Source organism: Pipra filicauda, unplaced genomic scaffold (genome assembly GCF_003945595.2).
Source record: "Pipra filicauda isolate LSUMZ 115617 unplaced genomic scaffold, ASM394559v2 scaffold388_size762695_pilon, whole genome shotgun sequence".
Lineage (NCBI taxonomy): Eukaryota > Metazoa > Chordata > Aves > Passeriformes > Pipridae > Pipra > Pipra filicauda.
In genome coordinates this window covers 93,915-220,947 of record NW_024104518.1, presented here as the reverse complement: position 1 = coordinate 220,947, position 127,033 = coordinate 93,915, and the positions used below count along the sequence as shown (strand labels likewise).

General features: G+C 54.3%; 2 protein-coding genes across 3 annotated transcripts; both read right to left on the bottom strand.

The window, feature by feature from the left end:
* Nucleotides 1-44,272: 44,272 nt before the first annotated feature.
* On the bottom strand, nt 44,273-47,880 carry KLHDC7A (kelch domain containing 7A). The gene has a single exon (XM_027720514.2). The coding sequence runs from the start codon at nt 47,674-47,676 to the stop codon at nt 44,899-44,901; it is 2,778 nt and encodes a 925-aa protein (XP_027576315.1). The 5' UTR covers nt 47,677-47,880; the 3' UTR covers nt 44,273-44,898.
* A 4,503-nt stretch (nt 47,881-52,383) lies between these two features.
* On the bottom strand, nt 52,384-93,456 carry IGSF21 (immunoglobin superfamily member 21). 2 transcript variants are annotated; one of them, XM_027720590.2, is made up of 10 exons: nt 93,212-93,455; nt 70,862-70,974; nt 62,469-62,590; nt 58,285-58,403; nt 57,363-57,478; nt 56,672-57,119; nt 53,772-53,857; nt 53,208-53,400; nt 53,079-53,117; nt 52,384-52,646 (listed from the first exon to the last, which is right to left on the bottom strand). In XM_027720590.2, exons 1-10 carry the CDS (start codon nt 93,273-93,275, stop codon nt 52,573-52,575), a joined length of 1,374 nt encoding a protein of 457 aa, XP_027576391.1. In that variant the 5' UTR covers nt 93,276-93,455; the 3' UTR covers nt 52,384-52,572. The 2 variants fall into 2 exon arrangements, with proteins under 2 accessions (XP_027576391.1, XP_039240901.1); XM_039384967.1 differs by lacking the exon at nt 53,208-53,400 and having other exon boundaries at nt 93,212-93,456.
* Between the last annotated feature and the right edge of the window lie 33,577 nt (nt 93,457-127,033).

Sequence of the window (127,033 nt, the reverse complement as noted above, 5' to 3'; positions counted from 1 at the left end):
CATCTTTAATTACGAGCCGGGCTGGGAGCGGCTCAGCCGGTGCCGTTTTTGGGGGGCTGCAGTTTCGGGGGTGGGTGCGGAGCTCCCCGCGGTTCTCCCGCACCGCCCGCCCGCTGACCCGGGACGGGCTGAACAAATAACTAATGTTTTCCCCCCAAAATAGGAGCGGGGCAAGAATCCTCCTCGCAGCGGGACGTGACGCCAGGGCTCACGAACCCTTTTGTTCGCAGCTGTAAAAGGACTTGCCGTGCAAACCGCTGGAAACTTCTCTTCCCCCTCCCTTAAAAGCCTCCCCGGGAGGGGCGGGAGCAGCCGGCGACACTTCTGGCCCGGCTGGACCCCAAATGCGGTCCCTAAACCTCCTCCCTGTCCCCCCGAGGGCATCGCCGCCCTCAGCCCCCCCTTCTCCTGTCCTGCCTTTTGCTTTGAAATGAAAGCCCTGCCCGGACCCCTCCCCGGTCCGGCCACATCTTCATCGCTCACCCTCTTTCTCTCCCCCCGCTCGAGGCCGCCAAGCTCAGCCTAAACCCGCGCCCGCCTTGGTTTGCTCACGTTTTCACGCCTCAAATTTAACCAAATCCACCCTCCCTCCCCCCCCCCCAAAAAAAAACAAAAAACAAAAAAACAAACAAACAACAACCCACGGGACAGGGAGGAAAAATGCGATATTAAAATTCTTTCCAAGGTGTCAAGTTGCTCCCAAAATCTCAGCCCGACTCAGCCCCGACTTTGGGGCTCCAGCAAACGAAAATAAAGTCTCTCTCCTTCCCTCCGCCCCAAAAACACCAATTCCCGAAGTTTTAGGCAAAAAACCACGGGCAGAGCGGAGCGGGACCAGCTCGGAGCCCCTCGCAGCCCCGTCCCCGCCGCATTCCTGCAGCAGTAATTCAATTATTTGCCTTTCATTTGCTTGGATGGGGGGGAAGAGCCTGGGAATAAAGTTGAAAATTAAATGTTTCTGCTCTCCCGGCACCGGGGGAAGATTAAACTCGAGGAGCCGAGCCCGGAGTCCTGCCTTCCCCGCCGCTCTAGGGTTACCTCGCCGGCAGAAAAATCTCTCACATCAAACACGGCATTTGTTTTCCCTCGCTCCCCCCCTTTCTCCTGGAATTGGGGTAAGATTTGGCACTTTCAGGCAAAAAAAAATCACGTTCTCCTCCAACACTTGCTGCCGGCTCCGGGCAGCCACTGAGCAAAGAGCTCCATTAATGATTATTATTTAATGTATTTTCATTGAGGGGATGCGGTGCCGTGTGGCCTCAGCCCCTAAATTTGTGTGGGGAGGGAAAAGGGGAAAGGGGGTGACAGGGGCCTGCCAGGGCCGGGGGAGGAGGGACACTCCTGCTGGAAAGCAATTTCACAAATCATTTTTCTAACAATTAAGGAGTGTGCGGGGGTGAAATGGCGATTTCACGAGCGGGGCCGGGGCCGGGGTGTTACCTGCGCGCCCGGCCGACAACAGGGAACCCCTTCGGGAATTTTGGGAAATTTTTCAATATTTCCCCCTTTTTCTGCCCAGTTCTCTGCTTCATTGCCCACGTTCACAAAAGAGAGACCCCTTCTTTTCTCTCCTGGGAGCAGCGAGCAATAGATTAAAACAAGCATCAATCAGGAAAGGAGCAAGTAACTGCTTAAAGGAGCAGGGGCAGAATTCCTGCCGCTTCCCCCTTTTCCTGAGCATCTCCATGGTTTCCTAAGGTATGTTTCTGGTTGATAAATACCGTATATCGCTATTCCCTTCGGAGAAACGGCTTGTAAATCAGCGCCGAGAGCCAACTCACGAGCAGAAGGGAGCGGGGCTGGGTTTATTTGTATTTTTTAGGAGCATCTCTGGTCCCCACCGTCCATCCCCCGCATCCTTAGCGGGAGGAAGGGGCTTTTCAAGTTGGATGTGCCCTTGGAGGGGGCGAACGCCACCAGACTGGGGGGGAAAGGGGTTGTATATCCCATTTTCGACTTGAAAAAGATGCTCCCAGGTTAACTAAACCTGGCCTGAAAATCGCCGGGGCACGAGCGCAGCGAGTAGCCCTGACTGGCAATTTTATTAATTCGGATTCTCCGCAAAAAAAGTCCTTTTTTTTTTTGGTTTTGTTTTTTTTTGGGGGAGATGCCATCCCATTTCTGGAGCGATGCGGGTCTAGAAATGAGAAATCTCCTTAGGAGATAAATCAGATGTGTCTCATCTGGTCAACTAAAACCTCAAGTGTTTGATCACGATTTTCACCACAAGTAGGATGCGAAAAAAAGAAGAAAAAAAAAACCCAAACTGCCTGGGGATGAATTATTTAATGAAAAGTTGCTACCTTTGCAATTACAAGAAGATTACTAATGTGGGAAGGTTTTCCATTTGAGATCCCGGAGTAATAAGCATTATTTTTTTAAGCGATTATCCAATAAATCTCTCTCTAAAGGGCGATAAATCCACCTTGAAAACCGGGGATTTAAAAAAAATATTTCTGCGGGACTTCCGCATTTTTTAAAATGACCATTGAAAAAAAAAAATCGGGAAAGGAGGAGTAGCACATTCCGCCTGAAGTGTTTGTTTTTACAGAAAACCCAGAAAGGAGAGAAGGAATATTTGCAGCCACGGGAAAAGGTGGTTTAGTTAAAAAGGTGGCTGAGAGCTGGAAAAGCGGCTCCTGGTCAGGGATCAGGGAATTCAAGTCCACAGATCCTCAACATAACCCCAAAATTTAATTTTGCTTATTTACTTTGAAGTCCAGAAGCTGCCAAACGAAGCAGATGAAATGTGGGTGCAGATTTTTGCTGCCTGGTGCCTCTCCAGCCCCTTGGATCATCCCTGTCCTGCCGGTGCAGAAGTGTCCTCCCATGTCCCAGCAGATCCCGAGTGTCCTCCCATGTCCCAGCAGATCCCGAGTGTCCCCAGGTCCCCGAGGTCCTTGGCCAAGGCAGCTCCTCCAGGGGAGCTCCAGGCAAGGAATGACCTGCATTCATCCCTAAGATCCGCTCTCGGTTGCAGGTGGGATGGGAGAAGCCAGGATGGGGAAGGGAAAGGAATTTTAACCTCCAAGGCACGACTCTCAGGCTCATGTTGGTCCCTAATTCTCCTCCTTCCTCAATGGAATAAGGCTCTGCTCGTTCACCAGGGATGTTCTGAACTCTGGTGCTGAAGAAGGACAAAAGTTCTGTACGCTCAGACCACAGAGTTCTGGAAGCCCTAAATCACAGAGGAAACAGTTTCCACTTCCAGGACTATTTATGAAGGAAAAAAATCCCTTTTTCTTTTTTTAATGCTCCTGCAGTCTCAGTCCCAACCCTACGGCTTCCGAAGGAGCTGTGTTACCCACACTGGGAATTCCTGCATCTAACAGGGATTCAGTGCTTTTTTTTTCCCCCCCAGGAAAGGCAAAACCCAAACCAAAGGAAAAAACTCCAACCCCACTTCCCGTCAGGACATGGAACAAAAGGCAGAGTGTCACCGACCCCACCGGGCCTGCTCCCCACTAGGTCAGGCTTAATTTGCCCAGGGTGCAGCATTAATAGGATGTAAGCTGGGCCCTCCAACAATTACCTTATCAAAGCATAACATCTATGGAATGAGCAAAGTATTTTCATTAAACAAATCAAAATAATAAGGCTGGCAGTGGCCTTGTTCATTCTTTGAACCTCTAAGTGGCTTTGGAGATATTCAACAGTACTGCACCAACTTCTATTCCACTGGTAGTCCCTGCTAAGTTTTTCTAAAGAAGATTAACTGCTCCTTGCTAAAAGGCTCAGCTCGACTTTTGTCAGGGTGCACAGACTAATTGGGTTTTCCCTGCATACAACGGGATTCCTGTACTCCTGCTTCCCATTTCATGTGGCTTTTCAGGATAGGGAGAACAAGTTCCCCTTGGTTTGTTCAGTGTTCTGTGTCAGAAATAACACTCTGAAACAGGACCTGACCACGCAGGGAGAACCACCACGCTGAGAGGCACTTTTTTGGGGAGGAAAGGGGAATTTTCCAAACTTGCACCTTCCCAGAGCTCAGCAAATCATGTATTTCAGGGCAACAGGCTGTCGCAGAAGGTGCTGAAGGGACAGAACCGGTCCCAGAGGGAAAACATTGAGGATGTACACCCCCATGAAGAGGAAGGAGGACAGTCTGGGAGCAAGGGGATCCCGATTTTAGGGTGCCTTTCTCCTTGAGACACCCAGCCCCAGGCACGGTGAGATGGATTCACAAAAGCAGAGCACCTGCCCCGAAATAATTCAAGCTGCCTCCACACTGGACATGCCCCAAATCCCTCGTTATGTGGCTCATAATTCACCTGCTCCCGCATTAGTCCCACTCCAGCACTAAGGGCCGGGACGTTTCTCAGCCCCATAAAGACATCACTCACAGCGGGGAGGGGAGACACCACAGCTCTGTCCAACAGCTCCTCTCCCTGCTCCCACACTGCCAGGGTTTTCTGGGAGCCGAAGCCACTGCAGGAACAGCCCTTCATGGAGGACACCCAGCTCGATAAAGCCCCTGGAGAGGCAGGAAAACGGGAGCACGGGGCTGGGAAGGGCTCGGCTCTGGAAAGAGCCGACACAGAGACACCAGTGCAGGAGTGAGAAGTCCTGGAAGAAGTGGAGAGCATGGAAAAGGGAGAACACAAAGGGACTGGGTTGGTCTTTGCTCAAGTGTGAGGAATCAGATGGAACCAAGCTGCATATTTGTCTGGGTGAATTAGAAGCACAATTCTCTCCTTCCCAGAGGGAGCAGTTGCTTCATATTTATACATTTAGTCTTACAGGTGTAAAATAACTTCCCTTTATGCTTATATAATAATTTTTTTCATTTGAATTTCAAGGCTTTATTCCCTCCTTTGGATTCAAGTCTCCTACCTGAGCCTGACTCCTCATATTGCCATTAATTCCTTCATCACAGAAATGAATTCCATTTAATTCTCTATAGCAGTTGTTAAGGGAGATCAAAAAGGGCATTTGCAAAGGTTTCTTCCCCTTCTCCCTTCTGGTTTCCAGCTCACCTGTGTCCCGAGAAGCCTTGAATTCAAAGCCATGGCACTCCTCACCCTCGCTGCAGAGGGGAAAGGACGGGCAGGAGGAAACCTTTCCCACCCTGCACTCACAGCTGGGGAACTTCCCCCTAAATGTAATTAGAAAGGTTAATTACTGAGAGCAGCTGCACCACAGTTGACCTGCTTCACAGGGTGAGTTAAACTGGGTCAGACCTGGCCCCAGTTTAGTGGGAAAGCTGGGACAGCAGCAGGACCTGGGACTTCCACGAGGAAGGGGATGAAGGGAAAAATAAAAAAAGCTATTCCAGGGAAAACTTCCCCAACGCCTCCGGTTTTGGGAGCAGCAGCCCTGCTCCCCAGGGCTCTGGGCCAGCAGAGCATCTCAGCCCACACTGGGGGCAACAAACCACACCAGGCTCCCTGGCTGGGTCAGATCCCTCCCTTTCCCGTGGAAAACGGCTTTCCTCAAGAAAAGGGGAATTTCTACACAGATAACAGTTCAGTGAATAAAGAAGGAAGCTCAGTACTGTGTTTTTTCACATTATTTATGGCACATAAGGTGAATGGTGCCCCAAAACCAGCACATATTTACCCCACACTGCATGAAAACACAGAAAGAACAACCCAATTGGCCAAAATATTGATAGAAATGGAGAAATATCAATAACACAAACCTTACATCTCAGCCTTCAAGAGGAGAAACATGTAAATTATATCGGGCTTGCTGCTCTAACCTCAATTCAGACTTGTGATTCAGAACCTTTTTATTTAAAGCCATTCATTTCAAATTGTTCTTCATTTAACATTGTTTGGCACCTCAGTATAAAGCTGCTTTTTATTCCCATTTCAGTTTAACTCAGGCCTTTAGTTCTAGTCACGTTTAAGCAGAATTGCTTTATGGCCAACTACAACTGCACAAATGCATTGCTACAACAATAAAGAATAAGAGGGAAAAAAGGGAGAAATAAGGTACCTTATAAAGAAATAAAGACCTCTTTATAATGATAGTACTGAGACTTAAAAATCCCACAACACACCTTAAATCTGGTCAACAAACCTCAGGATTATTCAGAGAAGCCCAACATAATAATGGCATTTTGCTTAAATAGTGGATGTTACAGAGCAAAGCACATTCCAAGGGCTGTAGGCCAGGATGGTACCAGGCATGGGAGAGGGAATTTGGGGAACTGGCGACTTTTATGGAGCTGGAGCCCCCTGTGGATCCCATCCTGCAGGAGGGGGCACAGCAAACCTGGGCTGCATTAAATGTGATCAAACCTGGAGGTGATTTTTCATTTAAAAGCTGATAAATTTGTAATTTTCCTGTTGTTTTTTTTTCTTGGTGTCTGAACTCAAGAGGGAACTTCTCTAACAACTCTATTAAATAATTAAAAGAAGCATTTCCTTGAAAAGCAATGGATTTTCCTTGTTGTTTTCCGTGGCTGAGCTGATGTTTGGTGCTCTCCCCTCACAGGGGTTCCTGGGCTGGGTGCTGGGAGGGAACTCAGCTGCAGCAGTACCGGGTGGGAAGTGGTGGGTGAGGTGGGAGGGAGTGAAATGAGGTCTCTCCAAGTGGCTCTGGGGGCTGGAAGGTTCCTCTCTGCTCTGAGCCCTCTGCTCTGGGTGTGTGGGAGAGGCTCTTCCTGAGCATCAGCAATGCAGATAAACACAGGGATGCAGGAATGACTGAGTTCCCCGGGGACATTCCATGTATTTCAGCTCCATGTATTTTTATATTAATCTAAAAGAATCCCTGTGTGAGCTGAAACAAGCTGGTTTTAAACCAGTGCAAATGACCTTGTTAAACGTGATTTACCACTAAGGAGCCTGGTTTGCAGAACTCCATTGCAGTGGGAGGAGAGAAAGTCGTGGTTTCTTGAGGGACTCAACTTTATCCTTAAAATATCTGATTTAATTCTTAGTTTTGCTATAGATCTTTTTATTTAACTTGGATGGGACCAAGTTTCTCCTCCTGAAAGCCTGGTTAAATGTTGGATGCTTCCAGTGCTGCACGAGAAACAACCCTGGAGGAAGAAAAGGTTAAACCCCAAGGCACAAGCCTCCAGTTCCCCTCTTTCATTCCCACCAGGTAGCTGCTAATTACTCCAAGAGGAAAAAGGTCAGGAGGTGGGATGGGGCTGCCACAATAGGGAGGAAAATGTTTTATGAGCCGCTAAGTGAAGGGCTCCCACCCCCTGCCCAGGGGAACCCTGCACCCCACCACGCCCGGCAGTGCGGGGCTGTTCCTTGGAGGTGACACCTGAGCTGGCCAGGTATTTGATCTGGAGTGGGGAAAAAAGCTCCAGTTCTGGTTGGGTTTATACAGGGTTAGTGCTAGGCTGGGTTTGTGGCTTTAATGCTAATTCTGTGTCAGTTTAGGTCAATGCAATGCCATTATTTTGGGGGATATTGGATGGAAAGAGCAGCTCTCTCCACTTTGGAGCTGTGCTGGGTTGTATTCACAGTGCATGTGGAGCCTGAAAACTGTGTCTCTGTCTCCATCCTTGCCCAGAGTGCTTGGGATGAGGGATTATTTTCTTCCTGTGCTTCTCTAAGATGCTTTCTCTGAGTGCTATTGTAAGCCCTTCCTAAATTTGTGATGAAGCTGTTTGCTTTTCTAATGTGAGGCTCAGTGGTGTTTTGTCTTCCTTTAAAACTCGGGTTTTGAGCCATTTTTGCCTCATCCTAAAATAGTGATTACACCAATTCACTGGGAGACAAAACATTAAAGGAGGGGGGAAAAATCCTGGTCTAAGAAATGCATATTTTTTTTGTCTGGAGGACATAAGTCTCCAGAAACACAGAAAGAAATTTGCACGCGGCTCAGCCTTGTAGGGCTTAATCTCAGGCAATAATTGCTGCTGCTTGGGCTGGAGGAGAATAATTAACCAGATATTAAAATTGCAGTGGGCTGTCCCTGGGATCTAACGGGAACCTCAGGTGAGCAACAACTCAGGTGAGCAAAAACTCACCTGAGCTCTGGGGGAGAGGAGCTTTCTCTGGAGGAGTTTTCTCCATCTATGGCTGCCTCATCCCTGGAAGTGTCCAAGGCCAGCTTGGACAGGGCTTGGAGCAACCTGGGATAGTGGGAGGTGTCCCTGCTCATGGCGGGGGGTGGAACAAGATGAGCTTTGAGGTCCCAAACCATTCTGTGATGATTCCATGGTTGCTCCTGATGGACCATCCAGGATTGGAACTGGAGAGTGGTGGAGGGGTGTAAATTCTGCAGCTGCCAAGTCCATAGGAGAAATCCATAGGATAAACCCTCTCAATCCACCTGGAGTCCATGGAGCTCAGTAGTCTGTGTGCAGCTAAGCCTGGACACGAGTTCTGGGTGCTCGTGATGCTCCTCCACCACAGCGCAGTGAAGATGCTCTTGACTGAGTGGAGTCTGGTCCTGAGATGTCAACCATGGATGAAGTCCATGAGATCCTTCTCAGGCTCTCTCAAGCCTGAAGAAGTGTTTGGAAACAGCAAAAGAGGGAACATGCTATAATATTTGAGATTAAGGAAGCGAAGTATTGGTGTTGGCTCAGAAGACCCCCTTGGTGCACAGCTTGGGGGGCTTGTTTTAATTTGGTGCTGAATTTTAAACATAATTTCTTGTAGTTGAGACCAGCTCAGGGACCTGAGATGAAAGGAAATCCAGTCACTAATGCACCATAAATCAGGGGCAAAAATCCACTGCAAACCCAGCAAATAAATCAGGAGGTGGTTTTGTTCCCAAGCATCAATTCTAATTTCCTGAATTTTCATTCGAAAGGAGGGCAGAGGTTTTCTTCTTCCCTCTTAATTCCTCTTCATAATCAATTGTTTTGCTTTAATATTTGACTTAAGTGATAAACTGTTGAAAGTAGGTAATTTAATTGTTGTGCTTTCAATATTCTCCATTTGAAGAGTGGCCTGTTCTGGCCCCATTGAACCCACGGATGTGTCCATCCTTCAACTGGGAGAAGGGTCGTGCCCACATCCCAGAGGGGATGGTGACAGGAATATCTGACTCCTTGGGCAGCAGAGGTGCAGGATCAGGTCCCCACAACACAAACACAGGAGATTTTAGTCTGAGTTATTTTGGCCCCAATCCAGAGTAACCCGTTGCCTCCAGCGCCGTCCCTCGGGCTGGACGGACGCCCGGAGTAATGGAAAGCAGGGATGGGGGCCACCCCTCCCCTGAAAACACAGATTTAACTTTCACAACTGACTTCTCAGCATTAGGAAAAACAAGTTAACAAGCCTCCAAAAGGATTTATTCTCCTGGAATGGAAAAATTGAAGATTGTTTTCCCTCTTTGTCCGTTAAAACTAAAATCTCTCTGTTGTCGAGACACATTTTTTGGGGGGGTTGGATTCTTTTGAAGCCATTGCCTGTACAATTTTTGAAGTCCATGGTTATATTACCTTGGATGATGCAGTATCTGTAAAAGAAGGGTCTTTTGCTGTACTGTGGTGACTGTTTGCCATTGATAGGAGATGGAGCAGCATGGAAGATAACCTGTGCAGGGCCAGGGAGAGGAGGGGAGCTACAGAGTGTGCTCAGCATAGAAAACCAGCCTTTCCCTTATCCTAATCCATAGTCCCATTCCCTGCCATCACTGCAGCTCTTCTGGGGAGCAGCAGAACCATCAGCCCAGGCTGCAGAGCCCCAGACAGGAGATGAGCCCCTCGCCCATCGGCCAGAGCAGCGACGACAGCGACTGCAAAGTGCTGGGGGATCAAATTCCAAAGGGTGGAAATCCCGGGAGGAGGGTGGTTTGGGATCTGGACAGAATGAAAATCAGCCTTGTACTTGGTCCTGCTCTGCTCCTGGGGAGCTGAAAGCCTCAGGTTGGCCAAGGGTCTTTTATTTTCCCCTCCACAAAGACTTGACCCTTCGGTGGCTCTGAAGGGTCAGGTCTTGGTAACGACCCCTCGATGAAAGGGAGGAAGGAGCTGTGACCCAAAACCACATCACAGCCCAGTGGGATTTTGGGCTGATCTTGCTGGGCTGTGCCAACACAGAAAGCCCCCAGCACCCTCCTACATTATCCTGGCTGTGGGTTAAGCCTGGCAGAGCTGAAACCGCAGCACAGCCTTGAGCTGAGCCTTCTAAAACTTGTTCATCTGAAGCTCTTCACAAGGGTATGCAGTGATAGGACAAGGGGGAATGGCTTTAAGGTGAAAGAGTGTGAATTTAGGTTGGATATTGGGAAGGAATCCTTCCCTGGGAGGGTGGGGAGGCCCTGGCACAGGGTGTCCAGAGAAGCTGTGGCTGCCCCATCCCTGAAAGTGTCCAAGGCCAGCTTGGACAGGGCTTGGAGCAACCTGGGCTAGTGGAAGGTGTCCCTGCCCATGGCAGGGAGTGAGACTGGATAGTCTTTAAAGTCCCTTCCAACCCAAACCATTCGATCTCTACGACGGACTCCTGAGATCTGGTGACCTCTCCTGGACACACGTGCCCAGAGCCCTCCTGGGCCAGCCCAGCATGTTCTGCTGCCAGCCCTGCTCAGCTGTGGTGCCTCCAGGGTGTCCTCTGAAGCTCAAGAGGATTTAAGCTGAGCTCAAAGCAGTTTTAACCAACAGTGGAGGGAGCCTGCTGAGAGCAGTTGGGTATTTTGTGGCTGCAGGGCGTGAAAAAGGGATCTGCTGGGAGAGGGTCATGGAGGCAGACCAGGATAGTCAGCTGCTCCCTGCAAATCCATTTTTTTCCAAGTTTTCATACCTAGAAAGCAGGATTGCTTTGTTATCAGTTGTCTTGGCTCTTTTGCAGGCAGAAGCTGACTTAGTTCCAGCATTTCGTCTTCTTCTCTTCCCAAGATCAGGCTTGGAAATCAGTGCAGGAAAACTCCTGAAGCACAGGCTCAACTGACCCCACCTCCCTGGAAAGATGGTTTCCTGCATGGCACAAGACCTACTGGGTCAAAGAACAACATCTAGCAAAAAAAAAACAAAACAACAATCTGGACATACATTTATCACATTGTCATCCCAAAAATATCCCTGGATAGAGCTGATTCCAGCCTGGGAGTCACTGGGATGCCCCTTTCCCCCACGGCAGTTGTTGCCAGAAAAGCCAAAAGACATGGTTAGAATGGATTCATGGAGAATTCACGGATAGAAGATAAATTGCTAATAAAAAACTCAGGGGGACGCCTTGGGAATGGGGAGTTTTTCTTGCCTTCAGTGCCTTTGCCCCACATTGTCCCCACACTTGCTCCCAGTGATAAATCCCAGGTATTTCTGACAGGGGGGTGATTAAACTCAGTTACAAAAATTTCTCCTTCCCAAAACCTTCTGTTGGTGGTTCAAGGTCTCTCCTGTGCCACAAACAGGGCACTGTGGTGGGCAGCAGGCTCGGGGTGGGCGGGCAGGACCCGTGTTGGGGGGGGGGGGAGGACTGGCAGTTCCCCTCTTGGAGCTGGACTTTGGGCTCCTGAGGGTCCCACCCCCCTGATATCCCTGGGAAGAGGGGCAGTGGGATAAGCCATCTGGGGCCTGGGCTAGAATTTAGTGGTGCCTTCCACCCACTGCCTCTCGTGCCAACTCAACCACCTTCAAGGGCACCCATCAAACTCCTCAGTGCAGGTTTGCAGCCCCTGCATGTTTGATCATCATCGTCTCACCTCCCTCAGCCGTGTCCTGGGCTGTGTCCAAAGCAGGGTGGGCAGCGGGGGGGGGGGGGCATTCTGCCCCTCTACCTCACTCTCCTGAGACCCCACCTGGAATACTTTGCAGAGTTCTGGTGCCCCCAACAGAAGAAGGACATGGAACTGTTGGAGCAAGTCTGGAGGAGGCCACGGAGTTGCTGAGGGAACCGGAGCACATCCCCTGTGGAGACAGGATGGGAGAGCTGGGGCTGCTGAGCTGGAGAAGAAAAGGGTGTGTGGAGGCCTCACAGCATCTTCCAGGGTCTGAAGGGGCTGCAGGGAAGCTGGAGAGGGGCTGTTCATCAGGAACTGGAGTGACAGGACAAGTAGAAAGGGTTCAAACTGAAAGAGGGGAAACTTGGGAAGAAATTGTTCCTTGTGAGGGTGAGGAGGCCCTGGCATAGGGTGCCCAGAGAAGCTGTGGCTGCCTCATCCCTGGAAGTGTTCAAGGCCAGGTTGGACGGGGCTTGGAGCAACCTGGGCTGGTGGAAGGTGTCCCTGCCCATGGCAGGGGGTGGCAATGGATGGGCTTTAAGGTCCCTTCCAACCCAAGCCAGTCTGGGATTCTGTGACCCCCTTGCCCTGGGCCACGGAGCCACCTGAGGGATGAAGGTACCTGGAGCATCTGCCTCCAGCTGGGGCAGGGCCAACACGTGCTTGGAGAGACAGAGGAGTGTCTGGAAGCCTCCTTGGTCCCCCTGTCCCCAAGGCCACCCCTTTGCAGACCCTGGGACCACTGCAGGCTCCCACCCGCACTCCTCACAGAGTCATGTCAGCTCATGTCCCTCTGTAGAACTGGGAACACACCGGAGTCCTTCCAGTGGCTCGTGGGTGAAGCACTGGGACACAGCAGGACCTTGGAGCAGACCACGTCCTGCAGGCCCTCAGGGAGCAGGGCAGGCTGGGGGCTCGGCTGCTCTCCTACCGCGGTGCCCTTGGCTCTCCTCACCCTTCTGCGAGGAGACCACAGGGACAAAGGGGTTGTCCCGTTGGTGTCCCGTTGGTGTCCCCTCATCCTGCAGGAGCTCCCACCGTGCCCGGGGCAGCCAAGGCTGTGCAGGGACCTTTCCCTCCGGGGTGGAGACCTTCAGCTGGCTCCTTCTGAATGTTATAAACCTCCCCCTGGAGTCGATCTGCTCCTCGGTTCCTCGTGTCCGCGGGGAAGGAGCGGAGTGGGACCATCGCGGGGCTGCTCCTCCCGGCTCCGTGTCTCCATCGGCAGATTCCTGCTGCCACCCCGTGGCTTCGGCCGGGAAGGTTCGGGAAGCGACGTCCTGCCTTCCTCCTTCATCCCTCCATCCCTTTGCCTCCCAGCCATCCTCCTCCTCCCGGGCAGGACCTGGGGCCGTCCTGGCCCCACCACCGGAGCTCCGGGCTGTGGCTCTGCCTTCCCGGCTGCGAGGGGTCTGCGGCGGTGAACGAGGAGATATCTGGGAGAAATTGGGATGCACTGAGTTCTTGGCATCTTTGGAGTAGGTTTGAGGGGTGTGAATTGGGTTTAGAGCTGAGGGTCCCATATGAACCAGCTCCTTCAAGGCTTACTCTTGTTCTTTTTGCTCCTGGTGATCCCTAAAGTCTGGAAAACTTGGGGAGAAAAAAAGAGAGGGTTAAAAAAAGAGAGGATATAAAAAGAGATGGGTAAAAAAAGAGATGGGTAAAAAAAAATAAGCTGATATTTTATACTTTTTTTTCCTAAAAGTTTGGTGTGATTTGAAGACTTCCTTCTGTCCAGTCTGCTTGAGCTTTTCCTTCTGCCCCTGGCTTGTCAGCCTCCTCCATTTGCAGTTTGGGAACCTTTCCATGTATTTAACAGACTCTTTGGGGTGGCAAGGGGGTCAGCTGACCCTAGGTGGGTTTGGGGGAAAAGGAATTCAGGCTGACTATCCATGGAACTGGGATTCAGCTGCTTTTCAGTTGGGACATTGTAATAAAGATGTGTGAATAACCTGGTGACACATTTCCTCTCCTATGGATTTTAGGGATTTGGTTTAGGTCCATTCCTGTCCCATGGCATTTTTTTGGGTGCTGGAGCTCATGTTGACTCCTGGATGTCCTTTAAAAGCAGGTGCTCATGTATTTTGCTAAATTACATATTGAATTTGACAGAAGAAAACCCTCAGTGCTTTTTATTTTGCTTCACAGTTTAACGCAACAACTTAAATTTGGTGGTACAGGACAGGGAATGGGAACACCAGGACCTTCCCTGGTCTTGATGCCTCTCCCAGAACCTTCCCAAACCACTTGTAGGGCTCTGAGGTGCCATGGCAGGGGCTGCTCCCCCCTCCCTCAGCCTGGAGAGCGGGATGAGCTGCTGGGCTCACGTGCTGTGGGAAGTCCCTCATTTCCTGCCCTGGGCTCCTCCAGGGAGAGAAGCTGCTCTTTGACAAGCTCCTTAATGAGACACAAAGTTGGGTCATAACCGGTGCTGTGCCTCCCCTTGTCACTGAGAGACTCCAGGGGGTGTGAAAAATCCAACCAGCACAATGAGTGTTCAGAGGAGCCCATGTTAATTTTAGAGAATGAAAAGACAAATTTCTTCCCCCCCCCCTTCCCCCCCCCCCCCCCCCCCCCATTGATAATGATTTTTCAATACCCTCAGGAAAGGAAGAGAAAGGGGGCTCTCTGGAAAAGGCTTTTAAAATGTGTCCCTGCAAAGTGCTACTGGCTCAGGGGGAAGCACTTGGATCCTGGGCTGGAGGAACAGGCTCCTGTGTGGGATGGGCAGAGCTCGGCCTGTTCCTGCTCCGTGTCAGGGCAGTGCAGGGCAGACAAGGGCAGAGCATTCACCCCTTTCTCAGCCCTTGGCAGCCCTTGGCTGGGACAAGTGACACAGGATTTGGCTTGGGGTCAAGGTCACCAGTTCCCTGCAGACCCTGCAGTTGGTGAAGCGTCTGCTGGGATTCCTGGTTTGATCCCACTGACTTTAAACTTCTTTCTTTTCCCCCTCTAATGGAATTCTTTTGAAGTACAAGGTGTGCTTTCCTTGCACCCAGGACTTTGTTGGCAAATCAAAAGCTCCTGGAAGTTTGTTCTGGTTTAGGAGGGAATGGTTGTGACTGTCAGAGGGAGGCCCTGGCACAGGGTGCCCAGAGAAGCTGTGGCTGCCCCATCCCTGGAAGTGTCCAAGGCCAGCTTGGACAGGGCTTGGAGCAACCTGGGATAGTGGGAGGTGTCCCTGTCCATGGCAGGGGCTGGAACAAGATGATCTTTCAGGTCCCTTCCAACACAAACCATTCTGTGATGATTCCATGATCGTTCCTGATGGACCATCCAGGATGTGGAACTGGAGAGTAGTGGAGGGGTTTCTGTGGGTGTAAACTCTGCAGCTGCAAAATCCATAGGAGAAGTCCATAGGATAAACCCTCTCAATCCACCTGGAGTCCATGGAGCTCAGTAGTCTGTGTGCAGCTAAGCCTGGACACGAGTTCTGGGTGCTCGTGATGCTCCTCCACCACAGCGCAGTGAAGATGCTCTTGACTGAGTGGAGTCTGGTCCTGAGATGTCAACCATGGATGAAGTCCATGAGATCCTTCTCAGGCTCTCTCAAGCCTGAAGAAGTGTTTGGAAACAGCAACACCTGCAGGGGGTGGAGGGAGTTGGTCTTCAAGGTCCCTTCCAACCCAAACCATTCCATGATTCTCCCAGAGCATCTGATTGCAGGATGTGATGGTGAGGGAAGGTCCTTGAGTATGTCTGAAATGCTCTCAGTGACCCTGAGTTTGGTGAAAGTCCTGACAGGGGGGGTCTCAGGCAAAGGGTTTGATATTGGATGTGTGAGTGACATCTGCCAGACTCTCCTGCAGTGCCAGCTGTCTTGCAGACCTGGAGGGTGCTGGACTGGCAATGTCAGAGCTTCAGATCCTCCTTCCCGGAGCACAGAGCTCCTGGCTTTGATGGCCTAAATGGCACTGAAGTCCTCAGTCCTTTCAGCAGCCTTGTTTGGGGGACCCAGACAGGAGCTGAGGGACCTCAACACTTCCCAGACACTGTGTGGGTAATGAAACCTTGACACCAGGGCTGGATTGGGCTCTGCAGTTGCTGGGTGTGGCTGTGGCCTCTGGCAGGAGCTCCAAGCAGAGTCTGAGCATCCAGTGTCCAAGGGACCTCCAGCACAGCAGGGAACTGAGGCTGGGAAGGACTTGCTGGACGTGTCACCCTCTGCAAAGTGAAAAACTGGGCATCCTCACACCTATTTTTTCCCCTTGGCTTTGTTTCTTCTGGCACAGGCAGCTCTGGGAAGGGTTGACGTGCTGCAGGTTGGTTGTGACCCTGCTCTGTCAGGGGGTCACTTTGAAAATCAGCCCCAGCTCATGCTCAGGACCTTTGTGGATGCAGAATGACACAAAGTGTGGTGTGTGACCAAGCTTTTATTATCTTTAACCCCAATCCCCTGTCATGGTTTGAGATAGCCCCAACATCTAATTCCCTAGCTCCATTCCCCCTCCCACATCTCAACCTAATGTGAGATGGGTTTTTCCAGACAAAACACACCAGACTCCAAAGTGGGGAAAAGGGAATATATTACAATGACTGTACAAATAAATATAACATCACATTATACACATGATCACAAACTATCTCTACCATGACATATAGTATTTACAATGATCAGATCTCTTCTCCCCTCCAAATAAAAGTCCAGGAGGGAAAGAAGGACAGATCCCTTCCAGTCTCTGAACAGCAGCATCTCCTGAGGCAGCAGGTTTCTTCTCATCTCATGCAGCAGCTGATAGCTGGCTTTCTGCCAGCGTCCACAAGGGAGGTATTCAAGTTCCCTTGGCCCCATCGCCTCACAACCGAGGGGTCTTCCGTGGACTTCGTAACCCCAGACAAGGTCGTTTCACCATGTCATATCACGAAGACACAGGGGGGTCTTCGTGACGGTCTGGTATCTCTTGCAGGGCCTCTGTGCCCTGTCTCTCAGGCTGCCACCGTGGCAGCAGTGCGAGGGGGGAGCCAAGGTCAACTCCCCCCGCATTCCATCTGGCCGTCCCGGTCCACCTCCGGGACGCTCTGAGCTTCTCAGCTCCTCTCTCTCCGGTGCTGCATGTCTAAAACTGCTCTCCAAAATAGGAGTCCATGTCCCTCTTCTCCAAGAGGGATCTCAAGGGAGTTTTGGGGGAGTGTGGTACCGTCTTACCCCCAAGAACTCTGTAGCTCTCAGTTGCTGGCTCTCCTTTCCTCGGCTCTCCTTCCAGGAGTCTCCTCTGCAGTGCTGCATGTTGCTTCTGCTACTTCTTCAGTTCAGGTTCTTATCTCTGGCTCTCTGCCACTGTTTCTCTGGTCAGCGTCGGCTGCTGCTCTGTGCCCATGGAGACAACATCTCCCGGCATACTACAGGCACCTAGCCCAGCTTTATGCTGTTCCAGGTCCCTGCAGCCCCCCAGCCAGGGGCTGGGAGGGGGGCCAGAGGGCCCAAGGGGCTCAGAGCCCCTTCCTCGTGGCTCTACAACATGGCCACCTCTCCTACCACCAAACTACAACTCTTCTTTTCCGGTCTGGTTGTGGTATGTTTACATTTCTGCAGGAGCGCCCATTGGGCAGAACATCAAAACTTCCAGGGGTTTCCACCCCTTGGGGTCTACCACTTCTCTTAGCCTCTGGGGAAAACAAGGTTCAAACCACTACATCCCCTCCTTAAACCACCCCAGCCAAGTTGTTTCAGGAGCTCGTGCCTCCTTTGGCAGCTGAAACGTTCAAAGCTGTGTTTGCACAGCCAGAACAGCAGAAATAACAGAGAGAGCCACACACGGATTTTTCTCAAAGGCATTGGAGTCCAAAAAAATCCGTATTCACCCATCTGATGCCTCTGTGCTGAGAGCTTTGGAGCAGAGGGAACAGCCCTGCAGTGTCTGGGAGCTGCAGGCCCTGCCAGGCTGCTGAGGGTGACGCTCAGCTGGAGCGGGGTTGTCTCATCGCGTTTCTCGGTTCTTGGCTCACCCTGCCTTGGGCACATTGTCAACCCTCTCTAACACTTCAAGGTCGTGTTTTCTCCATCTCCAGAGCTGTGGAGGTGCTGGGAGCACGTCCTGCCTACCCTTGGGTTCCCCTGGGTCAGGTTTGGGTCAAGGTGAAGGGTTGACCTTTGCGGATTCGTGGTTGACCTCCAGCAGTGAGCAGGATCGCCGAGTCCGGGCAAGTTCAGAAGCCAAGAGGGGAAATGTTGCTGGATTACCTTTTTGTGTGTGGGACTGGCTGGGTGTGTATCCCGTGCTCCCAGGGTGGAGTGTGCTGGAGAACCTCTCTCCTCCGGCCCAGCAGAGCTCAGCAGTGCTGCAATGAAGGATCAACATGCAGGAGACACCAAAAACGAGGGCTGAAAGGTTCCTGCACTAAGACACTGGGCTTTGAATTGATTTGTTTGTTAAAGCAAGTGCAAAATAAGATGCCCAAAGCCAGAAGGCAGCTCTGTGGTGTAGAGTGCTGAAGATCCAAAGGTCTATCAGCAATGGGTGGGGCTGAGGCTGAGGAAAGCAAATCATAGAATCAAAAAATGCTTTGGGTTGGAAGGGACCTAAAGGATCATCTCTCCAGAAGGTCTGGTTTGGTCAGAGGAGATGCAGGTTCATTTCTCCAGCCCCTTCTGGAGTTAATGAACTGCCTGATGCCACAGTCAGTGCAGCAAAGATCAGACCCAGAAGGTTTTATGGAGACAGCAACTCTTCATGAACCATCCTTAACGGGGTTGGAGCAGGAAGTAAGCTGCCTTGTAATGGGGATCTTCTCCTTTCCTTCCTATGCAGACACTCCCAAACACTAAAAATGGGTTCGAAGTCCATCCTGGTGCTGTGAAAACAAGTCATACCTACATCTTCATCACACAAGTTCTGGGCACGGTCACCTGGCTTCAGGAGCTCTCAGAGCACGACAAGGCAGAAAAAAGTGCCCTGACAATTTCCAGTTATTTTGGAGGGAGATTATAGTACATAGGACAAGGGAATTAATGTCATCAGGATAGGCCTTTTCCTGTATTAAGGTATATGAAAAAAATTATTTAAAGGAGTGAAATCTGGTCTGAAGCTCCTGGTGTTGGTGGCAGAGTAGGAAACACCTGATTGTGGGGAAGTGTTAAGAATGGAAATGGAATAAATGTCCTTTTAGCACTGAAAGTGTGGAGTAAAAGCTCTAATTTGGGCATTTTTCCTCTCCGAAGGCTGGTCCATGTGAGAACACTTCACTGGGGGAAGTCTGGAGTGAAATGTAAGCAGTAGTAACAAACAGCACTGGTTTCCAAGGGCAAAGCTCCTTCCAGGTGACGTCTCTTCTCCTACCAGGTCGGTGCTGTGCATTCATGTGATGACTTCATCTGTTCAAATCCTGTTAAGGAGTGTCCTAACACTGAAGAGAGATGTTAAAGGCTGCAGTTCCACCCCATACCCCCTTCCCAAGACTGACTTCAAACACTTCCTCCATGGTCATGAGATGATAATTGATTTAAACCCTTCATTCCTTGACCTTTTAACAAAAGCCAAATCACGGGTCCCTAAAACATGAGTACAGGGTTGCAGACCATCACCACCAGAACCATAATACTCTGGCACAGGAAACTTGTCTTGTTTTCTAAAATATCAGATTTCAGCTGTTTTGATGCATTTGAGATGTTTGGCCGGGTGTGTTTGGGAGCTGTGTCCTTCACCGGGTTTCTGTTGGCTTTTGAGATGGGTGGCCCCAAGTGCAGTGAAGGAATTACATCAATGGTGGAGGGGAAAAGCCCCTCAGAGCTTGTAGCAAATCCTCTGGGTGGGTATAGAGGTAAAGGAGGAATAAAACTTAGAATTATGGAATGGTTTGGGTTGGAAGGGACCTTAAAGCCCATCCAGTCCCACCCCTGCCATGGGCAGGGACACCTTTCATCAGCCCAGGTTGCTCCAAACCCCATCCAAGCTGGCCTTGGACACTTCCAGGGATGGGGCAGCCACAGCTTCTCTGGGCAACCTGTGCCAGGGCCTCCCCACCCTCCCAGGGAAGGATTCCTTCCCAGTATCCCATCTATCCCTGCCCTCTGGCAGGGGGAAGCCATTCCCCTTGTCCTGTCACTCCCAGCCCTTGTAAACATTCCTTCTCCATCTTTCCTGTCGGCCCCTTCAGGAACCACAATCAGGTCACCCCAAAGCTTCTCTTCTCCAGGCTGGACAATCCCAGTTCTCTCATCCTTTCCTCCCAGCAGAGCTGCTCCATCCTCTGCTCCTCTTGGTGCCTCCTCCGGCCTGGCTCCAGCAGGTCAGTTTGAGGGGCTGGATGGGGGTGGCTGTGATGGGAAAGCTGGGATAGAGAAAGTGCAGTTCCTCTGCCAGCAGGGGAGCAGGGATCGTGATCCAGGATGGGAGCGACTGGGGGAGAGGCAGCGGCCCCAGGGCAGGGACTGGGAGAGACTGGGGATGAGCTCCCTTGGCAGGGGCTGGGAGGTGCCTTCCTGGCACAGCATCTGCACCACTCGCCATGAAGCAGCCACAGAGAGAGGCCTTGGGGGGCACATGTTGGGAATGCAAGACTTGTCTCCCTGGGCACATCCATGGAGGAACCTGCCCAAGGTGTGGGCCCTGGGGGGAAGCCGTGTGAGGACACTGAGGGCACTTGGTGTGTTCAGCTGGAGCAGAGGAGACTGAGGGGAGACCTCACTGCAGTTCCAACTGCCTGGGCAGGGGCAGAGGAGGGGCAGGGACTGAGCTCTGCTCTGGGGGAACCAGGGACAGCAGCCAGGGAATGGCTGGAGCTGTGTCAGGGCAGGGTCAGGTTGGATCCCAGGAAAAGGTTCTTCCCCCAGAGGCTGGTTGGGCACTGCCCAGGCTCCCCAGGGCAGTGGGCACAGCACCAAGGCTGCCAGAGCTCCAGGAGGGTTTGGATGATCCTCTGGGGCACAGGGGGTGACTCTGGGAATGGGCCTGTGCAGGGCTGAGGGTTGGACTGAGGATCCCTGTGGAGCCCTTCCAGCTCAGCATATTCTGGGATTCTGTGTTACTGCCTTTGGAGGAGACCTGGAGAATCCTGTGTCCTCCTCCCAGGTGGCCCCAAATCCCTGGGACACACAAAGCCCTGGAAGCTCTGATTCATCAAAGCACCAGGGAGGCCCTGGGGAGCTGGACACCTCCAGAGCTGGGATTTCACACAGAGTGGGTGCTTTGTGAGCCTCCCTCTGTATTTCTGGGAAAAACATCTGCAAGGACTTTATCTGCTGAGCTGGGAACCCTCCCTGTGCTGCTCCTGCTGCTCGTTCCATCCCGCTCAAAGCATCTCTGCAGGATGGAGGACTGGGAACCATGGTGCTGCTGGGGCAGTTCTGCTTCTGCTGTGGGGCAGGAGGTTCCCAACTGGAGCTCAAATCCCACAGGAAAGCTGGCAAAGTGCTTTGTGCTCCTTATGAATATTTATAGCCAGTCTTGGGGTGTTTGCTGCTAATGAGATGCACAAGGGTTTTAATTGCAAGAGTTGGTGTTGGCATTCTTCACTCAACTGAGCGGTTTGTTGCTGTTCATGGTGTGTGGGGGCCTAAACAAGAAAAAACAAACCCCTGAGCTGCATCTCTGGAAGTGCTGGTGGTTTAAAAGACAAAGTCAAAAGTCTCGTAGGGTGTAACGGAGCACGGGAGGAAAGGGAACTGTGCCAGGTCTCGGCAGAGGTCGGTGCTGGGAGCAGGAGGGATGTGGGGAACTGTGTCCATCCCCTCCCATCCTCGCCGTCAGGAACACACGGAGGCAGCAGAGCCCGGTGGGGCTCGGGAGGTGTCACCGGGAGGTTCATGTGGATTTGGTTACGGCGTGAAATGGGATGTGGGGAGCGCTCCCAGACATCCATCACTGTCTGCCGGGAGCTGGGGGAGATGAGGGGAGGCAGCTGCCAGCCCTGCTCGGAGCTGCCACAGCAGAGAACGGGGACAGTGAAACCCCAGAGAACAGGGACAGTGAAACCCCAGAGAACAGGGACAGTGAAACCCCAGAGAACAGGGACAGTGAAAACGCAGAGAACAGGGACAGTGAAACCCCAGCAAGGGCACAGCCCCGGCCCCCTCAGCACCCACCTGTCGACACCCACTGCTGCTGGGCCTACAGCACCTCCGGCCCTAAAACGGGGCTGGGGTCTGTCAGGGGCCTGTCCATCTGTCTGTCTGTCTGTCAGGGCCTGGGCTATCTGCCTGTCAGGGGTGGGGCTGGCTGGCTGGCTGGGGCCTGTCTGTCTGTCTTTCTGTCAAGGCTGTCTGTCTGTCTGTCAGGGGCCTGGGCTGTCTGTCTGTCAGGGCTGTCTATCTGTCTGTCCAGGGCCTGGGCTGTCTGTCTGTCCGGGGCCTGTCTGTCTGGCTGGCTGGCTGTCTGGCTGTCCAGAGACTGTCTGTCTGTCTGTCAGGGCTGTCTGTCTGTCAGGGGCTGGGCTGTCTGTCAGAGGCTAGGCTGTCTGTCTGTCTGTCAGGGATCTGGGCTGTCTGTCTGTCTGGGGCCTGTCTGTCTGTCTGTCTGTCAGGGGCTGGGCTGTCTGTCTGTCAGGGCCTGTCTGTCTGTCTGTCTGTCTGTCAGGGCCTGGGTTGTCTGTCTGTCTGTCAGGGGCTGGGCTGTCTGTCTGTCAGAGCCTGGGTTGTCTGTCTGTCTGTCCAGGGCCTGCCTGGCTGTCTGTCTGTCAGGGCTGTCTGTCTGTCTGTCTGTCAGGGGCTGGGCTGTCTGTCTGTCTGTCTGTCTGTCTGTCAGGGCTGTCTGTCTGTCTGTCTGTCTGTCAGGGGCTGGGCTGTCTGGCTGTCTGGCTGTCTGTCTGTCAGGGCTGTCTGTCTGTCTGTCTGTCAGGGGCTGGGCTGTCTGGCTGTCTGTCTGTCTGTCTGTCAGGGCTGTCTGTCTGTCTGTCTGTCTGTCAGGGGCTGGGCTGTCTGGCTGTCTGGCTGTCTGTCTGTCAGGGCTGGCTGTCAGCTGCTGGGAGAAATGCCCTTCATTCCTCCCGTGAGCTCCCGCTCCCGGGCAGAGTCATTTGTTTCTCCAGCAGAGGATTTTTTGGAAGTGCTGCCAAGCCAAGATTGTGTCAGGAGGGAGGGAGGGGAGCAGCAAATTTGGAAGACAGATGTCTCACCTGCTCTGTCATGTTAGTGTCAGGGCTGGAGAGTGGTGTGAATGGATATTAAACTGGGAAACACAAGGAGGAGGGAGAAAAATAAGCCTCAGACAGAAGGACGAGGCAGTCATACCATCTGCGGGCTCAGAGAGGCTCTGGAGCAGCTCATGAGCCCTGCAGAGCTGCTCTGGGGGTTTATTTATCATGGTTTGTTTATCTAGGGTCACTTGAAGGCAGGGAGCAGCGTTGGTGTTCCAGGGTGGATTTAGATGGGATATTGGGAAGGAATTCCTGCCTGTGAGGGTTGGGAGGCCCTGGCACAGGTTGCCCAGAGAAGCTGTGGCTGCCCCATCCCTGGAATTGTCCAAGGCCAGGTTGGATGGGGCTTGGAGCAACCTGGGCTAGTGGAAGATGTCCCTGCCCATGGCAGGGGGTGGGACTGGATGGGCTTTAAGGTCCCTTCCAACCCAAACAAGTCTGGAATTCTGCTGAACAATCCCCATTGTATTCATCCAGGAGAAGTGAAGTTCAGGGCTGGCTGAACATGAGAAACTGGGAACCTGAGCTAACTAGGGACCATTTTAATTGAAATTGAGGGGTGGCAAGGGCTGGTGGGTGGGTGGATGCACCTCAGAAGGAACATCCCCCACCTGGAGTCCCACAGAGTGTCTGGGGGGTGTATTTGCCTGTCCCTCCTGTTGTGGGGTTGACCAAGAAGGTGTCACCCCTCTGTAACCCCTGGCAGGCAACCAGGGGATGTGCATTTGTGCTCTGAGAAGCACCTTTGGCTGTCGGGTGTGGAGAAGAGGGAAGAGATTTTGGACCTCCTGTTTGTGGAGTGCAGATGGCACAGGGGGGTCTTCAACTGAAGAAAACAAACCTTCAGTAACAAATATTCAAGTTCCCTTTGGGTTGAATAGAGATTGTTCTTTAACTGTTGTATGTAGCTTGAGCAAGGAAGTGACAAAACTGTTTATTCCCTCTTCCTGTTCCTGGTGTTCTGCTTCCCTTGGTTCCTGAAGGACACCCCATGAAGCCCTCTCCTTTCCGTGCTCTGGGCAGGTGGGACACGTCCAGAGCTACATGAGCCCAGGGCCCACAGAGCAGCTGTACCGGGGCTCTGCCTCTCCTGGAGCTCAAGGCTGCTCAGCTTGGTGTTGTTTATGAAGCTCTTCTACGATTAATCACCACTAAACCAGGCTCCAGCCCGAACTGTTGTCATCAGTCTTAAGCACAGAGGGTTTAATGTCCTGCCCTGGGGGTCTCAATTAAGCTCATTAAGCTGATGGAGCCAGAGACCTGACCAGTCTGGAGGTGCTCCAGTGAGAACAGTAAACACCAGTTCTAAACACCTGAGGTGGAGCCCGGCTGGAGCTGGGCTAGGGCTGTTAAACCAGTTGATGTAAAATCAGTTGATTCAGAGGTTTCTCCTCCCTCTGGTCCGTTGCTGGACCACAGAAGCCTCTGAGAAGTTTGTCCCTAATTAGCAGGTGGTCTACTGAACAAACAGTCCTTGCTTGGCTCTGTGCTGGCTCCTGCTGTGCAGCCTCTGGGGAAGGGGGTGGGACACAACAGGTATCAACTGAACTGGTTTCTGTTTCAGGCTCAGAGGGGCAGGAGCAGCTCCAGGTCCTGGCCAGGGACTCTTGGCCAGCACACACCACTGCCACAGCCAGCCCAGCACGGGTCAGCACCCTGGTGGGATGGTACCCCCCCGAAACGCTGTCGAGGAATCAGCAGCAGAAACTGCCACCAGAGGTCTCTGAGGTGGTGTGGGAGTTCATCTCCCACCTGGGAACACCAGTGGCACAGAGAGCAGGAGCAGCAGCCACGTTCTGAGCTGGGCTGTGGTTGCATTGTGGAAATAATCTGATTTATCTGGGTGTTCAAGGCATCAGGCACAGAAAGGAGAACAACTGCAGGCATTGTCTGGCTCAAATGTCTTTCAGCCATGACTCAGGAACTGAGCACATGTGCTGAGCTCTAAGGGAGCAGCACCTGGGAGCCTGGAGAGGTATCTGCAGGACTGGGGCAGAGAACCTGTCTGAAACCCACTGCAGTGATGGGACAGCTCTGAGTTGGGCTCAGCCACTTCCTCACCAGCCAGGGACAAACACAAACCTACATCCAAAGCCTGTCATGTAGATACTTATATGGAGACAGTCCCACTGATGGCACAGGACCTGCTCTTTACAGACATACTTGGAATCACAGAATATGGAATAGTTAAGGCTGGAAAAGACCTTGAAGATCCTTAAACCCAACTATTAACCCTCCATGCTCACCACTGAACCCTGTCCCCAAGTGCCACATCCACGCGCTTTGAACACTTCCAGGGATGGAGACTCCTCCACTGCCCTAGGCAGCCTGTTCCAACTCCTGACCACCCTTCCCAGGAAGGAATTCTCCCTAATGTCCAACCTAAACCTCCCCTGACACAGCTTGAGGCTCTTGCCCTGAACTTGTTGCTATGTGAGGGTTTCAGCAGTTGGAGATTCTGAACAAAGTCTCGTGGTGCTGCTTTTTTAGCAGGACAGACTTGAATGGGACAGCTGGGGGTAAAAATTCCTGTCAGTGACCAGATATAGATCACAAGGGGACACCATGTGATGAGGAGAAACGGCTCCACAGGAAAAGCCTTTCTCATCACTCAAGGCTATAAAAAGTTGCCCTGACCCAGGTTTTTCCTTGGATGTCTGGGGTCTGCCCTGGATAAATGGAGCTTGGCCATACATAAGGGCGAGGAAGAGGGATAATTAGCAAACTGAAGATATTTATAATGCCTTTGCTCTTGCTCTCCTCTCCCTGCAGCCATCCCTGTGCCCCGGGCTGAGCTCTGCTCTTGCTCTCCTCTCCCTGCAGCCATCCCTGTGCCCCGGGCTGAGCTCTGCACAGACTGGACATTGTGGTGCCTCGGTCAGGCGGCCGCTCTGCCACACGAGGGAAGGAGGGCAGAGCCATCAAAGCTGGGATTGCACAGGGAGCCCTTGTGCAGGGAGCCCTCTGGACTGACCTGGGATCAACTGGGCTCAGCAGGGCTGGGGGGAAGCCTCAAATGGGTGAGATAAATCAGGAAGCCTTGAGGTCTTTGGACAAAACAGTGGAGGAGGAAAAACACAGACACGGCGGCCTGTGCTCGAGGCTGAGGTGGGTTATTTGTCATGTGCAGAGGGATTACAAAGGCTTCTTGTAGGAATTTGGGGTGCAAGGAGATGGGGTGAAGCCTTGTCAGTGCCCTTCCCTTGGAGGGAAAACACTGGGTATGGAGAGCTGGGATAAATCCCTAAAATTCAAATATGCCTCCAAGTGTGGCTGCAGGAAGCCTGATATTATTATTTATGCCATTATTTTTCCTGTGGGTGCTGGAATCTCTGCTTTTCACTCCCACTGTGGGCAGCTCTGTGTCTCCTCAGTCCAGCTTGAGTCCACCCAAATACTTGGAAAGATTTATTTCTATAAACTTTCCATTACATTACAACTTCCCCTCCTTTTTCTGACACCAAATCACTTTGCTGTGCTCAGTGTTCATATCTATGCACTGCTCACCTTCCTTAAGGTTCATATCCAGGTAATAAGATGATTTCCCCCCCTAAAAAAGGCAAAAAGGGAAGAAATAAGTCTTTCTGCCTCCTGTTCAGCCAGAGAGCAGGAAGTTCCCCTGGCTCCTGGATCCCTGCATGAGGCTCTTTATCCCCATGTGCTGTTCCACACCCAGCTGGGGGAGACCAGTGTTTCCAGGGAAGACAAGGAACTGAGTCTCGGGGGCTGTAAATCAGAGCTGTGCTTGCAAAGGGCTGTGAAGCAGCACAATCAAATATATGAACTAGAACCAGGCAGATTTATGCCCCAGGCTGAAGGTGCCAGATTTCCTTGGATTTGCTCTGCTGCCACCCAGGTACAACCCAAAGCAGCTCCTCAACAACCCCCTGGCCTTTCAGCTTCCAAGCTCAGCCATGTGCTGCTTGTTTGAATCCCGCTTTCAGCTGGGGTTAAACGCCCAGGGAAGGAGCTGCCAGCTGTGCCAGCTGGGCAGGAAGGGCTTTTCCACCAAGAAAATCCTCTCTGGTGGTGCTTAGAGTACAGTGTGTCACAATCATGGAATCATCCAACCATTAAGGTTGGGAAAGACCTTTAAGATCATCAAGTCCAACCATCAACCAGTACCACCACCACGGTCACCACTAAAGCATGGCCCCAGGTGCCACATCCACACGTTTTGGAAACCCCCCAGGGGTGGGGACTCCACCCCCTCGCTGGGCAGCCCCTTCCTGTGCTTTACAACCCTTTCCAGGAACAGATTTTTCCTGCTCTCCAAAGTAAACCTCCCCTGGCACAGCTGGAGGCCGTTCCCTCTCCTCCTGTCCCTTGTTCCCTGGGAGCAGAGCCCGACCCCCCCCGGCTCCCCCCTCCTGTCAGGGAGTTGCAGAGCCAGAAGGTCCCCCCTGAGCCTCCTTTTCTCCAGGCTGAGCCCCCCCAGCTCCCTCAGCTGCTCCTGCTGCTCCAGCCCCTTCCCAGCTCCGTTCCCTTCCCTGCACACGCTCCAGCCCCTCCGGGTCCTCCTTGTCCCAAGGACCCCCAAATTGAACACTGTGGGATTCCTTTTCCATTGGCATAGTCATCCTCATGGAGGAGATGCTTTCCTTTGGGCAGGGGCAGAGTTGCTTTATTTTATAGGGAAAAAGGTGGGGGAAATGTATCAATTCCTACAGGCCTTTAAATCCTGGTGTTTTTGTGCTCTGCTCCTGGGTAAGCTCTGGGGAGCTCCGTTCTTGGAGGGAAAACCTCGGTAAAGACGTGGTAGATAACTTGGGAAGAGCTCAATAAGCTGGATAGGATGTGCTTCAGGTGAGTTATCCCTGGCAGACAGGAATGGGGAGGCAACACAGCTGCTGGTTTCCATATGGATGAAACTTCCTCACCTTTGGAACGTGGAGCTTAGTTAAATCTGATCCTTCCAGCAGCACTTTCCCAGCTTCTAACATGTTTTTTCATCTCTTCCAACAATCCCCCACTGAAGGCACCCCTGGGGACGTCAGCCCCCCTGGGAAGTTCTGGGAGCTCTCTCAGGTGCCAGTGTTAGAAGCCTATAAATGGATGTTTTGGATCCTCCTGGAACACACCCTGGACACCCACAGTGCTGGACTGTGTCCAGCTGTGGTTCTCCACATCTGCCCCCTCACCTGGAAGGGGTTGTTCAGTAGGAGCTGTTGGCCCCAAGCCCTTCTGGATGTCCAGACAGGTCTCCACAATCCTCAGGAAGAGAAATTTGTGTCTTAAAAGCTTTAGGATGGTAACAAAGATGGATGTTGGTTTAAGCTCTCCTGAGGATGGGGGCTCAGAGGTCAGGGTGTCCAGATCCAGCTCTGGAGATCCTTCTTCACCTCTAATTTCAGAGGAAAGCCCGAAGCCTGTTGCACACACACTTAAGGGAGTGCATAAGGGGGTTGCAGGAACTTCTCTCTCCTGGTCCTCTCTGGGCTGCAGTCCCTGTTCCCCGGGATTGCTGGAGCAGAGCAGTTCTCCCAGCATGGAAGATGGATCTTCCCAGCAGTGCCCCTGGCTGGGCTCGTGTCTGCCTGGCCTTGGCCCAGGGGTGATCCTGGCTGAGCTGTCTTCTCTAGGCTGCCCTGGAGAACCTTCTGCTTCTCTCCCCAGTGACCTCCTGCACTGGGGACAGGGAAATGCCACCAAATGCCACCTCCCTGCCCTGCTGCTCTGCCAGAGGTGGCTTCAAGGCTTGGTTCCCACTGGAGATTCCCAGCATGGCAGCAAAGAGGAGCCAACGTGGCCACTGCTTTCCAGATGACCATTAATTTGACACTTGGGCCCATTCCCAGCCCTGGCTGTTAAGAAGGGAAAGGGGAGAGATGGGGTTTTAAAATTCCCAGGCAAAACTGGCTGGAAGTTTTTACCCCTCTTGCCTTCCCCAGGAGGTTATGGGCATTCTCTCACCCTTCTGACCATCCCAGGGAATCCCATCCCTCCTTTCAAGCTGCAGAGGTGCCCTTTGATTCTCACCTGTGTGGTTGTGCCTCATCAATTTGCTGAGCTGCATTTTCCTCTAAACTTCTTGGGTTTAATTTGATTTTGAGCTGATTAAAATTTCTCTTCTAGAGAACGTCTGCAGCAAAACTGTGCCTGATTTCCCCCCCTTCCAACACCTTTGGATGATGAGCACAAGGGGTTAACTGTATTCTGGCTGCCTGAAAATGAGAATATTAAGAGCAAACAGCAGCGGGGTGGAGAGGAGGAGTATTCCTGCACGCTCACTTCAGAGCAGCAAGTGTTATCTTGTTCCTAAACGTGCTTTTGAGTGGGTTGATAGGAAGAATATGGCACTGAGTGAGCACTGAGCCTTGTCAAATAGTGATTTTCAATACAATCTACACGATGGCAGACTAAGGCAGAGCTATTGCCTGTGAAAAGGCTGATTAGAATGCCAGGAAGGGCTTGTTCTGACAACTTCTGGGCTGATCAGAGCTCTTGGGAGGGATGAAATCATGGAATATGCTGTTCATGGGGGCTCGTGGTCCCCTAAATCAGCCTCGCCCCTCCAGAGCCGAGGGGCAGAGCATAAATGGGCCCAAATCCTCTGAAATGATGGGTTTTCACAGCTGTTCCCTGCCCTTGCCCTGGAATATGTGGTGAATAATGGGCAGAAATGAGTGTCCTTCTCCATGGCCCAGGGAGAACGAGGGTCTCACTGTGCCAGGGCCTGGGGAGCCGTGGGGGGACACAAATTACTGTGGCCCTGAGATTTCTGGCAATTTTATGGCCCAGCCTGAGCCTCGAGGGGGTCGTTTTGTACTTTCAAGTTTTTCCTGCAGAAACATTCGATCCTTTGCTGTGATTTATGAGATTATAAATCTTATCTTAGTCTTTGCAAAGATTATAAATCACAGAAAAGCACTGACTGCAGTAAGGCAGAAAGAAGAACTTCTGGAGGATCCAAGCTGCAGATAAAGTAGGAGAAAATACGGATGGAAGTGCAAAAATAATTGCAACGTGTCCTCTGGTCTCGTGCTGCTCAGAGATGGGAATAGTGGAGGGAAAGGAGGGGGGGAAAGTCCCTATTTTTAGTGTTTGCACTCAAGCGAGGAGCCACTAGATGGCAAGAACACGCTGTCGGCAGCGGGGCTGCACCGGAGCGATGCTCGGAATGGGGAACTCTGGGGAGATCCTGAGCCACGGTTGATGTCTGGACGTCTCTTCCCCCCCAGCCCCGTCTCTGAGCGCACCCAGCTCATCGCTGTGACGTTTGGCTCAGGGCTGGTGCGTTTTTAACATCTTCGCTTGGCAGAGCTGGAGCAAAGCAGGGCTTTGACTTCTCTGCTCAAACGCTCACCTGGGCTGGGAGAAACCTTCCTGTGATGCTGCTTTGTCACAGCCACGGACAGAAAAGGCAGTTTGCTGCCGTCCTGCAGGCTTTGTGTCACCAGTGAAGTGGGAGATGGCCCCCGACTTGGGCAGTGGTCTCAGCAAGTTCAAAACCTCTTCCTGCTCATTCATGGGCTGCCTGATTGTTTCTTCTTTCTTCCTTTCACTGTTTTTTTTCTGTCTCAGAGAAGTTCCTCCATTTAAATCTCAAAATTGCATCTGGGACAAGATGCAGGTCAGGGGGGCTCCCAGCTCTGCTTTAGGGTCCTGACCATCTCCAGGAGACCTCCTGACTGTCCTGGGTGGCTTTAGCCACTTATACACCCTGTTTATCAAGTTTAGTTCCCCTGAGAGAGGAAAAGAACATCAGCTCAGATCTTCTAACCTTGCCTTTGGATCCAAAATTTCCAGGGCTGAGTGACACAAAAATACCTGGAGTTTGGTTAAAAGACCCCTTGACCTTTGTAATTTTTTCTGTAGGACCTGTGTTACTCTGGGTGCCCTTCTGTGTGCAGGGAGACACAGCTGGGACCTGCTTTCCCTCTGCAAAGGAGACTCGTGCCTTCATTTTTCCTCCCAAGAGAAATGAATTCCAAAAGGTTCCCCTGAGAGTGCTCCCCAGGCTGGGCTGATCTCTGCCCAGCCCCACATCCCTGGGAACACAGGCCTGCTCAGGCTTTGAGTTTCTTTCCAGGACCAGCAAGAACAACTGAATTTCCAACATTTCCCGCTGAAGGCACATTCGTTTTCCATGGGGGCAGGTGCTGGTGTGTGGCAGGGAATGCTGCAGCTTTATGTGTTTATAAACTGCTGAAGAAGTCTCTGATCAGTGCTCGGAGCTTCTCATTGCCCATAAATCCCCACTGCTGCACCAGTTTATTGCACCCCGAGCTGACAGGTGGCTGCTCCTTTTACAGCCCTTAAAGCACCATGTTTCTCTCCAGTTTTTTGTCCTTTTATGCACCTCTAGGGATTGGGAATGCAGGTGTTGGCTTAAAGCCACTCGATGATCCTTGTGGGTCCCTTCCAGCTCCGAGAGTTCTGTGGCTCCGTGACTGTGACTTTGGCCAAATGTGAACCAACAGCAACTGGGAGTCACTTCTGAGGGTCTGGACCTGAACTGGGAGTGCCTGGAGGAGGGAATGGGATGCTGAGCATGGTAGGGATGAAGGGATGCTGAGCATGGCAGGGATGAAGGTCTGCATGGCTGGAGTGCTTTGTCATCCCCAGTGTGGCTGCGGGAGAGGGACACGAGGGCAGTGCAGAGCTCCTGGAGCACCAGGGCTGGGGGGAGGGAAGCAAAGCAGCCACGTTTTGGGGACTCTAAGGCTGAGAGGGGGTTGTGGTGCCCCTGGGGAGCAACCTGGCCCTCACAGTGCCACACGTGGGTCTGTCTGCCCTCGGGCGCTTTTCCATTGAGGAATCTCTGCTGGGCATCCAGCTCACCCTAAACCACCTCTGCCAGCAGCAGCTCCCTGGGAAGTGCAGGAGGGCTGCAGGTATGGATTTAGACTCCTTCTGCCTCTGATCCCTGAAGTGCAGGACCCACTCCTAAAGGTTTCCCCGGCAGGTCCAGCGGCTGCTCCTCTCGCTCGGGTTCCTTTTCCCCCGCAGGGCGGGGACGGAGCCGGGGGAGGCGGCGGGGGCGGCTCTCGGGAGGTGGAAGGTCTGTGTGTGACCCCGGGAACTTCTCATCCTCGTGGCACGGCGGCTTCACCCCGCAGAGCCCCCAGTTCCCCTGGATTGGAGGATCCCCCGGTGTTCCTGCGGAATGGGATCCGGGGCTGTGAGCAGTGGGCGCCACGCTCCTGTTCTTCCTTCTGTTCTTGCAGAAGGGGGAGCTAAAAAAACCCAGCCTGTCCCATTGACTTCCTGATGTCTTTTGGTGGGCCACGGGCTCTGCAGCCGTCCCTGGGATGCAGCCAGCAGGGAGGGAGCAGGGAAGATGAGCAGCACCGGATGCCTTGGCCCGAAGGCAGCCCCTGGATGCCCTCTGGAGAGAGGGGAAGCACTTTTGGGAAGAGGTCGGAACTCATTCTCCAGTCTCTAATAGTGGGAAGGAAGACGACGCGGCTGCTTGTGCAGCCCAGGAGGGGTCAGCAGAGCCCAAGGATTGGGAGAGGAGCGGGCAGGGAATGCCTGCGCAAGGCACCAGGAGAAGGGAGATCACAGAGCAGCCACCGCTCTGCACCAGCGTCACCCAGAGCATCGCTGGGACCAACCTCAGCAGCGCAGAGCACGGGGAAGGCCCTGGGAACCACACCAGGACCTCTAGGATGGTTAGGACGAGGGCTATCAGCTTTCCAGGGGGAGCTCCCACATCCCTTTAGCCCCCCGATTAAATAATTCAATGATGGGCAAAGAAAATTAATTAACGGTAAATAATAGCAGAAGCAGCGCTGTACAGGTGGGTGAGAGGGATGCCAAGCCCCAGCAAAGCTTCAAAGGATGCAAATCTCAAGCGCTGGAACATCCAGAGGAGGGGGAGAGAGCCGTGTCCCGCCTGTCCCCCCGCGGGGCGTGGAGCACAAAGGCGGCCTTTTGGTTCCCTTCCCCGCAGAACCGGGACCTGGGAAGAGGCAGCGCCGAGTTCAGCGCCCGAACAGATGGGCCGGGCACGCCAGACCTTCACACCCGCGCCGCCGAGGGCAGGGGAGTGACACGAACCAGTCGCTAATTAGTAATTAATCAGTGGAGTGTGCGGGGAGCAGGAGGCTGCGGCAGATGACGGGTTGGGGCGGGGGGGCCGCCCCCGGGAAGATGCGGCTCCGGGGTTTGTTCATCTGCCGGGAAAGCAGAGCCGGGATCCGCGGCTCCATCCCCTCCCGGCCCCGCCGGGGGTTCCCAAGGAAGGGATTTTTAGGAGCGGTCCGGGCCCTTCCCACAGCGCCTGGACAAAGGCCTGGGGGTGGTTTGGAGCAACCACCCTCCTGCCACGGCATCCGGCTCGCTCTGGAGCCGTGGGTGAGGATTGGCAGCAGCACAGAAGGAGTTTTCCTTCTTTTTGGTGAAATGAAACCCCGAAGGCCATGTTTTGGCACAGGAAATGGGTAAATATCTCCAGATTTGGCCTTTCACGTTGAGGCAGGGCCACTGCACAGTGGTGGGAGAAAGTGTCAGAGGTGTTTTGCCCATGTCCAGCTTCCCCTCAGCTGGTGAGACCCTCATTAGTCAGGATGGAGATGGAAATTTCTCTCTTCCCTGGATGCTGTGGAATATGAAGCTGTGCCAGGGAGGTTCAGGTGGGATCTCAGGAAAAGGTTCTTCCCCCAGAGGGTGGTTGGCACTGACCAGGCTCCCCAGGGCAGTGGGCACAGCCCCAAGGCTGCCAGAGCTCCAGGAGTGTTTGGACAATGCTCTGAGGGACAGAGGGGGATTTGTGGGTGTCCTGGGCAGGGCCAGGAGTTGGACTCAATCCTTGGGGGTCCCTTCCAGCTCAGGATATTCTGTGGTTCTATGAACATCTTTGGAAATCTCTCATTTTCCCCCTCTGATTCCAGCAGCTCATCTGCAAGGAAGGATAACGACCCTCCAAGGCTGGTTCTTGCTCCAAGGCTGGTTCTTGCTCCAAGGCAGGTTCCTGCTCCAAGGCAGGTTCCTGCTCCAAGGCCCTGCTCCGGGCACTCCGGGATGGTGAGGGAGGGATGAAGCAGTACCTGGGTACCCCAACACCCTCTGAGCATCCACTCAGCCCTTTTCCATACGTGGTTTTCCCCTTTTCCATGGGGCTGTGGAGCCCTGTCCTTGCCCTGTGGAGCTTTCCAGGTTAACCTGGAGCCAGCTCAGCTTTTCTTCCGCTCCTTGGGTTTTGATGCTGACGGGCCCCAGGAGGCAGCTTTGCACCTTCCCTGGAGCAGACACGGACAATCCAGCGGAAGGGCTGGTGCTGAGAAAGCAAAATGGGCACAAAGGCTGAGAGCAAAAGTGACTGGAGAGCTGAGGGGACTTGTGCTGCCACTGAAAGGATAGAAGTGCCTGATGTGTTTGGACAGGGCTGGGAATGCTGGTGCTGGCTCTGGGGGCCCCTCCTCCATCTCTGTTCCACCCAAAATTAACTGCTCTCGGTCTTATTGGAGAGGCCAGGCAATTCCAGGTGTTCCCAGCTTTTTGGAAGTCCTGGCAGCTCCCCCAGCCCAGCAGGTGAGGTCCTAAGGGATGAGGTGAGTTTTCCAGATCCCATTTACTGCACCAAGTGGGGGACTCTCCATCTTTCAGGGTTCCAAGCCTTGTACCCATCGCTCTCCTGCCTCTCACTGGTTGTTTCTGGCCTTTCCCTTGGAATTTGGTGCCCTGAATTTGCCTGGGCTTTTTTGGGGGGCAGGAGCAGACCAGGAGTGTGTCAAGTCCCTTTTCTCTCCCCATACCAGTTGCTTAGTTCTGGAACCACAAAACCAAGGAATATCCCATCAGCCCGTGCATTTACACCCTCAGTTAATCCAGTCAGTGCTGGGGCCAGGATGAGGAGTCTGCAGCAATGGCCTAAAGTGATGTATTTAACCAAAAAAAGGCAGTGACCTCGTGGCTCCGCTCTCCTGATCCCAGTCTGGGCTCTGCTCCCAATCTGGGCTCTGCTCCCTCCCTGCTGAATCCCAGCGAAGTGCTGGGACTTAATGAGGATGCTGGAAGCAAACAGAGCCCATTGCTCTTTGCCATTCACCTGGATCCTCTGACTCATCTTGGATCTCCTTTCCCTGTGTGTGTTCACTCCACCCCGTGCCCAAAGTTCATGTTTGTGGAAGCTGCTGCAGGCCTCTGCCTGCCCATCCTGCTGGGAATCACCCACCTCCTGCCATCCCTCACCCTCCCAACTCACCCTGGCCAGCAGCTGGATGCTGCAACGTGTCACTTTTTTAGTTCACTGACCCTTTCTTCAAGCTGGATGCTCTGGGAAAAAGGTGGGAACATGGAAAACATCCCCTGCTCCATAAGGAACCAGAAGGCTGCTGTGTTGGAGGACTTGGGCTGGTTGGAAACACCTGAGCTCCCAGGGAGAAGGGCTGTCAGGCAGCTGTTTGCACATTATTGCTGTTTATTATCTTTAAAGCCAACACTCTAGAGAGTTCCTTCTCTTGCCTGATGCGGATTAAGGTATTTGCAGCTCCGGGTGATGATAGACTGGCTGCAACATCCCAGTGCCCTCGTGTTCCTGATGGAAACATCAAGGCAGACAGGTCCCTGCTAATGAGCCACCCTGCCCTAACGAGCTCGTGTTTACAGACTTGGGAAAGGAGGGGAAAAAATAGGAGAAAGTCAGAAAGTACAACCGTGCATCATCCAGACATGGTTCCCTTTTACGAAGGGCTCGTTTTAGTGTGGCTGCTTTTCCCAGCCATCCCGACCCGCTATTTCAGCCCTCGTTTATCACCCCAAACGAGGAAGGGAGGAAAACAACCCCCCTCCAAAGAAAAAAACAATTAGCTGGAAATGAACCCCTCGTAACGGCTGCATTTTAATTACAAACAAAAAGCTCCAAATAGGCCCATCATGCAGAAATAAAAAAATTGGGATGCTTGGCTTGTTGCAGATGCTTTTCTGTGTGCAAATGGCTGTTATGGCTTCGTCTCTGTTTATTGAGATGCAAAGAAAAGCAGGAGAGCAGCTGTGGAGCCACCCGGGAGGTCTCCCCGTGGCACATCGGGGTCGGTGCGGCTGAACCCTCCCGTCGGCCGAGCCCGGAGAGCTCCGGGGGGGCTGCACGTGGAGGGGGAGAGAGGTGACGTGGGGAGTGGGAATTTGAGCACCCAGTCCCCTCTTCCTGGGGGCAAACCCCTGGCAGGAGGGTGGGATTGGATCCTGGGGTGAAAATGAAGTGGGTGAGTTTTGCTGGAGATCCCCTGCCGTGCTGGGAGAGCTCCCGGCTCCAGGTAACAAAATTGGGTGGAACAGGCACGATGATCCCCCGGGAATGGTGCTTGTGTCTGTAGGGCATCGTTTTCCAAAGGCAGAGCTAATTTAGGCAAGCCTGGGCTTCAGAGCCCACAGAAATTATTCCAGCCTGGAATAATGTGGAATCAAATCCTGTCAAATTCTCGTCTGGAGCTCAGAGAACCCCAGGCTGGGGGTGCAGATTGAGGGGGACAAATGTGATGTTTGGGAATGGGAATTTGAGCATCCCACCCCTTGTTCCTGGGGATGAACCCCTGGCAGGACGGTGGGAGTGCAGCCTGTGATGGAAATGAAGTGTGTGTCCCTGGAGAGCTGCACCCTCCCGGCTCCAGGTGCCAAAGCTGGGTGGAGCAGGCAGGAGGATCCCTCGGGAAGGAGCCAAAGCTGGGTGGAGCAGGCAGGAGGATCCCTCGGGAAGGAGCCAAAGCTGGGTGGAGCAGGCAGGAGGATCCCCTGGGAACGGTGTCTGTGTCTGCAGGGCATCGTGTTCCCAGGGCAGAGCTGATCTGGGCAAGCTTGGGGTTCAGAGCCCCCCAAAATCACTTCAACGTCCAGCAGTGTGGAGTCCAATCCCATTAAACTGCAGTGTTATTTTCAGGGATCTGGATTCCAGATGGAGCTGAGAGCACTGGTTGGTGTTTGGGATGTCTGGGATTCTCTCCCCGGGAGCTTCTCTCCAGTGCCTGGAATTCCTTTTAACAGGGAGCTGTTGGTTGGTGGGTTTGTGGCTCAGAAGTGACATTTCCAGGCTGGAGCAAAGGGATCACCGGTGGGAATGCTGGAGCCTTGTGTCCATATCCACGTGAAACAGAGCAAGGAGGGAGCAGGGAACCCCAATAGCAGGGAACCCCAATAGCAGGGAACCCCAATAGCAGGGAACCCCAATAGCAGGGAACCCCAATAGCAGGGACCCCAATAACGAGGCTGGATGTGGCCGGGTTGATGTGTTCCACCATCCTTAATGGTGGAGTGTCTGGGGTGAAATCCATGGATAATAAATCCTCCAGGATGCTCCACATCCGAGCAGAGCGACTGGAAAGGCTGCACCAGAGGCTTTGCAGCTGGGAGTCGACAGCACACTCTGGGAATGGCAGAAAGTTCCAGCCTCAAATGGGATGGGATTCATTCACTGCAAATTCAGTCGATGGAAAATCAGGAGGGCTTCCCTTTAACCTCACTGGCCTTGGGAATTCCGTGTTGATTTGCTGGCCAGGAATTGAGAAACAGGATAAAAGGGAGAATTCATTGTTTTTCCACCTGGTTGATGCAAAGTTTGCCCCGTGGTAGGATGGATTTGGATATTTTAGGACCGTTTGCAGCGGGATCAGTGCTCTTTAGTGGTGAAAACAATGCTGCTTTGGGATGGAAATGGTATTTTGGTGAAGTTTCTTCCTTTTTTGGGTGAGGAAAAAAAAAAAGGAAAGAGGCTCTTTATCACTGAACCAAGTGCAAACCTGTTTCCAGCCTGAGGTTTTAAATTCTTTCTGTGAATATTTTGACTGGTTTTCTGCCGTATACAGGAAAAAGGAGCCCTTTGCTGGCATTTCATCCCGCTCTTGGCGAGGGAGGCGGACCCGTGGGAGCCTCCCGCAGAACGCGAGGGGGTGACGGGGACACGGGGCCGATGGAAACCTTGTTGTGGGAGCTTTAGGGCAAACAAACCCACCCCGAGAGCAGCGGCGGGGCTCGGAAAGCTCAGCCTGAGCTTCTGACGGATCGAATTTGCGTGTCACCGAGACTCGCTGAACCGCTATTGTGTGGATTTTTCTAAAGATTCGCAGCCATCAGAGAAATGCAACATAATTCCTACCCTGTTCATCGACCGCCGGCAGCGCGGGGAGTTAACCCGCTCCCTGCCGGGCTGGAGCGCTCCCGCCTCCTCCTCCCAGGGCACTTCACTCCCACCCTGAGTTACTCCCGGCTCAGCTCCTTCCCCGCACCAAAAGCATCTCTATCGATTCATAATTATAGCGGTTTTGTCTCTTCTTTTGGCCTTCCTGCTGCTTTCTCAGCAGCTCTCAGGGACCACAGCACCCTGTCACGTCCTCCAGCACCTTCTTCCTCCTCGCGGGAGAGGAAGAGGAGCAGAGCTCCCTCGGTGTGTGCCGAGCTGCTGCAAGCTCGGGTTGTCCATGGGATGGCTGGGACGGAGCCAGCGTTCCCCTGCTGGGATCCTTCCCGGTGCTGGCTCCTGGCACCGGCCCTAAGCCCTTTATCAGCCGTGCCCACCGTGTCCTCAGGCAGGGCTGAGTCAGCGGCCGGGGCTGAGCCCGTGTCTCGCCTCCTGCCCGCACGTAAGGCAGGAAAAGTGGGATGGAGGGGGCAGAAAATCCTCCTGCGCCCGGAGCTGGAGGTTTAAAAAGCAGATGTGGGGAGGCAGCATGGAAGGACCCCCGGCGGGGATGCACAATTCCTGTGGGAGCTGGAGGGGTTGGAGGTGATGGACCTATGGAATGTGATCGCTGGGCTGTGAGCGGGGTCTGAGCAGCACTAGAAGGGTGGGTGGGGCTGGGGGTTTTTCTGCCACGAGCCCCACATTGGCCTGGCAGGAGATTTCCGTGGCTGCGTTTGTGCTGGGAGCTGGACAGGGGCTGCTGGGCACCATTCCCAGGGGATTATCCCGCCCGTTCCTCCCAGTTTTGGCACCTGGAGCCAGGAGGAAGCAGCTCTCCCTGCACGACAGCAACTCTCCGGCATTTCGTACCACTGGTGCCTCCTAAACAGTGACGAGGTTTCCAAAATCCCTCAGGAAACTGGGCTGGACTAAATCCAGCACTTGTGGCCATGGAGGGGTTGGTGGCTCTGGATCAGCCATGAGGGTGGGGGATGCAGCTCAGAGTAGGTGTGTGAGTCCCTGAGACCTCTCTGGTCTTGTGTCCAGGCTGCTTTGTCCTGGATTTGGGGCCAGGTATGGCCCTGGACAGCCCCAGTGAGCTTTGCAGGCTCAGAGAGGTGAGGAAGGGACCGCAGCACTCCCAGAGCATCAACCAGGGGCCACAACATCCCTGCAGCTTTAACTGTGGATTGCAGTGTTGATCAGGGATTGCAGCATTCCCACGGGATTAACTCTGGATCACAGCACTAACCAGGGACCATGGCACCTCCACAGTGTTAATGGGGGACCAGAGCATCCCCACATTGTCTGGGCATCACAGCATTCCTGCACCAATAAGTGGGGATCACAGCATTCCTGCAGCAATAGCTTGGGATCGCAGCATCCCTGCAGCATGAACCCAGCTGCTTTCCTGAGCTGTGTTGGAGGGACACAGCCCCTTCCATGGATTCTCTTGGCCACCCCATCCCTGCACATCTCACACTTCACTCCTCCCATGTGTCCTGGGCTGCTCAGGGAGTGGGTGGTCCCCGTGTTTGGCTCTGATGGGTGACAGCTCATGAAGGTGGATGCTCTTCCCGGTCCCCCCCACTCCTGGTCTGCTCTGTTCCATCTCCTCTTATCCAGGCAAGGATGTTCCCGGCGTGTCCACTGCTTAGAGACACCGTAAACTAAGCAGAGATTTAATGAAACAATGAGAACTCAGGAAGATTGTGAGATCCAGAACTAGAAGGACCTGAGGGAGAGGCTTCCCCTCGGCTTGGGGATGGGGCTGTTCACCAGGAGATCCCTCAGCCATGGAGAAATCCGGCATCCCATCCCGCTATGGTGCCTGCTGTCTCCTTGGGATCACATCCAGCTCGTGTCCTCCTTGCCACCATCCTCAGGGGGGTTTGGTGGGGTGTCCTGTTCCTTGGGATGGATGAAGGAGCTCTCAGGGGCTGGGGGATTCTCTCCAGGGCAGGGTTTGGGTGGGACCTGTGGCGGGTGTTGCCGTTCGCCACCTGAACAGGAGCTGCAAGAGGAGACTGAACTGCAGGGACTTGGAGATATTTTAATAAGGTCCATGAAAGGCAGCTGGGAAGAGCCCAACTGCTGCTTTTCACCTTGGAATCACTGCCTGGTGCCTTGTGGGTTTGGTCCAAAACCAGCTGAGAACCATAAACCCCCCTCTCCTCCTCCTGCAGCTCCCGGAGATTTCCACTCTCCCCCTTTGGCTCTTCTGTAAATAAAAATGAGCTTTATTGATTTTATTTCAGTAACGGATAAATAATTTGCCTTTGGCCTGAGCTCTCAGGATGCAAAACCCCAGCCAGGAGTGTGTTTCTGGGTCTTTTTTCCTCCTTTTATAGTGCTTCTGATGTGTGTTTATGATGCCAGTGCTGACACATCCTAAACTACAGCGTGGCCATAACCCCCGGAAAAAACTCCCACCGGGATTGAAATAGTGCCTGGCAAATGTTCCCTCCTCGCTGGAGCTTGTGAATCAAAAACCATCAAGGGTTTAAGCCGAGCCTTGTGCCAGGGAGGGAGAACTTAACGCCGGAGTCGGTGCTTATTTTATCACGGTGCTTATTCACTCGCAGCCCTTCTCCCTCCGAACGCCGGCGGGGTTTTAATTAAACACTCATTGGCCAGGCTGTTATTCCAGCTTGGAAAGCCTCCAAACGGCCGTGTTTTTTCCCCAAAACGATCGCAGGGGGATGTGCTCCCCTCCCCCCGTCCTCGGCAAGGTTTGTCTTTGCAAACGCCGCTAATTCGGGGCTGGCGGGACGCCGGCGCTGCGATAGCATCTTTCATTAGCGCTGACCTCCCCGCGCTCCGAGGAGCTGGCTGCCCTTCCCGGAGCGCTTCCCTCTGCCTGCTGCCAGGAAGCGGCCCCCTGGCACCGGGCAGCAGGTCCGGGCCTTGTGCCGAGCCCTGGTTTGTCAGGGTCGGCTTGGGAAGGAGGGAGCGGCTCTGTCTGCACAGCGGGGCTGCTCCTGGTGTGAACTCTGGAGAAAGGCTGAGGTTGGTGCCTCCAGGGGTCACTGGATTAGGTGCAGGAGAGTGAAGAAAGGAGTGGGAGAGGACGGGAAATCTGTCCTCCTCGTGGCTGGGTGGGAGTCGGCCTCTCCCACACGACAGGACATGGGGAAACGGCCTCAGGCTGTACCAGGGATGGTTCAGGTTGGATATTAGGAAAGATTTCTTCAGTGAAAGAGTGGTGAAGCGCTGGAATAGCCTTCCCAGGGAAGTGGTGGAGTCACCATCCCTGGCAGCGCTCAGAAAACACGTGGATGTTGCACTGGGTGACCTGGTTTGGTGGGCACGGGGTGTCGCTCAAAGGTTGATGACCTTGGAGATCTTTTCCAGCCTCAATGACTCTCTGATTCCTTGACTTTAAACATCTCATGGAACCTTTCTGATGGCAGCACAACCCCTGGCAGTGTAGATATGTTTGTAGACAACTCTCCAGAGGGTCTGGGAGAAACAAGGAGCAGGGGCTGGGAGGTGTCACCTCCCTTCCAGCACCCAAAGCCGCTGCCACGGGTCTTTCTTTCCCTTCCCCTGGCTTTAAATTCCCACCCGGCTCCTCAAGCACTGACACAGCTTTGCTCCTGCTTGTCAGAAACGAGACACTTAATTTGTCAGTTGGCTACGCTTAATATTTCTTTCATGTGTGGCGTTGATTTTCAATGCAGAACGTGTCTGGATAAGCTCGTTTTTCGCTTTTTGGGTCTTTTTTTTTCTCACCCTGCTGTAGCCAAAGCATTGAGGATAGTTGTGTTTAACTAATAAAAAGAAAAAGATTTTAAAATGCTGGGTTTGCACTTCTTTAATTGCCTCCCAATTGCCATTCACGGGGTGAAGGCAAAGAGAGCAACAAGCAAACAAGGAACGTGTCACTCGCCGGGTTTTTATCGTAATCAAAAATGTAAAAATTGAGAATTTGAATCAATGTACATGAAACCGTGTAATTGGCTAAATAAACATGGTGGGGGCAGATAATGGGCCTTCCTGATTAGAAGAAAAATACTGAATTTCGTGCCGAGGTTATATTTGGTCGCAGAGCAGCACAGTTTGGTGGTTGCATCATTTTTCGGGGGGAGATGAACCAAGCAGAGGGGGCTGGAGGGCAGTGATGGGTCCAGGCTCTGGTGATGAAGGAGCTCTTTACTGCAAAGCATTCTTGGGACTGTCTTGAGGGAATTACAAGGATCCAAGGTTGTTAGTGGATGGTGGAATTCGGTTTTCCCAGCTCTCACGAGCCCAGGGCTGGGAGTGTTGGCTCTTCCTGGTGGTCCTGGATGCAGTGGGGGCCTGGCTTGCAGAGGCTGCTCTTGCAGCAAGGGAAGAGGCTCCCAAGAGCAGGATCTCCCAGGTAAAGCCCCACCCCAGCTGGATCTATTGTGACCTCTAAGTATTTATCCTTCCCTGGACTCACTCGGGGTGGTTTGTATCTCCATGGGGGGCTGTGGAGTTCATCAGGATGCACCATGTGCCTCCCACCCCTTTTCCCTGTAAATTGTGGCAGCTTTGCCCGATCAATGAAAATAAAGAATATCTGATGTCTAAGGTGCACTGAAACTGCTCCATGGACCTGTGGGAAGTCCATGGTTGGAAGCTGTTCCAGCAGAAACAGGGAGCTGTATGTCAGCACAGCTGGGAATCGACATCTGGCACCCGGTGGTGGTGACAGGAGTTGCCTGGTGATGCCACCACACCTGCCAGTCCTCCCAAGACTCCTCCCCTGCGCTGGTATTTGGGAGCAGAAAACAAACCACCCAGGCCTGAGTATCGGTTTGCATTTGTCCTTCCCCCTCTGCTTTCTCTCAGCCTTAGCCAGAAGTCATTTCCCTGTCAGCCACAGGGAGTCCTGTCCCCCTCAGCCACAGCATTCCCGCAGGTGTTCTTGCTCCAAACCCACTTGTCCTTCCCTGCAGAACAAGCACGGGATGTCCCCAGGCATCTTTAATCTCCAAAATGCCTCCCCAGGCGAATCCTGTTAATCTTGGAGAGTGCAGGAGCGGGGGGAGGGCTGCCCCCCCTCTGTCCTTGGTGTTCATCACTTACCATCGGAATGGGAACGAGGAAAAGCTGCTGGATCTGAGCTTTCAGCCTGGCAGCAAAGGAGTTAAAGGGAAGGTGAAACATTAAACAGAGGCCCCGGGAGAAAGGCAGGATCCTGGGAAAGCTTTTGTGGGGATGAAAAAAATAAGCTGTCACCTAGAAGGGCTCCAGCTCCCACCCAGCCCGGGAATTCTCTGCTCCCCAGCACCCAACCGATGGGGACGGGGATGCCAAAATCTGGGATGCCGATGGGGACAGGAGAGTTCTGCAGGTTGCAAAGGGCTGGGCTGTGCCAGGGCAGCAGCTGGCATCTGGGTTTTGCCATGGGAGAAGTAGGACTGCGTGAGAGGGAACTGAAGAACAAGGAGTTACATAATAACAATAAAAATAAGGAGGTTTTTTTGACTCGTAAAGTTTATCAGCCCAAGCTGGTAAAACAGAGCCACCCTGGGATGCAGGAGGCTGCAGTCCTGGCGCAGGAGGCTGCAGTCCTGGCACAGCAGCGCTGGGATGGTCCTCCTGGGGTTGGAAGAGGTGGCTCCAGGGTGGGAGGAAGAAGCTGGACTGAGGAAGCTTTTAGCCCAGGGAGAGGGAGCATCACCCACCCTCCAGCAGCAGCAGCTCCAGCTGAGGAGCAAAGCTCAGGCAGGGTTAATTAACACAAGATTTCCTAACGCTGGGTGGGTGCCACTGACCTTCACACAAAGCCCTTGAAGGTGGGAACACGAGGTCTCCAGGCAGTGACCAAATGAAGTAATAAATCCTTTGGGAGCCCTTTAAGAGAACATTAACCCGAGCTTTCCTAAAGCACCCGAGCAGCGGGGAGGGAATTACCCAGGGGAGCTGGGGCAGAAATTATCCAGGGGAGCTGGGGCACAAATTATCCAGGGGAGCTGTGGCTGCCCCATCCCTGGAAGTGTCCATGGCCAGGTTGGACGGGGCTTGGAGCAACCTGGGCTAGTGGAAGGTGTCCCTGCCCATGGCAGGGGGTGGAATGGGATGAGCTTTAAGGTCCCTTCCAACCCAAAGCACCCTGGGATTCTCTGATAGATGGTGATACCAGAGGCTGCTCCAGCACCGTCTCTTTATGTACAAGCACTTTACACACGTCCACGACTTCATGCTCATGCTCGTGGCCTGCAGCCACTGAGGAGGCAGGTATGGGAGGGGCTTGTCTGTCTGGAGCTGCTTTGGTCCGTGTGGGGCTGACAGATGACTGATGACGAGCTGTTTGAGGGGAAGAAAATGCAATTACCCGAAGTAGGCTTTTGGCAGGACGTGGAGACAATGGAGTGAAGTCGAGGAGACCTGGGAAAAAGGTGATGAAGGACCGTCTGCTCACATCCAGGGCCCTTGTTTGCTTTTGGTTGCCTCCACAGAGCTGCTGTTCATGCAGTAATTAGTGATGTAAAACATGCATCGGGCGCTTTGTTCCCATTAGACTTGGCTACGGTTGGAAATGAGGCGCAGCAGTAGCCCGTGGTTAATTTTACCAAATGTTCTCTTTAATTTCATTTAAAACCAGCTGTCTAGAAATCCATAGTGCCTATTTACATCACGTGCGTATAAATACATAGACAGATATAAATTTATATATATATAGTTCCATTCTGAGGAGAAGGTAAGGGATAACAAGGCACCAGTAGGAGCAGGGCACCCCCAGCCCCCAAGCTCCAACCCCAGGGGATGTGGGAGATCAAACCTGAAGGCTCAGTGCTGACAGGGCTGACCTTTGGGTGGTACCTCCCTGCCATGTTCCTCCACCCTAAAATCCACCGTGTGCTGCGTGTCCATGTCAATATTGAACACCTGGTGCCTGAGCAGCCACTCCGGGGGCAGTGAGCAGCTGGGAGCCTGCAGGGATCCGCGTTTATTTGCATCCAAGCAAACACACCTGTGTTTAAACACCTCTCACCAACGAGCCCGCCCAGCTCCTGCTTTGCTCTTCCTTGTGTCCTCAAGGCTGGGGTTCCTGGCAGTGGCCAAGGGCAGTTTGTTTCCCTGCTCAGTCCCTGTCTGATGGAGGGTGGGGGTGACACGGTGCAAAGTGGGCCAGTGGCTTCTCCTCCCGGCTCTGACCATCACGTCACACCTGAGCCACCACTGGTCATCTCACGGGACCAAACTACGGCCGCTCAGACCCGAGTTTGTGCCGTCCCTCCCCGCGGCAGCACCAGCACGGCCGGGAGGAGGCTGCCGTGGGGCGCGGGGAAGGGCCGCAGCTCCTTGGCCCCGAAGCGCGGCGAGACGTGGTCGGCCAGGAAGCGGAGGTGGAGGCGGGGGCCGAGGCAGTGGACCAGGCTGCCCACGGTGGCGCACTGGAAGCCGGGCGGGTCGGGCAGGGTGTAGTTGGCACACCGGTACCACAGCCTGGCCCCGGCGCCGCAGCGGTGGACGCTGATGCCGGTGCCGCGCTGCCGCTCGAAGCGGTAGATGAAGCCGTCGGCGCTCACCATCTCGGCCGTTCCGTCCCTGCCGCCCACGGCCGGGCCGGCCCTCCAGCTGTCCCGGCGGGGGTCGTAGCGCAGCAGGACGTAGCGCAGGGTGCCCCCGGTGACGTAGATCTCCCCGTGGCACGCCGCAGCCGTGTGGGCCACCGCGAACGTGTCGTGGGGCAGCGGCGCCGCGAAGGCCCAGCGGTCGCGCCGGGGGTCGTAGCACTCCACCGTGCACAGGCACTCGCCGCCGATGGCGTACAGGTGCCCGTCCAGGGCGACGAGTTTGCAGCGGGGCCGCGCCTGGTTCAGAGGGCAGATCTCCCTCCAGACGTCGGTCAGGGGGTCGTAGCAGAAGACGCGGTTGGAGGGTCTCCACGCCCGGCCCGCGCCCTCGCAGCCGGACACCACGAAGAGGTAGTTGAACATGCTGCACATGGCGCAGCCCCGGGACAGCACCTCGGGTGGCACGTGGCAGAGGTGGTGCCAGCAGTCCCCTCCCTCGTCGTAGTAGCAGAGGCGGCCGGGGCGGAGGTCGGGCTCCTGCCTGCTGACATCTGCCACCACCACGAACATCTTCCCCTCCATCCTCCGCCGCAGGATCAGCTCCCGCTCACCGGCGTTGAGGCGGCCGTAGATGGAGGGTGTCCTCAGCACCTGCAGGTAGTTGTCACTCATCACCCTGTAGGCAGCCTCCTGGAGGGCTCTGAGCCCCTGCGCCTTGGCTGTGCTGAGCACCTCGTAGCAGTTCCCCAGGTCCAGGGGGGTGTCTGGTGGCAGCTGGGTGGGGTCAGGACTCGCCACCAGTCCTGGCTGGGGGCTTCCAGGTGGTGGTGTTCCAGCTGGAGCTGTGACCCCAAACCCCTCCATGGGCAGCTGGAGGTGGGGGCTGTCGGCAGTCTGGAGGATGCTCTTCCTATGGCCGGGAGACGGTGGCTCAGGAGAGGCCTCTGAGCTCCTCGTGGGTGGTGGGACTGTGGAGGAGGTGGTGGGATCACGTGCTGCCAAAGCTGGGTCCTGCTTCTGGGTTGCAAAGCTCTGCAGCTTTTCATTGACCCGCTCAGAGCTGCGACACCGGGACATTCCCGGAGGGATGTAGGGGAGACACTTCTTCTTCAGCACCGACTCGGAGATGGACTGCATGTAGTAGTCGTAGACTTTGCCTCTGAGCCCGGGGACCGTCCGGTTGTCCCTGTCCTTCCCCTGCCTCTCGGGGATGTAGTTCTCCTCCACCTGGATCTTTGCAACTGAGGAGAAGGAGTAGGAGGTGTCGGACTCTGCATCACTCGCTGTCATCAGCAGCCCCAGGTTCGAGGTGACACTGAGGGTCCGGATGGATTCCCTGTTCCCCTTGGTCTCCCTGCTCATGCTTCCACCAGCCAAATCCTTCTCCGTGCTCTGGGAACATCCATTATCTGCCATCTGGGCATTGGAAATCCCTGGGGAGACCCCGGTGCTTGGGGTAAGTGCTTCCTTCTCAGAATGGCTGCTCAGTGTTTCAGCCACGTTCCCAGGGTCGTGAGAGCTCGGCTCAGTTCCCAGCTCCATTCCCAGATTATTTCCCAGCTTGCTTCCCGGCTCACTTGCCCACTCACTTCCTGCCTCATTTCCTAACTTGCTTCCCAACTTGCTTTCCAGATCACTTCCCTGCTCAATTCCTGGCTTAGTTCCCGACTTACTTCCCAGCTTGCTTCCTGGCTTGCTTGCCAGCTTATTTCCTGCCTCATTTCCTAGTTTGCTTCCTGTCTTAGTTCCTGACTTACTTCCCAGCTCGATTCCCAGCTCATTTCCTGACTCATTTCCTAGCTTGTATACCAACATGCTTCCTGGATTATTTCCCGGCTTGATTCCCAGCTTGCTTCCTGACTCACTTCCCAACTCACTTCCCAACTCATTTTGCAGCTCATTTCCCAACTTGCTTCCTGGCTCAATACCTGGATCACTTCCCTGCTCAATTCCTGGCTTGCCCTCTGACTTACTTCCCAGCTCACATCCCAGCCTGCTTCCCAGCTCCCTCCCCAGCTCCCTTTCCCTCCCAGCAGGACCGAGCCGGGCTGTCCCGCGGGTCAGTCCCTGTTCAGGAACCATCTCCTCTCCCTGCTCCTCCCCGTTCGGCGCCCTTGGATCCCCCCGGAGGGGCGGGAGCCGCGTCCCAGGGATGTTCCCTGGGGCGTCCCCACCATCCCTCCTCACCTCCTCACCCCACACCCTCCTTCGCCGCGGACCCACTGCCCCATCCCCATCCTTATCCCCATCCCCATTCTTATGCCCATCCTTATCCCCATCCCCATCCCCGGCCCGGGGAAGGTTTTCCCCGGGCTGTCCCTCGTCAGCCAGGGGGGTTTTGCCCCCGGCGAGCGAGCGGCTCCTGTAGAACCTGAAGGCCAGGGTGAGGAGGAGCAGCGCGGCAGCGGACAGGAGCAGCTTCCCGGCCAGCGGCATGTCGGACTGCCAGGGCACGGCTGCCCGCTGGGGCATTTTTCCATCCCGGGAATGCGGAGCGGCCGATTAATGATTGCCGGGCGAGGCCGAAGTGTGGAGCCGAAGGTTTGGGACAAGGTGACTTTGAGCGGGCAAAGCCGGAGGAGGTTTCTGGACCAGCTTTGCGTGTCTGGGCTGGGCTGGGCTGGGCTCCAGGGAAAGGTGCAGCCCAGAGCAGGTGGCACAGAGCCGGCTTTATGAGCCTGGGAAACAGAGAGGCTCAGGGAAAAGCAACAGGAAGCACAAAGGGAGGAAAAGTATCTCCTCGGAGCAGCCCGAGGTGCCGCCTCCTCATTTCTGCCGCTGTTTGAAAAGGATCACGTAACGGGAGGGGGAAACTGTTGCTGCAGAGAAAAGTTGTTTTGTTTGAAAATGCTTCTCATCCCTCGGTGCAGACACAGGGAAGGGAGGGAGAGCGGCCGGAGCCGGGAGACCTTTGGTCTGACGCCGAGCAGCTGCTCCGTGGGGGCCGATCCGGGGTGGCGGATCCGGGGCCTCCGTTCGCGGCACGAAGTTAACGAAGGGTGACGGGAAATAGCCCGGAAGCTCCCGGGGTCTCTTGGAGGCCAGCTTGGAAGTGGCAGGGGAATTAAGAGCTGGTGGAAAAGGATCTGGGGGCTTTGAGAGGGATAAAAGCCTGGCACTGAGGAGAAAATAAAGGCAGGAGTTAAACTGCAGCTGGTGGCTGCCAGGATCAGCGACCTGCATCCGTGGGCAGGAGGAGAGGGATGGACCAAGGAAAGGAAACACAAGCATTAGGATCAGGAAGAGATAAGGGATGGGAAGGGATGGGAGAGATGTGTGTAGGGTATCCATGGGGACTGGAGTCACTGTGGGGAAACTGAGGCAGGAGGATGCCAGGCTGTGCCACACTTGCTTCCTTCTCCCCCTGGGAAGATGTTGACAATGAGCATGGTCTGAATTCCAAAGATTTAGGGGGATTGTTGTCCCCAGGGTAACCGGGGCCCAGTGCTTGGACTGTGGCAGGGGAGAAAAGGAGGGAGCTTGGGGAATGGCTTTGCTCCCCACCACGCTGGCTGTGCTGCTGCCGAGGAGATCCCTGAGTGAGCGGAATTCAAAGGGATAAACTGAATTGCCTTTCCCTGAGGGGAACATCTCACATGCTGAGAGATCCAGAAAGAAACGAGGGAGCAAAGAAACAGCCAAAATGTGGGTGGGGGTGGGTGGAAGCTCCTGTTTCTATGCAGGGACTCACCCCCTGCTCGCTCTGTCCCGATCCGGTGGGATTTTCCTGCAAAATGAACCCAGGTGACGTTATGACAGGCTGGGTGTTGATGTGTCCCAGCTGCACAGGTCGTGGGTAGGTGTGGTGGCAGAAGGTCTTGCCACGGGTCTTCCATGGGTGGTGGGTGCTCAGGAGCTCACTGGCAGTGCCCTCCCCCCGCCCCGGAGCAGCTGATCCCCAGCAGCCCCTCAGAGCCCGGGCACTGCCCTTTGGGGTGGGGAGGAGCAGCTGAACCCCCCCGGGGCACGTGTCCCCCCCAGCACCTGCAAGGGCTGGGAGGGTCCCCTGCCCCAGCTGAGGGGCTGAACTTCCCGGGATGGGTTTGGACAGGACCCATGGTGCTGCCAGAGGGGCTGGATGTGTATCTGACTCCAAACCTGCCAGGGATGCTCCTTGGGTGGAGGATCGTGTTCTAAATAGCAAAATATTTATAGATCTATATAAAGAGGATGGAAAAGAAGCCTTGGTGTAACCTCCCAGTGCTGGATTGGCACGTGGGGACCCCTATGCACATCCCTGCTGGTAGCAGGGAGAGCCCACCAGCGGCTTCTGGGGGAATGTTTGGGATGTTGTCACCTTGCGTGGGGAAATGCAGCAATGAAGAGATTGAGGGGAGGAGGATATTTAGACTAAAAGTTGGACTTTGGAGCAGGGATGGTGTGATGTATCCCTTGGATGCATCTGGAGCTCGCACCAGAGGCCAAACCAGCACCAACCAAACCCACCCAGCCACTCTCCTCCATCCTATTTGGCACAGGGCCCAAAAATCTATCACTGGGGGCTTGGTCCGGCCAAAACCTTGGGAAAAGGGGTGTCCCTCCTACCTGTAAACCCAGAAGGTCCTGAAGCTGAGGGTAACAGTGACATGTATTGAGTCTGGGCACGTGTTTCGGGGCTTGGCTAATTGGCAAAGGGTCTGGCCACCCCCCTGACCCCCGGTTTCTTCGTCTCTCCTGCCGTGGTTTTTATTCTGAAGGAAGATCTACAAAGATCCCGGCATTTGAGAGTTGGGAAGTATGAATTATGCATGTGCTTGGCAGCCCCGTGAACCCCGGCCCGGTAATGAGGTGGGGGAGGCAGGGGAAGCACCAAGCAAAGCTCCCACTGCCTTTCCCAACCCTACTGAGCCAGAGAATCCCTGGTTTTGTGTCCCACACCCTCGTATCCCAAAGAACTCATGGCAGAAATCAGGTCCAACACATAAACCCCTATTTATCTCTGCCTGTGGGAAGGATGATCGGTGGTGTCGGGGAGCAGGAGAAGCAGCGGTGACGTCTCGGCACTTGTGACTCTAATTGAATGTAATTACCTCTTCCAAATTTTGCTAAAACCTTTTCAAAGTCCCCTGAAATGAGGGAACATTGATAACGCCGCTCCTTGGGGTTTTTCAGCTCTCGTCAGCCCTCAGAAAGGCGCTTAATTTTTTACAAGCTAATCATATCTCTTCGGTAGGTTGTCAGCCGCGGATCTGTCATCTCTCATCAATAATGAAACAACCTGAGCAGCTCTTTTCCCCTCCAGCCTCCTGCATTATTCACTGCCAGGGCCTCAGACAACGGGATGTGTGGTAGGGGGGAACCGGGGATTTAATTGTTGTCCTTTGTAATTACCTGGTGGAAGGTGGCTGGGGGTGGGGGAGGCAGGGCTGGCAGGTGGTGGGTGGAGGATGAGAAGGGGTGGGAAGGAGGTGAAGGCAGGGTCCAGCAGGGCGTGGATGGGTTCCTTCGGTGGGCTGGCATCTCTTTGGGCCCCTTGCCTTGGGGGGGATTTGGGAAAGCAGGCAGGACGTCTGCCCGGGATGAGGAGGGGCTCCCAAGCCCCCTGTGCTGATGGGGAGAAGATCCCAACCCATAGATGGGCCCATCCCCGGGGAAGGAGCTGAGCGTCCCAAATTGGGGTGGATTTGGGATGCAGGACCACTGAGCCCACCGTTCCTCTCCCAGCTGCTGGAGGGGAAGGTCACGGCGCTCCCGAGGGGCCACCAAGCAGAGCTGGCCGTGGTGGCACCACCGCCGCAAAGCTCCTCATTTCCACGGTGCCGGGCTAAACCCGCCGCATTTGCATTTAAATGGAGGTTTGGGCGCCTGTAAATCCTCATTGTTTGGAGCGAGGAGGCCTAATGGTTGTTTAATCACGTCCGGATGAGGCCCCTGGAGCATCTCCAATCCAGCGAGCTGGGCGAGAAGCATCCACGGTGTGGTGGGGGGGCCCTCCTGCCCGCTCCGTCCCGGGGGCGTAAGTTGAGTCACGGAGAGTTCCCCAAAAAATGAAGGTTCCTCTAAAAAAATGAAGATTTTCCTCTCATCCAGGGAGGAACAGTGGAAGCAGCTGGAGAAGAAGCAGGTCTGTAGGGATCTGGATACTCAGATGCTGTTCCTTCGGGATGAAAGTGGAGCTGCTGATCCTCCCACATCCCAGCCAGTCCCAATCCATCCCTGTGTTGCTTCCAGTCCAAATTATAAACTGTGGGCTTTTGAGGCCGGGAAGAAGCTCCTGAGCTGCCGAGTGGTTGTTGGGCTCCTTTGGGGCTGGGAAATCGCTCACAGCGAGGTTGGCAACAGAGCAGGGAAGGGATGGAATCTGCTTAATAATAATTAATCATAATAGTAATAATAATGCTTAGCACTCGTCCGGGGCTTTGGGAAGATGAAGCACCACACGGCTGCTGGATAATCCTCTAGGATTAGGAGTTCCCAGAGGAAAAGGCAGGGGAGCGCCCCGTCCTTGGGATCCTTTCCCCCCTGCATCTGCTCTCCAGGGATCCCGAATGCTCTCAGGGTACCACAGGGCAGGAAAACAGGGAAAACTCTGGGTATCCTCCGTAGGCATCCTCCAGCGCTGGGCAGGACTGGGACGAACCCACCTGTGTTTTGCCATCCTGCAGCAGGACTAACGCCCTGCTGGGACTGGGGGCCACGGGAATATTGGGGATCTGTCTGTGCTGGACCGTTATCCGTTTCCATGGAGATGATTAGCCAGGAGGGACGGGGAGGGTGGCACGGAGCAGGGGTGGGTGCAGGCTGGTGCCTGATGGGACCCGCTGCCCGCTCATGTGTGAGCGCTGACATTTTGGGTCGGGAGCTGCCTGTCACTTGTGATTCGCCACCAGCCCGGGACGAGTGCTGTGCACGGCCCTGGCTCCCAGCAAAGCCGCTTCCCCCAGCCCAGCCTAGGAGAAGGCCAGTGATCCGCAGCTTTTGGGCTCCCAGCGCTGCCACCCACACGTGTGTGGGCTTGTCCCCAACCTCCCTCATGCTGGGGACACATGCAGGGCCTTCCCCTGCGGATCTGGAGCATCTTGGTGCAGTGGGAACAGTGTAACCGGATTTTTCCAGGGGAAGTTTGGTCCTTGAGTCATAGACATCCCCCATCCCCCTCCAAGACCTCGCAAAGCCTGCGGGTACCCTGAGACAGCGCTGGGAACCCCAGCACAAGGTAAGACATTAATTACAACCTTCTACTAGGGGAGGTTTTTCTTTTTCCCTTTAATTAAATTGTCTGAGGAAGCCAAGACACAGAACGGGAAGAGATCGAGACTGTAAATAGATTAGAAAAAAAAAAGAGCGAGAGAACCGATGGACGGAGGTGGAGATGCCGGGTGGAGTCGTATGGAGGAGGAAGAGGAGGAGGAAGAGGCAGGTGAAGCTTCACGTGAGCTCCAGGATCACTGTCAGGGTGAGCGCCAAAACTAACCTGAAGCCGCAGTGGCCAGTAAGTGAACCTGGAGAGGAGGAGAAAAGGATGGGCAGGTCATGGAGCTGCGTCTCGCTGCTTGGGCTCAAAGCAGGATGGGGGTCACTGCTTTTTTGGGGGAGATTCCCCCTTCTAAACTTGCTATGGAGGTTGTGTGGGGTGGGAAGCAGGTCAAGGATGTTGTGGAGAGCATCTGCAGGGACCCTTTTGGTCCAGGTACATCCCTGATGCCAAGGGGGAGGGCTCAGGATAAGGCCAGGAGGGATGGCCAAGGGCTTGGAATGAGGCAAGGAGAGATGGCCACGGGCTTGGGACAAGGCAAGGGGAGATGGCCACGGGCTTGGGACAAGGCAAGGGGAGATGGCCACGGGCTTGGGACAAGGCAAGGAGAGATCCTCTCTGCACGGTCCTTCCCTCCCCGGGTGGTCTGTGTTGAAGCACCGATGCCACCACCACTCACCGTTGGAGTCTTCTGGTCCTCTGGGAATATTTGGATTTTCTAAGGGGAAAGAAAGAGCAGAGAGACAGTTTTAGTGGGGAGGAGAAGAGTGAGGGCATGTGGAGGGGGGTGAGCCCGTGGTGAGCGCACCGAAGACGATGAGGCGGGTGTGGGTGTCGGTGGAGCCCAGCGGGTTCTGGGCGGTGCAGCGGTACATGGAGCCGTTGAGCTCGGCCGGCACCCGCTCCAGCACCAGCTCCTTCCCGTCGTGCTCGGCGCTGCCATCGAGGAGCCGGCTCCCCACTCGTGTCCAGGTGAAGAGGGGCTCTGGGAAGACTTCGTTCTGCAGGGAGATGGTGGGGGTAAGACGGGACAGAGAGCGAGCAAACCCCGTCTTGTGCCTGGAGCAAGGATGGGGTGCAGTTGAAAGCCTGGAGTCCTGGAATGGTTTGGGTTGGGAAGGACCATAAGGCTTATCTCCTCCCACCCCCTGCTATGGGCAGGGACACCTTCCACTAGCCCGGGTTGCTCCGAGCCCCGTCCAAGCTGGCCATGGACACTTCCAGGAATGGGGCGTCGACAACTTCCCTGGGCAACCTGTTCCAACATAGGGACCATGATGCAACCCAAGGCCACCAAGCCAACCCCACAAAGTGCTGGTGGGGATGCAAGGCTGTCCCTTGGCATGGCACCACCTCTGCAGCGGGTGCTGACCTGGAATCCCTGCACCAGGATCCGCACGGTGTCTCCGACGCGGGCTCTTGTCGGAGTCATCGTGATCTTCGGGCCCTTGGGAGCAACTGCGAGGGAAGGGGACAAGGGACATCAGCAGAGCACAACATTCCCAGGGCCCTTGGCTGGAGTTAATGAGGCTTTGATGGATAACCATGGTGAGGGGGTGGATCCAGCCCAGGGGGGCTGGTGGCCCCGTGAGTGATGAACAGACTGAGTGATGTCTGAGTGACTGATGGACAGGTAGGAAAGGACCCTGCAGGTGGAAGAACGGGAAGAGTGTGAGACTGATGGATGACTGTGATGGGATACACTGATGGTGAACGATGGATTTCCCAGTCAAGCCCTTCTCTGCTCAGAAACAGGTGGCGAGAGGGGTCAGGCTGGTTTGAAGCACCTCAGAGAAGCATCCCCAGGACGAGGTGACTTCAGCGAGTCACACACAGGTGGTGGTAACACAGGAGACAGTCACAAAGCTTTGCTGGCACAAAATTCCAGGCACAGTGTGTACAAAAGAGGGAATTCCTTTTTCCATGGCAGACTTGGGGTGTTCATCTGGTGCACTGAGAGGAGAGGCAGCGATGCCACCAGCCCTGCTGGGGTGACACCACCATGGTGTGCCCCCGGCCTCCACCACAGTGGGGAGTGGGGATGTCCCTCCTGCCCATGGGTGGGATGGGACAGCCCCAGGAGCTGCCTGGTCTCTGCGTGGAAGGAGCCTCTGGCAGGCTCCAGGGGGAAAATGGGCAGGAGGGAGGTTGTGCCTTGCCCAAAGTGTGGGTGTCACCCCTGGTACACTCAGGCTGTGCCAGGGGTGGGACAGGCTGAGCCTGGACGTCACCCGGCACAACACAGAGGGACAAACAGCCAGCAGGAAGCACATCAGTGTATGGGGGTGGACACTGGCCCTGGACAGGGCATCCGTGCCCCGGGATGCTCTGCAGGGACATGCACCACAGACCATGGGCTGCACTGGCTGTGCAGGATCTGGCCCTCTGGTGCTGGACCAGGGGTGATGGGCTGCAGGTGATCACACCGTGCCATGGTTGGCACCAGAAGGCAGTTTTATGGACCAAAGCAAGTGGTTTGTCTTGGTTTCAATGCAGCTTTTATGGAGAATGTATATATATATACATATATATACACATATATATATATACACTATGAATATATAAGCGGGGTTAACAGGGGATGGTGCTACGATGGTGCCCAAAAACGGGTGTGGCTGGTGCTGGCTGGGCACCCAGTGAGGTGCAGAGGCTGGGGGCACTTTAGGGCTGAGGAAGGATGTGGGTTTGGGGGGGCAGTGTGGGGTGAGCTTTGCCAATACAGGTATTGCAGTCCTAGGGAAGAGCAGCAAACTGTGAGGTCTTGGCCTCATGGGAGCCCCAGCAAGGGGACACCTCAGCCTGATGAGCTGCAGAGGGTGTGAAAATGCAGGATGGAGGTTGTTTTTTGGCTGGTTGGATGCAGGAACAGGGAACACAGGGCCCTGTCTTGGCAAGGGAGCTGCTGTCCCCCTTGTTGAGCGCCAACCTCCCCTGACCTCCCCACTGCCAACAACCTCACGCTAATTGAGGTGTTTGATGAGCTGAGGAGACTCAGCCCCAGCGCTGGGAGGTCTGTGCTGGCTGCAGCCGGTGCCAGCGAGGCAAAGCTCTCCAGGAGAGGCCGCGGCAGCCAAGTGAGTGCTCCACTTGGCCAGGAGCAAAGCCCGGGCTCCTCCACCTGGCTCGAGGGGAGGGAGGCTGGAGCAGCCTGCCCAGAAGGCTTCCCTGAAGCTGGGAAACCCCAGTGGAGAGCTCAGACTCTTCTGACAGGGAGCCAGGAGGAGCTGGGGAAGCCCCAGCCAGGGTGAGAGACTGGGAGGGAGCTCCACCGACCTGTTCACCAGCTCCCATGATCACCTGAGCAGCTGCTGCTCTTCTGTGGCCCTGGGAATTTGGGGAGCCAGCAGGGATTCCCTGGCTTCAATCCCATCACCCAATCACAGCTGGGGCCTCACCAGCCCCACAGGATGCCTCTGTGCAGGAGCCAACTGGGCCCCCCCAAAATTCCCCCTGGGATGAGTTGTGTGGTGATGGCCAACAAGAACCATGGCATGTCCTTGGATCTGCTGGGACTGGGTAGAGGTGGATGGAGGTGACACCACTCTGGGGTGAAGCCCCCAGAGGGGCTCCTCCATCCCATCCCTTCCCTTCCACAGTTACATCCCAGAGGTAACACCAAGGGGTGACACCAACTCCCCTCCACCAAGCACCAGGTCCCCAACACAGCCCTTCCCCCCCAGCTCTAACACCTCCTTCCTGCTCATCCCAACATCCAGAACAGCTTTGACTCCCCCAAACCAGCCCCTTTTTCCCCCGATCCTGATCCTATGTCCCCTCCCAACCTCAACCCTGTGTCAACCCAACAAACCCTCGGATGGGAGGCCCTCAGTACACAGCAAACCCCTTCTCCTGCCTGTTGGATGCCCCCAAAGCCCCCTCCCCTCATCCCTTCTTTTGTGGAGCCCTTGTTGGACCCCTCCAAAACTCCCTCCCCTCATCCCTTGTTTTGTGGAGCCCTGGCATCACCATCTCCTAGCCTATCATCTTGCAGCCCTATGTGGCACCTCTCTTTGGCTCACAGGCACCTCAAGACCACTGAGAGAAGAGCAAAAATACAACAGAAAGGAAAAAAAAAAAAAGGTAAGAAAAACAAAACAAAACAAAAAGGGAAAAAAAAGAAGAAAAAAAGAAAAAAGAAAGAAAAAGGAAAAAAGAAAAAAAAAAAAAAAAAAGAAAAAAAAGAAAAAAGAATAAAAGCAAAAAAATGAAAAAGTAGCAAAAAAAAAAAAAAGTGTAAAAAAGCCAAGAAACCCCCCCAGCCTGGCCACTTACCGAGGGTCACCTCGGACTGCATGGGCATGGAGAGCGCTGGGTGCTTCACCTCGCAGCTGAACAGGGCCTCGTTGTCGATCTGGGGGTTCAGGGTCCAGGTGAGGGTGGCTCTGGCCTCCACGGTGCCGTCGCTGACGGGCGCGTGCGTGTGCCGGAAGTAGTAGATGGGCTCGGCCACGTGCACCCAGCGCGGGAACTCGCGGCTCACCACGGTCTCGGGGATGGGCTCCGTCACTGCCTCCCGCTCGGCCGCCAGACCCTGCGGCGGCTCCACCGTGCCCAAGGCTCGCCCGACCCCCGGCTCGCCCTCGGCCGCCAGCGATTTGGGCACCTTGGTGTCGTCCAGGTCACGGTGCAGGAGGTTGCGGGGGGCCCAGCTCCCGGTGCCGGCCGGCGGCTCCGGCAGAGGGGTGGCCTCGATGGGCTCCCCATCCCGCTTGAAGTACACCTGTGTGGGGACAAAAGGGTGGTGATCCTGATGGGGACATCGCCGGCATCCCCTCAGGTGGCTTTGGAGGGAGCCCCTTCCCAGGGTGAGATTTGGGGAGCAGCAGCCTTAGGAAATAGCCCTTATGTTACATTTGCCCTATAAAAGCAGCACGTATATAGGATATATTTTAGGTATTCCTGGGTTTATGATGATTTCAGGTATCCCCAGGAGGGTTAGCCCCCCCCAGGGGGCTCAGCTCACCAGGGGGGCAGGTTTCCCTCCGGACACCACACACACCAGGGTGAAGTTCTGGGCCTGGTAGCGGCTGAACGGCGCAGGCGTGTCGGCGGCGAGCACTGAGATGGACGTCGGGGGGGCTGCCGGAGCAGAGCGGGGTGTTGGCACAGTATCCTCAGCACCCACTCATCTGCCTACATCCCCATCCTCATCCTCATCTCCCTCCCTGTCCCATCCCCACCTCCATCCTCATCCCTGTCCCCATTCTCATACTCATCCTCGCTCCCATATCCACCTCCATCTGCATCCCATTCCCTGTCCTCATCACTGTCTCCATCTTTGTCCCATCCTTACCCCAATGTGTCCCATCCCCAACTTCATACCCATCCTCATCCCCATGGGCATTCTTGTCCCTCTCCCCACCCTCCCCCTCATCCCCATCCTCATTCTAATCCCTGTGCCCATTCCCATGGCCATCCTACCCCCCACATTCATCCCATTCCCCATCCTCCTTCCCCTCCCCATCCTTGGCCCATCCCCATCTTCCAACACATCCTCATCCCCATGGGCATCCTCATCCCTCTCCCCACCCTCTCCTCATCCCCATCCCCAAACCTGTATCTTCATCCCTCTCCTCATCCCCATGTGCATCCTCCTCCCTCTCCCCATGCCCATCCCCGTTCTAATCCCTGTGCCCATTCCCGTCCTCATCCCTGTGTTTATGCCATTCCCCATCTTCCTTCCCATCCCCATCTTCATACCCATTCTCATCCCCATGTGCGCCCTCATCCCTTTCCCCATCCCGTCCCCTTGCTCATCCCCATTCCTGTTCTCATCCTCACCCTCACCCTCATCCCCATCCCCCTCCCCAGCCCTGAGGATGGGAAAAGGAGCCCAATCCCTGCTGTCCCTTGGCCCTGAGGCCCCGCAGTGTTTCCCCTCTCACCCATGACGTTGAGGAACACGTTCCCGGAGGCCAGGACCACCTTCTCCCGCGTGGCTCGGTCATAGATCCCCACGTGACACTCGTAGGGCCCGTTGTCCGAGATGCGAACCTCGGGCAGGCTGAGGAGGACACACAGCACTCACCCTCCACCCTGGCCTCGTTTTCCCGGGGATGGAGCGGTCAGCACCTGGATATCCAGGCCTGGGACGGGGCTGCTCCTCCCCGGCGACGGGGATCAATAAACTATTAGTAAGTGCCCAGGCTGCGGGAGGGAGCCTGTAATGCAGTTTAGCAGCTGGAGTTTACTGGCCCTGACAGCTCCTCCGAGGGGAAGTAATTGCATTATTGAAAGGAGACGTGGATGGGAGGGAAAGCACTGCCGGGAGCAGAAACCCGTGACCGCGGCCATCGAACGCCTGTGGAATGCCTGTGGAATGCCGACGGAACCAGCTCAGCCCCGCACCTTCCAGGCCACCCCACCACAGTAAAGCGGGCAAATAAAAGCATCAAAAGCCCAAACTCAGAGCAAACCCAGAGCACCCATCGATCAATCTTTTATCTAGAGACTTTCTGTGGATCTGGGAAAAACAGGAGAGGAGGAGTTGTGGAAAGGATCGCTGCTACTGGAGGTGGAAATGCTCTGCTGGCTGCAAAGGAGCCACTTTGCTGACTGGCAGCATCCGCCTCCCCAGTGGGCAGCATCTTCCCACCTCACTGGACAGTTGCATCCCACCCTGCTGGTCCTCAGCATCCCACCTCGCCAAATTGGCAGGATCCCTCTGTGCCAGTTGGGACCATCATCCCACCTCACTGGCTGCCACCTTTCTGGTTGGCAGTATCCCACCCTTCTGGTCCTCAGCATCCCACCTTTCTGGTTGGCAGGATCCCGCTTTGCCATCTGGCAGCACCATCCTGCCTCACCAGCTGGCAGCTTCTGACCTTGCCAGTCGGCAGCATCACCCCACCCCCCCAGCTGGCACATCCCACCCTGCTGTCTGCACCATCCCACCTTGTTGGCCAGAAGCACCATCCTACCTCCCCGTGCAGGAACATCATCCTGCCTTCCCAGCAAGCAGCATTCCACCTCAGTGGCTGGGAATGTTGTCCTGCCTTCCCAGTGACCAGCATCCCACCTTACTGGTGACCAGTATCCCACCTCACCAGCCAGCAGGATCCCACCCCTCCAGCTGGCAGCATTCCCCCTTTTCTAGTCGATGTCACCATCCCTCCTCACTGGCAGCATCATCCCACCTCACCACCCAGCAGGATCCCGCCACGGTGTCAAGGGTGGGAGCAATTCCCACCTGGAGCACCCAGCAAGCCACTCCCAGTTGAAGGATCCCACTTGGTGGGCACTTCACGGGGCTTCCCCATCCAGGGGAAAATCTGGCACTCCTTTCCCAGCTCCTTCCCATCAGCCCTTGGCTGCCTTCCCACACCTCCTCCTCACACCCGAGCCCCCGCTAGCACAAACAAGCCCCCGTTGAAGTGAACAGTCACTTGGCAGCTCCTTTTAATGGTCACAACGCTTTCAACTGAGCCTCTACCATCTGTTCCAGCCTCTAATTATCCGTGTTCGGAGCGGGAAATCACCCACCCACCCCCTCCATCAGCAGCACGAGGAGCAGGTTTGGGCCCCACCAAGCTGGGGACCGGCTCCAGACTAGTGGCTGCTCCTCCCCGTGAAGGAGCCCTTTGGATTTGGGTGTAAAACAGCCCTAACTGGGTCAGTCTGATGTTCCTGGGGACAGCAGAGAGGAAACCACCAGCCCTGCAAAGGCAAAACGCTGCCTGGCGTGTCCTCTGCGTCCTCTAAGCACGCTGGAAAGAAGGAAAGAAAATTATATAGATATTCATGAAGAACGTCTGCTGCGACGAGGGTGGGATTTTAATCAGAGGAAGGGAAAAAAACCCCAAACTGCAGGATTGGATATTGGATATCTCCTGGCTTTGCTCTTCACATCTGAGCGGGCGGCGTTCAAAGCCGGGATGAAAAGAGGCAGCTCCGCCAGCCCTCTGTGCTGTGCAGATAAGGGCTGTGCCACCCGGGATAATGCTCCGTGGGACAGCTCCGACGTGACCGTGCCGTGACAAAGATTCCCCGGAAAATAATTAATAAATTGGTGAAAATACGGAATGACAGGGAATGAGTGGATACAGCCAGGAAACAATTGACCCGTCACCAAACCCTTCCTGATATTGCTCCTCTTCTTCAGTAGAGCCCCAAAATAAGGCAGGGCCCCCTCCCCCCCCCAAAAAAAGCCAATGATTTGGAAAACAAGCTCTTTTCATACCCTCTGAGAAATATCTCCTTCTCCCCAGGCAAGTTGCTGTTTTCCTCTGAAACAAAAGGCAACTCCATGAAAAGATTTCAGCGCCAACATCCCCGACTCCACGGACGATTTGCCGGCACCGTGCCGACGATTACCGAGCCTTTTAAGTGCCTGGTCCTAGGGCGGTGAAATTTTCTGCTCACAAATTCTATTAGTTCTACAATATTCAGTGAAAGGGAGAAAAACGGAGGGTTTGGAGCCAAAAAAAGCAGCTGCTTTTCGGCGCTGGGTGGGCGTGATGCGCCGTGACCGGGTGAGCAGGGCCTGTCCTTGTCCCTCGCTCAAGGGATGCTCCGATTTGCTCTGTGCACAGGGAATGTTTTATTCCCCGTCCCCTGCTCCAGGGGTGCTTGTGATCCCTTGCTGTGCACAGGGAATGTTTTAATCCGGTTTAATTCCCCAGTTTTCCTGGCGCTCCTGGCTGGAGGAGAGCAACGGTCAAACCCGGCGCTGAGCGAACCCGCCGGCTTTACGGCAGGAACCACGGCAGTGGAGTCAGGGAATGTGTAATCCCTCCGTGGAGCTGCCAAAACGTTCTCCAAACAGTAATTAGTCGTGTCAGGAATTTGTACAACATGTGAGTGAGTGGTTGAGCGGAGCTGCGGGGACATGGAGAGACAAAACTAGGGAGAGCAGCACCCACGGAGCAGCCTCTGCTCATCCCCTGAGAATGTCCTGAGCACCCTCTGACCCTCCTGAGCGTCCTCTGTGCAACCCCTGAGCATCCTGACCCTCCTGAACATCCTCATGAGCATCCCAAGAACCCTCTGACTCTCCTGAGCATCCTCTGTGCAAGCTCTGAGGATCCTGCACTTCTCCCGACCTTCTTGAGCATCCTCTGAGCAACATTTGACCAATTCCTGACACTTCTGAGCAACCCCTGAGAATCCTGAGCCTCTCCTGACCTTCCTGAGCTTCTCCAGAGCATCCTCTGAGCAAACCCTGAGCAACCTCAGAGCATCTCCTGACCTTGCTGCTCCTCAGCTGAGCATCCCCTGAGGAACTCCTGACCCTCCTGAGCAGCACCTGAGCATCCTGAACTTCTCCTTGGCCTCCCCTGAGTGGGGCCTGAGGATCCTCCTGAGCAACCCTTAAGCAACCTGAGCATCCTCTGAGCATCTCCTGAGCAACCCCACAGTATTTCCAACCCTGTTTTCCTGCCCTTTCTCCACTCTAAATCCACATTAATTCCCACATCCGTCTCACACACTGGCTTATAATGAAAAATAACTCCGAGTGTAGTAGAAAAAAACAGTGAAAAACTCCCCCCAAAAAATCAAATTCCAAAGAATTAGAAAGGATTTCCCACTTCACACCTGCTCATCCGGTGGGATGAGCCGTGCCAAGCCCTTTTCCAACCCTTCCACGGACATTTGCAGGTGCAAACCATCACCTCACTTGAGGAAATTACTATTTTCCCCACCACACACGGAATTTTTATTACCCCACGCTGGGAAAAAACGAGCTTTGAAATCCAATTAGAAAAATCTAATTTAAAAAGGAAACAAGGGGGAAAAAATAAACGGGGAAGGATAAATACTTCATCCTGGGTTCTTTACCTTGAATTAAACCTCCCCTGACCTTTTTTCCAAGCTCCAGTTTTGTTTTTATAACACTGGCAATAAAGCAAGTGTGTAATTAGTAATAAAACTGACACTCCTGCAAGTGATTTCACACTTGGAATAAAAGCAAAGAGAAGCTTCTGTGCCTGGTTTATATATAAACACAGACTCTTTTTTTCCCAATTTTCCCAAGCCTTGTATTTCTTTGCCCATTTCCACCACAGAGACACACCGTGGCCGTTGCCATAATTCCTAAAAATAGGCATTAAAATAGACATGAGGGACTCACCGCACGGTGGACTGGTAAACCAGGTCCTCCCTCTTCCGATAATTCTCCATCTGGGAGAAGTTGGTGGAGAACATGGCATCGAAGGTGAAGATCTTCTGCTTGATGGTGCCACCATCAGTTACCTGCATAAAACAATCAACCCCATTTATGAGATGCCCACGGGTCAATTTTGGCAATTCCAAGCAGCTTTGTGATCACTTTTTAATATTTGTAAGGTTTTTATTCTTAATATTTTAATATTTTTTATTTACATTTAAATATAATTATGATAAATACTGCAAATGTATTTATTTTAAAATGTTTACTAAATGCATTTTAATATTTATAATATAATTGTTTTATTTTTTATAGAGAGAATCCCAGAATCATTTGGGTTGGAAAAGCCCTCCCAGCCCACGGATCCCCCCCATGCCCAATGCCCACCTTGTCCCCAGCCCAGAGCACTGAATGCCAAGGCCAAGCCTTCCTTGGGCACCTCCAGGGCTGGGGACTCCAAACCTCCCTGGGCAGCCCCTTCCAGTGCCTGACCACCCTTTCCAGGGAGAAATTCCTCCTGATGTCCAACCTGAGCCTCCCCTGGCACAGCTGGAGGCCGTTCCCTCTCCTCCTGTCCCTTGTTCCCTGGGAGCAGGGCCCGACCCCCCCCGGCTCCCCCCTCCTATCAGGGAATTCCAGAGCCAGAAGGTCCCCCCTGAGCCTCCTTTTCTCCAGGCTGAGCCCCCCCAGCTCCCTCAGCCGCTCCTGCTGCTCCAGCCCCTTCCCAGCTCCGTTCCCTTCCCTGCACACGCTCCAGCCCCTCCGGGTCCTCCTTGTCCGGAGGGTCCCAGCGGTGCCCCCGGGGCTGGAGGTGCCCCGGCCGTGCCCAGCACAGGGACGGGCCCTGCCCTGTTCCTGTGCCCCCCTGGGCCGGGCCCAGCCCGGGGCCATCGGCCTCTCGCCCCCCCGGGCACACCCGGCTCGTGTCCAGCGCTGCCACCGGCACCCCCAGGGCTTTCCCGGCTTTCCAGCCTGGAGCGTTCCAGGGGTTTGTCCTGACCCAGGTTCAGGACCCGGCACTTGGCCCTGTTGACGCTCCCCCTTGTCCCTGGATCCAGCCTGTCCCGACCCCTCTGCAGAGCTCCTGCCCTCCGGCACATCCACATCCCTGGATTGGGGTTGGCCGGGAACTTCCCGAGGGTGCCCTCAATACCTTTATTGATTAATAACATTAAATATTTTTTATTTATCATTAAAAGCAAAATCCACACGTTTCCACCCAGTTATGGCATCACCGACTCCTGTGTCCAGCTGCTCACTGGGGTTGGGATTTTTAAGTGGAAAAAGGCTCTTTTTAGGTCTGGGGAGGACTCATTCCTCCCCTGTGTCCCCCAGTGCCTTCAGATTTATCTGCCCTTCTTCTGAGGAGGAATTTTAGCAGAAAATTAAGAAGGAAAAGGCAGAGGAAAGCAATGTAGGAGGAGATGTGCATTTTGGGGCTAAAACAGCCCAGTTCAGTCCCTCAGAGGGTTAAAATAGTCATGTTTTAAAGCAAACCAGGTGCAGAAGAAGATTTTGGGGTTCAACCCCCCAAACCCAGCATCTCCTGGGGACAAGACCCCACTGACCCCACCCAACGCATCTCTCTCACTTGGGCAAAACACTTTGATTCCAGATTTCCTCTTTTCCACCTTTTTTAATGGTAAAAAAGAAGAAAAAAATCTGTCACTAAAACCATCTCTTCAGATTTATTCGCCCAGGCTGAGGCTTTTATTGCAAAGAAAACACACGGGCGTGGGATAAAGAAGCGCGGGAGGAATTATCAGAGCTGTAAATCTCCGGCCTTGGGAACCAGGGGAAGTTTTCAAGGACACGTCTGATTTCCCCTGACTCGTATTTATACCCCGGGGTGAGTTTAAGGAGCCGCTCCTGGATGGAGAGGTTCCTTGTGTATCATCTCCAAGGATTTTTAGGGGTTATTTTAGGGATGCAACGAAGTTGTCGGGAAGGAAGCTCTGGGAATGGGGGGAGATGGATGTGACACCCCCGGATCAGTCACAGGAGTTCCCCGGCACGTCTGGACAGATGTGGACAAACCACCAAGCTCCGTCCGAGGACAGGAGTGGAAAATGCAGCTGGAAGTCGTTCGTGCCACTGCTCAACCCCCCTCCCGGGGACCCCCGGCATTCCCTGAGGATGCACAGCAAGGGAAGATGCGGAGCCCGGTCGCGGGGGGATTACAGGCAGTTAATAAACTCCCAGGAAAAGGCACAGGGAAAATAGTCTCTCTCCGGGGATTAGACCTACTTTCAGCCTTTTATCTGTGCCCTGGGGTCATTTTTTTGGAGAGGAGCTCCATATAAAGTTGCTGCTAAACCCCCAGAGGAGTGGGAGCGGCCAAGCCAAGCCCGATGCTTCCCGCTGGGAACAAGAAAGGATGATAATTGGGCAGCATCGGATGGCGACTGCCCCAGATTACATCTCCACATCAAGGAGTGTGAGGAAAAGGGGCACGAGGAGAGGAAATGCACATTTAAAGCACCGGAGCCGAGCTCAGACAGCCCGAGGCTGCCTCCTGCATTATTTATAAATCCCAAGAAAAATCTTATTCCTGACAAAAACCCGGCGACTGCCACAGCACAGGGAGGCATTAACCTCCTGCTCCTTCCTGCTGTCGCAGAGGCAGCTCCCTCCTGCCGCCCTCACCTCCCTGGTGACCCGGCCGTTCGCTGCCCCCAAAATACAGCGGCCCCATTAATATCCCCGGAGCCTCTCGCTGGGATGCCCAGTGGGTTCAATAGGCATCGGCAGGCGATGGATGCAGGATCAGGGCGGATGGGGGGAGTGATTTTGGAGGGCAAAGTGGGTTGTGAAATGACATCATCGGGCTCTGGTCCAGCTTCGGTGTCCTGGGGGCTGCATTGACACCCCCTCTCCAAGCAAATGGACAAGCACTTGCCATGGGAAGAGGGAAAATCCCCTGGAGGGGCTGCGAGGGGTGACTGCAATGCCCGGGTTGTTCAGGGGGAGCAGCACCGGGGTCTGCAGTGTCCAAGTCCTTGTCACAGCACTGGCAGAAACTCATCCTGCTGCAAAACTCCTTTTTTAGCTTTTTTCTGACTCCCTTGCCCATTCCCTTGAGAATCCACATTTAGCTCAGCTGGCTGGAATCCACCCTCCCATCCCGAGCTTGCTGGACCACCTTGCCCAGAGCCACCAGCATCAAATTCACCATCCAAACCCCCAGATTATTTGATTTACTTGCCCAACCCCAGGTGGTTTGACCCCAAAATGCACACCATGACCCTTCTCCATCCCCCAAAAGGCATCACTTAGGCTGGTACCCCCTTCTCCAACATCCCTAAACCACAGGAGTGACCAAATGATTATGACAAGTGGATTGTTCAATTTTGGGAGGTACATCCCAGCCTTCCCAGAGCAGGAACGATGCCCTGGTAATAGAGAGCTCAATAAACTGCTGCTACTCGTGACCTTCTCTCCGTGCCTGAACATGAGGAATTAAAGGAGTTCCCCATCCTGACACTTAAATTATCATCTCGAGGCACGGAGACAACCCAGCCGGGCGAGATGAATGGCACGAGTCAGACCTCTCGCAGCTGCAGGCCCCAAAATCTCTCCATCAGCAGCTTTGCTCAGCTTTTAGGGAATTTCTCCACATCCATAAAACTTGAGTTTTCTCCCAACGGGAAGCAAGTGTGGAAATCAGAGGCACAACCACTGGACAATCTGGAGGGGGACGCGAATTTCAGGGAGATGTTTTCCAGGAGCGAGGGGTGAAAAGCAGCGTCCCGGTGCCTCTTCCCAAGCATTCCCGAATTTGCCGAGGCTCTGGGTTTTCCCAGCAGCACCGAACGGCACAGGAAGGGTTTGGAACAGCCTCAGCACATCGTGTGCTCTTCAGTTGGCCCCTGCACCCCGTGTGCCCCCTCCCCTGGAGCCGCTGCTGCTGCCAGCCGGGACTTTATCACTGTCACCAGCAACAACTCCCGCTCGAGCCCCGCGGGAGGCGCCGGCCGGGTTGGAATGTCTCCCTTCTCCTAATGGGCACTGGCAGGGGAGGGGGGCTGGAATGTCTCCCTTCTCCTAATGGGCACTGGCAGGGGAGGCCCCCGCGGGGACGGGCTTTGTCACCGTCGATCAGGCGGCTCCGAGCGGTGCCACCGACCTCGGGATGCACTGGGAGCCACCGGCCGGGGGGAGCACTTGGAGCCTCCGCGGGCTTTGCCAGGCAGGGACCGGCCTGGAGATCTCGGACGGAGTAAAGGATTTGTAATTCCTGTGCACCGAGGGCGGGCTACAGAGAGCAGTGACCTTACACCAGGGATACTACAGAGAGCAGTGACCTTACACCAGGGATACTACAGAGAGCAGTGATTTACACCAGGGATACTACAGAGAGCAGTGACCTTACACTATAGGTACTCCAGGGAGTAATGCCTGTGCATCATGGGTGCCACAGAGAGCACGGCATGTACCCCATGAGTGCTGTGGAAACGCTCCCACACCATGGCTGCTACACGGAGCAGTGCCCACACACCATGGCTACTCCAAGGAGCAATGCCCACACACCATGGCTACTCCATGGAGCAATGCCCACACACCATGGCTACTCCATGGAGCAGTGCCCACACACCAGGGATGCTCTGGAGAGCAGTGTCTGTACACCATGGATACTACAATGAGCAACGTCCGTACAGCACAGGTACACCGGGAACACCCGGACACCGCGGATACCACCAGAAGCAAGTGCAGCGCGGGTGCTCCAGGGAGCAGCGCCCGTGCCGGGTACCGCGGACAGCACCGCGGACAGCACCGCCAGCTCCCGCGCCCAGTTACTTTTCTTCTTGCAAATTAAACTGAGCACCAAACTCTAAATAACGGAGGCAGAGTGTCTGCCCCCGGCCCCGCGGGGTCCCCTCCATGTCCGCTGTCCCTGTCACACCCCCCGAGCCGGTGGGAGCCCCGCGCCCCGCCGGGGACCGCTCCTGGCCCTCGTCTGACACCAAACCCTGCGTTCCCTGCAGTTCCCGGGCTCCCCGAGCCCCGGCTGTGAGCACAGCCCGGTTGCCGCCGGCTCCGCATTCCCTGGAATTCCCGGGCTCCCCGAGCCCCGGCTGTGAGCACAGCCCGGCTGCCGCCGGCTCCGCTCCCTGCCCTGCCAGATGTCTGCGCAGAGCCGCGGCGGGGACTCGCAGGATTTCCCCTCCCTCTCCTGCTTATGTATTATTTTTTTTTAGAGCTCTGCACTGCTGCAAAGAGTCCTCCTGTCCCTCCCCGGCCCCGCGCGGCGTGGCCGTGACCATACTAATCAGGTCTCGAGTGCGACCTCCGAGACTCCAACCAGCAGCTCGGCAGCTCCGGGGTCCCGCGGCCTCATTACGAGCTCGTTTGGGCGGCCGGCACCGCCCTCGCCTCCCGCGAAGGGTTTTTGGGCACTTGCCTAATGTGCAGGAGCTGCAGCCCCGTGTTCGCACACGTTCTCGGGCACATCGCACCTTCCGGAGGTGCTGTGATGGTGTTGAGGGGTTGGATATTAATTAACACCTCTGCAGAGGTGCGGGTTCCTGTTCAGGCTGCCAAAAGCCCTTTTGCTCAGCCCAGCTCTCCTTGGCTCTGCCGTGGGTTTGTGGCTCCCGCTGAGGAGTTTCTGACCTCAGGAAAAGGTTTCCCTGGCTGCCGGCCCTGCCCAGCCCTCAGCCATGGGCTTCCCAGGGAACTAATGGAAAGGGGGTCTGGAGGGGTTGGTTTGCAGTTTGGTGCTTCTTTGGGGGGGGGGGTTGCCCGTGGTAAACTGCCCCTCCCAGGCCTTGGTGTGCCCACCCTGGGGGGTTCTGCACCCACCCAGGGGGGTATGGGTGCATCCCATGGGTTATGGATCCACTGATGGGTTATGGATCCATCCTGTGGGTTATGGATCCATCCCCTGGGTTATACACCCACACCATGGCTTATGGATCCATCCCATGGCTATGGATGCATGCCATGGGTTATGGATCCATCCGGTTGGTTATGGATCCATCCCTTGGTTATGGATCCGTCCCACGGGTTATGGATGCACTCCATGGGCTATGGATCTATCCCCATGGTTATGGATCCATCCCATGGTTATGGATCCATCCCATGGGTTATGGATGCACTCCATGGGCTATGGATGTGTCCTCTGGGTTATGGATCCATCCCATGGTTATGGATCCATCCCCTGGGTTATGGATTCATCCCCTGGGTTATGGATCCATCCCCTGGGTTATGGATGCACTCCATGGGCTATGGATCCATCCCCTGGGTTATGGATCCATCTCATGGTTATGGATCCATCCCCTGGGTTATGGATTCATCCCCTGGGTTATGGATCCATCCCCTGGGTTATGGATGCACTCCATGGGCTATGGATCCATCCCATGGGTTATGGATCCATCCCATGGGTTATGGATGCACTCCATAGGTTATGGATCCATCCCATGGGATATGCCCCCCCCTCTGTCCCCCCAAACCGCTTCCATTGACTTTGCTCCTCCACTCTCCCCCTTTCCCCTCCACACCCGCCGTCGCCCCTGGGGCAGCTCCGTCTCCTTAAACCCAAGGAGCTCGCTCTGCTCCCTGTCCAGCAAACCAAGGGACAGAGAAGCCCCTGGAGGCCCCACATTCCCCTTCCACTGCTCTGGGGCCGCGTCCCCAGGATTTCCAAGTGGTATAAACACAACTGTGCAGCCCCAGCAGGTCCAGCCCGGCTCACCCAACCCCTCGCCCGAGGGAGCGGACACGGGGGGTCTGGGCAGCTGCAACAGTCCAGGAGTGGGACAAAATGTGGGGAAAAGGGGGAAAAAAAGCTTAAAATTGGGAAGGAATTTGGCAAATCCTGAGATGCTCCATGAAAAACCCAACTTTCAAATGCAGGAAGCTCCCCGGGAAAGGAGACAAAGGGAATGGGGGAGGGGGGTAAAAAAACTGGAAGAGAGGGGGATTTGTGGTGATAAAAATAAAAGCTGGGTTATTTTTTCCCTCTCCATTCTCTCCGTGGTTTCTCAGAGCATAATTTGCTCGGCCACCCCAGTGCATCATCCTCTCGCTGAGGGCTCCAGCATCCCTCCTCACAGGGGGGATTATGCAAATCCAGCCCCAGCTCCCGGAAAGTGGGTTAATCCAATATTACTGAGTGGAAAAGGGAAGGAAAAACCTGGTGGAGATGGCAGAGCCAGCAGAAAAAACCTCCTCCCCAAAGCACCGGGGAGACAAAGCCAATTCTACCCTGCAGTTCAGGGGCTGGGGCAGGGTTTGGGTTAGATTGTTAAATTTGTCTGCTTGAATCCCCTGTACCCTGTTTAGGTGTACCCCTAAATGTTATACATGTCTACACACATTTATTTATAGCAAAAAGCATCCAGGGTTTGATGGAATATTCCTGTGCACACATCACACTCCAGCAAGTGAATATATTTCAGTCCAGAGAGCACCTTCTCCTATTTATAAACCAGCCTGGATGTGAAGAGGAGCTTTAAGACAGAGATGCTCCTTGTTCAGGGAGCAGAAACATGAGGGTAAATCCAAGAAAAAATGCTCCCAGGTGAAAGGCAGTTACTCCATGCGATGCCACCGGCACCATTTGCCCTTTCTTTGCCTCCTCCATGAGCAAAGAGCTCTGTTCCATCCTGGAAAACTTCAGGTTTGCTCTGATCAAACCACCGCAGGGGTTTTATTCGTGTTTGGCAGCTTATGCTGAAATTTCCTGGAGAAAGTCAAAAATGTTGCTCTGGATTGTTACATTTGAGGTTGGATCAGGGCTTGGTGCAGATGGGAGTGAAGCTGGAAGGGGGGAAAGTCACAGCCCCAAATCCCTCCTCCCCAGAAGAAACCAGAGGCTCTAAGTCTTGTTTCCCTCCAGATCAACAGCCCAAATCTGCAAATATTCTGGGGACAGGGAAAGGTTTTGTGAGAGCCCAACATGACGAGCCCAGCACTGCTCCCCGAGCTCCCGACACCCCCAATTTTGCCAAATTTCCCCCTTCTTTTTTGCATCATTTCACACCCAACACGAAAATCCTCTTTGCAGAGCGGGGCCGACCTCGACCCCAAATCCTGACCAGCTCCAACCCTCAGTACAACCCCCAGCCCCAAACCGAGCCTGCCAACCCCAAATCCACCTGGAAAACATAACGAAACGCCTGGAAAATGCCTCCTGGAGCTCTCAGGGTGATCACAAAGCCATTTGACATCTCTCCCCCCCCAGGTTTTGAAAGGCCAGCCTGCCTGACTCCTTCCCGGAATCGATTCCCATCAGCCAGAGCTCTGCCTTTCCCTCCATCATCCGACCTTGACCTTCTGTTCCACAGGAGCAGAGCAGCCTGGTGTCCTCCTGCTCCCGTCCCCAGGGGCAGGGCAGAGGCTCCGGTGCCACTCACCCGGTACCAGACGATCTCCCGCATCTTCCCGTCCGTCTTGAAGTTGCATTTCAGGGTCACGGCGTCTCCCACCACCACGGGCGGCAGCGGCTCGATGCTCACGGTCAGGTAGGCTGGGAGAGGGAGGAGAGAGGGAGGAAAGGAGAGTTGAGCTCTGGGGAAGTTTGGAGCAGGGGTTAAAACGCTGTCCCTGGATGGTTTCACTGGTTAATGGCCACGGGGAGCAAACGCTGAGTCCCACAGAGGGAGGGAGGATGCCTGGACGAGCCCACCTGGGTGGTACTTGGCCCCTCCCAGTGGAGAATTTTGGCTGCTCCCAATGCAGCAAAAAAGTCTAAATTGAAGAAAACCCTTCCTGAATTTAGGAAAATCCCACCAAACCCCCTCCCACCCTGCAGACTGCAGCCCATCCTTCCTGTGAATTTATTGGCTTTGACTTGGCCTTCACCATCCTCTGCCCCATGTTGGTTCTCCCCCCATTCCAGACCAGGTTCCCCTGCCCTAGGCTTGCTTTAAAATCTCTAAATTACTCATTCCTTATGGGAATGGATCCAACAGATTAATCAGAGCATGCACAAAGCCCAACCTGTGTTTTTACAGCCCGGCCTTGGCCAGGAGCCTGCTCCTTCCCCGCATCCCCCCCGGCTGGATGCCGGATCCGTCCTTGGAAAATGAGAGCACGGGCGGCTCCGTCTGGCACTTTTCTCCCTCTTTCCCCTCGATTTGCTGCAAAACTATTGCAGGAGCACAGAGCAGCCAGGGTCAGGAGGGCAGGCAATTGCACTCCTATTTTATTTTCCTCTCTTTCCTCTGGCTGTTGGGAGATGACAGATTGGGAGCCCAGCAGAGCCAAGCCTTTCTTCAGCATCCTCACCCTGATCACACCCGTTTAACCCCATCAGCAACCAGGACACCCCAAAAGAACCCCTCTCCCCCTGCCAAAATCCAAGGGTTTTAGTTATTGCTTGCACTGGGTGGAAAAACCTGACAGAAAGAGTCTGGAAAACAGGAGCAGTTTTAGAAGCAGGGCTGCAGAACCGGAGACTCCTTGGAAGGAGATGCCCTGGAGGAGGTGAAGGTGATTGTCTGTGTCCCCCAGCCAGTGTTTCCAGGCTCAGCATCACTTGTAAAACAACTTGTCGCTGTTTTTGCTATAAATCCCAGCCACGACCTGCGGGAGAACACGCTCCACTCCCACGTGCCTGCTGCACCAGCACGGCAGCGTGGCCTGGCATACTGAGCACGGGGCTCTCAGGCTGAAGAAACCCTTTTTGTGCTGCTTTTTGGGGGGTTACAGCAGCAGCCTTGCTGCTGCAGTCAACTGGAAGAGAGGAAATTTAGATAAAAAGTGGATTTCTGTATGTTTTTGGAGGGGTTTTGGAGCACTGCGCAGCAGGTGCAGCCATGAGGGGTAAATCAAGGGCTCTTTGCAGCCCTGAATCGATGCACAGGAAGATGGAGTTTAATGTTTCAGCCTGGAATCCCAACCTCCTTGCTAAGAGTGACCCAAATCCTCGCCAGCATCCCTGTTCATCCAGGGCCAGCATCTTTCCAGCCTCTCCCTTCGCCTGGACAGGGTTTATTTTAGCTTGCTAAAGCAGGGATTAATTCCTTGCGATTGCCAACGCAGCACGAGGTCCCCTCGAATTCGGGGCTTTGCAGATAGAAAGAGGCAGTGATGGGAGAGGCAGCAGGAGGAGGAGGAGGAAGGATGCGAGGAAGGTCAGTCGAGGTCTCGCAGTGACTGCCCCGCTTCCCCTCGCTTCACTTTTGACATTTCCAGGAGCAAGAGGAGCAACAGGCACGAAGGGAAGGGAGGGGGATGAGCGAACGTTTGGCAGCTCGGTGGCATCTGCCCGAAGGAAATGGGGGGTGGATTCGTGCCGGGGACGGAGCCTCCCCGCGTGTGGAAGAGCTCAGGCTCTCCATGAGGCAGCGCTGGAGCCTCGGGCAGGATTCCATCCCCTTCTGCCCCCGGCGCGGATCTGCGCGATTACACAAAGCCGGCGGCAGAACCGACGGTGACAAAGCCGGAGCTAAGATTGAGTTTTCCCTCGTGCCCAGGAGATATTGAAACACAGGAGTTCTTGGCTCATAAGTGCAGCATCTCCAGATGGTTTTCCAGCCCTCTTCCCGTGGTGCTGCCTTGCATTCCCGTGCCCTGCAATGGGAAGGGGAAGCATCCCCAGTCCCAGTCCAGCCAAGGGTTTGAGGGGTGCTTAGAATGTCTTCTGAGGGTTGGTGGATTTTTTAAGTCAAAACTAATCAAGCTTGGGGTGGCCCCAGCCACTCACCCAAATGCATCAGCCCAAGCATTTATCCAAGGAAATCCCCCTGCAAACACATTTCCAACCTGCAACTTCTGAATGGCTAAAAATACCCCAAATGGGCTTCCCGCCGGCCCTGCTCCCTCCAAGGTGTTGCAAAACCACTTTGAGATGCCAATGGCAGCAGCTTCTGCCTCTACTCCTGGTAATCCAGGCCTGGCTGGTCCTTAAATTTGGACATTTGGTCCTTAAAAATATGAGGGTGTAACCACAGGATGCTCCTGCACTTCTCCTGAGGAGATCCTGAGTGGAAAGGACAAAGCTCTGGAGCTCTGTGATTTATTGTGCCGGTGCCAGGGGATGGGGATCCCACGGAGGGCTGATGGTGGAGCCCCAGCTGTGCCTGGAGGGGGAGGGAAGGTGAAAATCCAAATGCTCAAAGAGCATCACTGCTCAAATTCAGAGCAAAATAACCTCAGAAGACACAGAAACGAAGGAGGCAAGAGCGGGAAGGAGAGCAGAGAGAAACAGATGCATGATCCCCACAGGAACCAGCCCCCAAAATGCTAAGGATGTGTGGAGGGGAGGGTGAAAAGCAGGGAAAACAAATTCAGGCACTGGAAAATAAAGCAGGAATCCAGATGGAGCCGTCCAGAACCTGCTGTTTTGCTGTGGCTGATGCACAAATCTCATCCCTCATCCTCCCCTTCCCTTTGCTTCCCGACAGCACACAACTGCCAAGTGTCACTGCTCCTCAAAATCCACACTTTGGGCCCTTTCTCTGGATTTACTGGGGAGAAGAAACCAGCAGTGACAGGTCTTGCTGAATTTTAAGAACTATTTAAAAAGGGCTGAGCACCAGATTTGCTCCAAAGGAGGAGCCCGTCCCAAATTCTCCGTCATCCTTTGCGTTATCAGCATCCCAAAGGCAGCTCTGAACCCCGAGGCTCCTCTCCTTCCCCTTTGCTCTTTTAAATAAGACATATTTTATAGTGAAAGCTGTGCCGGGCCACCCTCTGATTAGATTCAGACCTATGGAAATTCATCCCTCTGATTAGATCGCATCCCTGGGGAGAAAAGAGTATTTTTGCTCGGGAGCTGTGGGAATTCTTGCGACATCCAGTTTAAGGGGGATAAAAAAAAAGGGAGGGGGGGAGAGGGGGAAGGGAGAGATAAATGAAATGTCCTTTTAAATCAGGAGTGACACATTAATAAAAGGAGCACATTGTAACATGCTCAGTGCTTTCAATTACAAAATAGCTCCGAGGGAAGAGGCAGGTTTCACTCCGGCCGGGAAGGGGAGGATGAGGCCGGATGCTTCCAGCCCCACTTCTGCCCAGTGTCAGCCTCCCATCAGAGATTTTGGCACACAGCAGCAGCCAGGCACCCCATGGGAATCTCGAGGGATGGAGCACCCATGGCTGAACCCCCCTGGCTGAGGTCCCTGTCCTGCTGAGGAGGGGGTGGGGGGTGCTGGGAGCCCCCCAAGCCCAGCCCACGCAGCACCCCCTGGGTGCCCCGGGACGCCTCAGGATGATGGAACCTTTCAGTGCATCCCAGCACCACAAAACAACCCCTCCCCATCTTCCCACGCCCTTGAAATCCTCTAACATTCATCAAAATTGAAGATTTGTTTGTTATTATCGATTGGTGCTTCCGTTCCCTGATTTCTGCCCTCCCAACGCTTCCCAAAAAACCTATTTCTCACCTCCCAGTCCTTCCCCAAAAGCTATTTTTCATCTCCCAGTGCTTCCCAAAAAGCTGACTTCAAACTGATCATAGAATCATGGGATGGTTTGGGTTGGAAGGGACCTTAAAGCCTATTCAGTGCCACCTCCTGCCATGGGCAGGGACACCTTCCACTGGCCCAGGTTGCTCCAAGCTCCATCCAGCCTGGCCTTGGACACTTCCAGGGCTGGGGCAGCCACGGCTGCTGATGGACTTCACCCCTCTGGGACACGACCCCAAGGTTCCCCCTGTCCCCATCGCTGTATTCCGGGATGGCCTTTGGAGCATTTCCATGGGGCCTCGGGATGGAGCCGGAGGAGGGGACGCAGCTGCCCCATCCAGCCCCTCCCCGTCCCCGCCAGCCTTCAGGTGCCGCCGCGCCCCCTCGGCGGAGGCGACAGGCGAGGGAATATTAACAGCTCATCATTTTAATCAGCCGGTGATTAGCGGGGCTTATCCATAATTCACACGGACCGGGGCCAGCGCGGGAGGCGGATACAGGGAGGGAATGGGAAAGCAGGGACTAGGATCTCTCAATCGGCCTAGGGCTGATCTTCATCCTTTCCCAGGATTTGAGGAGAGGAGGAGACGTTTTGCCACTTGCAGAAGTGCCAGATGGGATAGAAAGGGCGGGGAACACCCGCGAAAGGCTGGGAGCGATCCTGCTCCGCATTCCCGACCGAGGAATGACGGTTGGCACGAGGGGCGAGCGGTGGCACGGCAGGGTCGGGGCTGTCACCCCCCCGCGCGGGCTGAGCAGCGTTACCCAAACACGCTCTGACTGGCGGCACTTCGCAACATCTTGTTCATTAAAGATTAAACACCAGCAGTTGCTCCCGTTCCTGGGAGCGCAGCAAATACCTTCCCTCTCCCTCCCCAGCTCGGCTGATGCTTTATTTATGACATTCCAGGACCATTTACAATTATAATACGTTGCTGCCTCTCCTCGTTAACCCGGGAGGGCTCCGAGAGACGAGAACCGGTGAAGGAGTCGCATCTGGCCCCGTCCAGAGTGGCCAAATTTTGCTGAATCTTGAGGTTCTCCTCGAAAGCTGCTGTACAGGGGAGTTTATTTTTTATTTAAACAGAGGAATAAGTGTTTTAACACAGGTCTAACAACCGAAGTGGAATGGGATGTGACACGTGGGCTCGGCATCGCACTTCCAAAGGAGATGGTCCTTTTGGGAGGGGAAAAAATGGGTTGGAGGATCCTATGGGAGTTTATAAATCCATGAACTGCTTGAGTTTTCCTTGAATATTGAGTTTTTCCTCCAAAAAACCCCGAAAGCTGAGCATCAGCAGGGCTAAACATCCCCAAACTCACCACTGCCCTCCCAAAAATCGCGTTGGCTTTGGCAAAATGGGTTTATTTCATAAAATAAACCCATGAAATTGGTCATCCCCCACCGTGAGGAAGAGCCCTGCTGGCAGAGAGCAAATTGTATTAATACTGTGTAAATAGGATATTAACAGGCCGACCAAACAATTAAGAGCCCGTAATTAAAATTCATCTTCCTTCACACCGTGGCGTATTAAAGTACAAACATTTAATTAGATGCCTCTTACCTCATTCATTTGCATAAGTGGGAGGAAACAATTTGCAGCTGGATCTCTAATCATCCTTTATGGGGGAGCTGCTGGACCAAAGCAGCCCCTAAATCCTGCGGGATGGCAGAGCCGGGGGAGGACGTGTGGGATGTACAGGGAGGGGGCAGAACATGCTCAGGCCTGTTTTTCTCCACCTAATCGGATGCAACGGGGGCCCTGAACCTGCCAGATCCTGTGGATGGATCTTGTGTCTCGTTAGCTCTTTGGAATGTAAATCAATAATCTGGATCAATGCATCGATTGAGCGGGGCCGGGTTGGCCTTTCACCCCTTTTAAATGAAGATTAAGTGAGCAGAGCACTCCATTAGGGTGCTGGGGACAGCCAGGCCCCCGGGGGGGGGGGTCCGTTCACACGTCACCTCCAAATGGGTCAGGACTGGTACATCACATTTTATCACCATCCAAAGGTGGGGTTTTTCCCAGGGAAGCCAAGGCTGCCCCATCCCTGGAAGTGTCCCAGGCCAGGCTGGATGTGGTTCTGAGCCTGCTCTAGTGGGAGGTGTCCCTGCCCATGGCAGGAGGTGGAAGGAGATGGTCTTTGACATCCCTTCCCAACCATCCCATGACTCTGTGACCTCTATAATGTGTAACCCAGAAAACCAAACCCAGCTCCCAGAGCTGCTGCCAAAACCCGCCTGAGATGGGACTTCTGAATACGGCCCACACTTTCCTTCTTCCCTGAAATCCTGGATTCCTCCCAGGACAAATATCCCATTCAAAAAGGAAAAGAACTGACGCCCCATTTGGTGTTGAGCCCAAGGTCACTTGTGTGCATGGAGAGCGTCTTCAACGCTGAGCAACCACAGAAGGGCTTCCCGTGTCCATAGATCTTAAGGAAAAATCAATTTTCAGAGGAGTTTTCTCCTCATTATGAGCACCACAGTCATTTTTATGTCCCTCAGGGCCGAGGTTGGCTCTTCCCAGCACCGAGAGCTCAGCCAGAGAACGGGGCAGCGACACCGAAGGCAGCAGAGAAACAAAGAGAGAGCTCAAAATGGGTCATGCTGGGCTGAAACACGTTCAAATGCTGTGGCTCAGTGGGGTTTTCATCCACATCAGCACAGCCTTGGCATGGTAAATGCCCTCAGACACAGAAAGGGACAGTTTGGGCCACTTTGGGTGTGTAAATATCAGGATTTGGGTCACAGAATCCCAGAATGTGCTGAGCTGGAAGGGCCCCACAAGGATCATCCAGTCCAACCCTCAGCCCTGCATGGGACCATCCCCAGAGTCACCCCCTGTGCCCCAGAGGATCATCCAAACCCTCCTGAAATTCTGGCAGCCTTGGGGCTGTGCCCACTGCCCCGGGGAGCCTGGTCAGTGCCAACCACCCTCTGGGGGAAGAACCTTTTCCTGGGATCCAACCTGACCCTGCCCTGACACAGCTCCAACCATTCCCTGGCTGCTGTCCCTGCTCCCCACAGAGACCAGTGGGAGCCTCAGGATGCTGCAGTGCCCTCCCCTCTCTCCAACACCCATCTCCTGCCTCTGCTCCATCTGTTCCTTCCCACATTTCTACCTTCCCCCCTCCTGTTTCCTGCTCCCAACTCCCCGAGCACCAGCTCTCTCCATCACTGAGCGCCGGCCCATAAATCCTGTGCAAACACCACTTTTCCCGAGCTCACCGCCGCCTTCAGAGCGTGTCTCACGACAAACAGTTCCACGTGGGAAGGATCCACCCGCAGCAGCCCCGTGGCTCGGGCAGGGACCGAAACAAACCCTCTGGAGTGTCTTCATCGCTCTCCCTGCGCGGAGGCTGTTCCAGCTCACCAGAGCACAGGATGAGGAGTCCGTTCCTGCCTCGGCCTCTCTCGCTCCCAGCGTCGAGTCAGTGCTTGTACTACAGCTCTGGCCCCAGATCCCGGGAAACTGCTCGTTCCCGTAAAAAGATGGATGTTCTGAGGCGAAACAGCCCAAGCGTTGGGCTGGAGGAAGCCAATGTCCTGTGGCAAACACCTGGGGTGACCTTGGAGTCATCATTTGGAGGCTCAACGGGTCCCTCAACCCAAAAATCAGGGAGTTTTCCCTATTTTTGGATTTCCCTGAGAGTAACTCGGCGACGCCACGTCGGGGGTGTAAATCCTGACGTGGGGAAGCCCAGGGTCACATCCTGCCCCCCCGAGAGCTGCTGGGAACCCAAACCCGGCGACTGCAAAACGAGAGACACGGGGGAAGGGATGGTTTGGGGGTGGATGCAAGAGAAAGGAGGTCTGGAGGGAAGCAACAGCCACGGGAGAACTGGGAGCAGTAGGATTTCGGAGGTGCCTTGCTGGGATGGATGGGAATTAGCTTCCATTTGGGTAATATTTCAACCCCTCAGTGCTGCAGACTGACCCCTAAAATGGGATTTATCTCAGTGCAAACACAGGAAGAAGGACCAGAGAGCCAACCAGGGACAGAAGCCAGGTGCGAACCACCCACCCAGTCCCAAAACTCATTACATCAACCTGGGAGAAGAGCAGTTGGGTAATATTTCAACCCCCCCAAGGCTGAAGACTGACCCCTAGAATGGGATTTATCTCAAGGAAAACACATGAAGAAGGACCAGAGACCCAACCAGGACCAAGGGTCATTTGGGAACCACCCACCCAGCCCTCCAACTCCTTATATGAGGCCCCTGGAAGAGCCGGGAGCGGGAGGAAGATGGATCTCCCACCCCACCCCGATTATCAGCGGGGCTGTGCTCGCTGCATTGATAAGTCTTGGTGATATATTGAATTTTATTAGCTGCCACCAGACCCCCCCTGCACAGGCTGGGAAGCCACAGCCATAAATTAGAGCTGGAACATTTATCTCCCGCCGTCCTGCGGGCGGGGAGAATGTTTAGCAGCATTTACTGGAGCGCAGTAAAGTTTTATTTATAATTTCTCTCCCCCCTCAACTCAGCATTAGGATGTGCAACTCCATCTTCTAACGATGCTGGCGGGGGGGGGAGGTAATATTTTATTCCCCCATCTTCACCCTACTGATGTTGCCATTAAAACATAATGTTCAACGCGCCGCCGACGCACCTGACGGGGCTTCACAGCTGCCAGAATTGGTGGCTGCCACCAGTGATGGGTCACCGAGCCTGGGTTTGGGGAAGAGGAGGATGTTTGTCATCACTGCCTTGCTCGTTTGTCTTGTTTGTTTAACCCCATTTCCAGGTTATTTAAGGAATTTGCCAACATTTTTGTTGGAGTTCGATCGTTTTCAGTGTTTTCAGAGCCCTCAACGACGTCTCCTCCCGGGAGAGGTGGGAAAGAGAGTCCAGCAGAGCCAAATTCCCTCAAAAACCCTGTGGCATCACTGGTTTGGAGCAATGGCTTTGCTGGCACCTCTTCCCAGCTGGCAGAGCAGCTGCTGGAGCCAAAGTAGAGCCCGGGATGAGTCGGGGTCAGCGGGGTTTCTAAATGGAGACCGTGCTCTTCATTTGCATCTCTGCATATATGCAAATGAGGGCTGATTGCCTGCGGCACAAGCTGCCAATGGGAACCTCCCCCAGCAGCCATTTAGAGCAGAGCCCTCCCAACCAGTTGTGCCCCAATTTTGTTCCCATTCCATGACCTAAAGCCAAGGGGGTTTGGCCAAGTGAGGCACAAAAGGTGGGAGGTGCCACCCCCCACTCCCCCCGTGCACCAGCTCTGCCAGCACATCCCTCTCCTCTCATCCCAAACTTTCCAGCTAAGCAGACCCGGTTCCTGTAGGATTTCTCACTCTCCTGGGGGTTTCTTCCACATCAGTTGGATTTTCCTTACAGTTTTCCACCCAAAAATGCTGCCACTCCTCAGCCTCAACTGCGGAGCGTTGAATCCCTCCCATGTGCCACCCCTGCTGAGAATTCCCCAGTGAGAATTCCCTTCTCCTTTTTCTACCTCCTTGCAGATCCCAATTAACCTTGAGAACTGTTCCAAAAATCCCAATTTCCTCTTCTTTTATCCCATTGTTGCTTTACCCGCTCTCCGACCATGGGTCACTCTCCAAGCACAGCCATGGCACATAGCTATTTCCATGGATTCTCGTCTTTCTCCAACAGATCCCAAGCTCACCACAGCAGGAATTTTCTTACAATCCCACTCTTGCAGAGCAGGAGTGATCCCCAGCTGCCCAATCCAATTCTGGCCTCCGGAGCAGGGCAGCATTCCCCAAAATCCCTCTGACAGAGCCTGGTGCCTCCTCCACACCTGGACACAACATGGGATAGTGCTCTGAGCTGGGATATCCAGGTGTCCTACAAGCTCAGCAGCCTCTCCAGGCTGGGGGAAAGCTACAATTCCCCCTCCTCTGCTTTTTCCCTGTTTTAATCCAGCAGCATCCCGGGAGGGATGGGGAACAGGGGGGATCTGCTGAGCCCCTCCAGGCACATGGGGGGTTAATCCAGATTTAGCGTGGCAGGAGAAAGAGAGGCTGGATCATAATCCTGGGCTGAAAAGGATTGGAAATGGGTTTCTTCCCCACACCAGCAAATTCCCAGACCCCCCTTTCCATCAGCAGGCTCAGCTTCCCACCCTGACACGGAGGAGATGGATCCTCCTGGCACGGATCCGCCCTGTGTTGACATCAGGGAGATGCAACATCTGGATGCTGCCCCTGAGCACAGGGGATTATGGAAAACCTCACCTGGGATTAGAGATCTTGTCTCCAGGCAGAGCCAAAAGCAAAGCTGAGCAAAAACCAGCCCGGATGTGCCATTTGGGAGTAAAAAAGCAAATTATTGTCCCCGGCATGGCTTGTTAGAGCCCTAAAGCAATGCTGATGGATTAGATATGGGTGTGGAAACTCGGGAAAAAAAGATTCCAAACCCCTGGCAGAGCTTAAACCACTTCTTGGGTGAATTTAGGAGGGACCTGCTGGAAGCAGCCGATGGTTCTGCCGCTGTTTTCCCTCCGTCGGGATGAGGACTATGACACCAGCAGCCAATTATTTGAAGCCAGAGCTCATGGAGTTAATCTGGGCTGGAGCCTGACTCCAGCCAGGAGGAATTAGCAGAGCTGAAGGCAGCAGGGAACTGCTCCCCAGCCCGGGAAGTGTCCAAGGCCAGGCTGGATGGGGCTTGGAGCAGCCTGGGCTGGTGTCCCTGGAAGGTGTCCCTGCCCACGGCAGGGGGTGGGATGGGATGGGCTTTGAGGTTCCTTCCAGTCCCAACCATTCCATGGTTCCATGTCCTTTGGAGCTCTGTGCCTGTTTCCCCACTTGCAAGGAGCAAAACCTTTCAGAGCCCATCTACAGTCAGGGGTTGTTGGAGGAGCTGCTCCTCCAAAACTGACCCCAGGGATGAATGTTCCCACCTGAACCCCCACAGTCCTCCCCAGACCTCCTCTTCTTCCACATTCCTTGGGAGACACACAGGCCTGGAAGGGGCAGCAGGGGGAAAACCAATGAATTTCAGGGAATTTGGGAGGATTTGGGTTTAGATGCCACCGTTGTGTTTCCCAGGGGGTGGAGTCCTGTGGGACACCCAAGGCTTGGCCGTGCCCGGGTGGCCCCGGAGAAGCTGTGCCCGTGACCCAGCTGATGGATTTGCTGATTTCTCTCTCTATTTGCAGGAAATCCAATTAGCCCATATTTTTGATTGGCGACAAACGAGGCAGCCATCGATCCCCCCTTCCAGCTGAGAGGGATCCCTGCCCACCCCATCGATTCCCACCCCGGGAACTGCAGAGGAATCATTATCAGTAATATTTGGGGGATTTTTTCCCATTTTCCTTCTGAGCTGCTTCTCCAAAGGCACAACCTCGGGCAGAGGAAGGGGGGAAATAAAACCTGGTGCTGGACAGAACTCCCAAGGGCTACAAAATCCACTTTGTTTTCGCAGTTTCGAGTGGGATGTGCAGCTTTTTACCCCAAAAATGGCCTCAGGGGAGCCTGGGAAAGTCAGAGCAGTCCCATCACAGCAGGCAAAGCCCCCCTGCTCCTTTCCTCATTCCCTGCAGAATCCTCTGTGCTCCCAGGAGGGGCATTCCAGGGGCAGCTGGAGTCTCCTACTGGGTTTATGTGGGGGTAGGGGAGGGAGGGAGGGACGGAGGAAGGAAAGGGTGAGGAAGGGAGGGAGGGATGAAGGAAGGGAGGGAGCAACAGAAGGATGGGTGGAGGGAGAGATGGAGGGATGAAGGATGGGATGGGAGGAGGAAGGATGGGATGGAGGGTTGAAGGAAGGAAGGATGAATGGAGGGATGGAGGGGTGAAGGAAGGGAGGGATGAAGGAAGAGATGGAAAGGTGAATGAAGGGAGGGATGGAGGAAGGGATAGAAGGAGGGACGGGGAGAGTGATGGAGCAACACAAGGATGGGTGGGGGGAAGGAGGGAGGAATGAAGGGAAGGGGTGGAGGGATGGGAGGGATGGAAGGATGAAGGGAGGGATGGAGGAAGGGATAGAGGGAGGGATGAGGGAGAGAGCAACAGAAGGATGGGGGAGGGAGGGGGGGAGGAAGGGAGGGATGAGAGGAGGGAGAAAGGGATGGAGGAGAAACTGAGGCCCGAGTGGAGGAAAGGATGGAGGAATGAAGGAAGGGATGGAGGGACAGACAGACAGGTGGGTTGATGGGACAGACACCTGCACAGCCTCCATTCCAACAGACACATCCCACTGGGAGTCCCAGCTCTGGGCTCCAGCACTGGCCCAGCCTCTCCTAGGCACTGGTCTGGCCAAGGGGGGGGGAATGGCTGCATCCCAAACTCTCCCATCTCCTGCATCCCAAACTCTCCCATCTCCTGCATCCCAAGCTCTCCCATCTCCTGCATCCCAAGCTCTCCCATCTCCTGCATCCCAAACTCTCCCATCTCCTGCATCCCAAACTCTCCCATCTCCTGCATCCCAAACTCTCCCATCTCCTGCATCCCAAACTCTCCCATCTCCTGCATCCCAAACTCTCCCATCTCCTGGCCCAGCCTCTGCACCCCATCCCTCAGGAGCTGCTCCTGACTCAGCCTCCACCTTCCCTCCTCCCTGGACAAAGCAGGATTGCTAATTGGAATCTCCCCTCTTCCCCCCAGTTCACACTCTGTGATTGATAATCCCTCTGCTCTCCCAGCAGTGCTGCTCCACTAATAAGATTGGAACATATCTCCCTCTCCCAGCCCCGATCCGTAGCCCTGATTTCCCGATCCCACTCCACTCCCGTGGGGAGGATGCACGTGGCTGTTCCCTTAATCCCCACGTTGAGGAATAGCTGCTAATTAACACCTTTCCCAGCTGCTCCCAGCCCTGCCCAGTTATCCCTGGGTGGCTTTTTGCTGCTCTCCAAGGCTGGAGGAGCCCAGGCCCAGCCCTGCCCGTTGCTTTCCCTGCCAATGGGATAAGTTGGGATGTTGGGGGTTGGGGGGGTCTTTTCCCTCAAAACGACATCCCAGAGGTTCTCCCACCCCGGGCTGGATTGCCCAGAGATGGAGCAAAGCTGGAAAACAGTGGGAAGACTTTTCTGAGCACCTTTCCAAGGCTCCCTCCACGACTCCAACATCTCCATGGGGCATCACCTTCCAGGACTTCCCTTTCCCGCGTCCATCCCTATTCCTGCCTCCATCAGCTATTCCTGCCGCATGACTTCCCATCCCCAGGCCGGTCTGGATACAGAACAGCCGTAGATAAACCAAATACCCACATTTTTCACCCCACTGCCTGTTTTCCTCCTGCACCAGGAGCCCCTGGACTGACCCTCCAGCCGAGCCGAGGAGTCGGATGCTGCGGGAATAAGAGCAGAGCTCGGAAGGGAGGGGAAAGAAACCAGCAGAGCCTCTGATCTGCCGAGTGTGGCAGGGGAGGCCGATGCTCTGCTTTTAATAAAACATAACGAAGCATAGGATCATAAAATATTTCCTTTAATTCAGTGCTCCCACGAGGGCGGGGAAGAGAGGCTGGCAAATGCGGTAGGTTTTCCTCGCCGCTCGCCGGGGGGGAGAGCACTGCCGAGGTTGTTAAACAGCTCATTTGCGAGGCCGGCAGTGCTCTCCCTTCCCACCCCCACCCCGTTTCGGGGGGCTGACGGGCGGCGGGGGGGGCTCAGCGCGGCACATCCCTCCCTCTGTGTCTCACCCTGGAGAACCGCGGGGCTTTGTCCCGTCAGGATGGGCTTTCCAGGGGGGAAAAAGGTCAAAAAGCAAATGAGGGAGGGCCGGTCAGCTCCCATCCTCATCCTCGGCGAGCACGCGGCTGTCCGAGCACGTGCACGTTGAGTCTATATAAATACAGATATACAGAGATATATATAGATATATAATATATACACTCACACATCTCCGAGGCGATGTGGCTGCAGTGATTAACATTCCCAGCGTTAAAGAATCTCTCAGCATCTGCTTTGTCCTACACCCGGCACTAAATATAACCCTTCAATACGCGCTCTCTCCCTCCGCCAGAGAGATAACATTGTTTAAATAAGCCCTTTCCATTTGAAAGGCTCGGGTTGTTGTCTCCCGGCGGGAAGCTCGGAGCAGCTCAGGAAACAGAGGAGGGTGGGCCGTGCAAACAAACCGGAGCGTCCCGAACGTCCCAGGGCCCAAATCCGGCCCTCTCCCAATCGTTTCCCACCGCGAAGCCGCCCAGATATATTTTCTCGCTCTACAAAAATAAAAGAAGCCGCGTTTCCAGGAACAGAAGGGTTTAATTCGGGAAGCGGGTCCACCCGCGCTTCCTCGAGCCGCGCTCGGCTCCCGTAATTACAGGCGTGAATTCCTGAATTCCCTCCGCCGGGAGGAATCCCGACCATTCCACGAGACTCCCTCGACTGCTCACAAAGGGCTTCCTCGGGGAACAAAGAATAATGCGACAGGACACAAACACAGCCCCAAACGAGCCACCGGAGCCGGCGCTCATGGAAAACGTCTCATTAGCAACTTCCGAGGGGAAGAAGCTCCGAGCGAGTGGAGATGAAGCGCTGGAGGGTCTTTCCAAGCATGATGGTCCGTCTGGAAGCCAGACCAGTCTTGTTTCTCGTGGTGCCACACCTTTTGAATCCTTCCTGGAGCAGTATCTCCCCGTTGCACGGTGCTTATCCATCAGCAGGTCATCCGTTATCCCACATGGAAAATCCTGCATGGACAATCCTGCTCCCCAGCAGCTCCTTGTACATATTTTGGGATGCTGGGCAAGATGAAGTTGCCCAAATCCTCCCACCCTGCTCTGAGTCACCACATCCTTCTGCAACCCAACTTGCTGGGTTTTATTTTCAGGAGAAGAGCAAGAAAATCAGCCAAGTTCAACCACGGGCTCTTGGGATGCTGCAAACAGGGAATGGGATGGGATGGGATGGGATGGCAAAGCCTGTGCCTGTGGTTCCCCTCTTCTCACTGCAGTGAATGGGGTTTTCTGGGCTTAAAAATCAGAAGCAAGGTGCTGGATGGAGGGATTAGGGGAATTCAAGCTGGAAATCTTCCTAAGCACGCCTTCGGGCCAGGCTTTGGAACACGCTCTCCAGAGGTGCAAAGCTGGGCTGGAAATCTAAATCCCTCGGCCATCAGAATCCACTTCCAGAGCATTTGCAAGCAAACATGATGGGTTTTTGGTGGCAGATGCAGCCACCAGCCAAGCTGGGATGAAGAAGGTGCTCATCTCTCCCAGACACCCCCCAGGCACAGGGATCTCAGCTCACCCCCCTCCCCCCACCTCAGGACTGGGGGATCCTGATGGGTTTGGTGGGATCTGTTGAGTTGGAGCCTTTTCCTTCCTCCTCCTGCTGTCCTGGTCCAGCTCAGCCCCCTGTGAGGATCCAGTGGCTCCCAAAGCCACCTCTTGGCACCCATGACAGTGACAGTCACCAGCTCAAACTGTCCTTCTCATCAGCTCCCTCTTTTCACCTTCCCAGCACCAAGAACAAACCCCACCCTGGGGACCAGCTGGGTGCCCACCCCAACACAGCACCATGGAAGGCAACATTCCTACCAGGAAATCCAGGGTTATCCGTGAAACCCGTCCCAAAAAAAGTATTTCCATGGATGGGAGTCCACCCAGGAGCAGATCCAAACACCCCCATCACCCCAAATCACCCCTTTGGGGAGAACCAAACCCCCTCCACGTGGCTCCAGCCCATCCCTGCCCTCGCAGACCCCTTGGAAAAGAAACAAAGGGGTCTAAATACATGAGATGCATCCCAAGAGAGGCTTCTCCAGCTCCCATTTTCCTGTCCTGCTCCGATAGGATACGGCCCCAGGGTTTATCTCCAGGCACAGGGAGGTGGAGCGGGGCCTTTAATCCCCTTCCCTTCCCAAGTGTATTGTTGAAGGAATTATATAAAAGGAAAATCATTTAGAGCTAAACAAAATCTCTGCCTTCCCTGCTCCTGCAGCACCTCCAAGACGTCCCAGCTTCCAGCCAAGGAGGTTTTTGTGGATGGAGAACCAGGAGAGACCACACGTGTGGCCTGGAGGCCGGGGGTCGGTGGTGCCACATTTTCACCTCACAGACCCAGTTCCATCTCCTTCCACTGGGACATGTGGGTTTTCCGGAGGTTTCCCAAACCTCCTGGGAGGTGAATCCTGTTTCTCAGCCAGCTGAGAGGGCAAACGAGCAGCACAAGCACCTTCCCTGCTCCAAACGCTTTGCAGACCCCCAGACCGTCCTTTGAAGCACTAATGACTGCTCCAGGGAAGCACAGCGGTGGGTTATTATCCCCGCGCTTTGGAATCCGCCCGCCCTTGGCATTCACGGTGAATCCAGTCCCCAAAGCGTTGAAAACAAGCCCGTGATTGACGGTTTATTTTAGGAAAAAGAGGGGAAAAGTGGGAAGGAGATAATGCCGGGAGAGATAATGTGAGCGCCAGTCATTAGTTAAAAACAGGCCCATCAGAACTGCGAGTGCCTCGCAGAAAGCAAACAAAAGGGCAAAGAGAGCAGCTTGGCACGGGAACAAAACCAGCCACATCAGCTGCATCCTCCCGGCTCTGGATTTACCAGCCGGGAAGTTTGCGAGGCAACACGGTACCTCCTGCCTCCCAAACCCGAGGATTTGGGGGCTCCTTCCCGTGCTTTCCCTCTTTGCTGGTGACTTGGCACCACTGAAATCAAGGTTTGCTCTTAAAAGATGGGGAAGAACCCAAAGCCTGGAGGAAATCCCGTCCCCCGTGGGTCTCAAGGGGGTGATGTTTCATCCCCCTGTTCCTGGTCCCAGGCGGGTCCTGGCCATCCAGAGGGACGTTTCAGCTCCACCCTCACCTCTGCAAGTGCTGCGGAGCCTTTGCAAGATCCTTGGCTCCATCTCAGCCTAATTCCCAAGCCATTAGCATGTCTGGATTCAATAAAACATGTTCTTATCCCGAGAGCACAGAGAGCTTTCCATCGGCAGATCCCAAAGCACACGGGGAGAGCCGGTCAGACATTCCCAGCCGAGGATTTTCTGAGAGAAAAGACCATTTCTGCAACGACAACCAGAAAAAAACAGCCCTGTGGGGCACGTGAAGCCCTGGAACATCCCCATGGGAAGGGGGGGCTGGTGGGAACCTGGTTAATGTCGTGTCCTGGAGGCAGCAGCATTCCCTGCCCTGGTGCCCGAGCCTGGGTGCAGTGCCAGGGCAGACCCTGCCTGGAAGTGCTCGGAGGCACCAGGGAAGCCTGGACTGGAGAGGCTTGAGGAACAGCCCCTGGGAACCTCAGGAGGTTTAACAAGACCAAGCTCAAGGTGCCGCTCCTGGGTCAGGGATCCCCAGGATCCAACCAGGGGTGAACACCAGGAGCAGCCCCGGGAGAAGGACCTGGGGGTGCTGGAGAGGGAGAAGCTGGACAGGGACATTCCCTGTCCCTGTGCTCGGGCAGCCCAGGAGCCCCTTCTGTGCCCAGGGCTGATCCCCAGCGTGGGCAGAGGGCAGGGGGGGATTCTGCCCCTCTGCCCCCTCGGGTGGGACCCCCCTGCAGAGCTGCTCCAGCCCTGGGAACAGCACAGGGAGGACGTGGAGCTGCTGGAGCCAGTCCAGAGGAGGCACCAAGAGGATCAGAGGGATGGAGCAGCTCTGAGATGGGGAAAGGCTGGGAGAGCTGGGATTGTTCAGCCTGGAGAAGAGAAGGGTCCAGGGAGACCTGATTGTGGCCTCCCAGGACCTGAAGGGAGGTGACAAGAAAGGTGGAGAGAGACTTTTTACAAGGGCCTGGAGTGCCAGGACAAGGGGGAATGGCTTCAAACTGACAGAAGGGAAATTTAGGTTGGTTACTGGGGGGAAATCTTTCCCTGGAGGGTGGGCAGGCCCTGGCACAGGTTGCCCAGAGAAGCTGTGGCTGCCCCATCCCTGGAAGTGTCCAAGGCCAGGTTGGACGGGGCTCGGAGCAATCTGGGATACTGGGAGGTGTCCCTGCCCATGGCAGGAGGTGGAATGAGATGGGCTTTGAGGTCCCTTCCAACCCAAACCATTCCATGATCCAGCACAGAGCACACAGAGCAGGGCTCCCAGGAGCACATCCAGGATCTGAACCATGACCCCTCATCCCACACCACAGGGACCAACATCCCCAATCCAAACCCTACAGCATCCCTGGCCCTGGTTTGGGAACTTGGGGGGTAAATATCCCCAAACCTGGGGGAGCTTTGGAAACACTGAAGACCCAGCCACAGTTTAACACACGAGGTTTTCCAGGGAGGAACGAAATCCAGAATATCTCCATATCCCAAAGATGCTTATTAGCCTGGAAAGGCACGAGGAGGGGGAAAATCCTCGCTGGTGTTAAAGCTTTTCACAGAGCTCTGGATTCAAACTGGCAGCTCTGAACGGCTCCAAAACGCAGCTGGTGGGAAGAGGAAAATTGGGCTAATTGGGGCAGGGCAATTAGCACAGCAAGGAGCAGCTCTGGAAGGGGCTGCCTGGCCCGGATTTACCTGGAGAGCAGCACAGGGGCCTCATGGAAACACACCTTCCATGGAAATGGTGGGAAAGGCTCAAAAAGAAAGGTGACCTTAAGCTGAAAGCGAGATTTGATGGGGAACAGCATCAGTGGGGAAGGATGGTGGGAGTTTGGGATGGATTTCTGGATCAGTGTTGTGCAGGTGAATTAAAGGTCCCACGTGGCACAGAGGCTGCTCCTCCTTTGCTCTCATCCCCCACAAAACGACTCCCACCAAACCCCTCTTGGCTTTAAAGAAGAGACACAAGCAGGTGGTTCCATCTCCCTGGTAAAAGCCACATTTGCCTCAAAAAAAAGGTGAAAAATGAGCTTTTCCAGGTTGCAAAGAGGAGCCATCCCAGGGCGTACTGTAAACTGGGAAAATCCTTGTGAGGAAAAGCCTCAGGGGGGTTCCTGGGAATGGAGAGGGGAGAGAAATTCAGTTTGCTGATAAAAATCGTAAGTGTAAAGTGCTTTTTCCAGGCTGTTTTGTTTTTTTTTTTAGCTTGGAGAAGCAGCTCAGGGATATCTCTGAGGCCAGGTCCCTTCAAAGCCCAGAAACTCCAGAAACAGCTCCAGACAAGGAGCTACACTGGAATTTTCCCCTTTTTTCCCCATGGGAGGAGGTGCTGGGGGATGGGGAACAGAAGCTAAAACCACTCACTCGGATAAAGAGCAGAGAAACACCTCGCTGAGCTCGAACCTCGCCGGTCTTCCCTCCCTCCCGTGTTTGCAAACACAGCTCAGGTTTTACAGCTCGTAAAACAACCCCCGACGAGCAGCTGATGGGGGAGCAGTTGATGGGGGCCGTATTTCAGGGGACGAGCTGAGCGCTGCCTAATGAGCCAGCCCTGATTCCAGCCATGCCAGGAATCCAGATGGGGCTTTTCCAAACCCGGCAGGGACCCCGGGGCTGCGGCTCCATCGTCCTCCCTCGGTCCAGCCGCTCGCCTCCTCCTCCGCACGTCCTCGTTTGTTCATCCTGACGGCTCCTTAACCCACTTAGCCTTGTCCTCAGCAGCTTTTCTTTTGGCCAAGGGGAGAGACTGAGCTTGTTATAAAGGAGGAAAGCTGGATTACAAGGAGTGATGCTCCCCAGAGGGACGGATAACACGTCGGGAAGGATCCACCCGCTGCTGCGCTCGGGTTAATAAAAGGGCTTTTCATTACAAGGTGATGGATGGAAACCACGGCTGGAAACCCCAAAAGGCTTCCCACGGAGGCAGAGATGCTCTGCTGGATGGGAAGTGCTTCCAGTGGATTCCTGGTGCTCTCCTTCCCGCCGGCACTGGGATCCTGGTGATCCTCCTGGATGCAGCATGGGGAGGGCAGCTGCCCACCAGCGCCGGGTCAGAAATCAGATGACGACAGAACCGGGCAAAATTCCCCCAAAAAAGGGCTTTGGAGACGTGCAAATGCACTTGTAGGGATGAACAGTGGGACTGGCGTGTTGGGCATCTGCCCCCCTGAATCTTCCCAGGTGACGCGTCTGGATCCTGTTGGATCCCTGATTAGGAAAGCGCCGGGATGGGGAGGGGAAGGACCTCTGCGGGCACGTCCTCCCCCACCACCACAGCGCCGGCAACCCCAGCCAAGGATTCCGTCAGCCACGGCAAAGCCATCTGCACACCGAATTTCGGGAGCAGCCTCCGCAGCTCCTGCTGCCCAGAGCGCGGGGAGGGCTCGGGATGGGGGAACCCACCCCCAAAGCCTGAATTTTTAGGTGTTCCATGGAAAAACAGAGCTCAAACCGGGGTTTTTGGGAAGAGCATCTCTGCTGAGGGATAGAATCACAGAATCCCAGAACGGTTTGGGTGGAAGGGACCTTAAAGATCATCTCATTCCAAGCCCTGCCATGGGCAGCGACATTTTCCGCTGGGGAAGGAGGTGGGAGACACTTAACGGAGCCGATCCTCGGGATCCAGGGAAGCAGCAAAGTTCCAGTGTGGTTTTAAGAGCCCAAACCCGGCTCGTGGGTGTCCAAACCCAAGCGCTTCCTGACACCTCCTCCCACATCACTTTGGAACCCACAGACCCCCCGGATCCCCAGACTCCTCCAGACCCACCACAAAACAACTTTTATCTCTTTTTTCCCGCAAAAATCCCCATCACACACACAGACTGACCCACAGCCGCTCTCCCAAACCGACAGCAGAAGAGCAGTCGCCCAATTTGCAGTGACAAAAACAGGAGGGAGGGAGGAAAAATGATCCACGAGCCAGTGACAGGCAGCTTGTGCTGAGGAAAAGCCGGGGGGATGCGTCGTTCCTTGGAAATTATCTATCCGTGACCTTAAAAGCGCGGTGGAGGTGGAGAGGAGAGACAGGAGGGGGACACGGCTGGATTTGGCACAAGTTCCCCCCGCGCCGAGGGGGTTTTGTTGCCGCCGGTGCGTTCGGCGATGCCGGCGGGATGCTCGCAGAAAAGCAGGGAGGGGGATTTGAGCGGCAGCCGCAGCTTTGGCAGCACGAAAACCCACGGGGGGGGGGGGGGGGGGGGGGGGGCAAAAAGGGATGCGGGGAAGGCGCGGCGCCTTCCCGACCCCGGGCCAGCCAAATCCGAGCCGGGCTCTGGGTAACCTCAGCCCCGGGAGCCCCGAGGGATGATTTTGGAGCCGCTCGCGATGCCGGGGAAGAATCAGCTCCTTTGTGTGGAGCTGTGCCCGCTCGGCCCCGCAGAGCCGCCGCTCCCCCTCCCCGCGCCCTGCAGCAGCTGACGGCGCTTTCCGGAGAGGAAAAAGTACATTAGAAAGGGAAAAAAGCAGGAGCTCTGGAGCAGGCTCCGCTCGTCCCTCCATCTCCCGGCGCTCGGCGAAGCCTCTCGGCTCCCCGGGAGCAGCCGGGGCTCGCTGGGCTCGGTGAGGAGCAGCCACCTGAGACCCCACGGCGGGGGATTTGGGGGGGCAGAGGGGGAAACAGCGGGGAAATCGCCTTCAAATACACAAGGAATTAAATGGCACGACTCCCCCTCAGCCTCCGGGAGGTGAGGAGGGGAAAGTTTCCTTCCCTGTTCATTTTCCCCTCCCGGGAGCCCCGTTTTTGGGGTTGGGGTGTGGGGGTGTCTTATTAAAACCTCCGTGGAGCGAGGTGGGGAGTCAAGATGTTCATCTGGGAGCTCAGCCAGCCGCAAAACCCCCCGGCCGGCAGGAATTTGGGGGGCTGCTTCTTCCTGCCGGGTACCCTCGCGGGTTTGGGGCACCCCCCGCGTGCCCGAGGGCTGGGCTGGCTCTGGGTGCTGCGAGCCTCCAAAAAGCTGCAGCTCCTGGGGGTCCCCAGAGCACAGACCCCCCCCGGATGGGGAGCACGGGGCTGGGATCGGCAGCCGGAGCCCCCGGGTGGAGCAGCAGGGAAGGGGGCCGTGGGTGCAGGGAAGGGGGCCGTGGGTGCCCCCCTTGCTGCTGGATGGGGGTGGGGGATGAGCATCCCCCCATCGTGTCCCCCCGTCCCCCCACACCCCATTACCGGGTCCAAGGCAGGTGCCCTATGAACGGCTCCCCTCAATGGCCCCCCCGTTAACGCTCCCATAGCAGTGCCCTGTTCGTGGTTTAAAACCTGGACCCGCTCAGGGGGTCCCCCATTAATGAACCCCCCCCCCCCGGTGCCTCATCAGTGGGGTTAAACCCAATCCCCGGGTCGGGGGTGTCCCATTAACGGGTCCCACATCGGTGCCCTATTAACGGGTTTAAACCCAGTACCCCGACAATGGGGCCCCATTAACGGCTCCCCACCAGCGCCCTGTCAGCGGATGCCCCAATAACGGCTCCAGACCGCGCGCCCCATTAGCGCCCCATCACCCCCTCCCGAACCAGGCTCCTCTCAAGGGGTGCCGGGGTCCAAGGGGGTTTCTTTCCCCCACCCCCGTCCCCCTCCCCCCGAGCCCCGGGGCGGGGGGTGCAGCTCCCGGCCCCCCCGTTCCACTCCCGGGACGCGGGTGGGCACCCCGTTATCCCCGCGGGGGGGAGGTGACACTCACCCAGCGCCAGGTCCAGGAGGTGCCAGAGCAGCAGCGAGAGGGGCAGGGGGCTCGCGGTCCGCATGGTGCCCGCGGGGGGGGCAGCCCATGGGGGGCTCAGCTGTGCCCCAGCCCCGTGCCCGGGGGGCAGGGGGGCATCGCGGCGGGCGGGGGGCTCGGGCCGGCTCCGCGCGTCCCCCCCGGGCCGGCGCCGCCGCCGCTGCCGCCCTAAAGCCGATTGAGAGCAGCGGGAGCCGAGCGGGGCCGGGGCCGCCCCCGAACCCCCCCGCGCTGAGCCCGCCCCGGGCCCGCCCCCGGGAGGGGCTGCGGGGGGAGGGACAGGGAGCGGGGATGAGGGGAGGGGGATTGCAGACGGGGGATGTGAGGGGATGTAGGGAATGGATGAGGGGGATGTGGGGGGATGGATTTGGGGGGAGGGATGAGGGGGATGGATGAGAGGGGATGAGGGGGGATGGATGAGGAGACTGTAGGGGGCTGGATGAGGGGGCTGGATGAGGGGGGATGGATGAGGAAGATGTAGGGGGCTGGATGAGGGGGCTGGATGAGGGGGATGGATGTGGGGGGATGGATGAGGAGGATGTAGGGGGCTGGATGAGGGGGATGGATGTGGGGGGATGGATGAGGAGGATGTAGGGGGCTGGATGAGGGGGATGCGGGGTGTGCCCGGCCCAGGGAAGGGGAACAGGGTGGTGTCGGGGGGGTCAAGGTGGTGTATGGGGGGTGAGGTGGCCAAAGAGGGGCACGGCCCGGGCAGGGGGTGCAGGACGGGCTGATGGATGGACGGGGGGGTCACCCCCCTCCCCCGCGGGGACAGGGACCCCCCCTCACAGCTGCTGAAATAATGGGGGGCCCACCTGCACCCCGGGGGCCAAAGGGCAGCTCTGGGCTCTGAGGGGTATTGGGGGTGAGGGGCTGTATTGGGGATGTTGGGGTGTATTGGGGGGGATGTTGGGGTGTGTTGGGGGATGTTGGGGTGTATTGGGGGGTGTTGGGGTGTTGGGGGGGGGGAGTGGGGTGTGTTGGGGGATGTTGGGGTGTGTTTGGGTGGGGCTGTGGGTGTGTGTTGTTGGGATGTTGGTGTTGTTATTGGGGGGGGTGTTGGGTGTGTCGTGGGGGTTGTTGGGGTTTACTGGGGGATGCTGGGGTGTTTTGGGGGGGATGTTGGGGTGTATTGGGGGATGTTGGGGTGTATTGGGGGGGATGTTGGGGTGTATTGGGGGATGTTGGGGTATGTTGGAGGGTGAGGGGACGTGGGAGGAGGGGGGACCCTGTGGGGGTGGTGTAGGGGGCAGGGGGAGGTGGGAGGTTGAGGGAGGGGGTGAGGGAAGGGGTGAGAGGTGGTTTGGGAGGGGTGGGAGGGGAAGGGAGTTTGAGGGAGGGGGTGAACAGGGAGGGAGGGGCAGGAGGGGATGTGCCAGCCTGGCAGGGGAAGGGGGTGGGTGGGAGCATGGGAAGGATGAGGGATGCAGGCAGGGATGTGGGATGCAGGCAGGGATGAGGGGTGCAGGCAGGGCAGATGGATGTAAGTAGGGATGCAGGGTCCAGGCAGGGGGCCGGGATTCAGGCAGGAATGTGGAGTTTAGGAGAGGGAGGGATACAGTCAGGAATATGAGATGCAGGAGGGATTGGGATGAAGGCAGGATGTAGGTGCAGGCAGGGATGAGGGGTGCAGGCAGGGATGAGGGGTGCAGGCAGGGGGCTGGGATTCAGGCAGGAATATGAGGTTTAGGAGAAGGAGGGATACAGTCAGGAATATGGGATGCAGGAGGGGTTGGGATGAAGGCAGGGATGTGGGATCTGGGATAGGGAGGGATACAGTCAGGGATGTGGGATGCAGACAGGGCTGGAGGTGTAGGCAGGGGCCAGGATGCAGGCAGGGATCTGGGGGGCAGGAGACAGGAGCAGGGATCCACAGGGATCCACAGGGAGCCCTGGGGCAGCAATTCCCTCCTCCCACCCCTCCTCCCTGAGCCCCTAGCAGAAGGATCCAGCCCTGAGGCCGTCCTGTGTCCCCCAAAATCTCACCCTGGCAGGGATGCAAAGCCCTCCCCGGCCCTGCCTGGCAAACAGCCTCGTTCTCCTCCGGCTCCCAAGAACTAAACAATTCCTGGGCACAGGGAAGGTGCCAGGATTGTTTAGGAAGAGCCCAGGAGGGAGTGGGATGGCCTGGGGCTTGCCAAGAGCAGAAGTGCTGAAGAACTGTGTCTCTTTCTTGACCAAAATCCACTTTTTTACCCTTGCTCTCCATTTTCCCCCAGTGCCGTGTGGTGTCCCTGCCTCCCCAAAGCCTTTCCTTACAGCCCCAAAGCCCAGCTTAACCCTTGATTTCCAGCTGCACAAAGCTACCCTCAGGCACAACCCCCCCAAAAAAAACCAACCCAGCATCCTCTTTTGGGGCTTATCTTTGGGAAAAAAAGTATCAGGAGAAGAGTTTTCCCTGGGGAGGGGATGGTGAGCAGCCCCTGTGCTGAGATTTTGGCCCAACCAGCAACAGCAGCCTGATAAAAACGGGGGGATTAAGGTTTGTTTCTTAAATAATCCTGAAAGCAACCAGGCTCTGCTTCAATCAGTGCAAAGACGCATCCAGTCCAATCCAGGAGCTGCTGGAATTCCTTGGGGTGAGCTGGGTTTTCTCTCCCTTCTCCCTCTGCCTTGAATCCACTGGGAAAACCCCGGGTTGTTGTTGCATGGAGACGTCTGGAAATCAAATCTCCCTTTATTTGCTCGTGGATTTGAGAGACCCCCCCGAGAAAAAACACCTTTGCTTTCCCCTCCTGGGGAACCGACAGGAGGAGCAAGAGCCAGTCCTGGAAGGGCCGTATCCCAGGAAATCCTAAAAAAAAAGCCTCCTCCTAAGTAGGTGACCTGGAGGTAAACCCGAGTTCAGCCAGGCTAAACACGCCGCTGTTGTTTTAAAGCCGCCGTGGCAGCTTAACGGGCCCAAATGGTGCTGTCAGCTCCGGGAACAGCCGCTGCTCCCGGATGCCTCCGCGAGGGGGAATTTTCTGCCTCTCCTCGCCGAGCCCCAGAGCCCCATCAGCTCCATCACTCAGCATCCCCGGCCAGCTGCACTGGGAGATTGCCCTCCGGAGCTGTTTTTCCCACCCTTTCCCGGGGTGAAATGCCTGGAGAGGATTTCAGCTTGGGAAGGGGGGATTGTTACCCCGCGGAGGAGATTCAATGTCCCCGCTGTCTCCTTGAAAAAATCAAAATAAATAAGGACAAAAAAAAAAAACCCTCCAACCCGAATTTGAGCCCTTTGCAGCTCCAGCGCAGCTTTTTGGCTGCACAGCCTTCCCTCGCAGCACAAAGCCGAGACCCGGCGGGAGAGGCGCGAACGGAAAACCGGGAATAATTGGGAGCAGGGCTCGTTGTGCCGCGGCAAAGCGGCTCTGGCAGCCTCCAGACCCCGGCTGGGAGCGCGGGGAAAGGCGGGGGGAGGCTCGCGGGCCGTCAGCGGCATCCCAGGACATTGGAGGAGACAGTAAGTGATGGAAATTGGTGGATAAACGCCGGGCTGTTGGCGCGGGGTGTCGGGCTCGCTTGGGCTTCGCCTGCGTTTTAATTCCCTGTGAATCCAGCGGCTGGTAACGCTCCTCGCTGACAGCCCCGGGGCTCCCGGCCCCTGGAAAGGGAGGGAATGAGCCGAGCCAGCAGGGAACGATGCTCCTGCCCCGGTCAAACACACCACAGAGATGATTATTCCGTGGGTTTTTAACAAATAAGGGCTTTCCCCCGGCCCCCTCCTGCTGGATCGTTCCCTCCAGGCATCCCTAAAAAAATAAATCCTTATTTTAGGACAGAGCCGTGGCCCTCCTGTCCTTCCCATCCTCACAAGGTCTCCATCCAGCCTAGAAAACTAGGTCCAAACTGTGCCATCCTTTGGGAGCAGCTCAGATCCAGGGCAGCGTGGGGCATGTGAGTCTCCTCCATCTGCCCTCAGCGAAGCTCATTTGGGCCAAAACAGCCTCCAAAAGGTAAAATTTCTCAGTTCCTTTCTCCTGACCTTTCCCGAATCAGCCCAGGCACTAATTAGCCAGGTAATAACATGGGGAGGATGTGATTCCTCATTAGCCTTTCCCAGATTCCAGCTCCATGACTGATAGGCTTCTGAGAGGAAATCAGGCTGGTCATGAGGGCTCCCTAATCAGGATTAATGAGGGAAGAGGCAAAGAGCAGCAGGAGGCTCCTCCCGCCCTCCAAGGGGACTCAGCAACCCCCAGAATGGGGTGAACCCCAAATTGTTGGAAAAATCCCAGTCTGGATGATAAAGTCCCAAACTGGGCAATAAAGCCCTCATTAAAAACCTGGAATAACCTGAATTAGGTGGGAATTCCGTGTGCTGAGTTCAGGATCTCAGCTGGGTCAGCACCTCCCAAAATGGGGGGAATCCCAAACTGAGGAAGAGAGTCCCAAACTGGGGGAGAGAGTCCCCACTAACCATGGAATAACCTGAATTATGTGGGAATTCCATGTCCTGAGCTCAGGATCTCAGCTGGTCCCCGAGGCCGGATCCTGCTCCATTCCCGGGGCTGGAAAACTCTTCCCCAGAGCTCGGACCAGGAGCTCACTTGTGGGGTGAAGGATGGCACAGAGGGGGCTCATCTAAACCAACCCCAACTCATCCCACCAGCAGCAGCATTCCCTGTGATCCCAGGGCTGGGCTCCATCCCACCATCCCACCAGCAGAGCCATGGGGAGGGAGAGCAGATCCTGGACAGCAAATCCTCTCCCTTTCCACCCACTTCCCCATTTTCAGAGCCCCGTTATCCTTTTTCCCCGTTAACGTTATCCTTGGCTGATCACCCCATGGAAAACCGTCTCCCACATTCCCAAATCCCAGCTCATCCCTCAATGGCTCAAAATCCGGGGGGAAACTCAATCTAATCCCAGGGGTCTGGCTGCAAATCTCCCATTTCTCTTCTCACAGGCAGTTTTCCATGAAAAATAGAAACACCGGGAGTCAAACCCCCAAGTCCATCCCATGGGATGACCCCACGGGTTGGGTTTAACCCCAAACTTTTCCAAGTCTGGCTCTTCCCACCTCTTTTTCCACAACAGAAACCGTTTTATAAAGGGGAAATGAAACCACCCCATTCCCAACGTGCAGCTTCCCTGGCATTCCCAGCCCAGCTTTCCTCAGCCAAGGAGCCACAGCCCCGTTTCCCTGGTTCAAACATCCCATTCCAGTTGTTTTTGGGGGATCAGGGAGTGCTGCAGGTCCCTGGCTGAGCCCGCTGGGGATGGATAATGTGGAATATCCCAGCTCTGTGATGCAGGAGGGAATTAAAGCCATTTTTCCAACGCTTTTCTCCTTCCTCGATGAGCCAAGTGGTGGAAAACCACGAGGATCATCAAGATATCAACGGGCTGTAATTAATGAACTGTAATTAACACACCCCGACAGGGCAGGAACAAACCCCAGAGCCCCCAGCCCCGTGGCCTAAATGTGCAAAACTGTGCTTTTATCCCCAAATCTGCCCAAATGAAGATATTATTCACTCAGCCTCTCGCCTCAGCTCCACTGTGTGTTGATTAATTCCCAAGGATGGTGTTTAGGGCCAGAATTATCCCATTATTATTTAGAATAATCATTATAAATCCAAGCCTGTGGTGAATATATTTTAAAAATTCCTATTTCATTCATCTAAGCCTCAAAATAGGATCCCATAACTAAATATACAGACACAGAAGAGGGAGAAACATCCCTTTTCTATGGGCAAACTTCAGAATATGAGTCTCTAAACGTTCCCTCCCCGTCCTGCCCTGAGCTCCTGAGTGAATATTGAGGCTGGGTTTGCTTTTCCCCCCCAAAATGAAGGTCTGGGGGAGTGAAAACCTCTCATTTTTTAAAGCTCTGCAGCATTTCCTGCCTGTAGGTCACTCAGGGAAAGGTTTTGGGGTCGAATGTCACATGTTTTGGGAAGCTGGGAGTATTTTGGAAGGATTAGTGTGGCCTTTCCCTGCTGCAAATGGAGGGTTTCAGTTGTTCAGCTGGAAGAACATTTTGTTACACAAATCCCTTCACTTCCACCTCAAGTAAAGCCCCAAATTGAACCATTTCAGCTGCTTTTGAGACCAAACATCTCAGACAAAACCTGTGATTTGCCAGAAACCTTCACATTTTCTTTCCATCCCCCAAACTGAGCCCCAAAATGCTCTGCTGTCCCTGAGGGCTGGGCTTTGCTGGATGCTCCTGATGCTCCTCCAGCATCTCCAAGTTGGAAAGGGGGAAAAAATCCCTTTAAACTCGACCAGCAGGGAAATATTTCTCTTTTTTAATGGGCTGCTCAGCCCAAAAGCAGCTCAGCTCAGCCCCCAAACCCTCCAAACACCTCCAGGAACATCTCCCAGGGCTCAGTGAATCCTCCCAGGAGCTGTATAAATATAAAAGAGCCCATATATATATTTATATATATATATATATATATACGTACATCTAAGCTGTTGAGGACGTCTTTGCAGCTGTATAAATAGGCTGATGACAACCACGGGTGGATATAAATAAGATTGGAACTTGCAGAAGGCCTTTCCCTGGCATTTCTCCCACCTCCCTCCCCACACACCTGGCAGAGGGGGTGGAAAACACCATTCTCCAGCCTCTGCCCAGCCCTGTTTTGGCACTAAAATGACGCTGTTTGCAAATAAAGGGGTAAAAGAGCCTCCAAATCTGCTCAGCACCAGCCCCGGGGCTTTTCTTTCCCCACTTAGGCTGGTGGGGGTTCATCCACCCTCCCCTTCTCCAAGCTCAGTGCCACCAAACAATGCTGGATACAGACAAAAATACTCCTTTTTTTGCCCTTTTCCCCCCTGAATTGCCAGTTTGAAAAACCCCACTAATGCCCAGTTGGGACCCCCAAGACTTGAAAAAGGGTTAAAAAACATGAATCAACAATTTTTGGGTCTTTCCCTGATGCTGGAGTTGCTGAACACTCCCTTGAGCTTTTCGTCCCATGGGATGAGGAGAAAACCAGGAAATTGCTCTAAAAAGGAGGAAGTGGCCCCATTATTCCTCTGGGTTTGGGGGAGGGGACACACACCAGGAGGCGATGCCCAAAATCTGGTGGGTTTGGGGCATCTCAGATGGATGTCACGGATGTCACTGTTCATCCCTTGAAAATCTGGGATGAGCCATCTTTCAGCACGAGGTGGGTTTTCCTTGCAGTGACCAAACCTGGAGCAGAACCTGCTGCTCCACCAGAAAACCACCCCAAAAGCTCAGAGTTTGGGATAAAGGGCTGGGAGGGATTCCTGCACATTCCTGAGCATCCTGAGGGACAAGGAGGACCTGGAGGGGCTGGAGCGTGTGCAGGGAAGGGAACGGAGCTGGGAAGGGGCTGGAGCAGCAGGAGGGGCTGAGGGAGCTGGGGGGGCTCAGCCTGGAGAAAAGGAGGCTCAGGGGGGACCTTCTGGCTCTGCAACCCCCGGACAGGAGGGGGGAGCCGGGGGGGGTCGGGCTCTGCTGCCAGGGAACAAGGGACAGGAGGAGAGGGAACGGCCTCCAGCTGTGCCAGGGGAGGCTCAGGTTGGACATCAGGAGGAATTTCTCCCTGGAAAGGGTGGTCAGGCACTGGAAGGGGCTGCCCAGGGAGGTTTGGAGTCCCCAGCCCTGGAGGTACCCAAGGAAGGCCTGGCTGTGGCACTGAGTGCTCTGGGCTGGGGACAAGGTGGGCATCGGGCACAGGGGGGATCCATGGGCTGGGAGGGCTTTTCCAACCTCAGGGATTCTGTAGGATCTTCCAGTGAACAAATAATGTGGGACTGCAATGGAGCATCTCCTCGGGGAACGGAAACGGGGAGTTGCAACAAAGCATCGGCCCAGAAAAAAATTCCCAGGGAGCTGGCAAAGGAACTTCCCTCTGCTGGACAAATAATTGGAAATGGGAAACAGAGCAACTGTCCTTGAACAAATAACAGGGATTTGGGATGGGCCATCCCTCACCAAAGGAATAACAGGGGCTGGAGAGGAGGATCTCTCCTTGAACAAATAACGGCGGGTTGTGATGGAGAATCCATCCTGGAAAAAACATCTGGGAGTTTGACACAGAGAATCCATCCTGGAACAAATCCCTGGGAGTTTGACACAGAGAATCCATCCTGGAACAAATCCCTGGGAGTTTGACATGGAGAATCCATCCTGGAAAAAATCCCTGGGAGTTTGACATGGAGCTTGTCCCCTTGGACAAAGAACGAGGGGTTTGCAACAGCCCCTTCCACCTTTGGCCAAGTTATGGGGATTCCAAGACAGAGCATTTCTCCTTGGAAAAAATCATGGGAGATTTGGGATGGACAATCCCTCAACCAGTAAAAACGGGGGGATTGTGGTGGAGTTTCTGTCCTTGAACCGATGCTGGGGGGGTTGGGATGGAACAGCACCCTGGGGAGCTGCAGTGGGGGACCCCCAGCAACAAATCCCAAGGGGGCTGCAGAGGAGCAGCCCCTCCACGGAGGGAATAACGGAGGGTTTGCAGGATCCTCCCAGACACATAACGGGGGATCTGGAACAAAGGATCCCTCCCTGGAACCCAAAACTGGGAGTTTTCAATGGAGCAAAATGAGAAATGGGAGGGTTGGGATGGGATGTCCCTCCTTGAAGGGATGATTGGGGGTTGTGGTGGAGGATCATCCCTAGTGAACAAATCCTGGGAATTTTGGAACCGAGCATCTCTCCTTGAACAATCTCCAGGGAATTTGGAACAGAGCATCTCTCCTTGAGCAAATTCCAGGGAGTTCAGCCCCCCTGCAAACAAATGGGGGGGGGGTTTGATGGAGCATCATCTTGGTGAGCAAGTACTGGAGGGGGGTTGTGATGGAATATCCCTCCTTAACCAAATTCCAGGGAATTTGGAACAAAATATCTCTCCTTGAACAAATACTGGGTTTGCAACCAAGCACCCCCCAGCAAACCAAAAATGGGGGGGATGGTGGTGATGGAACATCCCTCCTTGAAGGAATCTGGGGGGGTTTGCAGGGGAGCATCTCCTTGGTGAACAAACACCAAGAATTTTGGAACAGAGCATCCCTCCCTGTACAAATTCCAGGGAATTTGGAACAGAGCATCTCTCCTTGAACAAACACTGGGTTTGCAACCAAGCACCCCCAGCAAAGCAGGAATGAGAGGGTTGTGATGGGACATCCCCTGGTGACCAACTGACGGGGGTTGGATTTGCTCCAACCCGAGGAGTGAGGAGAGGGGGGAATTCCCTGTCCCTGAGCTGAGCTTGTCACTGGCTTTAGTGACTGGAACAAATCCGAAGTGTCGAGCGAGACCGTGTTAAACATCCAGGGAGACAAATGCCAGGCCTGGGAATAAAGCTGGGAATAAAGCTGCAGCGCTGCTGTTGATTTCCATAAGGCCATAACAACCTGCTCGACGAGGCTGGATTTGTCACGCTGGATGAGCCACAAAAAATTGGGGAACCGGGAGGGGGGAAGGAAAAAATAGAGGCCATAAATAAATTTGTAATTTGAACATGCATTGCCACGTAATTGAGAGGGTAAAGGATGGAGCTGGCGCTGGGTCGGAGCTAGCAAAGCTTCCCACAGGAATTTTTGATGGAGTTACCACTGGGGACTGATCCTGTTCTCTGCTGGTGCCTCTGACAGGGCACAGAGGAACCCAGAGAAGAGCTGGAAAAGGGGTAAATAATATTTTCTGTTCACAATAAGGCCTGGTGAGTCATGGGCAAGAAAGAGGAGTCACACAGCTGAGCCTCAAAGCTGCTGCATGAATGAGAAAGGTGGATTTGAGATTTAAACCTGGATATCTGTCATTTGGGGGCTGAGGAATAACTACAGTTTATCCTCCCTATGCCCTGAGGGCTCCAGGACAGCAGGATGCCCTTGGGTGGGTCCAGGGGGTTGGTTTCTGCTTGGAAGAAGGGTTTGAATGCTGACATGGAGGTATTTGGGGATAAAACATAAAGTTTGGGGACCAGTGCATGGATTCAGCATCCTTTGGAATGGAGACTTCCTGGAGAGGAAGGATGGTGAGTTCTAAGCTCTCCCAAAGTCCCAGCCTGGCTCTGCAGAGCTGGCACTTGGCAGCTGCTAAAAACAGAAATCTCCTCATCTTGATGCTCAGGACCACTTCCACAGGGGGAATTTTCAGTGGGAAGCCAGAAAATCCTGGCTGCTGCTCCACACAGCGGGAAAAAATCTAAAAACATCCCGCCAGACCCAAATCCTAAAACCATCCCGCCAACCCCAAATCCAAGCCAGGCAAAGTGTTCCCAGCCGGAGCAGCAGCAGCAGATGGACAGACACACCCATCCCATGGACAAGGGGGAACCCCTCAGCAGCTCAGGGATTGTCGGATATTTGGCTCAAATACATTTTTGGGAGCGTCTCTTGCTTTGCAAAGGGAGCGAGTGGTGACTCGGGGGATGCCCAGACCTCCCTCCCATCTCACTGCCTCCCTTCCCACTGCTGTTTTTCCCAATATTCCATAAAGCCTTTTCAGGATCAGGAGAGCCTGCCCTGGGGATGCCTGGGGTTCATTTCCTGCTGTCCAGCACCACTGTTCCCTTCCCCGGGGCTCTCAGGGCTTTCCTGGGCCTGCTTCCCTGCTGTGTGTTTGGGAGGTTGACCCTGGGCCCATCCTGGATGTACCCACATAGAACAGGATTTTTGATGGACAATCCCTGGATGAAGGGTTGTGTCCCGGGGGTGGGGGGTGTTCGTGCCCTGGGCGGTGCCTCCTCCCCAGGCAGGGATCAGGGATCAGGGATCAGGGATCAGGGATCAGGGATCAGGAGCGGGGATCAGGGATCAGGGATCAGGGATCAGGGATCAGGGACCAGGAGCAGGGATCAGGGATCAGGAGCCTTTTCAGCTCTTCATCCCCTCTCGGCCTCTGCTCGTGCCCTAAACCTCGGGCAGAGCCAGGGCAGGGCTCAGCCAAATGTGAGCAGCCAGGTCCCCTGCGGCCCCCGCCCGTCTCCCCGCTCGGCAGGAGCGGCAGAGGGGGTGGCTCCCGCCGCCCCCTCCCTGTCCGAGGCCGATCCATCCCCGCTCCGTTCGCAGCGGCATTTCCAGGCCGGGGGTTCGTCCCGGGGCGACTCCGGCACCGGAGCGAGCGGCTCTTCCACACATCCCACCCCTGCACGGGAGCGAACAGAGCCCGGGGCCGGGCAAACGGAGGTGCCGGGGGGGCAGCGCTGCCCGTTCGCGCTCCCGCAGGAGCATCTCACCCTCACAGCTGTCACCTCCTTCACGTCTGAGCCCTGCTCCCGAATCCTCCCCCAACCCACTCTAGCTCTGCTTCCCTCCGCAGAACATCCCCCTGCCCCAAGGGATGGATCCCATCGCTCAGGCTGGGGGGAAATCACAAATTCACCCCAAATTCACCGTAATCCCTCTGCTCCGAGTCACCCTCTGCATTCAAACACCAGGACAAACCCACACCGGCTGCATCATCCCTCCCTTCCTCCTCCTCCCCCCTCGCTTCCAACGTCCCCATATCCACTTTCCTTTCACTCAGTTTTGCCTCCCCAACCCATAAATCTTCGGCTTTGAAGCAACTATAAATTTTTTACATATTGTCCAGGGAGCTTTTAGAATGTCTGTATCACCTTGGGCACATCAAATGTTTTGTGGAGCGGGGAACATCCATCCAGCTCGGAGAGTGTTTTCTGCTCCACATCCCGACGCACAGCACTGTCCATCACCCAGCCAGGAACCCAGAGAACAGGCAACGCAAACAAAATTTGGGCACCTGGGATGCTTCCAGCTGAGTTTTCCATTTATTTCCACATGTTTGAGGCTCCTTCCCAAAGGTGTAAATGGGATTTGCTTGTTTGGGGGCTTTTTTTCCCCGTATTTGCTTTCAGTCTTGGGGAAAAAGAAGGTGAATTATGCAAGTGCTCTCAGCAGCCATGTCAGTGAGTGCTGCTGAAGCAGGACAGCAAAAAAAGCTCGGGTTTGACCCAAATCGGAGACATGTAGGTCAATTCCTCCACATCCAGGCGAGGAAGACGAGCTTGTGATGGGAGTTGTGGCATCACTTCAGTGTGTGATTTCCCAGAGGGAAGAGACGGGGAGGGAAAGCTCAAAAGCCTGAAAATGGGGGTTTTGAGATGAGCGACCAAGTAGGACCCAGATTTCAGGTTTGGAGCACAAGGAAGGATTGGAAAGAGTCTCTAAAAATGGTATTCCTTGGGGAAAATGGGTTAAAACAAGCTGTCCAACAGCCCTGCATTGGACTTGCTGGTACCTCACGGGCTGAATTGCTGCATCCCAAAGCTGGAGCAAAACTGAAAATGGAAGAGTTTGGAGCAAAGCCAAGAGGCCCCAGCGGTTCATCTGCACCAGGAGATGGGAACTGCCCAAACCAACCCCAACCCTCCCACGCCGGGGTTCCCATCCCCTTCGCCCAGGGCAGCTGCGACAGCAGATGAGCTCATCCGAGGATGAGCTCGGCCGGAAAACATCCGTGTGGCAGCTGTGGAAAATCCAGTGGGATCACTCCTGTTCTCATCCCATCCCCTCATGTGCCCTGTTCCTTCATTAAGGCCATGTTAAACACCACGTTTGGAGCACAGCACAGGTGTTTGGAGCTCACAAGCACGACCCGCAGTGTGTTCCGCAGCTTCGGCTCCACCGGCTCCGGCTCCAGGCGGCTCCTGGGGGAGCCCCGGGATGGTTTTACTGCTCCAGGTTGAGCAGAAGGAGGGAAATAATGGAGAAAATCAAGCTGCAGACTCCTCGAGCCCCTCTGTGTGTTTGAACTTCAATATTTTTTAACGCCTCCTCTGCGCTGGGTTTTCCCCTCCCAGCGTTGGGAGGGAGATGTGGCTCCTGGATCTGCTCCAAGATATTTAATAAACATGCAAATCACTCCCTGCCTCTCCTCGGGCAGGTGAGGGACGTGCACAGGCTGTAGTTAAGCATCAAATCCAGCCCCCACCACAGACCTGGAGAAGAGCTGAATAAAGCAGAGCTGAAGTTTGCCTGGAAATAGAGGGAAAAAATGCATCTGATGGGGACAGGAAAGTTTTTCTCCTTGGAAAACAAATCCAATACGTTGCACCAAAGCACCCGCTGGTGCAGATCTGAGGGAGCTGCAAACCAGCTCAATCCACAATATATAATCTCATTATGGACCAGACGTGTGGAACTTGCCTTTTATCAAGGCGGTTTTTCTCTGGGGGTTTTTTGCAGCATTTCTCAGGCTCTGACTCCCCTTCCAGGACCACCAGCACCTGATTCCTCATCTCTGCCCTCTCCTGTATTTCCCAGGCCCATAATATCCTTCCTCCCAGGCTCTGCTCTTGGATAAATAACTCCAATCTTCGCCCATTGCTCTTCGATCACAAGCTTTTTCCAGACAGGCAGACTTTACAAATGCTTCCCCAAGGAATAAATCCCTATTTTTCCCCCTGACCAGCCAAAATAAATAGAACACTGAGCAACCCTCAAGGTGGAAACAGGCAGGGAAGTACCTTGGTGTCTTTACCGCTCAATGCTCTTGAGCACAGTGCAGTTTTTCCCTGTTTTTCACCCAAACCCTCCCAAAAGCCAAGGAAAATCGGCATCCTCATGGAGGGGCAGGAGCAGGAGAACAACTCAGATTTGAAGTCAGACCATCAATTTACAGGGTTGTTCCATCCAACACTGGAAATAGTGACAATGCTCAGTATTTTTGCCCTTTGAATCACTGGATTTGGGTCAGAAAATGCTCCCACCCAGGCAGTTAAACCCCTCCCAGATGGCCCATCCCTGCTGGTGCTGGATTGATCCTATGGGAACAAATCCCCCCCAGGCCCCCAAATCCTCTAGAAAACCAGAGAACCAGCGATGCTTCCACGGGGATGGAAACACATCCCTGCTTTGGAGCCACCACCAGTGGGAGAGGAGTCACATTTTGCGTCACACACATAGAGGAACCTAAAAATGACCTCGAACATGAGCCCGACTTGTCCAGGAATGATGGGTCTGTGAAGGCAGGAGGGGTTTGGTGGATTGACTGCACAGCTCAAGCTGTTGGCAGCCAAATTTTGGGAGTGAAAATGTATGGAATTGACCTCAAATAACGCAGAGGAGCAGTCAGGTCCTGTTCACCTCCCCTCTAACCAGAGGAACAGGCAGCACTGATGTTTTTGCAGAGCAAAAGGGAGAAAAAAAAAAAGCCATTTTTCATAAAAGTTGTTTCAGAAAACAATAAATATAATGAACAATGATTTGGGGGTTTTCAGTCCTCCCCTGGCCTTGGTGAAGCAGGAGCTGGAGCACCACGTTTCTCGTGCTTTGGAGCAAACCCAGCACTAATAAATCAAAGCCAAACCCGACGAGGAGGCAAAAGGGAAAGAGCAGGGCCTGGCTCCCCTGGGGAACAGCCAGGAGGGGGTGGGATGGGAGCCAACTGCTCTGCAGGAGAAAATGCTGCCTTTTGAGGTGCTTTTGAGCCTTTCAGAGGAGACCTTGCCCTCCTGGAGTGGTTTTGCAGCGAGCCCCGCACTCGGCGGCTCCTCAATTCCGGGCACATCCGCAGCCCTGCCCGGCACACGATGGGTTCCTTTGGAGACACGACCTCGGGCTGTCACGGGCAGCTTTATGAGGAGCAAAAGGACCCTGAGGAATCTGCGGAAAACTGACTCTTAGCGAGGAGTTGCTTGTGTTCCTTTTGCTTTCCCTGTTTATGAGCTCTGTGGAGGCTCGGCCGGACGTCTGCTCTGCACGGGGCACCTCCCGGGGATGCTGCAACACGACAAGGAGCAAAGAGTCACCAGCAACATCTGACCTGGCTTGTTTCTGCTCCTTCACACCAGCAATGGGATCCCTTCAAAGCAAACCTGCTCCCGAGAGAATTTCCAGCTGAAGGAGCAAGGAAAGGGAAATGTTCCTGCAGCTGGAAGAGGTGAGGATGAAGGACGGAGGGAAAAACCAGAGATGAGCAGTTGAATTTTAATGATATTTACTTCATATAAAAGGGAAAAAAACCCTCAGCCCAAACCCAAAACCTTGGGAATTTGCATCAAAGTGCTCGGCTGTAACACTGCCAGGAGAAGGCAGTTGGAAAAAGGCCACGGAAGGAGCTGCCCCTTCCCATTCCGGCTCCATGCACGAGCTCCGGAGTGATTCCCGGAGCTTATCGCTCCTGATAAGCCTCTTTTTATAGGTCTGGCAGCGAGATGCGAGAAAGTGCTAATTAAATTTTTATGTGGAAGAAGTTTCTGCGCCGTGCCCGCAGTGGGGGGAGTCGGTGTGAGATGCCAGGGTGGGCCAGCAACGGGGGGACGTGACTGCAGTTAGGGCAGGGAGATGACACTGAAAAATGGGCCACCCTGCTGCTCCAAAGGCAGGTGCAAACCTTGGAGCACCTTGTCCCCCTCATTATTAATCCAACTGCCACTTTTCACCCACTAAACATGTACAGACAGCCCAAGAAGTTCATCAGTGGTGTGAACTCAACCCACACACACCAAGCAGAGACTTTAGGAGGTAGGAAAACCATTACCTCCCTGGAAATGAGCTTGGAGACATGGGTAGACCCAAAATGACCTTGAAAACGAGTCTGTTTGAGAGTTCCAACCCCTCCAGAGAGGTTCAAATCCCTCAAGAACAGGGGCAAACAACAGGACATGGTGGCCTGGATAAGGAGCTTCCCTGCAGCCAACCCACCACAGCCCCACCAACGAGCCTCCATGGCACATGACGCTGCCACGGCCCAGGGGTGACCTCCCCTGAGCTGCTCTCATGGCTGGTCCAGGTCCAGCCACTCCACATCCCAAGGGAAATGTCTTTTCTGAGGCACAAAGACGAAAAAAAGGTTGCCAAGCGCAGGGAGGCCAATGTGAGGAGAGCAGCATCTCCTCCCAGGACGGAACCCAAACCCACAAACGCCCTTTAGCTCCAAAGAGATGGAAAGCAGGGGAGGAAGAGGAGGAAAAAGCTATTTTTAGGTGGAAGATGAGCTGTGATGCCCTACTTAGGCAGGTGCTTCACCAACCAGAGGAAAGGACTGGCCTCGTGTCTATTTTATGAGGTCTTTTTCTCCGTTCTGTGAGTGCTTGGCTGTCTCGAAGCTCCAGACTTCCAGTCGTTAGAGGCAGTTATCTCAATGCAATTTAATTAAAGTCTAGTGTTTAATGACACAATGTGCTGCTAATTATTTTTCACTGGTTGTCAGGAGGCTTTTTTTTTATTTATTTATTTTTTTTGGTGGTTGCGAAGTGAAATTTAATTACGGGGAAGGAAGAGCGGGAGGGACCGTCGGAGGGCTTTGGGAAACAAAGAGCTCTGGGCGGGCAAGGGGAGCCTCCAGCTCTGCCCAACGAGGGTGGAGAACAGGAGATATTGTCTGCAGTGAGTTACCACCTCACAGGGACAAGGAATTGGACAGCTCTGCTTTGATCCACTTTTATTGTTCATGGAAAGATGGGGAGAAGTCAACACATGGATGACTCCTAAATTTTATAGAATCCCAGAATGGTTTGGGTTGGAAAGGACCTTAAAGCTCATCCAGTTCCAGCCCCCTCCACCCTCCACTAGCTCAGGTTGCTCCAAACTCCATCCAACCTGGCCTTGGATACTTCCAGGGATGGGGCAGCCACAGCTTTGCTGGGAAACCTGTGCCAGGGCCTCCCCATCCAGGTTATTTCCATGATGTGGCCTATGGAGGTGTCACACCAGCAAGCAGGAATTTTGGGATGGAGTAGAGCCCAGGGGATGCAAACAGGTTGGGTCACCCCCCCTGGCAGTACGAAACCCAGGACAGGGTGAGTTTGCTCCTGCAGGACGAGGCTCCTCGGAACAACACCCAGGAAAATCGCCTCTGCTCCTTAGAATAACTTCCCACGCAGCAAGTCGAGCTTCAAGTTGTCATTTTTTTGGGGGGAAAACCTGTTTGCATCTCAATGCAGCTCCTTCAAGCTGAATCATCCCCCCGTTGGAGCCTCCGTCGCTCAGAGGCCACCGAACGTTCACCGGCGGTTGGAGCGCTCGGCGGTTTCACCCCGTCAGCACAAGAGGGATTTGGGAAGCCTTTGTCTGCCGAGAGATTTCCCCTCTGTAAGCCTCAGTTTCCCCTGTAAAGTGGAGATAATGACGCACATTTAGTTTGCAAATTGCTTTGATCTCTGCTGGTGAAGGGTGTTCTGGAGACTTAATTACACGTGTCACCAGCAGCCTTTGCCGCTCGTATTAAAGCGTCTTAAGCCGCCCAGAGATCTGTGGAGAGAGAATTAAATGTGCAGTAGGCTCATCCCGGAGCAGAGTTGGAGCTCTGAAGAGGGTTGGGGAAGTTTTGTCACTGGGAAGTCTCTTCTGGAAGCTCTCCAGCATTTTTGTGCCCGTTCTCGCAGGTTCTGCCCCTCGATATTAAAATGTATCCACACTCAGCAGGTCTAAAAGCAAGAGTTCCTTTTAGCAAATCCCGGGCAAATCCCCTCTTGCTGCAAAGAAACCCAACTTTCAAAAGCCAACCCCCCACTGGAAAGCGGTATTTTCTGGAGATCTCGGCGACGCCCCCGCACTGGGATGACACAACAGCGCGGTGACACCCAGCAGTTCCAGCTGGTCAAAACATGGAACTGCAGTCCCAGGAGAAGCTCTGCCATCCTGGAATGTGCAGGTTTGCTCCAGCTGACGGAGAAGATCTCACTGCAGCGCTTCCCACGGACGGGGGGGAGGGCTCGGCTTGGAGCAGCATCTCCGGAGGAGTCGGGGCGAGGCTACAAAACACCTCGGGGGAGCTTTGAGGGTTTGTTGGCGCATTTAAAAGCACAAAATCTTCGTTAAACACCCCAAAACCCGGGTGGTTGAGGGGAAGAACCTGCAGCAAGGTGAGCTGGGGGATGCACAGCCCCAGTAGCACGACCTTGAGGAGAGGAGCGCTGGGAAGACGCCCAGGATCGTTTGCATCCTCCTGCCCACGACTCTCCTCCTCAACCATCTGCTCCCCTCCCAGGGCTCCTGCTCCTGGGGGAGAGCTTCAGCCTCCCAGCTTGGAAACAGCGAGAGGAGCTGGAACGAGAGCAGAAAAAACCCAGGAGGAATCTGGAGGTCAAGGATGGAGCCAACCCAAGGCGCTCCAAAGCCCCCTTCTCCTCAGGGTTTGCTGAAACCTCTGCACAAAAACAAAGGCAAAAAGGAGGGGGAAAAGCCCAAAATGGGCTTAAAAAAAGGGAAAATGAAAGAGGGGGGAGGCAAAATGCTCCCCAGGGAAAAACCACCCCTCCCCAGTTCCCACCAGTGCAGCAGTGGGAGGGTTGGTGAGGGGTGGTGGCAAAGGTTGGGCAGCAGCCGCCGGTAGTTATTTTGGGGAGAGGAATGTGGCTTTGGAAGCTGGTTGCCATCCTTTGTAAATCTTTAATGAACCTTTAAACGTGCCAAAAAAAAATAAATTAATAAAACAAAGAGGAAGGGAAGTGAAAAACGCTCATTAGGGGTTTTGGCAGATCTGATTAGTGGGTTTAGGGCCCTTAAACAACCGTTTAATTGGTAAATCCTCCGGCAGCCAAGGGAAAGAAAGGCCCGGGCACAAAAGCGTCCTGTTTTCCTTGTTGTTGGAAAACTGCTCCCTTCCTCCCCGGGGAGAGGGCAGGGCTGGGCACCAGCATTGCCAGGAAAATCCAAAAATCCAGCAGAAACTCCTCCCTCCCTTAGTACTGCTTCAGACTTCCCATTTCTCATCTCGCCCAGCCCAGACGGGTCATAAAACCAGAGATCACGGAATAATCTGGGCTGGAAGGGACCTTTAAAGGTCGTCCAGTCCAACCCCCTGCAGTGATCAGGGACATCTTAGGTGCCATCAGGTTGTTTGGAGCCCCATCCCACCTGGCCTTGGCTGTTCCCAGGGATGGAGCTCCCACCTCCCCTGTGGGAGGGCTGAGCTGGGTTTTCCCACCCAATTCCTGCTGGAATAATATTTCATTTCTCAATAATTGCTCCCATAATATTTCATCTGGCAATAATTGCTTCCATAATATCCAACTGCCCATGGCACTGCAATAGGGAAAGGACATTAGTCTGAGAGTTGGGCACTCCCCCAAGTCACGTTTGCAGTGCCTGGGGGTCATTGAGGTTGGTACTGAGGGTCGTGGCCTCCTCCTCGGCCACTCCTGCCCGTGGTGTCACTGCCCAGCTCAGGGCTCGATTCCAGCTCTGAGAAACTTCACAACAAAGTCAAATAATCAGAAAAAAAACCCCAAACGGAGGAAATCAACCCCCCAGATTCCCCAGCTTTCCACGGGGTTGGAAGCACAGCCAGCCCGAATCTGTCCCTTCAGAGGCCACTGGCACCTTCAATCTCTGGAGCCTTGGAAACTCGGAGCAGGGAAACTTGTGTGAGGTGCTGAGCAAGTCCCTCGTGCTGTGAGTCATTCCCAGCCGGATTTAGCTGCTCTCCCCCACACAGCCCATGGCCCCCAGCACACCATGAGCTCCCCGTGACTCAGGATCGCTCCCCTGCCACCCAACCCTGCGCCAGCAAACCGGGAACAGCAGAGGGAGAGTGGACTGGGGGACATTCCCTGGAAAAGGGGGGTTACAAGGACACTCCCTGTCCGCCTTGCCCCCAGAACATCACCCCGTGCATTCCATGCAGTGGGGTTTTTATGGGCAGCTCAAGCACCGTCAGCTTTGACCTTTTCTTTCCCTAATTTATCCTCCTCTTTGCTGTTCCAGTCTCACTCCACCCTCTCCATCCTTCCCAGCCCATTCCCTGCTCCCTGTGAGAGAGATTCCCCCATCCCAGTTAAACCAGCTTTGCTCTGGATGCTGCACCAGCATCACCAGCACTCAGGTACCCACAGATCTGAAGCATCTCCCAGAGTTTCTCCCCCTCTGCTCTGGAAATATTTCCATGCAAACCATCCCCCGAGAAATTCAGGAACTCCAGCCCCTCCTGCTGCTCCTGGGCCTTGTTGCCTTCCCCCGCTGGAGTCCCCAGAGTCACCCCCAGGAGTGATTTGGCCCCATTTCCTCATCCCCATCCCTGGCCTGGAACGTCCTGGGAGCTCTTCTTGAAAGGAGATGGATCAACATGGAATTCCTGCAAGGCCCCTCAGCCCCCTCCGGCTCTGCCCGAGAAGGGAAGGTGGGGAGGGAGAGCCCGAGGCAGACACGGAACAAATGAATGTCTCTGCTGGAAATTGGCTCAGGTTTGGAGCAGTTTTTTATGGATCTATCAGGGGTTAATTCCCTAATTAGCCTGGCGAGGGGGGAAAGGCCTCCAATAAATGGGGTTTGAACAAAACCCCACAGGGAGGGAGAGAAACTCCCCCAAAGTCAAGGAATACCTGCAAAGTGCACGGGAACGTGGAATTAGAGGGAGTTTGGGCCTGGACATCTGAAGGCAGGCAGGGATGGGGTGCAGGTGGGATGGGAAGCGGTGCTGGATCCCACTGGATGCTGGTCACATCCATGGGAATTCCCACTAGGAGGGTTGTTAACGCATTAATGCTCCACTTGGGATCAAGCCCATGGATACATCATCTCTGGAGAACAAACTCCAGCCCCCAGGGAGTGGACAGAACTCTTCCAAGCTTGGAAATCTTCCCATTCCCTGCCCTTTGCATCCCCACCCGTGGATGGAGGGGTCAGGGCTCGCCGCTCCCTCTCCCTCGGGATCTGCCCTTTGCTCCTGCAGAACAGCAGCAGCTGCCAAGGGCTCAGCTCAGGAAAACCTGGAGCCCCAAAGCCCAGAGAGCCCAAATCCCATTCCCTGGAGATGCTGAGCCTGCAGGAACCTCATCCCTGCAAGGCTCCAGCTCCATTGTCCTCAGGTCCATCAAAGGCCCTTGGTGGCCTCACGGACCCCCCAGTCCTGTTGTTACCCAGCACAGCTCTGCTGCTCTGCTCTCCCAAAAACCCCAAATCCCTCCCATTTCCAGCAAAACTCCCCCTCTCCTGCTTTGCCACCCCATCCCTCCCTTTTGCCTGGCTGGGGACAGATCCAGATGGATCATCCCACACCAACCCTACCCCACCCTGTGCCCTAAACTGGCAGAAATCTCCCCCAAATCCTGCCTGCAGCATTCCAGTTGCTCCCTGCACGCTGAGGAGCTTCCCACCCCCACGGCAGTTCCCTGTCCCTGGTGGGGGAAGCGATTCCCACCTTCCCAGGCACTTTGGCACACGAGTTGTTACATAATCCCACCACATTCCGGTTTTTCCAGCCCTCAGAAGGTGACTATAAATAAAAAACGAGGGGGAAGAAGAGTCCTGGGAGGGATGAACCCACCCCCTGCACCCACAGGCAGACAGAATTCCCGGGGGGAGGGGAAAGAGGGGCTGAGCTCAGCTGGAATTCAGCCCCTAAAAACAGGATCCCACCAGGATTGGATGAGGAACAGCCCCTAAAACTCTGGGGGCTCCAAGGAAGTTGCTTCTCTGCTCCCCAAGGGGAGGCTGCATTGCCCCCACCCCACCCAGGAGCCAAAAAAAGGGGCTCTGAGCCCAAAAAGCCTCTTCCTGAACCCAAAAAGCTGCTCTTCCAACACAAAAAGCCTCTTTCTGCACCCAGAAAACTCCCCTTCAAAGCTCGAAAGCCTCTTTCCAAACTCCAGAAAGTCTCTTTCTGGAGTCAAAATCTTCTTTCCAAAGCCTCTTTTGGAACCCAAAACTCTGCTTTTCAACCCCAGAAAGTTGCTTTTCCAGCCCAAAGAGCCTCCTTTCCAAAGCCAAAGCACCACTTTGGGAAGCCAAACCCACCCCAGGGTTTTCAGGGAAGTCAGGGAGAGTCCACAGGAGAAAACCAATGGATTTGGGGAGAAAAACCTGGATTTCAGAGGGCAAAATTCCCTTTATCTTTCCCTCTCTTTGTACTTCTTGGGAATTCATTAATTCCAGGTTGAAATCCAGGAAGGGACTTTTCCTCCCCTCCCTGACCCTTCCTGTTTCCTCCAAGGCTGCTTTAAATTCCCAACAGGATTTATTCCGGCTCCTTTCGCTCCTGTTGTTGCTGATCCCACCTCGGGAATTGTCACCAGGGGACTTTCCCTCCTTTCACTGCAAAAAAGGGGCTGCAAAAGCAAAAAAAAGATCCTTCAGTCTTTCTTTAAAAAATCCCATTTTCCCCCAAATTCCCACTGTTCCCCCATTGCTGGGACCTTGGAATTGGCTTCAATCAACCACCACACAGAGATTTTCCTGATTTTTCCAATTTTCCCCCAATTTCTGCTTTGGCATGTTATTTTTAGGGATGGGAAAGCAGAAAAAAAAGGGTAAAAAAATATCACATTTAAAGGCATTGAAGGGATTCAAACACATCCAGCCCTGGTAAATCCTATAAATAAAGGTTCAACTCCCTCTCTAATGGGATAAAAGGATTTTAAAAGGGAGGAAAATACATGGGATGGAGAGAAATTAGTGGGGTGGTGTAAATGTTGTGTTTCATCCAAATTTAATCTAAATTTTGGGATAAAAGAATTTAAGAAGTGAAGGAAACACATGGGATGGAGAGAAATTAATAATCCAAATTGAATCTAAATTTTGGAATCAAAGAATTTAAGAAGGGAGTGAAACACACGGGATGGAGAGAAATTAATAGGGTGGTGTAAATGTGATGTTTAATCCAAATTTAATCCAAATTTGGGGGCAAATGAGTCCTCATGGCATGAAACACTGTTGGTTTCTGCTTCTTAAAGCCAGCTAAAGATGAGGGATGACGTTTTTCCATAGGACATTGATAAACACTTCCCTAAGAATTAGAGGGGGAATATTTGATATATGTAATCCCCAGAAATCAGAATATTGGAAAGTTTTCAAACGTGATCCTTTCACTCAGTGCATTTATCCATTGGTTTTATCCATTGGTTTCATCCATTTCCCACTTCCCTTCTCCCCCCATGCCTTGTTTTTAATTTTCCTGGGGAAAAACAACCCCCAGATTTTCAATTTTAAACATAGGTCCCTGGAAAATTAAAAATAAATCCTTAAATGGAGATTTTTTTTTTCCTTTTTTCCTGAAGTTTGAGGCCCTCACCCTTCCCCCTCCATCCCCTCCACCTCTTCCTCCCTGTCGGAATTCTGAGGTGATGCTGAGGAGGTTCAGGAACCACAGGCTGTAAATCATCCCATTTCCAGCCTGGCCGAAAAGTGGGAATACCGATGGAATTCTGATCTGAACATCTGTGGAGCCATCTGGGAGCCTTTTAGTCTTGATTTCCCACCAGTCCCTTCCCGGCAACCCACAGGAAGGCAGATCACTGGAATCAAGCTCCCAATCAGCCCCTTTTTCCCTGTCTTTGGCCAATTTCAAGGAATAAGGAGGAGCTGCAGGTACTGGAGCAGTTCAGGAGCAGCAGGATTGGGATCATTCCTTTTGCACCCCAATTTCCCGCATTCCCATTGCTTCCTGCTACCTTTTATCAACCACGTTCCAGCCTTTGGCTCCGGACCTTTATCTCCCAGGAAGGCAATAATTCCCTGGGATGAGCCTGGAAGGGCCTTTGCAGCCTAAAAATCCAGTTTTTAGTTTTTAGGAAGTGTTGGAGATTTGGCCGAGGGAGTGCCGGGAAGGACACGGGAACAGACCCCGCCCTCGGAGCCAAAATCCCAACGTGTCCATCCCCCCTGGCCATAAGCTGGGGTGGTTTTAATGCCAAAAAGGCAACCCACCCCAAATTCCCAGCAGCTGAGCCTCACACAACTCATTTTCTGCATGGATTCAGGGGGGATTTCCTCTAAAAAAAGCCTTTCTGGAAGCTTCCAGGAGCCTCCTTGGATGCGTGAACCCAATACCATGGCCAGGGTTGGAATTATCCAGGTTATTTTGGCTGTTTCTGGATTATTTTGGCCGTTTCTGGATTATTTTGGCTGTTTCTGGATTATTTTGGCTATTTCTGGATTATTTTGGCTGCTTCCGGGTTATTTTCGCCATTTCCGGGTTATTTTGCCTTTTTCTGGGTTATTTTGGCTATTTCCAGGTAAAATCCCACAACACTTTCCTGGACTCCTCTCAAAGGAGCCCAGCATCCTGGAACTCCATCCCCAGAGCAGAGAAGAGGCAACCCATTGAATATTTTGGGGCTAAAAAGCAGAAATTCAGGGCTGTTTCAGCCGAAAAATCCCATTTTTTGTGTCAACTTGAATTCCCCAAGGAATCCCTTCATTCCCTCCAGGATGAGCCCAAGCAGGGATGTGATTTTGGGGTCAAGCATCATGTTCAGTCCTGGGGTTGCTCCCCAGAATTCCTTCCTCCAAGCACAACATGGATGGTTTTGATCCCAAATAACATCATCCAGAGGCTCATTCCTGCCCCATCACCCCAGTAACCTGTTTTTCCTGGAATCCACTGGTTCCTCAACCCCACGGAACTCTGAGGAGAAGCAAAGCTCAATTTAACATCCCTTGACTTGAGACAAATTGTGTCAGAACCACCAGCAGGGCAAGAAATGCCCCATTTTCCCTCTTCATTCCCATTGATTCATCCCCCAAATCATCAATAAACATCAGGAAATCCCAAATCCATAAGAAAGAAGAGTCCTAAAAAGGAGAGAATCTCGTTTTATTTAATTTTGGATAATGATTCATGGGCCAAAGTTGCTCTTGATGGTACAAACCCCCCCCCGGGAGCTGCTTCCAAAGCAAAGCCAAACCCCCCAAAAAAACCCCTGTGATTATTTTTTTTCAACAGGAATAAAAAAAATAAATTTAATTTATCTCATGAAAAAAATATATAAAGGCTGAGCACAGAGGGAAAAAAAAGCTCGAGGTCTGATTATCTTCTCTCCAGGGAGGATTTTTGCCCCTTGCAGGTGACCTGAGTTGCTCTAAATTCCTTGGGATACCTGTAATCTCCCCAGTGCAGCAGGAAATACAAAGGAATACAGATTTTCGCCCCTGGATGAACAACACCTTTCCTGAGCAGATAACAGAGAGTTCAGGAACTCAACACCCTGACAACAGAAAAATGGGATTTCACTGATATCCTCAAAGAAAGGCAAAAGATACCAAAGGAAAATCCAGATTTCCCCATTTCTGCAGACGAAAACTCCTCAGAAAATGTCCCTTCAGGCTCTTCTGAAGAGTCACTCGATGTGTTTCCAACCCAAAGTGGGACCCAACGCTGCAGAGGGGGGGAAATAAGGAAATAAATCCCTAAATGAAGTGGTTTGGGGTCCGGGAAAAATAAAACAGATGGAACAATTCTCCTCTCTCCAGGCCTTCCTTCCCTAAACAGGATCCTGGTGAAATCAGCAGCATTTTTAAATACCTGGGCATTATTTTATGGGTTATAATTCAAGGGAGGCATCTCCTGGGGGGGAACTGACCCTCTGCCTCCTCCCTGGATTTGGCACAAGTTGTCTTGGGACTCAAGGAATTGTCTTGGGAGCCAAATGCCTCTTTGGGAAGCAGTTCCTTGGGTTTAGAAACGAGAATTTTAATCCATCAATTCCCCCAAATGATGCTTTTTAGGAGCCCTCTCCCTCATGTCTGCAGGAACCAGGGGGGGTTCAATGGTGGGGACAAACTTTGAGTGGTGGCCTGACCTGGTGCCACCCCCCAGAGCCACCCACCACCCCAACAAACACCACTGGGGATGAGAGATGGGATTTTTCAGGAATTCCTCCCACTGGCAGGTGCCTGTTTCCCATCGGTTCCAAACACTTGAGGACAACCCAAACCCCCTCCAGCTTTGCCCAGCTGAGCTCCTCCATGGCCTGGGGCTGGAGACAGGACACCAGCACACCAGGGAGTCCTTTGGGAGAGAGGAACAGCCACGTTTCCCGTGGTCCAACATTCCCATCAGACATTCCCAGAAGATGCCAAGATGCACATCCTGGCCGTGCTCCTCCTCTGAACAGCTCCAGGCACACTACAGAGACACCCACCTGCTTTTCTCTGTGTCCCCCTGTGCTCCCCCAGTGACCTCGGGGGGGGAGGGAAACAGAGGAGCCCTCCTGGAATCCTGGAAAATCCATCGGCTGGAGCTGCTCCCGCCCCTCTCCCTGCCCAGGGCCTGTGGGGTGTTGGACACCAGGGCAGGGACTGTGGGGCCAGAACCCCCTTAGGGGGGTGGGGGTGTGCAGGGGAATGGGATGGGTCAAACCTCATGGGGGGGGGTGTCGTGTCCCTCCTGGAGCCCCTGGAGTTCCTGGGACATCCCTGGAGCAGCTGCCAGTGCAAACAGCCTGGGAAAACTGGGACACCCCCCAGCTCCTGAGGGACAGGGACATCACTGCCCTATAACACCCCCCAGGGACAGGGACAGGGAGGACACTGCCCTGTAACACCCCCCAGCTCCTGAGGGACAGGGAGCACACTGCCCTATAACACCCCACAGCTCATATGGGGACAGGGAGCACACTGCCCTGTAACACCCCACGGCTCATATGGGGACAGTGAGGACACTGCCCTATAACACCCCCAGCTCCTGCAGCCCCTCACAGCCCCTCAGCTTCTCTTCCTTTGCTCCTTTCTTTGTGCTCGGGGTGGTTTGGAGCTGGAGGGGCTGGATCTTGATTCGAGTGTCGTGGAATTGGTTGGATTTTGCTTCAAGGGTTGTGGATTTACTGGATTTTGACTCGAGTGTGTGGATTATTGGGATGTGCTGGCTCAGTATTTTGTCTGGCTCGTGTGATGTCCCTTTGAACTTTGGCCAAGTCCCTTTTTTGCTCCACTAAATTAATACAGAAATCCCACAGGAACGAGCCCGTGGCTCATTCTCCTGATGCTCCCTCGAGGTGTTGGAGAGCCCTGGATCCATCTAGGGAAGGAAAACTCCCGGCTTGGAGTCCAAAGGACTCCAGAGAAACCATCCCAGCCCGGTCAGAGGAACCACCAGCTCTGGTCAGTCCTGTCTCTGGTGCCCTGACAGCCCATGGACTCAGGGGCAAGAGGTTTTCATCAGCAAAAACAGCTCAGAATCACCCAAATCCCACTTCTATCTTCTCCTTCCAAAACTGTCACTCCCATTTCCCACCCAAACCATCACCCCAATCCCACTTTTCTTTTCCTGCCCCCTCCAAAGCACATCCTCTTGCTGTTGCCCCCCCTTTGGCCACATCCAGCTGATCCAGGTGCTGAGCACGGGAAGATGGAGAACCAGGACAACCCAGGAGTTGTGATTTATCTTTCCAGGACAAAAAGATGGGGGTTCCATGATGTGATGGATGCAGGTGACCCCCAGCCAGTGATTTATCCCTTAAATAACCATCACCACTGGCTCTTTGCTCCAAAATGCCCAAGGAACAATCCACCTTTTGGCCTTTGCTTATTCCCAAGAGTTTTTTGGAGGGATTCACTTTTACTTTCCTCACACAATCCCCCCAGATGATCCACGGGCATGTCCAAACATCTCTGCTGGAGATTTAAGAGACTAAACCCCCTAATTTTCCTGCCTGGATCTGCCTCCAGGGCCCAGCACAAGGAATTCCAGCTGCACAAAGGGATCGATCTTGACTCCTTCAACCGCCTTAATTTGCAATTCGGATGCAGAAGCTGCTCCCATCGGGATAAAAAGCAGCAGAACTCAGGTGGGAAGCAGCCTCTGGTATTCCAAGGATTGGGGGGCTGGAGAGACCAGCACGGCAAGATCCCGACAAACCCAGGCTCAGTCTGGGCTCGGGATTCAGCAATTGCTGCTAAATCCAGATTTATCCCCCCTGTTTATCCCCCATCCCTGCTCTGCCACCCCTCAGATGGCAGGACAAGGAAAACCGACAAGGAAAAGCCCTGGATGAGGCAGCTTTGCACCAGTGCAGGCAAAAAGGACAGGAAAATCCCCTTTTCCCTCTCTTTTCCATGTTTCCCGGAGCACCAAAGCTGGGGGTTGGTGCAGAGCAGCTGTTCCCCAGCGATTTTGGAGGGATGTGTATCACCCAAAGCGATTTCATCCCGATTTTGGAGGGATGTGTATCACCCAAAGGGATTTCATCCCATATTATCCTGCCTCTCTCCACCTCCCAGGGCAAACACCTCATCAGCACTTGCAAAAAGGATGGTTTGGGAGGTTTTTTGCACCTCCAAGCCCACAATCCCCTTCCTGAAGGAATCCAATTGGCACAGCAGAGGTGTCCCATTGGGAGAAGGCAAAGAGCCCCCCTGGGGCTCCCAAAGCAATTGGAAGATGCAGAGATGTGAAAAGAGGCAAAAAAAGAGACCCAAATAAGGTTTTAAAGCTCCTCTGAGCCACCAACAAGCACAAGCTGGTCCCATTCCCAGGGAAGAGGCTCCAGCACAGGGAATGCTCCAGGTTTTTTGGGGTCCAGGAGACGGGGCAGCACTTTTGGGGCAGCCCCATGAGCCTCACCCGAATTTCTGTTTCCATTTCTTTAGGAAATTTGGCCAAGTCACAAATGGTTTCAGCCCTGCAGAACCACATTTTTGCACAAAGTTGCCCAAAATCCCAAATTCAACTTCCAATGGGAGAGGCCGGAGCGACGGCTGCTGGTGCCAGGGGGGAGATGGGGGACCACAAAGCTCCGATTTTTCAGGGTTTCCTTGCTAAAATAAATCCTTAGAGGTGTTCTGGAGCTGGAGCCTCCTTGGGACACTCCCCAAAATCGAATCTCAGCCCCGATCTGCCAGATTTCCCACAACCAAAGGGATTCCTACCCCGGGAAGGGTCACCCGTCCCCACGGAGCCAACAAGCCCAGCCCTGCTGCAAAACCTCTTCACCCACTAAAACACCAATATAATGACACGATAATGAGAAGTTAATTAAAGCAGAAGAGATCAAAGACACTTTAGACAGATTAATGATACGCAGAGTGCCAGGAATTTTCCCCCGTTTTGCATCCGCGGCTTTTTCCAGGCTCTGGAGCTTCTGTGAATTCCGGGCACCTCTTTCGTTTTCCCCCTTCATCCCCCCCTCTTTTTTTCCTTGCCTCTCTTGATGGATGAGGGATTTGAAGTCCTAACAGCTGCGGGGATTTGTGTGGGGGAAAAGAGGAGACATTCAAAGGATTATCAAGCGAAAAAATCAACTGGAAAAAAAAAATCCAATAAAAACCGAGAGGGTTGGAGAAATCACAGCACACGTGGAGAGAGGAGTGGGGATATATATATTTATTTTTATAGTTATTTAGTTATAGACATACTTAGCTCTGTGCTTTATAGCTCTCTATTTATATCTAAAATATATATTTTAATATACTTTATCTGTATTATTTCTACATAAATAGAGAGGTGGCAGAAGAAAAACAAAGTTCAGGAATGAGCCAGAATCCTACAAACTGGGGGGAAATAAGGTGAGCTTTGGGATGCTGAGGACAGAAGAATGTAAAAAAATAGGGCATTCTTGCAGCTTTCAGCTTCTCACCCCTTGTTTCCTCTCTCTTGGCAGGAAAGGATGTTTTTCTCCATCTTTCCCTTCCCATGGGATGCTCCTCTCCGAGTCGAGGAGGTGTTTGTGCCCAGGGGACCATGGGGAGAAGTCAGGGGGGTGTTTCTCTAAAAATCTCATTTTCTCCCTGCCATTGCCTCCCAGGAGGTGTTTCCACAGGGAAAAGGGAACTCAAGCCCAGATAAAAAATGGAAAAAAAAAATCTACAACACCCCCAAATTGTTGGGCAAATTAGAATTTTCTGGACCAGGAGGAGAATTCAGCCTGGAAAACCAAAGGAGAGGTGGAAAAATGCTTCAGTTCCCTGCCCCAAATGCCTCAGAGGAGGAGAAAGACTAAAAAAAAAAAACCTTCTAGAAATATTCCTACCCTTGTTCCCAAAGGATGTCCCTGCAATGTGGGATGAGAAAGAGCCGACTGTGGTAATTTCCACCTCTAAAAGTCCTCAGCGAGGCCTGAGCAGGCAGCAGAGCCCCGGTGGCAGGGACCCATCCCTCACACAGGGCACTGGAAAAAAGAAAATGGCATTTACATGGATTTCTACTAAAAACTCACTGGCATGTGACAGTTAAATTGACTTTGTGGGAATTTCTCCCTCTTGGTCAGGAGCAGATTAAGTCCTGCTGCTCCTGTAATAACTCCTCAAATCCAGTTACATGTTCCAGTTCCTTTGCATGTTCTCCAGCCTCAAAACAGACCCGAATCCATAAAGCAGAATGTTGGAACCACTGGGAATCTCCCAGGCCTGATTCTGCCCCGAGGATGCTGCTGATCCAGAAATCAGGAATCTTTCCTTATCCCCCCAAACACTGGGACCAAAACCAAGGGGTTCAGCCCCAAACATTGTGACTGGATTCGATGTCACCTCCACGCTCACATTCATCACATCAACATCATCTCAGAATCCCAGAGGATCCCGAGCTGGAAGGGACCCTCAGGGATCACGGATCCAACCCCTGGCCCTGCCCAGACACCCCAACAATCCCCTCCTGTCCCTCAGAGCATTGTGCAAACCCTCCTGGAGCTCTGGCAGCCTTGGGGCCGTGGCACTGCCCTGGGGAGCCTGGTCAGTGCCAACCACCCTCTGGGGGAAGAACCTTTCCCTGAGATCTATCCCAACCCCCCGGCACAGCTCCAGCCGTTCCCTGGGTCCTTCCCTGGGCACACAGGGATTGTTGGTGCCCTGCCTCTGCCCCTCCCGAGGGAGTCACAGACTGTAGATCCCTACAAACCTCTGGGGCCTCACAGGATCCATCCCAGAATCCTCCAAGAGCTGCTGAGGTCATTGCAAAAACCTCTATCCACGATTTTTGAGCGGTCTTGAGCATCCCGGGGGGTCCGGGCTGACTGGAATCTGGAGAAGGTTGTCCCAGTTTTCCCGAAGCAGGACCCCGGAAGCTCCAGGCCTGTCAATGTCACTTCAGTGCCTGGTAAAGTTATGGAGAAAATTATCCTGGGAAACACTGAAAACACCTGAAGGACAGCTCGGGTGCATCATCTCCAGGCAGGAGGTGGCAGTGGGAAAACCCAAGGGATGAGGACAATCACCATCCCAACATCCCAATTCCAAGCCCCCTCTCCCCCGCTTTTAACTTCTAGAAACCCCTGTCAGGGGGAAGACTCCCCAAAAAACTATCTACTGGTTCACAGAGCAGCTGGGAAAAGCCATAAAATCCACAATTGCTAATATTTTGGGGGATGGCAAACACTTTGTGTAGGAACATCCCATGGAAACAACACAATGGAACCATCCCAGAGGAGCAGCAGCTGCGGATGCACCAGTTCCAGCCCAGAAACCAAGGATCAGTGAGGATCCATGATGAAGTCATGGAGATGAGAACAGCACACCCTCACTCCGGAATTACAGAGTAAAAACAAAATTCCCAGATTTGACCATCCACTGTCTCCAACAACTCCCTGGGAAATCTCCCAGCAAAGCTCGTCCCCTCCACAAAGACCATGACCAGGTGACCCTCCTGGGGGATGAGAGGAAGGTGTGGATGTGTCTGCCTGGACTGCAGCAAAGCCTTGGACACCATCTCCCATGGGATAATCCTGGAAAAGGCTTGGACAGGGGCACTCTGGGCTGGGTCAGGAACTGGCTGAGGGCCGGGCCCGGAGAGTGGTGGGGATGGAGCTGCATCCAGTTGGGATCCATCACCAGTGGTGTCCCCAGGGATCAGTGCTGGGCCCAGTCCTGTTTAACGTCTTTATTGATGATCGGGATGAGGGGATCGAGTGTGTCATTAACAAATGTGCAGCTGACACCAAGCTGGGGGGTGTTGATGTGCTGGAAGGCAGGAGGGCTCTGCAGAGGGACCTGGACAGGCTGGATCCAGGGGCTGATTCCAAGGCATGAGGGTCAAGCAGGCCAAGGGCCGGGTCCTGCCCTTTGGCCACAACAAGCCCTGGCAGCTCCAGGCTGGGCCAGAGGGGCTGGAGAGCAGCCAGGCAGGAAGGGAGCTGGGAGTGGGGATGGACAGGGAGCTGAACAGGAGGCAGAGTGTGCCCAGGGGGACAAGAGGGCCAATGGATCCTGGCCTGGCTGAGGAAGAGTGTGGCAGCAGGAGCAGGGAAGTGATTGTTGGCCTGGACTGAGCGCTGGTGAGGCCACCCCTGGAGTGCTGTGTCCAGCTCTGGGCCCTCAGCTCAGGAAGGACATGGAGGGGCTGGAGCAGGGCCAGGGAAGAGCAGCGAGGCTGGGGAAGGGACTGGAGCACAAGTGCTGTGAGGAGAGGTTGAGGGAGCTGGGGGTGTTGAGGCTGGAGAAGAGGAGGCTCAGGGGAGACCTCCTGACTCTCTGCAACTCCCTGACAGGAGGGGGGAGCCAGGTGGGGGTCGGGCTCTGCTCCCAGGAAGCAGCAGTACGACAAGAGGGCTGGGTCTTGAGCTGTGCCAGGGGAGGTTTGGGTTGGATATTGGGAAGGAATTTTTTCCATGGAGAGTGCTCAGCCATTGGAATGCCCAGGGAGGTTTGGAGTCCCCGTCCCTGGAGGCGTTGAAAGTGAGACTGGATGTGGCATCAGTGCCATGGGCTGGGAACCACGGCAGGGCTGGATCCAGGGTTGGGCTGGATGACCTTGGAGGTCTTTTCCAACCAGGTTGGTTCTGTGATTCTCTTCTATTCTGTGATAAACATCATCTTTTTAAAGTCAGGACAGAGCAGGTTTGGGATTCAGCCCTTTCCACCTGTCCAAACCTGGGAATTCAGTGATTTTTATTCACTATATGGATAATTCTCACATGGGAGAGGTGGGATCCTTGCTGCCCTTGGTCCTCAGCAGCCACCTCTCCACCCCTGCACGATGGGCCTTCCCTTAGAGCCCAAGAATGAGCCAATCCCAAAGCAAAATGAGCGTCCCAAGCCCAGCTTTTATTGCATCCCACCCTCCAAGCTCAACCTCCCAGGTGCCAGGGGGGTTTTCCTCACCTGGGAGCTCCGAGCTGACATTTCCCTGACGCGGAAAAGCCGGAGAGCGACGGATCCTCCCCGGGAAAACACAAAAACAAACCGAAGAATTAGAGGCTGTCGTGCAGATCATATTTTACATGTTTTGTGTTCAGATAAACAGGGATTTTTGGCTCCCTGCCGAGGTTGGGGAAAGCTTTTATCTCCCGAGAAACACCAGGGACTGGGTGAACTTTAAAACCAAGGATCATTTCCACCTCCCTCCTCCCTGGTGTTTCTTCCTTTGTAACAAGTTCATTGCTTAAAAACACCATTTTTCCCCAGCTCTTCTTTCCTCCCCTCCTCCTCCCCCCCCCCCCCAATTCCTCATGCTAATTTATGGAAATCAAATGGTGCCTGTTCCCAGCCAGGGATAATAAAGGAGAGGTATTAAAAGAGGGAGGAAACACAGCAAAGGGGGTCTGGAAATATTAATTGTTCTGGAAGGAGAAGGCGGTTTATTTTCTCGTTCAAGGGAAGGTTGGGTTTAATTAAATTTGCTTCTTCTCTGCTTTTAAATGAGCTCCAAGACTCTGCTGTTGGGGAGGGGGGAGATGCTCCGATGGGCCCTCGTTTCCCAGGAATGCACAGGAAAAGGGATCGGATCCTTGGCCAAATCCTGCTCGTCGCAATCACCTCAGAGCCTGGCTGATGGGAAGGGGGCCAAACTGGGAGCATATTCCTTGAAATCCCATTTTTTTCTGGGAAACTCAAGCATCATCCACACTTAAGCTTCATATTTCCCAGCATGGAAATGTCGGGAATGCTCCAGGATGCAAACATGGCCAAGGACCTCTCAGAAAGGAGCACAGAGCCAAATCCAGCCAGGAACTGGAGACAAAGTTCCTTTGCCAGCAAATCTGGAGAGATGAATCCCAGAAAAAGCTGGAGATGCTCTGGAGAGCCCAGTTGCTGCATTCCCACTCGATCCAGCCCCAGCAGCAGAGAGGATGCTCCCTCCCCCCTCATCCGAGCCCTGGGTTGGGGAGGGTTTTATCCCTTTTATTCCCTTCCAGGTAATTCAATCCAGGCCAGTTGTGCCAGGAGCCGTTTCCCCCCCTCCGATAACATCTCGGATCGTTCAATTCTCATTGCTCCAATAATCCAGATCTAATTTGCCAGGAGCCGGCGCCGACTCCT

Excerpts from the sequence above, each read along its gene's own strand:
- KLHDC7A (XM_027720514.2), bottom strand. The coding sequence starts at position 47,676 with ATGCCCCAGCGGGCAGCCGTGCCCTGGCAGTCCGACATGCCGCTGGCC.
- IGSF21 (XM_027720590.2), bottom strand. The coding sequence starts at position 93,275 with ATGCGGACCGCGAGCCCCCTGCCCCTCTCGCTGCTGCTCTGGCACCTC. Across the intron at positions 53,401-53,771 it reads TCCTGGTGCAGGGATTCCAG|AACGAAGTCTTCCCAGAGCC; the intron begins GTCAGCACCCGC and ends ATCTCCCTGCAG. Across the intron at positions 52,647-53,078 it reads AGGACCAGAAGACTCCAACG|GTTCACTTACTGGCCACTGC; the intron begins GTGAGTGGTGGT and ends CCTCCTCTCCAG.